General features: G+C 37.1%; 4 protein-coding genes and 1 long non-coding RNA gene across 7 annotated transcripts; 3 read left to right on the top strand and 2 right to left on the bottom strand.

The window, feature by feature from the left end:
• Positions 1-18,690: 18,690 nt before the first annotated feature.
• Positions 18,691-38,594, bottom strand: LOC117327745. Its single transcript, XM_033884874.1, has 9 exons — positions 38,487-38,594; positions 37,613-37,795; positions 36,756-36,892; positions 35,654-35,763; positions 33,731-33,852; positions 29,794-30,095; positions 26,182-26,324; positions 25,795-25,916; positions 18,691-24,247 (listed from the first exon to the last, which is right to left on the bottom strand). The coding sequence occupies exons 2-9, from the start codon at positions 37,743-37,745 to the stop codon at positions 23,736-23,738; spliced, it is 1,581 nt and encodes a 526-aa protein (XP_033740765.1). The 5' UTR covers positions 37,746-37,795; positions 38,487-38,594; the 3' UTR covers positions 18,691-23,735.
• Positions 38,595-39,068: 474 nt separating this feature from the next.
• On the top strand, positions 39,069-48,107 carry LOC117327743 (dual specificity protein phosphatase 14-like). Its single transcript, XM_033884873.1, has 2 exons — positions 39,069-39,127; positions 47,562-48,107. Exons 1-2 carry the CDS (start codon positions 39,125-39,127, stop codon positions 47,991-47,993), a joined length of 435 nt encoding a protein of 144 aa, XP_033740764.1. The 5' UTR covers positions 39,069-39,124; the 3' UTR covers positions 47,994-48,107.
• Positions 48,108-48,169: 62 nt separating this feature from the next.
• On the top strand, positions 48,170-54,691 carry LOC117327744. Its single transcript, XR_004532719.1, has 2 exons — positions 48,170-50,123; positions 50,450-54,691. It is a non-coding gene; the product is annotated as an uncharacterized LOC117327744 (long non-coding RNA).
• Positions 54,692-73,461: 18,770 nt separating this feature from the next.
• Positions 73,462-111,756, top strand: LOC117327742 (dual specificity protein phosphatase 14-like). Of its 3 annotated transcripts, none has more exons than XM_033884872.1 (2): positions 73,462-73,616; positions 109,634-111,756. In XM_033884872.1, exon 2 carries the CDS (start codon positions 109,662-109,664, stop codon positions 110,205-110,207), a length of 546 nt encoding a protein of 181 aa, XP_033740763.1. In that variant the 5' UTR covers positions 73,462-73,616; positions 109,634-109,661; the 3' UTR covers positions 110,208-111,756. The 3 variants fall into 3 exon arrangements, with proteins under 3 accessions (XP_033740763.1, XP_033740761.1, XP_033740760.1); XM_033884870.1 differs by lacking the exon at positions 73,462-73,616 and adding an exon at positions 91,729-91,855; XM_033884869.1 differs by lacking the exon at positions 73,462-73,616 and adding an exon at positions 93,817-94,373.
• A 10,931-nt stretch (positions 111,757-122,687) lies between these two features.
• Positions 122,688-135,152, bottom strand: LOC117327741 (serine protease inhibitor dipetalogastin-like). The gene is made up of 10 exons (XM_033884868.1): positions 135,085-135,152; positions 133,837-133,904; positions 133,446-133,546; positions 132,413-132,521; positions 132,008-132,095; positions 130,515-130,628; positions 129,772-129,900; positions 123,940-124,053; positions 123,114-123,233; positions 122,688-122,913 (listed from the first exon to the last, which is right to left on the bottom strand). Exons 1-10 carry the CDS (start codon positions 135,087-135,089, stop codon positions 122,862-122,864), a joined length of 900 nt encoding a protein of 299 aa, XP_033740759.1. The 5' UTR covers positions 135,090-135,152; the 3' UTR covers positions 122,688-122,861.
• Positions 135,153-135,726: the final 574 nt, after the last annotated feature.

Below are 135,726 nucleotides of genomic sequence, written 5' to 3'. Positions count from 1 at the left end.
ATATATATTAGCAAATTGCCCAATACTAAGTGATTTCGAAAATACATACAACACTATTCAATATTCAGCCTAACATTGTAACAGGCGGTCTCGTTTCTTATTACTTAAGGAAATGAATTTCACCAAATTGGCCATATCTTTTATGTTATCAGTGCACAATAGTTTTATAAATTTATACATGTTTGGTCTAGTAAAATAAAAAAAATTTATGAACTTACTTCTCAACTCTTTAAAGCATTGACATTTGATTATAAAATGAAACTCATCTTCTATATCTCCATTATTACAAACATTACATTTTCTAAGGTTACGTGATATATTATTATAACGTCCAACCTCTACTTTTAACTTGTGATGACATCCTTATTTTAATTATTTCTTTTAAATGTTTTGAATCTATAGGCATTGCTAAATATTTTTGTAAACAAAAATTATCACTCAAATGCATATACAATGCACACTTCGAAGAAGATTCAATCTTTTCTCTGCACTCTTGTTGAAATATATCATGTATCTTAAATTTAACAATATCGACATCTCTATCACTCATACTGTCCTGATACCACATATATCCTAATCCCATTCGGAATAATTCATTTCTGACGTATTCACATAACCCACCCTCATTATATAACGTTTCTTGATAACAGGCTTGTAATATACAATTGTCTGATTTGTTTAATTTAAACCAATATTTGATAATTCTCAACTTGCGAATATTACTAATTGGTATTCTTCCTAATTCATTATATATCATACAATCTGGTGTACACTTCTTGACTCCTAATAATTTTTTACAGAATTTCAAGTGTAATTTTTCTATATCGGGTGCTTTGTGCATTCCCCATACTTCGCAACCATAGTTTAAAATACTGGCAACATATGTATCGAAGACGTGAAGCTGTGTTTCAATATTGAAATAATTTTTTCTACATACATTGGCTACAGCGAAAAGTGCTTTTTTACCTTGTTCGGCTAATTTTTCTTGTGTTTCTCTGAATTTTCCGTTGTAATTTAACAAGATACCCAAGTAATTAAAGTTATCAACGTTATCTAATTCGTGACCATTATAAAACCATTTGTCACTTGACCTTAATTTCCCCCCGTTTCTAAAAACTAACACCTTAGTCTTATCTGTATTCACTGTTAAACCCCATTCATTGGTGTAATTTAGCAATGCATCTAACATTTGTTGCAAGCCCTCGGGTGTTTCAGCTAACAATACCATATCATCAGCATACATTAATAAAAATAGGTTTAATGTTTGTAATTCGATAGAAGGGCATTCATTAGTTAAAAAATTCATTTCACAGTCATTTACATATAAGGAAAACCTAATCGGAGACAAACTTTCCCCTTGGAATAATCCATTTTTACAACTAAAAAATTCTGTCGTGATGTTATCATATTTCACACAACATTTCACATCATTGTACAAAGACCGTATAATATTCAACATTTTCCCAGTCACGCCTTCTTTGATGAGTTTAAACCATAAATTTTGCCTGTTTACAAAATCAAATGCTTTTTTTATAATCTATAAAACAACAATATAATTTCTTTTTGTTTCTAAACGTCTTACTGATTACAGTCTGAAGAGCAAATATAGCATCAACTGTTGACATATTTCTCTTAAAGCCAAACTTAGCGTCACTAATCATCGAATATATCATATCAAAATCTATAAGGCGTTTAATTAAAATTGATGTAAAAAGTTTACCTAAGCAACTAATTAATGTGATGCCTCGATAGTTATTTGTATCATTCCTGTCGCCTTTTTTAAAGACCGGAACTATATTGCCAACAGACCAAGATTTTGGATACTTTCCAGACTTAAAAATATTATTAAATAATTCGACTTACACGGTATAAGTACATCCTTACCTTTAAGGAAATATTCATTAATGAGTAAGTCCCTACCACAAGCTTTGGAACTATGCAGATTATTAATAGAATTTGAAATTTCTCCTTCAGTAAAGTCACAGTCTAATTCTTGATACACAGAACCTGCAATATCACCATCAAAATATGTATCTAAAAAATCAGTTACCATTTTATTATCAGGTAATTCAGTGGAAGATAACTCATGGAAATGCCTGAAGAACGCTTGTTCGTCTAAGTAACAATTGGATTTACATGTTTTTTTCCTTTTCTGGAACGTTTTGTAAAACATTTTAGGATTACTCCTTCTCATGAAGTTCATCATATTGCCCCGCTGAGTTTTGTATTCTCTTTTCAATTTGTATTCTAGTTTTTTATATACTCGTTTTTTACATAAAAGAATGTATCTATTCCCCTCTGATTTGTCCGAATTGAAAATACTCAATGCCAGTTTATATTCATTATATATTTTTTTGCAAACATCATTAAACCATGGTTTATCTTCAGTTTTAACCTTATTTCCTGATCGCGAACGTGATTTATGAGTACACGAATATAAAGGTAACAGCAAATTATTCAAAGTATTAGTAAATTTGTCAACACAATTGTCAATTCCTTTCTGAGTAAACTCACAATTCATACAAACATTTAATAATTCGTCTCTGTTACATTCTAATATATTCAAAAAACTTTCCGTATGCGCTTCATTCCACTTTACACTTGGACAGTTTATGTTATGTTCTAAGTTTTTGTTCTCTGACTCATTGCTGACCTCCTGAGTTCGTAAAGCAATACATACTGGTGAATGATCAGAAAAAAACATTAAAAACTCCACTCTCAAAACAGACAATGCTATCATAGCTATCATCAAACGTCATTACATAGTCAATCAGACTTGATCCTATATGATTATAAAATGTAATACTTCCATTGGGATCGTCTTTATGCCTTCCGTTGACTATTCGTAAGCTAGTCGATTTACATAAAGATAAAAGCTGTCTGCCAAACTGATTAAGTACTTTGTCCGAACTGTTACGTTTGAAATTATTTACATCTGGAGCGTAACACGATATATTTGACATAACATTCACCGAATCATGCCCTATAGTGTCATCTCGGATAAAATCATCCTTACAGGAAGTCCTACTATTAAAATCACCGAAAACAAATATTTTACCAATACCTTTATACAAAGCAACCATTTCTTCCAAAGTCACGAACAGGTCATTATCACATTTTTCATAAAAAGTGCTATTGATTGGAGGGAAATAGCAAGAAAATATATACACATCAGTGTCATCATTAGTTACCGCACGTGCTAGTTTGATTAACACTATATTGTCAAAAATATTATCAACAATACTACAGTTATTGGAAATAGAAGATCTAATAAATATAACAATCCCACCACCTTTACCATGCATACGAGGGAAAGCAAAACAGTCATACCCTTCCAGTTCTATCACCTCATTTTCTTCCACCCAACATTCATATAAACAAATAATATCATGTTTAGTTATAATATTAACAAAGTCTTGCGACTCGAGTTTACAAGCAATACCTCTACAAATGTTCCATGATATTATGGAGATTCCCTCCACACAATCCTAATAGCTGATATCATGTAGTTTCCGCCGGTTATACCCTGGTCTGGTTTCCGAGATTGTCACTATTCCATCATCATCATCACTATCGTCGTGGATTGGACGGGTTCTCTGATTCGCGAAATCGTTCCTACCACACTGTTCTTGTTTTGCATTCGCGAATCGCCTTTCGTAAGTTTCTGAACTATGAACGTCCGCCGTCACCTGGATAACATGTCCATTGCTAACTCCCTTAACATACTTTGGTAGTTGGTTTGGTAGTTAGTTAACAGTTTTGATATCACTACCAACGTTCCGTGGTCCAAGAGTGGCTTCCATAGGCGAGGATGAGATGCGGGCTCGTTTCAATGGATTCCTGCGTGGGGTGTTGTCGGGTACGCAGGGTGGTGCAGTCATCACAGCGTCACTGTAGGACCCACGGGTCCATCTAGGAGCATTTTTCCCTGTCGCCTGTTACTAGTTCCTCCCCTGATCCAGTATATAATTCCCCGTTGATATAGAGTCTATCACGGACTAACTTGGCATTACAATTTTTTGACTTGTAGTGCTTCAAGATGGGGTACAGAAATTTTCGTCGCTCCTCTACAGCAGCAGGAAACTGCTCGCTTATGCCATAACGAGTTCCACGCAGAAGATAACCCCTTTCTTTTACAGCTTGCCTGTCGGCATAGTATATAAACCTTGCCACAATCGGGCGAGTGCGCCATTGTATCCTCTTTTTGAATCGATGAACATTTCCAAACTCTATGTTAGTTTTTAGCTCTAGTTCAGTCGATATGAAGTTTCTCAGCTTCTCCTTAGTATCTTCGTTATATTGCTCTCTAAGCCCGGTAAACACCAAGTTGTTTTTCATTGAGCGACACTGAAGATCTTCTACTTTGCCGAGGAGCTCTTCACAATCTTTCTTTGCCATAATGAAATCACTTGCCAAATCAACATTTTCCATGTGTTGCTTCCTAAGCTCGTGTTGGATTGCCTGAATGGACTTTTCATTACCTTGAGCTTGTTTCCTCGTTTCATTAAGTTGATTTCTCGCTCCATTCCTGTTACTCGGTTAGCTAAAGATGTTATGGAGAATTCTATCTTGTCTATCTTCTTAACATGTGTCTCAATGCCGGATAAACGTAAGTCTATCCCCTTGATCATCGTCACTACATCATCCAGTGTCCAAGCGCCATGGCCGTGCAGGGTCCCATGGGCCTCTTCCAACGCTTTAAGTATAAGTTTAACGTATAAGTATTATCTGACCCACCTTGGGTCTAAGGGGTGGGTCCCATAGGGAAATTAAATAAATGCTTTAAAATTGATCTTATTCTATATGGATGTCAGGATAACGTTCAAATTCGGGAGAACAAGATTTAATTTGGTATTAATAGCGGGACTGATTAATAACATTGGTTTTATCTTATTTTCATTAAGTATATGAATATTATTGGTCTAGTTGTGTTTATAAGGACAAATCACTTACTTTGATATTAATTGCAGCATATATTGAAAAATGATATTACAAAACAGTATTATCATTTCCAACCTAATTTCCTGGTTGTAAAGGGATTAATAAACTGTATAAACACAGATATGTGGTCTTATCTAGTTTCATTTACTTAATTAAAAGTTGTCCGCTAGGGAGCATGCATGCCTGCATACTAAATGTTTGTAATTACAGAAAAAATACATACATACACAACTGTACACCATTCAAACAAACTATAAGTGAAACCACATCATATTGATGTTTTCATACCCCTGCGAAGAATGGGTGTCTTCCAGTCTAGCCAACATTTGAGATTTTAGGTGAGAAATGGGTAGAGGAAAAATGTTGGCCAGAGTGGAATAGGTGTTTTTTTTTATTAAAACAACATAGGTGCTTTTAGGTCATCTCTCTCTCTCTCTCTCTCTCTCTCTCTCTCTTTAAATTAACTGGCATTAACATATTTACTTTTCATTCTGTACCTCATCTCTGTCTTTTCTTACATCATATACAAATTTTATATACTGTATTATATTGTAAATTCATATTATGTACATAATGATTATTGGAAGAAGGCGTTTTAAGTTGCGATAACTTGTGTCCTATTCCTGTTGTTATATTTAACAATAAAACTATGTTTAAATCAAATCAGGTGCTTACTATCAAAGCACCCGGCCGTGTAAAGTATATAACTGATAGAACAGTCCATGAATAGAATGTACCATCTCCGAAAATGATGGAGGATTCACTGATATGCTCTAAATTTGTATCTGTAGCAAAAACAAGTAATCTTTGTCCATTGAACATTACCTGGTCGGTTAGGTTATAAGAAATCCCCCCCCCCCCCCCCCCCCCCCCCCTTCCCCATATGTTTCTTTCCATTCACTCTCGAAGGGCGATTTCCTGTTGCGAAGCTGGTAATTTTGGAATGGACTTTATCCTGTGATTATAAAGACCTGACTTAACATTTTCAAAAACAGGAATTTTCTCAATCAGAGTCTTGACATCCCCGTCAAACTCCCTATTCCTCAACATTCCAAGCTCCTCATCATACAGTGATGGTACTGGTGTAATTTCATCTTAACATCTTTTCTTAAGGTTTATCAAAAAAGCATCAGCAGCAAGGCCAATAGTGTCGTGCTGATGGATATGATTCTGTCCATAATCACAACTGGAATATTACAAACAGTTGTTAATGATGCAGTACAATTAATATCTCTTCTCACACATCTCCAGTACACTCTATTGGTCCTTCTTGTCTTAATAGAATATTTGTAGCCAGCATTTAGGAGATAATGCCCCCCTCTTCCATTCTCCAGAAAATCCACTTGTATCTGTACATTGGCCATAGTAAAGTGTGAAGTGATAGATTTGAAATTTACCAAATACAGGTAAGTGACGACTTTTTACCTGGAACTCACCTGGTGGTCACTCAGGTATGACCAAGCCTGGCAAAGGTGTGAAAATAGAAATGTTGGCCAGAGTGGAATGGTGTTCAATCAGAATGTTGGCTAGACTGGAATGAACCGAAGAATGTAATCAGTCAAAAGTGTCACTGAAGACATTGCCATTCAGCTAGTATTTAAGATTCATTGTATCTAATCCAACAAAGGAAGGATAACGTGGGTCATGTTCATTGTTGAACATTTACATTGGAATATGACGATCAATATCATAGTAACTCTAATGACCGGGTGTAATATCTGATACGTAGAAATGGACCCCATAAAGTGTTGAACTATTTACGTATCAAATATTCAAAATGACACTGGTTTCGTATTCAACGTTCAATGGGGTTCCCGTGTTAATATCACCGAAAAGAAGATATTATCAACCTTTACCAATTACATTAAAATTAACCCGGTTCCATATTCAACGTTGAAGATGGACCCCACAACATACTGACCCATTTCTATATTATATTCAAATGTTACAGTGGATCTCGGTTTATGAATAAATATACGAACGCTTAATAGGACAAATTGTTTATCCATGTCGATCAATATCATATACATGATTATCTTATTATTGTTTGAATTTATACGAAAGGTCATTATATTGGTCAACCAAGGTCAAAGGTCAATATCGATCAATATCATATACATTTTATATGCATATCATATTACAGTTTGAAGATAAACCAAAGGTTATTATAAGGGTTACCCAAGGTCACAGGTCACATCGTCAATCAATGTCGATCAATATCGTGCACATGTTACATATGTACATAACTTAGTCAGTCATAAGTTATACCAAAGGTCATTATATGGGTCACCAAAGGTCAAATTACAATGGTACACTTTGTACGTATATATGTAAAATCTTTATCTATCAACAATATTGAGGAATATCATTATTTAGTAAGCCTACTGTGATAATTATCTTTGAACAGGAGGTAAATTTAAGATTGTATGAATCACATAACCATTCGGAAAATACCAACATGTGAAGGTACACATATGCACAAATAATTTAAAAAATAATGAGGCATCTATATAATATTATACCAGCATATTGTTAATACAGTACATATCACATTTGTAGAAAGCTAAACGTATAGATTTAATAGTTTTATTAATTTATTTAACGTTATTTACGCATTTTAATACTTAATATACATTTTTGTAAACTGTATCGCTTCATAAGATTAAATTGTTAACAAACGTCTGACAAAATATTGGTATAATTTTGGTCGTCCTGTATTACTGATTCATGTAATAATTTGTTTGTAAGCATTATAAATTTCATTTTCATTTATTTTATAAGAACAACGATAAAAGTCATTTCTATCCCAAAGATAAGCTAATCCTCCCTTTTCTTGTGATCCTGATGTTAAATATTCGTTCGTCATTCGATTTAATTCTATAATCCAAACATGCTATAAATACACAATTAGAAGTACACTTCAAATTTAGCCAATATTTTTAATTTTCAATTTTCTGATAAAATGCAGAACCTGTGTTATGCGAAATAAACAAAATCATTCCCTGTAGTTTTCTTATCACGTAGTAACTTTCTACAAAACAAAATGTGTGTAGCTTTTCTACACCTGGATTCTTTATGTTGTCCCCATATCTCACTTGTATAACTTAAAATATTATTGATATATGTATCAAAAACAGAACATTGTGCCTTAACATGAACAGAATAACTTCTTACCATTTATTATCAAAGTAAACGTTCCTACCTTGCTTTGCAAAATGAGTTGAGTTTATCTAAGATAATAGAATTAATTCATCAACTACTTCTACATTGTATATGCATTATTGTAACACCGATTTTCATTGTCACGGTCTTCCTATTTCGAAAGATCATATATTTTTTCAATATTAAGGGTGTCTTTGGGCGACAACAAAAACACGGGAACACCCCTATCATCAAGAACACAGTACAACACATGTTCTAGGGACAAGAATATTACACCAAAGTAAGGACAGGAAGAACAAAGATGGCGGCGCTGTATCAGTGTAAACTGCCAACGTCTGTATTTTAGTCATATTGTATCCAATAATGTTGATTAGAGATAGTACTACACTGGTATCTAAATAAACTAATAAAGTGTAATGGGTGCCCACTGTTTAGCAGACGCCATGTCCGTGTTCCAGTCACGTTCCTGGCGATAGGGCGAACATTTACATGAACATGTTTATACATCTGATAATTGTACTGTATATTGTTCCCTAATCAACACCAACATGTGGCCCAAAGACACCCCTGGACAACTTCAAGTCATTAATATATATAAGCAACGCATCTACATGAAACATGAGAGACTGAGGTGATTTTGAAACAAAAAAAACAATACCATCATGCATGATTACAAACGCTATAATCAAATCAATTTCTTCTGGCGGGCAGTTCTCTTAGACATTTCGCAATATTTCATCTAAGCCTTTAGAGCAAGTTTTTGTATACCATTTATGGTAAAAAAAATCCAGGTTTAAATCCAAACTGAACATCTAATGTTACATTGTTTCATTCCTCCAGCCTCTTATCAAATATGGACTTCAAGGATTTGACCATAACAACGTATAAAGTGTCTGTAATTATTCGGGTATTTCAAATCACCTTTTTATAAAATAGGGGGATATAGACGTTTGACCAGAGCTTTGAATAAAACTGGTAAAATTAATAAAGAGAACAGTAAGTAATGGTTATAGTTTATTCATGAAATCAATGAAAATTTCATTTAAGTCCCTTCAACTTTTGTCTCTTTTTACAGCAATTACTTCGTCCTTAATTCTTCGATAATCGTGTCTCCAGTATGCCAGTACTTGTTGGAATGACTACATCAGCATTTCCGAGCTCGTCAATGTTATCCAGAAACATGTATTTTTTGCACAATTTGCCAAAATTGTCAAACAGTTTAGAAAATAATTGACAGAAGGAAGGTCCGCGATTAGACATTCAGTTTACACAAAGAGATCGGGCACAAGTTTTCCAACTTATATAAGCCCTTCCCCAAAAACAATATAAACACAAATATTTACACAAGATGACATTAGAATTTACATAAAGTGATTTTATTTTTGAAAATGTGAGTTTAAGAAGAGTAGAGATGGGGTGATAATTAGAGGGAAATGGAGGGAGAGAGTGTAGAATCTCCTTCATTTACAATTTATTTTACAATTTTTGAAGAATAATTAGAAATTTTTTGACAAGAAAGTTTTCAAGTATTGATTTTAGACAGTGAGTGATCTTACTCCACTCAGCTGACATTTGTTGACATTACACTATTCCATACTTTCAGCTGTTCAATGTTCATCATATCTCATGCCATGTTTTGCTTTCACCGTTGTCTTTCCTTTCCTTCTGATATATCCGTTTTGCAAATTGTCCTATGCATCGAGAAAGATCAAAGATGTTGTTCTTAGTTATATATACATATTATTGAAGGGACATATTTGATTAAAGGACGAGATTAGACATGAGGCATTCTAAGAATTGATCAAGTTATTTCTGTGAAATTTGACCCGAGTAATAGTTTCTAACCGCGCTTAATTTTAGATTTTGAGATTTGACGTTTGCTATCAATACCGAATTTATATGTTAATACTAGATTGTATTTGATCCTTCACCACTTTCAATGTCACTGATAAATGTTACTACATGACACTTTCATTCATAAAAAAAACGTCACTTCATTTTCAGATTCCATTCAAATTATACAAATCATGTCTATACCATAATAATTTGTTATGGTAACAACTAAACTCATGATCAGGTCAGCCATTTGATGTGTTTCATCAACTATTCTCCGACTATATAGGGCTGCGTACCCAAGGACTGGTCTCCTTTGGTTAGTTTATATCGACGAGGCAGCACTCATGAATCAGACTTTCATCCATTTCCAAAACTGAAAACAGCTATTTCAGACACCCTAACCCTAATCCTAACATCCAGTGGATGACTTTCTGAACATCCAAGAAAATCAGTTCTATAAAAGTGGTATGGAGGCCCATAAATACCGCTGGCAAAAGTGTATAGATACTGAAGGGAATTATATTGAAAAATAATAGATGTCCGGCTAAACTCAAATCCTTCAATATGAGGCTCACCACTTATCAATCAGCCCTCGTATATGTCTCCTAACGAATTACTGGGCTGATATCTGTCACCTGACCAATCACTAGGGTATCTGTCACCTGACCAATCACTAGGCTATCTGTCACCTGACCAATCACTAGGCAGATATATCTGTCACCTGACCAATGACTAGGCTGATATATCTGTCACCTGACCAATCACTGGGCTATCTGTCACCTGACCAATCACTAGGCTGATATCTGTCACCTGATCCCTCACAAGACTGATATCTGTCACCTGACCGATATCTGTCACCTGCCCAATCACTAGGCTGATATATGTCACCTGACCAATCACTAGTCAGGTTACTGTTATGCTGCCATGTTTCCTTTCATCTTGGAACAAAAGAACACAGGTATGCAGGACTATGTAACATTAAACTTTTGATTTATCCTGAATGTGTTGCATACAGATTGAGCTTGAAATTTTGTCATTAGATTTTCCAAGAGGGGATATATGTAGAATGGATATCAAGAAAAGGAATCTTTGACTCAAATGAGGAGACCTTCCTTCAGACAGATTCCATAGTTACTGGTGTAACTTACATGTAGAGAAATCAGCCTGAAATAGTTAGGGTTACAACTCAAATCTTCAACTTCAAACAAGACAAACTACTAACTCAGAATTAAAATTTATTTTCCTTGAGTAAAGTAATGTAATTTTGACAACAAGTTTGAATCAAATGTTATAAGCCTCCGTGAAATTAGGAATTGTTAAGGCACAAAATAATCTAACTACGGAAACAGTATGTAAATAAATGGAAGAAGCATGGATCACAAGAATGTCAAATGAATAAGATTAAGCTTGAATACTGAGACATTGTATTTCTTTGACAGGAGATGAGTTCATCCTTAATAATTAACACCCCTCATGTAAACATGTTCCAACAGAAAGTCAGATCTCTAGATGAAGTCTATATATGCTTCACATTTCCACAATACTTTATTTTACACCTTTACCTGAGGACTTACTCTGTGGATTATCAGTCAGACAATAAGTCACCTGGTCTCATAGATGATACACAAGGGTTTAAAGCTTGGCCTAGTCATGTTAATGTATACCAATTATACCAATAATAAATATGTATCTGTCAATTTTTGGAATAATTAAAAAGAAAAAAATATCAATGACATGTTATTGTTGAAATACGGCCATCTTGGATTTCAGACCAATCTAAAAAATAACAACACTTGGTCGGGATCATCTCAGGAACATTTCAGGTAAGTTTCAGCCCAATAGCACTGGTGGAACTTGAGAAGAAGTTTAAAACGTGTTTTCAAGATGGCGGCTATGGCGGCCATCTTGGATTTCGGACCGACCGGAAAAATAACTACACTTGGTCGGGATCATATCAGGATCATTTCAGGCAAGTTTCAGCTCAATAGCACTGGTGGAACTTGAGAAGAAGTTTAAAATGTGTTTTTCAAGATGGTGGCTATGGCGGCCATCTTGGATTTCAGACCAATCTAAAAAATAACAACACTTGGTCGGGATCATCTCAGGATCATTTCAGGCAAGTTTCAGCTCAATAGCACTGGTGGAACTTGAGAAGAAGTTTAAAATGTGTTTTTCAAGATGGCGGCTATGGCGGCCATCTTGGATTTCGGACTGACCCGAAAAATAACAACACTTGGTCGGGATCATATCAGGATCATTTCAGGGCAAGTTCAGCTCAATAGCACTGGTGAAACTTGAGAAGAAGTTTAAATGTGTTTTCAAGATGGCAGCTATGGCGGCCATCTTGGATTTCGGACCGACCCCGAAAAATAACAACACTTGGTCGGGATGATTTCAGGATCATTTCTGGCAAGTTTCAGCCCAACAGCACTGGTGGAACTTGAGAAGAAGTTTAAAATGTGTTTTCAAAATGGCGGCTTTGCGGCCCATCATTTCTGGCAAGTTTCATCTTAATCCCACTGGTGGACTTGAAGAAGATGAAATGTGAAAAGTTCTATAAAAGTGGTATGGAGACCCATAACTACCGCTGGCAAAAGTGTATAGATACTGAAGGAATTATATTGAAAAATAATAGATGTCCGGCTAAACTCAAATCCTTCAATATGAGGCTCACCACTTATCATCAGCCCTCGTATATGTCTCCTAACGAATTACTGGGCTGATATCTGTCACCTGACCAATCACTAGGGTATCTGTCACCTGACCAATCACTAGGCTATCTGTCACCTGACCAATCACTAGGCAGATATATCTGTCACCTGACCAATCACTAGGCTGATATATCTGTCACCTGACCAATCACTGGGCTATCTGTCACCTGACCAATCACTAGGCTGATATCTGTCACCTGATCCCTCACAAGACTGATATCTGTCACCTGACCGATATCTATCACCTGCCCAATCACTAGGCTGATATATGTCACCTGACCAATCACTAGTCAGGTTACTGTTATGCTGCCATGTTTCCTTTCATCTTTGAACAAAAGAACATAGGTATGCAGGACTATGTAACATTAAACTTTTGATTTATCCTGAATGTGTTGCATACAGATTGAGCTTTAAATTTTGTCATTAGATTTTCCAAGAGGGGATATATGTAGAATGGATATCAAGAAAAGGAATCTTTGACTCAAATGAGGAGACCTTCCTTCAGACAGATTCCATAGTTACTGGTGTAACTTACATGTAGAGAAATCAGCCTGAAATAGTTAGGGTTACAAGTCAAATCTTCAACTTCAAACAAGACAAACTACTAACTCAGAATTAAAATTTATTTTCCTTGAGTAAAGTAATGTAATTTTGACAACAAGTTTGAATCAAATGTTATAAGCCTCCGTGAAATTAGGAATTGTTAAGGCACAAAATAATCTAACTACGGAAACATTATGTAAATAAATGGAAGAAGCATGGATCACAAGAATGTCAAATGAATAAGATTAAGCTGGAATACTGAGACATTGTATTTCTTTGACAGGAGATGAGTTCATCCTTAATAATTAACATCCCTCATGTAAACATGTTCTAACAGAAAGTCAGATCTCTAGATGAAGTCTATATATGCTTCACATTTCCACAATACTTTATTTTACACCTTTACCTGAGGACTTACTCTGTGGCTTATCAGTCAGACAATAAGTCACCTGGTCTCATAGATGATACACAAGGGTTTAAAGCTTGGCCTAGTCATGTTAATGTATACCAATTATACCAATAATAAATATGTATCTGTCAATTTTTGGAATAATTAAAAAGAAAAAAAATATCAATGACATGTTATTGTTGAAATACAAGAGGCCCAGGGGCCTTAACGGTCATCTGACTCTAAATTAAAACCCTTATATTATTGTAGTATGCATTCTCTGTAGCAAGTATATAGTGGCACTGTTGGCCATGGTGGCCATCTTGGAATTCTGACCGACCCAATAAATAACAACACTTGGTCTGGACCATCTAAGGATAATTTCTGGTAAGTTAGAGCTGAATCCCACCGGTGGAATTTGAGAAGAAGTTTGAAATAGGTGTTCAGGAAAACCATGATTGCGCAATCATGTTACAAAATGGCCACCATTGCTGCCATGTCAAAGTTTTAACGAGACCGAAAAAATAACAACACTTTGTTGGTCCTCCTTCCTTAACATCCTCACCAATTTCCAGCTCAATGGCACCAGTGGAACTGGAGAAGAAGTTTAAAATGTGTTTTTCAAGATGGCTGCCATGGCGGCCATCTTGGATTTCAGACCAATCTAAAAAATAACAACACTTGGTCGGGATCATCTCAGGAACATTTCAGGTAAGTTTCAGCCCAATAGCACTGGTGGAACTTGAGAAGAAGTTTAAAACGTGTTTTTCAAGATGGCGGCTATGGCGGCCATCTTGGATTTCGGACCGACCGGAAAAATAACTACACTTGGTCGGGATCATATCAGGATCATTTCAGGCAAGTTTCAGCTCAATAGCACTGGTGGAACTTGAGAAGAAGTTTAAAATGTGTTTTTCAAGATGGTGGCTATGGCGGCCATCTTGGATTTCAGACCAATCTAAAAAATAACAACACTTGGTCGGGATCATCTCAGGATCATTTCAGGCAAGTTTCAGCTCAATAGCACTGGTGGAACTTGAGAAGAAGTTTAAAATGTGTTTTTCAAGATGGCGGCTATGGCGGCCATCTTGGATTTCGGACTGACCCGAAAAATAACAACACTTGGTCGGGATCATATCAGGATCATTTCAGGCAAGTTTCAGCTCAATAGCACTGGTGAAACTTGAGAAGAAGTTTTAAATGTGTTTTTCAAGATGGCAGCTATGGCGGCCATCTTGGATTTCGGACCGACCCGAAAAATAACAACACTTGGTCGGGATGATTTCAGGATCATTTCTGGCAAGTTTCAGCCCAACAGCACTGGTGGAACTTGAGAAGAAGTTTAAAATGTGTTTTCAAAATGGCGGCTTTGGCGGCCATCTTGGATTTCGGACCAACCCGAAAAATAACAACACTTGGTCAGGACCATCTCAGGATCATTTCTGGCAAGTTTCATCTTAATCCCACTGGTGGAACTTGAGAAGAAGATTGAAATGTGAAAAGTTTACGGACGGCGGACGGCGCACGACGCACGGCGGACGGCGGACGACGACGGACGAAGCATGATGGCTATAGGTCATCCTGACCCTTCGGGTCAGATGACCTAATAAAAACTAATGTCAGATAACTACGTATGTTGGTCAAAGCTCTGCTCATCTAGCTGGCTCAGCAAAAATATATATCATTTAGGACAAGATGTAACATGAATCCAGGAGAGGAGATGATTGACAGAGATTAGACTCGCAAAGTATGTGATGATGTTCATTACTAGCTATGATCATCACACCAGTCAAATACAGAGAGATATAAATGTATTCACTTTACTGATATTAAGTAATCAATGGGCAAGCCATATATGTTGTAATTACATATGAAATAATGTACAAGTATCACTGAACCATCCTGTGCTGTTGTGGTTGTGTCCTTGGGCAAAACACTTCTTCATCTGGATAGCATTAGGTGGGCTTTCTGTATGTTGTTCAACGAGGAAGCCACCAGCTACTACACAGAGACTCCACCTCAACATGACCCTTGCTGTTCACAGGAAGATAAACCCAGCAAACAAATTTAATCTGGAGTATCAGTTAATTAGACGTTGCACAATTAAAACATAAATACTGTGTCTAAATCCAGGTGATTGTAGAGTAAATTCTGTACAAACAGAATACAGAATGTAGTGACTATCTTCTTGGAATGTTTTTTTGGAACAAGTTCATTTTGAAATTGTATAGAGAAAAAGCAGATATAATAAGCATGTAAACATAAAGAAATTGTGATATATTTCAGCATGCTATTAAATTAATCATAAAATTATGTAAGTACTATATATATTGTGACACTCGTAAACTACTTAAAACCTTAATATTATCACATGAAGTACAACACAAGTAGGATATTGTACAGATAATGTATATGGACAAATTAAACAATATAAATATTATTATATACATGTATTTATATATTTGCAATTATATATGAACAATGTATACTGTATATTATGTAAGTATATTTCTAGTTATGTAGGTAATAACACAAATGTAACAATAAAAAATCTGTATTAAAGGGATATTAATTTATCAGTACAATCACGGACATCATATGACATACCCACTACGTCATATTGCTTACTTTTATCTGGTTATAATGTTTGCCATCAGTGAATGTTTGACTGAGACTTCCTCATATCCTAACGATGTCCCTTAACTCTCATTAGGTGCTGTGCAATGGTTTTATAATTCCAGGCTTACATATTTTTAAAATTTCAAATATATACCATGCTTACATAATTGTACAGATGTAATACAGGGATGAGATTTAAATAACATCACATTAAGCATCTCCCTGCCCTCCCAATGGCAACAGACATGTAAACCTCATTCTACATTTTGCTCGTCTATAAAGTACCAAATATATGCAAGTGTTCCAAGAGATTTTCTAAATATTTGATTGTTTGAAGTTTAATAACCATTATACTTAACATTTATTGGTCCTAATGACCTCTTCAGTGTTTTGGTCCTAATGACCTCTTCAGTGTTGATGGGCCATTAAGAATGTGTAGTAATATAATAACAAGCATGCTAGGTATTGCTAAAGAAATTCACGTCCCCTACCTGCCACCGCTAAAAATAGTAACAGTGACCTTGACCTTGACCCAAAAACGGTTTAAACCCTGAAACTCCATGTTGATCTGAAGCTACTCATACTGAAGTTACATACCAACTTTAACTAACATACCTTGAGGTATGGCTGAGAAAAGTGAGGAAAACTGAGTGGACAGGCTGACAAAGGGACAAAAAGAGTGACAGACAAAAAGACAAACACAGACACGCAGATAAGTCAGGAACCTAAAGTCCCTCCGGTTTCACTGGTAGGGGACTGCAAGTCTGTGAATTAAAAACAGGTCACGTTGGAAGACAGTTAGATACCAGCCATTGTTATTATACAAACAACCTGTTAAAAGTGTTTGGCATTGGCGTAAATACACCATCGTACTTTTATTGCAAAAAAGTATATTCAGCAGTCAATGGGGTTGAGCATTTAGCCTTGAATTTGAAATCCTTTTTACTTAATCAGTACTGTTATATTATGCATACTAGGATTTTTCTGGTAGGTGTTATATTTTTCACATGTTTTTACATATATACATACAAATGTACATACAATCATACATACAATTATACATAGAATCAAACATGGAAGGATTGAATGCCAATTTTCTGGCCTGGTTTGGTTGATGCAAATAAAAAGAATATTATATAATGATGTAAAATGCATGTGTATATGGGGAGGTTGGTGTCACTTAATGGAATTAAAAACCATTTACAACTCGGTGGAGACAAAATGTCTGAGCATTTGTGACTTGTGGACATTTTCATATTACAAGTAAATTTTCACAATAACACAACACCTTAATGGAAGTAAACAATTGAATTCTAGACAACAAACAAAACATTGTTGTTATCAAATGCTTCCTTATACATAGCAGATATAAGCACACATATACACATGTTTAAGCACCTTTCAGCATTTTAAAATGTACAAATCCAAATTGTTTCACAATCAATTGACAACATCCCTTAAGCCAAGCATGGGAAACTTCATCATATACAGAACTCTCTTCCTCTACAGAACAGTGACGAGATACCAGCCATTGTCAGACATCTAACAATTGTTGTTGTAAACAGTGACGAGATACCAGCGATTGTCAGACATCTAACAATTGATGTTGTAAACAGTGACGAGATACCAGCCATTGTCACACATCTAACAATTGTTGTTGTAAACATTGACGAGATACCAGCCATTGTCAGACATCTAACAATTGATGTTGTAAACATTGACGAGATACCAGCCATTGTCAGACATCTAACAATTGATGTTGTAAACATTGACAAGATACCAGCCATTGTCAGACATCTAACAATTGATGTTGTAAACAGTGACGAGATACCAGCCATTGTCAGACATCTAACAATTGTTGTTGTAAACATTGACGAGATACCAGCCATTGTCAGACATCTAACAATTGTTGTTGTAAACAGTGACGAGATACCAGCCATTGTCAGCCATCTAACAATTGATGTTGTAAACATTGACGAGATACCAGCCATTGTCAGACATCTAACAATTGATGTTGTAAACATTGACGAGATACCAGCCATTGTCAGACATCTAACAATTGATGTTGTAAACAGTGACCAGATACCAGCCATTGTCAGACATCTAACAATTGTTGTTGTAAACATTGACAAGATACCAGCCATTGTCAGACATCTAACAATTGATGTTGTTAACATTGACGAGATACCAACGATTGTCAGACATCTTTCCCTGGGTCAATGAGATGGTAGAAACATATAATAAATCTGGTATCACTAACCTAGAACATTGTATGGTCTGTGGGAATGAATCCGAGTATAAACAATGTGAGCTACACTCATCTTTTTGCTTCATTATCTAGATAAAATTCTATCTACAAATTGATGTGACTCATGTCTGTGACTAACAGTACCTCTACAATTATGGGAATTTATTTTAGTTTTTTAACATTTATTTCATAGTTATCTATTCTAATTAATAGAATAAAAAATCTTCCTTTAACTACTTTTATACAAAAATACATTTATTAACTAATTGAGACTTGTCAAGTGATCATCTACTTCCATCTTATACAAAACATAGTTGATTAATAACATGCCTTTAGCCATTTTGCATCAAGACAATTACTACATACATCATATCAGATTTTCAAATGATCCAGTGAAAATTTGATTGATCAAAATCAAATTCAGAATGTACTTTTAATTTTCGGTCTTTACACTGATAGCCCAATTTCTACAGTAGTCCCATCCTTATATTAAATATCACTGATTGGTGGCATAATCCTTCCACTACACACACTCATATCTCTAAAATTATCATTAATATAATTGTGACATGGCAAACATTTTAGATATAATCAATATAGTTATTGGACAATAAAAAGTCCATTTAAAGAAATGCAAAAATATGCTTTGGCTGCAAATGTCTGGAGAATCAAATCAATGGAATTCCAGAAGAAAAAAAACTGAGCAGAAATTGTAAGTTGTTCAAAAGTTTCACTTGCTAGAAGTTGCTACAGCTTTTTGTGACTCGCAAACATATTATATTTTTATCAAAATATTTATGCAAAAATACATTTAAAAGCTCCAAGAGAAAAATATTTCTTTGATGAATATATCTTCCTGAATGATATATGAACATGCTTCATCACCTTCGTTATGTATCTGAACGTCCCTCACTACCAATTAATGAGTGACCATTCAAACTTGAGGCAGATTAATGATTAGTGATAAGCTTTAGGTTTCAAATCAATCTTAGGTCTAGAAAATCAACTTAAGGCTATATGCTACATTATTATACTGTGATATACATGTCCTTTTTATACTGTGAAACATATACAGAATAACTGCATACCGAATAATATTTTGGTAATTAGGGGAGACAACTATAGCAAAAAATAAATGTCTGACATACATTAATATATTATACTATGATATAAAGTGTACAATATAAACATCCAGGTACAACAATATAATAGAAATGTGTGAGATATTAGGATATATCTTAAAGAGGATCAAGAAACATGACATTATTACAAGTTATAGGTATAATGAGCTCTAATTAAATAGTTGATAAACATCTGATAAAAACAATATGGCATGCATAAGCTCATCTTGGTGGACCAGTTGAGCTAACAAATTAAAAGTCCACATCAATACACAATGTATATACAGCAAATCATAAAACCAAAAGACCTAATTATAAGTCAGTGACAGGTGGTGTTGCCACCGAGCCAATACCTTGGCTGTCTTACACCTATCGGTACTTTTAAACTGTAACAATGACATTTTCACTACAAGTACTCCTACTTCTATAATTAGTTGGTCAGGAATATATATATTACCTGCTTAATGTACAATTGTATCGAGACTTATCACACTTTAATTGAGATATCTGACTAGGTTCACCTCAGTGGTCTAAGGCAGTATATCATACATTCTGCACACAATTATCAACAATAATATTTACACACAGAACACCACCGAGACAAACTAAGCTTCTGTCTCACTGAATGTTTTACTATTGAGCATATCAACATCTTTTTCTGTCGACATTAAAACAAAACCTTTAAAATATATATACATTGTATTCAATATTGGATTATGACAGACACAACAGGAACTCTTATTCAATCATATACAGATATGTGTGTAAATTACACAGGATTTTACTGTACCTTATCCAGTACAAATACTAACATGTGACACATACACCAGTACATACTAGAACCAACCGCCTGTGTCATAACTGTTCAGGCGCGACAGATTTTGTGCATCACATATACATGAAATATATTGATATGTAGCTAAATGTTCAAGCATCTAGATTAAAGCTTTTTGTTATATATCACTTTAAATGTTCAGTGGCAGCATAACAAAAATTGAATGAGAAGCTGTATTCAATCTTAACCACATCCATAAACCAGGAAGGTAAGAATTGAACTCTTATTAGTTTTCATTTAAAGGTGTTGGACTGGAAAAGTCTTGCTAAGGAATTCGCCTTAAATTCAGTAATGATTTCCTGTACAAGTGGAAAAAAATACTTTAAGGAATAATGATGGAGCTTGACAGCACAGTGAGAGGCATAAACAGAGGAAACTAGTAGTCTAAGGGTCAGAGTAAACCAATTTACTGGGGAACTAGTAGTCTAAGGGTCAGAGTAAACCAATTTACTGGGGAACTAGTAGTCTAAGGGTCAGAGTAAACCAATTTACTGGGGAACTAGTAGACTAAGGGTCAGAGTAAACCAATTTACTGGGGAACTAGTAGTCTAAGGGTCAGAGTAAACCAATTTACTGGGGAACTAGTAGACTAAGGGTCAGAGTAAACCAATTTACTGGGGAACTAGTAGTCTAAGGGTCAGAGTAAACCAATTTACTGGGGAACTAGTAGACTAAGGGTCAGAGTAAAACAATTTACTGGGGAACTAGTAGACTAAGGGTCAGAGTAAACCAATTTACTGGGGAACTAGTAGTCTAAGGGTCAGAGTAAAACAATTTACTGGGGAACTAGTAGACTAAGGGTCAGAGTAAACCAATTTACTGGGGAACTAGTAGACTAAGGGTCAGAGTAAACCAATTTACGGGGTAACTAGTAGTCTAAGGGTCAGAGTAAAACAATTTACTGGGGAACTAGTAGTCTAAGGGTCAGAGTAAACCAATTTACTGGGGAACTAGTAGACTAAGGGTCAGAGTAAACCAATTTATTGGTGAACTAGTAGACTAAGGGTCAGAGTAAACCAATATACTGGGGAACTAGTAGACTATAGGGTCAGAGAAAACCAATTTACTGGGGAACTAGTAGACTAAGGGTCAGAGTAAACCAATTTATTGGTGAACTAGTAGACTAAGGGTCAGAGTAAACCAATATACTGGGGAACTAGTAGACTATAGGGTCAGAGAAAACCAATTTACTGGGGAACTAGTAGACTAAGGGTCAGAGTAAAACAATTTACTGGTGAACTAGTAGTCTAAGGGTCAGAGTAAACCAATTTATTGGTGAACTAGTAGACTAAGGGTCAGAGTAAACCAATATACTGGGGAACTAGTAGACTATAGGGTCAGAGAAAACCAATTTACTGGGGAACTAGTAGACTAAGGGTCAGAGTAAAACAATTTACTGGTGAACTAGTAGTCTAAGGGTCAGAGTAAACCAATTTATTGGTGAACTAGTAGTCTAAGGGTCAGAGTAAACCAATTTACTGGGGGACTAGTAGTCTATAGGGTCAGAGTAAATCAATTTACGGGGGAACTAGTCTAAGGGTCAGAGTAAATCAATTTACTGGGGAACTAGTAGACTAAGGGTCAGAGTAAATCAATTTACTGGGGAACTAGTAGACTAAGGGTCAGAGTAAATCAATTTACGGGGGAACTAGTCTAAGGGTCAGAGTAAAACAATTTACTGGGGAACTAGTAGACTTAGGGTCAGAGTAAACCAATTTACTGGGGAACTAGTAGACTAAGGGTCAGAGTAAACCAATTTACGGGGGGAACTAGTAGACTAAGGGTCAGAGTAAACCAATTTACGGGGGGAACTAGTAGACTAAGGGTCAGAGTAAACCAATTTACGGGGGGAACTAGTAGACTAAGGGTCAGAGTAAACCAATTTACGGGGGAACTAGTAGACTAAGGGTCAGAGTAAACCAATTTACTGGGGAACTAGTAGACTAAGGGTCAGAGTAAACCAATTTACTGGGGAACTAGTAGTCTAAGGGTCAGAGTAAACCAATTTACGGGGGAACTAGTAGTCTAAGGGTCAGAGTAAACCAATTTACGGGGGAACTAGTAGTCTAAGGGTCAGAGTAAAACAATTTACTGGGGAACTAGTAGTCTAAGGGTCAGAGTAAACCAATTTACTGGGGAACTAGTAGACTAAGGGTCAGAGTTAACCAATTTACAGAATACATATGTTCAGTATAATGGAAGGACAGCGTTGACATATTTCTCACAATTACAGTACTCCACATTTAATGAGAAAAGCTCTTCAAATCACTGATGTCACAATAAATGTAAATGTGATTCCAGCATAAACAATTTACCAGGTACATCATTATATAAGTATCGCAGCTAACAATTTTCACAACCAATGAATATTTACAATGTAATGTATGCCCCCTTCCTTTGATTGGAGAGTGATATTGAAGTAACAAATAGTAACAGCAGGATCTAGCTGTGAAGTGTAATGATATAGACTTGATATGTATAGCACCCAGCACATAAAAAAAACAAAAACAAACAAAAACAAAAAACAAGATGGCGCATTGCTGATCATTTTATAATGAACAAATTTCACTTTTTACCTCTGGACAAGAATTCCAATAAACTTAATTGTGCATTATCACTAATTGTATAAATTTTACTATTTCACCTATAAAAAAGTCAACAAATATATTTGTGTACTATCAACAACATCTATTGTGACTATCAACGACATTTATTGTGCAAATTGTGTGTCTCATTGGTTGATAAAATATTCACATCTCGTATCTGTGTTAAAAATAGCTACAAAGTATCACTCTTCATGAGAGAAAAAAACATTTAATGCATTGTACTCTAACACAAGAAGATTACAGCTGTATGGATGGAAATTTGTGGCAATGCATCTACTCTGTAACTTACAAGATATCAATATACCAGGAAACTATCAAGGGGTGTACAACTTTTTATTACAGATTACAAATCTGTACAAAGGTTTAGAAATTATTCACTAGCCTAAGCTACATATTTGTAGCACAGAATGAAAATGTTGACTCACTTCGACATTTATGAATTGCAGACATCAGACTAGTGGGATTGTATATCCCTGAAGCAGTGCGGACCAGAGCTATAAGTTGTGTAGAAATAAAAACTTGTATTTTCTACACAGAATTGAGAGACATCTGAAGCAGCTGGTACGTGTATATTCATGGTCTGATTCTGTGATACCTAGCTAGTCTATGATACAACGTAATTAAGCCATACATTTTAAAATCGATTGTCTCTTGATGAGCTGGGGTGATCCCAAAACCAACTTTTAACTTAATAGCATACATAACAGAAATATCCAAGATACAGATCACCAATACTCCAAATCTGAGTCACCTTCGTCCTGGCTCTCTGAATTGCTGTCATTTGAGTTGTCACTGTCATCGCCTCCAAAGATTGTCTCTGGCTGTAAAACCTTGTATGTGGAAAACTTACTTGCCATCCTGTGTAGAAACAGCTCAATTTTAAAGTTCATCTCTGAGTCTTGTGGTAAGTTTAGACGTATAACCAATGCCCGAAGCACAGCCTGATTAAGGCCAAGAGTCACATATTCATCGTAAACATCCGAATGCTTCAGATCTGCATTAGAATATCTGTTCTTTAGAGCCTCTGCCGGCATTAACTTTCCCAGGGATGATGACCCCTCGAGGAAGCAGGTGTGAAATACCTTTCGAGCAGCAAGCTGCTGAAGGGTAGCTGTCGTCCTTCCAAACATCATGTTGACAAGTTTATGACTTAGTGACTTTAGGTCTGAAAACTCCGGGAATTCATGCTCAGTATACACGGTCATTTCCTCCACAATTTCTTTGGTGTTGAAGAATCCTAGCAAGTTAGAAATACATGTTCTATTAAATACCCCCTATGCTCAAATTAGTGCCATAGCATTGTCAACAAAAAAAGTACAATTCTGTGTACTGCAAAAGATCTAAGAGCTTGTATTCTATTTTGAGTACATATTTAGTTCACTTTCAATTTTTTAATAACTTTTCATAAAATATTGTCATTAACAAAAAATATACTAATAATGAAAAGTAAGAAAAACTTGAAAATCAAAGTGCCAAGGTCACTCATAGGTGCTGTGCATTAGGGATAGAAATAAAGCAGAAAAGTAGTATATATAAATATAAACTAGCAGCAAACAAGAAGACATTTTTGTTGTTGTTTTTTTAAAGTGCATTCCTGAATGTTTTACTGATGATTATCCTTTGTCAATGTTAAGGAATTTTATTTACTTTAAAAAGGCTGTGGTTGCATTAAAGTTCTGCATCTGCTGAATAGTGAAGAATTACTTATTTAAACCTCACTGGAAATGGCATACTATGATTTATTATATAAGTTTAATTCTTAGATCTATTCATCCATGAAATCATGTTTCCTGATAAACAACATCATGATTTCCTACGTATAAGATTCATGTGGATTACTCTCACAGTATATTTTGGTTCCTAAGTTTTTAAATTGTTACTGATGAATAGGCCTACCTTATCAGTTCCTGTGACTTGTTGAATCGCACATTCATGTTATAAACTTTGTACAAGCAATTCACTATTAACTGATTCAAACTATGCAATCTCTTTATTGCTATCGGAATCTGTTGCGGAAACATACTAACTTTAGGTTTCACCTCATAATCTCTTCAACCAGTTTGGCCATTTTTGTAGGCCCTATTTATTGGAAATGACGCCAGAACCAATCAAAAGTATTCTACTTTCATTTTAATTATCAAATGTAGAAACAATCGAAGATTTTGAAGACTCAAAACAGTATCCAGCGAGCGACAGCCATTTTTATCAACTCCAGAGCTTGAGGTGTCTTTCCAATGTTGCATCGACAAGATAGTGTACGAGCTACCTCTCCTCACATGAAACAGGCAGCAAGCGTAATAATTTGCACAGCGAATAGTTCGAAATACTCCAGGATAAAGCAGGTCATTGTGTATGATTTCAACTTTTTTCTGCTATTTATTTATTTCAAGCAGATGTCTTCAAACATATAAAAGCATGAATCATATTACTTAATGGAGATGGATTGTCTAGTATGTTGTTAGTTTTTTTGAGGAAGAATAATTTCTGGTCCCAGCCTGAACCCATCAGGATTTAACATAGAAATAAGTGAAATTTTGATCTGAAGTCTGACTCTTTATTACCATCAGTCTGTCCTTAAAATGGGGCAATGTAGTCACAATTTCTTTTAAATAAGTAAGACATTTCAGGGTTGTTTCTTCATTTCGAGGAAATAACATGCTGAAGGCTTCAGAAAGTTTATGGCTGTAAACCAAGAAATTCCAAAAATCATCACTAACATAATATCATCATAATCAGACCTAGGACCAGGTATTATTGTTTAGTCGTTAAGATGTCGAGACTTACCAAGATCTACAAGATGGCCATACTGATGAGGGGCTGTGGCTAGTTTGTGGTGCATGTTCTGCCAGCTCAAAGTCCGCTGTATAGGAATGGACAGGAATGATGCGAATATTGGGGACAGTTTCCTACAGGTAAAAAATATAATTGTTTATTATCTACATTTGAAATAAACCAATCAAAAGTTAACATATTTGAGGAAACTTTAGCAACTATCAGTTAAAACGAAAAATTTGCTTTACTTCTCTTTTTAACATACAAAGTGTATCAGGACAATCATTTAATTCTAGGCTTAATGCTTTAGAATATTCATTTTTTTTACCATAGAAACTTAAAAGTCTAAATAAAGGATGGAGCTCTAAGTAAGCAGTCATCACATGTCACATGTACTACCTTTTCTTTTTGCGCGTTTCCCACACGACACCCCTGATGGACGGACTTGCTCCGGCCTTTAACAGTTTATAACAGGCATCCACATCCCCACGTACCACACAGTGAAACAGTGCTGTCTGGCCACGCCTGTTAGATATGTTGAGCTGGAACAAGTGATATCAACCATACATACATTAGCTTACACATTTTGTATTTGTTTGAATTGAGTTAAAGAATTAGGAGAATGCTTGCCAAATATTCAAAAACACTGATACACACATACAGACATTGAGAGTGGATGATCTAACATACATTTTCTGTCCCTCAAGGAATGTCATATTAACAAAGGTGATATCAACAGGATTGCACTGTTACAATATGAAACCTAAACAATGATGGTCCTAATCACTAGTCTGGTTAGAGGAAGTCTTATAGTGGAAAGAAAGCAGAGTGAAGGTAGAGTGATTCAGGCAGTGTTAAAGTAGAGAAAAGGAAGACATGCTATATCTACTACCTAATCACTCAATCCATATAAAATGGCCCTGATAGCAGAAAACACCTCTAAACACTAATACATATCACATTTCTTTATACAGCTCCCTTGTTACACTACCAAACCATTAACTGATACCAATTTGTTCAAAGCAAAAATCATAATATAGATTGTTATATGACAAAGATTTCTGTGTCTTCCAGATTGGTTGAGGCATCTTTGACAGGCAAAATGCAATGTCAACATGTCAACCAATGAATATCAGTTGATTGATAAGTTGACATCTCCTGTCAAGTTAATCTGGGATAAAAAATTTTAACAGGGAATTTGTCTCCCTTTGTTACTTGGGTAAACCCTGTATCAACCTACAACAAGAGGCCCAGGGGCCTTAACGGTCATCTGACTCTAAATTAAAACCCTTATATTATTGTAGTATGCATTCTCTGTAGCTAGTATATAGTGGCACTGTTGGCCATGGTGGCCATCTTGGATTTCTGACCCACCCAATAAATAATAACACTTGGTCTGGACCATCTAAGGATAATTTCTGGTAAGTAAGAGCTGAATCCCACCGGTGGAATTTGAGAAGAAGTTTGAAATAGGTGTTGTTAATGAAAACCATGATTGCGCAATCATGTTACAAAATGGCCGTCATTGCTGCCATGTCAAAGTTTTTAAGAGGCCGAAAAAAACAACAACACTTTGTTGGCCCTCCTTCCTTAACATCCTCACCAATTTCCAGCTCAATGGCACCAGTGGAACTGGAGAAGAAGTTTAAAATACGTTTTTTAAGATTGCGGATATGGCGGCCATCTTGGATTTCAGACCAATCTAAAAAATAACAACACTTGGTCGGGATCATATCAGGAACATTTCAGGCAAGTTTCAGCCCAACAGCCCTGGTGGAACTTGAGAAGAAGTTTAAAATGTGTTTTGAGAAGACGTTTAAAATGTGTTTTTCAAGATGGCGGCTATGGCGGCCATCTTGGATTTCGGACCGACCCGAAAAATAACAACACTTGGTCGGGATCATATCAGGATCATTTCAGGCAAGTTTCAGCTCAATAGCACTGGTGGAACTTGAGAAGAAGTTTAAAATGTGTTTTTCAAGATGGCGGCCTTAGCGGCCATCTTGGATTACGGACCGACCCGAAATATAACTACACTTGGTTGGGATCATATCAGGATCATTTCAGGCAAGTTTCAGCTCAATAGCACAGGTGGAACTTGAGAAGAAGTTTAAAATGTGTTTTTCAAGATGGCGGCTATGGCGGCCATCTTGGATTTCGGACCGACCCAAAAAATAACAACACTTGGTCGGGATCATATCAGGATCATTTCAGGCAAGTTTCAGCTCAATAGCACTGGTGGAACTTGAGAAGAAGTTTAAAATGTGTTTTTCAAGATGGCCGCTATGTCGGCCATCTTGGATTTCGGACCGACCCGAAAAATAACAACACTTGGTCGGGATAATATCAGGATCATTTCAGGCAAGTTTCAGCTCAATAGCACTGGTGGAACTTGAGAAGAAGTTTAAAATGTGTTTTTCAAGATGGCGGCTATGGCGGCCATCTTGGATTTCGGACCAACCCGAAAAATAACAACACTTGGTCGGGATCATATCAGGATCATTTCAGGCAAGTTTCAGCTCAATAGCACTGGTGAAACTTGAGAAGAAGTTTTAAATGTGTTTTTCAAGATGGCGGCTATGTCGGCCATCTTGGATTTCGGACCGACCCGAAAAATAACAACACTTGATCGGGATCATATCAGGATCATTTCTGGCAAGTTTCAGCCCAACAGCACTGGTGGAACTTGAGAAGAAGTTTAAAATGTGTTTTCAAAATGGCGACTATGGCGGCCATCTTGGATTTCGGACCAACCCGAAAAATAACAACACTTGGTCAGGACCATCTCAGGATCATTTCTGGCAAGTTTCATCTCAATGCCACTGGTGGAAATTGAGAAGAAGATTGAAATGTGAAAAGTTTACGGACGGCGCACGGCGCACGACAACGAACGAAGCACGATGGCTATAGGTCATCCTGACCCTTCGGATCAGATGACCTAAAAAGTCAATAATTGTATAGTAGTATAAAGTTACTTTAAAGTATCCAAAGGAAGATTTAAGTCCAAAGCATTTAGAAAAGTATCTGGACAAACCCTCTATATTCCATCATACACCTGTATCTCTATACTCCATCATACACCTGTACCTCTATACTCCATCATACACCTGTACCTCTATACTACATAATACACCTGTACCTCTATATTCCATCATACACCTGTACCTCTATACTCCACCATACACCTGTACCTCTATACTCCATCATACACCTGTATCTCTATACTCCATCATACACCTGTACTTCTATATTCCATCATACACCTGTACCTCTATACTCCATCATACACCTGTACCTCTATACTCCATCATACACCTGTACCTCTATACTCCACCATACACCTGTACCTCTATACTCCATCATACACCTGTACCTCTATACTCCATCATACACCTGTACTTCTATATTACATCATTCCATCATACACCTGTACTTCTATATTACATCATTCCATCATACACCTGTACTTCTATATTACATCATTCCATCATACACCTCTACCTCTATATTCCATCATCTGTACCTCTATACTCCATCATACACCTGTACCTCTATACTCCATCATACACCTGTACCTCTATACTCCATCATACACCTGTACCTCTATATTACATCATTCCATCATACACCTGTACCTCTATATTCCATCATCTGTACCTCTATACTCCATCATACACCTGTACCTCTATACTCCATCATACACCTGTACTTCTATACTCCATCATACACCTGTATCGCTATATTCCATCATATATTTGTACCTCTATACTCCACCATACACCTGTACCTCTATACTCCATCATACACCTGTACCTCTATATTACATCATTCCATCATACACCTGTACCTCTATATTACATCATTCCATCATACCTCTATACTCCATCATACACCTGTACCTCTATACTCCACCATACACCTGTACCTCTATATTACATCATTCCATCATACACCTGTACCTCTATACTCCATCATACACCTGTATCGCTATATTCCATCATATATCTGTACCTCTATATTTTTCTGCGACAACATGAAGTTGAGGAAATCATGTTTAACACTAAGGTTGGCACTCGTATCCTCCAGTGTGTCGTCGCTGGTGGGCGACAAGTCCTCCAGATAGTCATACATGTCCGACGCGGAGATGTCGCACATCGCCAGGAGAGGAGAACTGCCCTCGGTGTCCTGTGCATTTAGGTTTCCACCATTCTCCACCAGCAGTTTCAGTAGCCGATTGTCATAGCTAAATATTGATGTCTTGTGTAAGGGTGTCAACTTTGAAAGGTCAGCAATGTTTGCATCTCCTCCATGGGCTTTAAGGACAGAAAGATAAACAGAGATGAAGAATTTGTTATATCTAACATGTATACAGTAAGTAAATCTGGTTTCAGAAGACTGAGACTTTACACTTATCTCTGACTTTACACTTATTTCTGACTTTGCACTTATCTCTGACTTTACACTTATCTCTGACTTTACACTTATCTCTGACTTTACATTTATCTCTGACTTTACACTTATCTCTGACTTTACACTTATCTCTGACTTTGCACTTATCTCTGACTTTACACTTATCTCTGACTTTACACTTATCTCTGACTTTACACTTATCTCTGATGTGAATACTTATTCAGCAATCAGGAAATCACTTCAGGAACTTATTCAAAATCCTATTTGCTAAATAATTAACTTTAATAAGAAGTGTTAAAAAACAAGGAAAGGTTTTACTGGGTATTGAAATGTAATGAAATTCCAGTGTAGAGGTTCTAATGTAAGTGTTTATATTTTGGGTCACTCTAATTCATCATCAAATTCTAACAATATAATACAATGATGAATGGCATTCAAACATAATTAAACTGAAAAAGTAGTGACTGTAATTATAGCACAATGTTTCCAACACCAAAATAAAATTACCATTAAAGTATTACACTTCCAGTATGTAGAAGTGGATACTATACCATTAAAGTATTACACTTCCAGTATGTAGAAGTGGATACTATACCATTAAAGTATTACACTTCCAGTATGTAGAAGTGGATACTATACCATTAAAGTATTACACTTCCAGTATGTAGAAGAGGATACTATACCATTAAAGTATGTACACTTCCAGTATGTAGAAGTGGATACTATACCATTAAAGTATTACACTTCCAGTATGTAGAAGTGGATACTATACCATTAAAGTATTACACTTCCAGTATGTAGAAGTGGATAATATACCATTAAAGTATTACACTTCCAGTATGTAGAAGTGAGGATAATATACCATTAAAGTATTACACTTCCAGTATGTAGAAGTAGATACTATACCATTAAAGTATGTACACTTCCAGTATGTAGACGTGGATAATATACCATTAAAGTATGTACACTTCCAGTATGTAGAAGTGGATACTATACCATTAAAGTATGTACACTTCCAGTATGTAGAAGAGGATACTATACCATTAAAGTATTACACTTCCAGTATGTAGAAGTGGATATTATACCATTAAAGTATTACACTTCCAGTATGTAGAAGTAGATACTATACCATTAAAGTATGTACACTTCCAGTATGTAGACGTGGATAATATACCATTAAAGTATGTACACTTCCAGTATGTAGATGAGGATACTATACCATTAAAGTATGTACACTTCCAGTATGTAGACGTGGATAATATACCATTAAAGTATTACACTTCCAGTATGTAGAAGTGGATACTATACCATTAAAGTATTACACTTCCAGTATGTAGAAGTGGATACTATACCATTAAAGTATTACACTTCCAGTATGTAGACGTGGATAATATACCATTAAAGTATGTACACTTCCAGTATGTAGAAGTGGATACTATACCATTAAAGTATTACACTTCCAGTATGTAGACGTGGATAATATACCATTAAAGTATTACACTTCCAGTATGTAGAAGTGGATAATATACCATTAAAGTATTACACTTCCAGTATGTAGATGAGGATAATGTACCATTAAAGTATTACACTTCCAGTATGTAGAAGTGGATAATATACCATTAAAGTATTACACTTCCAGTATGTAGAAGTGGATACTATATAAAGTATTACACTTCCAGTATGTAGAAGAGGATACTATACCATTAAAGTATTACACTTCCAGTATGTAGAAGTAGATACTATACCATTAAAGTATGTACACTTCCAGTATGTAGATGAGGATACTATACCATTAAAGTATTACACTTCCAGTATGTAGAAGTGGATAATATATAAAGTATTACACTTCCAGTATGTAGATGAGGATAATATACCATTAAAGTATTACACTTCCAGTATGTAGATGAGGATAATATACCATTAAAGTATTACACTTCCAGTATGTAGAAGTAGATACTATACCATTAAAGTATGTACACTTCCAGTATGTAGATGAGGATACTATACCATTAAAGTATTACACTTCCAGTATGTAGAAGTGGATACTATACCATTAAAGTATTACACTTCCAGTATGTAGACGTGGATAATATACCATTAAAGTATTACACTTCCAGTATGTAGAAGTGGATAATATACCATTAAAGTATTACACTTCCAGTATGTAGATGAGGATAATATACCATTAAAGTATTACACTTCCAGTATGTAGAAGTGGATAATATACCATTAAAGTATTACACTTCCAGTATGTAGAAGTGGATACTATATAAAGTATTACACTTCCAGTATGTAGATGAGGATACTATACCATTAAAGTATGTACACTTCCAGTATGTAGAAGTGGATACTATACCATTAAAGTATTACACTTCCAGTATGTAGAAGAGGATACTATACCATTAAAGTATTACACTTCCAGTATGTAGAAGTGGATAATATACCATTAAAGTATTACACTTCCAGTATGTAGATGAGGATAATATACCATTAAAGTATTACACTTCCAGTATGTAGAAGTGGATACTATATAAAGTATTACACTTCCAGTATGTAGAAGAGGATACTATACCATTAAAGTATTACACTTCCAGTATGTAGAAGTGGATAATATACCATTAAAGTATTACACTTCCAGTATGTAGATGAGGATAATATACCATTAAAGTATTACACTTCCAGTATGTAGAAGTGGATAATATACCATTAAAGTATTACACTTCCAGTATGTAGAAGTGGATAATATACCATTAAAGTATTACACTTCCAGTATGTAGAAGTGGATACTATACCATTAAAGTATTACACTTCCAGTATGTAGAAGTGGATACTATACCATTAAAGTATGTACACTTCCAGTATGTGGAAGAGGATACTATACCATTAAAGTATTACACTTCCAGTATGTAGAAGAGGATACTATACCATTAAAGTATTACACTTCCAGTATGTAGAAGAGGATACTATACCATTAAAGTATTACACTTCTAGTATGTAGACGTGGATAATATACCATTAAAGTATGTACACTTCCAGTATGTAGAAGTGGATACTATACCATTAAAGTATTACACTTCCAGTATGTAGAAGTGGATACTATACCATTAAAGTATTACACTTCCAGTATGTAGATGAGGATAATATACCATTAAAGTATTACACTTCCAGTATGTAGAAGTGGATACTATACCATTAAAGTATTACACTTCCAGTATGTAGAAGTGGATAATATACCATTAAAGTATTACACTTCCAGTATGTAGAAGAGGATACTATATAAAGTATTACACTTCCAGTATGTAGATGAGGATAATATACCATTAAAGTATTACACTTCCAGTATGTAGATGAGGATAATATACCATTAAAGTATTACACTTCCAGTTTGTAGAAGTGGATACTATACCATTAATGTATGTACACTTCCATTATGTAGATGAGGATAATATACCATAAAAGTATTACACTTCCAGTATGTAGAAGTGGATACTATACCATTAAAGTATTACACTTCCAGTATGTATAAGTGGATACTTACTGAGGATAACAAACATGATGTCCTCGACATGTTCTATGACGTCCTCCAGCGTGATGAGGTACTGTTTGTTAAGGCCCACCACCACATCAATGTGAGGGTCCCAGCCACAGTGGTATGTCGTCCTAAGTAAGAAAGTCAGAAATTAAGAAAGAGAACATGTTGAGGATCTCGGACTTATTTCTCCGTTTGATTCCCTGAATACATTTCAGTATCAATTTTCTAAGTCACACATCCTTCTGATTAACCAACATACATACAACTCGCATTGGCTATCTTTATACTTTATGATCAGAATTTGGTGTATTTGTGAACAACAACTGTTTGAAGACCCCCCCATTGAATGATCTTTATTGGGTTCTATGTCAGACTGATCTTCTCCCTTTTATTCCTCTCACTAATCTGATAACATGAAAAGGTAGAACCTACCTTTGACCTAATAAGGGCGCCCCTACCTTTTTCAAGGATAAAAATCTTTGAGTGTCAAAATGGTGTTCAAAAGTAATAATTCATGTGAAATAATTTGCTACTTTATGTGTTCAATTTTCTTCAGCAAATTAAGTAACTGGAACACAAGTTTTCATCACATTTTGTCTATTCCTACAGATGACATGTCAGTGCAAAGAGCACCCAAAACTAAAACACACATACAAATAATAACTTACCATCTTTATTTGAATATAAAGTAAAAGACTTCATTCTTGTTGATAAATAAGTTTTGTACAAAACAGAAAGCTAGTAAAAGACATTGTAAATCAATTATTAGGTCAAAGAAAAAGATGTCTGATAAGATTTGGGAAATCACCTGTGTCTATAAATAGAACACAAAAGTGTTCCATTTGAACATGCTAAATGGTGGAACACATGTTCTCTGGTCTAAAGATCAGCTGGCATGGTTTACAAGTTTACAGGAATATTCAAGTGATGTTTAAGCTTAAGATATGATAATGAATAGATATCTTTTTTTTATATTTTTATGACTGAATATTTTACCGTTTCCACAGCCTTGGGTATTCTGCTATAACTTATAATAAGGTATACCGTAGTCTGTTTCATAAAACTTCAGAATAACTAATCTTGATAAGGGCACCCCCACTGTCAATTACCCGTGCCCTGCGTCCTTATTAGGTCAAATACAGTATATGTGAAGTCTAACAAACATCCCTCCAGCACTTTTTGAAGAAATAGCAATAACAAATTCCAATTCAAAATCCAAAATGGCCGCCTGTCTGCCATTTTGTTTTTCTGATCAAAAAGGAAATTTGATTGGCACAACAAGGAAACAAGAGGGAACCTACACATGAAGTTTGAGAAATATCCCTCACTTACTTCTCGAGAAATAGTGATAACAAATTTCAATTCTCAAAATCTAAGATGGCCGCCTGTCAGCCATTTTTTTTTCTGATCAAAAAACTAAATTCAGATGGCACAACTTGGGACCAAGGGGAACCTACATATGACGTTTGAGGAATATCTCTCCAGTACTTTTCAAGATATAGCAATAACAATGATTGTTTAAGGACGGACAGTCAAACGACATATGGACGACAGACGGATAAGAGATATAGACAACATGCACAGATAGACGACGGACAACAGACCCAGGGTGATTGGAATAGCCCACCATCTGATGATGGTGGATGAAAAATACCTGGTGCTGTTAAGAAGATTCTAAAAAACTGCTAAAACCAAACTCCATTTTAAGTTACATGTAAATAAATCAACATTGAACTGAATGTTTTTATAGTGTACATTATAGATTAAGCATGAAAAATGTAGTCTCATTCTCAGTGTAAGTGACATGACAGAGACAGCTGGACTTCAGGAAAAACCCTTAAACCTGATTACTAAACACAGAAAACTATATGATTTACAATAAAGAAATGGTACAAGATACATGTACATTATCATCAACTTAAGTCTTACCATGGCTCATTCCCGTAATGATGACGGTGTTTCGTAAGATCGTTGTAGAAATCAGTAAGTAATTCTAATGGACTCAGGCCAGGACTTTCAAATTCAGATCCAAAATAAGTCTGGAAATATAAGAAACAATCTTATAGGTATTGTAGCAGTCCACACAGGTGAGTTCTTAATACAGCTCTAAAGCTTAGTCTTAAATCAAACGAAAATGGGTTTTTTTCTTGTTCCATCAATATAATTATATCAGTACATGAGAAAGAGTTCAAATTTAATAGATCATGGAGGTCTTACTGATTATATCATGCCCTGCAGGTAGGGCATCAGAATTGTACCTGCTGCCCCAATTGCATGATCATAAGAGGCAACTGAATTTGGAATGTTATCTTTTCTCTTTATTCTAGCATGCGCAGCTTTCTTCTTCCTGATGTTTCCTTTGATAATTCCTCACTTTTGCACATTAGTTGAGTGTTCACCTCTGTGAGGAAGGCTTTGGGTTCTGTCCCCTGGCAGCCGGAGGCATACCAAAGTCTATAAAAATGGTGCTTTCTCCTCCTACTTAACATTCAGCATTTTGGGAGTGGGACGACTGGTTCGCCCATTGTCAGTATAATGTGACTGGGTGTCTTCAGCAGTATGCTTTGGTGAAGTAGCACTTTTAAGTCAGTATCAGCTATCACAAACAAGAAAATACTGCAGCCTCCCAAAACATATACACATCCACCACAGACATGTATCTCCCACATAGGGGAGGCTGTCCCTAAATGATCTTACCTGTTGTTAGGACATTACTGAACCTAAACTGGCAACCACTAATAAAACAATGAACCTAAGCTGGCGACCACTAATAAAACAATGGACCTAAACTGGCCGACCACTAATAAAACAATGGACCTAAACTGGCCGACCACTAATAAACAATGGACCTAAACTGGCTGACCACTAATAAACAATGGACCTAAACTGGCCGACCACTAATAAAACAATGGACCTAAACTGGCCGACCATTAATAAAACAATGAACCTAAACTGGCCGACCACTAATAAAACAATGAACCTAAACTGGCCCACCACTAATGAAACAATGATGTAGTCTTGACAAACTCACAGTGGGCACTCTAAAGTTGACATTGGCACCATGTTCTATCATCAGTTTTGCTAAGTATAGGTTTCTAGGGCGCACTCTCTTCTCCTCTTCATCCATTCCACATAGACAAATAAACAAGGGCGTTCTCCGGTAGCAACCTGAAACATATCAGCATTACTCAAGTTATAGTCTACTTTACTCATTACTACAATAAAATGGTATTGTAATTGGTCAGCACAAGTTATAATGATATGCAGACTTAGGATTTTTTGTTTGATATTTGTTCTAAATACTGTCTGTAAACATACCAACTTCAGCTATAATATTATTTTAGGTATTTTTTCTGTTCAAATCATTCCGCTATTTATGATTGCCATAATCATAATTACACTTTCTTTACATTATTTTCTACCACAAGTATTCCTGTTGTGCTAATTTGGTTATGCACTAAAATTTGAATGCAAATTCGAAGAAATAAGTATGTTTACTGTTATGTAAAAACACTTGTGGTCAATATGTAGCACTTGTTAGCCTGAAAATCTCCACAAAGATTGTTTTGTTATGGTATAGAAATCTATTGGATGTAAATAACAGAGTTGTAATGTACTAAGCTATGTTTTGTTTCATGTAATTAGTAATATCAGGATAGTTATACCAAGCATTGAAGTAATCCATTCGAGTATCCATTAATCAATCACATAACAGTGGACCTATATTTCAAAGTGGATCTGGGACCTGAAAATATGGTATAAAAAGTATACATTCCAGTCCATAATATATATTGGGATGCCTTCAACACAAACTCTGTTTCATCATCTAATACAATTAATGTACCTCTTTATAATTAGTACATGTTCAGAACAACAAAAAAACAATACCTTCATCTAAGAAAGACGGGTTATTATTATCTCTGATGAGTTTCTCTGCTGTCACAAAGTTTCCCTGTTCAAGAGCTCTTGTCAAACTTGTCTCATTGATTCCAAATTCCACATGAAAAACTCCTCCCGCCATTGTTGTCACCCTGGGACCCAATCAAGTGTGACTAGACAGGTCTAAGTATTCTGAAAATAAGCAGTGATGAAATTAAAATAAGTTCAAGTCCAAATGATCACGGATTTAACCAAACTTATTGCTGGGAAACATGAGGTAGGATAGTGTTTGATTCCTGTACATTTTACTCTGATGTATCTGGAAGTCTAGATACATATTATTGATTATAGGTGTTTGTTGATTGAAATTACCTGTCCATGCAGTTATTTTTACCTGAAAATTACAACAGCCTGTACCAGTTTAAGGTAGGAAAATATTGAGTACAATTTTCTTAATCATTAGTGATTACCCTGAATCGTTACTCAGCCACAATCACTACATTTAAACTTCATGTAAATTTAAAATGTAACGTGTTGAAACTCCAGACAGTGGTTGAAATATATAGCAGCTGATATAGTCTATATTTGAAATTATATATATTGATTTGCATATGTTTATAGCTGCTGAATATTATGCTTAAGATATTTAACGTTACAGTATAAAAACTCGCACCAGCAGCGCTTTACAAAATCTGAAAAAATCACATCAAACTAGTACCAAGACGATATGTTTATGAAAGCTGTACCTCAGCTGGTTATGTCAGCCTTGCCGCAAAGTCACTGTGACGAAACGCATGAAAATGTAATCATAATGTGATACGAACATTTTCCAATAATATGTAATTATCATATGGACCCAATCTACTTCTTTGCTAAGACGTACCTCTTTGTGTATGTGATAGATCATCAATATTTCACACGCTGCTCCACTGTAACAACATCAACCTATCGTGACACACGGCTCCCTCACCTGTCATAAACAAAGCTTCTGCTCCCACCGACATGCGCAACACACCAAAACAAAAACTCGCATTTCCGCTACTTTCGTTTTGCAAGGTTTGTCTCCCTTAGAGCACTTGTTGAGTTAGCTTAATTTGTTCTTTTGTTTTATTTGTTTGACATTGTCTACATGCCAGGGTATTGTTATAATTTTGTATTTAAGAAAATAAAGCATTTTTCTAAAATGCCAAAGATATTTAGGATTAAGATATTACGTCGATTATTTTCCTTGACAACATGATGACGCCAGAAATGCAATGTGTTTTCTTTTTGTGATGACCCACATCATTATTTTGATAAAAAAATAAAGCCAGTGTATTTATGGTATATTTCATTGAATATGTGAATCAAACTGAACGAAATTTAAATTTAATAATTCGCAGCTGTATAAGTAATATGATTAAATACTGTGTTATCAAAATAAAGTTCGAAGCGTAAAGTGTAATTAAGCTCGAGCTTATCAAAGCAGTAGGCCTTCTGACCAAATCAACAACGATCAGTGAACTAACCGGCAAGATCACGATGGTAAGTGTTCAGTTTTGTTATCCATGTAATCTTTAATTAGCACGTTGTGGATGCATTTTAATAACTGTACGAAAATGTCAGTGGATAAAAATTAAATAGTTGTCAGACATACTGTAGGCCACTCAGTTCGCAACTGCATTGCTGCTATAACGTTAGGCTAATGATAGGTTGATAGATTCTACTGTATTTTAACTGCAATAATTTGACAAAAGTGCTGAATGTCCAAGGCTTTCCCCTGCAGCAGTAACAAGAGGCATTGTCTTTAGCTCCCAACAAGAACAGGAGACAGAATCAGTAGACTGGTGTGAATGTTGCTTTACCTGAATAAATATTACTATTAAAATTAGAACATTATTTCCTGTCATGATTGACAATCAACGAAGCTCAAAACCTTTCAGAACAATCAGCATGTAAGCTTACATGTATATAGTAGTATTCAACAACGATACGAAAGTCGAAACTCCCAGACATCTAGCTTTTTGGTATTGTTCTGTATTGTGAGCATGTTGTATACAATTGTATGACGTTTTGTGCCACCGATTTTAGTGGTTTAAGTACTAAGTTTTCAAATATTTAATAAACCTGATCGCAGCAGCTAAAATAAACAAATATCTACATTGTACATGTACAGGAATGATAGAAGTGTTATCAGACATAATTTCATCTCTATATTTAACCTAAAGTAACTCCTTGACTTACAGAATACATACAGGATTTAAGGAAGTTTCCTTAGCTAAGGATTTTCCGACTTAAATCTAATATTGATTGTAAGTTAAAGAATTCCTTTAGGTTATTAAGTATTGATGAAACTTAGCCACGGCAGACTTAAAAGGCAGTTAGGGTTGGTGGCAAATCTTATCTACCATATTGTTGGGACTCATTCAGGTTAAATATCCACTTCTCTGTTACTGAACAATATCATGGTTGGGCTTATTTTTGCAGGTAACTGATGTTGTATTTTTCTTTGTTGATTTTTTGTGTGTCATCCGTTTGTGAAGCGTTTGAAAGATTAACATTTTCTTGGTATCAACACTCAATTTTTCTGAAATCTTATATTTCCACCATTTTGGATCTTTAAATATGTTGGTACTCAAAGAAAAGCATGTCCAAGCTTTAAGGTTCTTGTGTTTTAGTCCTGAAACTCATTTGGTTGCCAGTCTTTGTCAGGTTTGAATCATAGTCCTATGTTTTTGATAGGTGGAGACACGAGCTTTGGCATTTTAGATAAATCCTCACCAGTGATTTGTGTAAAGTCAGGAACATGATGTAGTCTACAAATGTGAAGGTTTGGAGAACACCACAGCATTAGACACAGATTTGTTGATATGTTGTGTGCGATTCATCCAAATTATTTCTTGTGTGGTACCGTTGCTGAGGTGGAGTTTATCCCCTTGGTGTGAATGTGTAATGGTCTTGGTTTGTGCCTGCCAATTTGTTGTACATGTTTGTATTTCTTGGCATTTAGCTTAGTTCATTAGGTAGACTCAGTATCTACATTCAGTGGGGATTCACATGCTGTGTTAATGGGTTTGTGGATTCTTTTGTTCTCCGGTTCTGTAACCACTGATCTAATACAAGTACCGTAATTATTTATTTACTGTTAATTAAGGTCAAAACATAATAAAAAAAAACATAGCTCAAACTTTTGGAGGGTTGCACAACAGCCTCTCCTAATGTACTACTTTGTGACATTCTGGGAGTTATTTCCCCTCTTACAGGTATGTTAAACCTGACAACATTGTCAAACTATATAGTACCACTGGGTCAAATTTTGTTTACTTGATTGAGCTGTAATTCTGAACTCCAAAACTACACACTGTCCCACACAACTCTCCTCATTTGATCACAGAATTTTCCAGATACATGTTGTGATATATACCTAGCTTTAATTAATTCCTCTGGCTGTTAAAACTATCTATTAGCTTGAAGAAAGCTTTGGCACCAGAAAATGATGTACCCAGGTAATTTTTATGTAAAGTCATGATTGGCCCGTGATTTTCTCAATTAATTTTGTTTTCTATGTATGTTTCTCAGAATATTGTTGCTCCGTCAACTCTCAAAAATAGTGGAATATAAAACACCCTGAAAAGAACAACCTTTATACCGACAGTATAATGGTTGTCATTGTAAAACAGAATTGGACATGGCTGAACACTTAGTGGCCATGTAGTTTAAATGGTCAGTGTCCGTCTGGAGTTCCAAGGTCCAGGTGGCCATGTAGGTTAAATGGTCAGTGTACGTCTGGAGTTCCAAGGTCCAGGTGGCCATGTAGTTTAAATGGTCAGTGTCCGTCTGGAGTTCCAAGGTCCAGGTGGCCATGTAGTTTAAATGGTCAGTGTCCGTCTGGAGTTCTAAGGTCCAGGTGGCCATGTAGTTTAAATGATCAGTGTCCCTCTGGAGTTCCAAGGTCCTTGGTTTATGTCTCAGTCTAGCTGTTCAAATTTGGTGCCTCAACTAAAGTATCAACAAAAGTGGCAAGGGTCTCATGTGTTTGTTTTGGGCCGTAGACTTTGTTAACAAGGGAAGAGGTAGTGAAACTGGACAGACTAAATGTTAGTGGCCAGGTAAATGTAGCTCTAATGGTTAGAGAGACCATCTTGATATCTGTGGTACCAGATCAAGTCTCTGTCTGGTTCTTGCCTTTTTCATCTCCAATTATAATTGATTCATTTTAAAGACTATATATTTTGCCATGCTTCCTTGCCATTTTCTATAATATATATAAAGATAATTACACTAGTGTACATGTGTATATATATATATATATATACATACCCTGATCAAGTTTTTGTACATGTTGTATTAGATTCATCATACTGTAATCTCAATAGTGAGAGGAGTTGTGTGTAATTAATGTCACTATAGACATGAGATGATGAATTTTCAGCATGTTTCAAGTTAAATTCCCCAAATACCTATTAGTACAGTATCATATTAAACATTCCAGCCAATTTGCTTGGAAAAGCTTGTAAATATGTTTCCTGTTGACTACATAATGACCTTGTGATTGAGTCACTAATTAAATTACAGTATTCTGTGTTATAATGACCTTGTGATTGAGTCACTAACTAAATTACAGCATTCTGTGTTATAATGACCTTGTGATTGAGTCGCTAATCAAATTACAGCATTCTGTGTTATAATGACCTGGTGATTGAGTCGCTAATTGAATTACAGGATTCTTTGTTATAATGACCTTGTGATTGAGTCACTAATTGAATTACAGGATTCTTTGTTATAATGACCTTGTGATTGAGTCGCTAATTAGATTACAGGATTCTGTGTTATAATGACCTTGTGATTGAGTCACTAATTAAATTACAGGATCATGTTATAATGACATTGTGATTGAGTCACTAATTAAATTACAGGATTCTTTGTTATAATGACCAACCTTGAGGTTCGCTCACTTGATCATAGAATACTCACAAGGCTTAAACCCAATAAAACAGTGCATTACTGATGATTTCTGTGAAGGATTTAAGATATATGCATGTCTGACACACTGATGATTGGTACCATACCTGAGTATGGATTTATGAAAACAAATGATTTTGATCTAAATTGTATCCATGGAAATTGTCTAGGTATGTAATTGTTTATAAAGGTATGGTCCTAATTGCCTGCATTGTCTCAGCTGTTTACTGCTGAATTCAGAAGTGTTGGGTGTAGGGTAATGTTCTCGGCTTGTGCAGGTACAGTATAATGAGTGAACATTAATGAGTTTGATTGCAGATAAATAATGTCAATAGCTGATTCACTTAATGAAATAATTCAGATAGAACAAGTACAATTTTGATTATTATAAAATGAAATCTATAACAGCAATGGTAATTAAGTAACTATTGGCTAAGATAGTCAGCTGCAATGGTAATTAAGTAACTATTAGTTAAGATGGTCTGTGATATAATGAAGTGCCACAGACATGGAGATATTGTATAATGACATGTATATAGGTTTGATGTTTAATTGAAAATGTGTTCCAGACTGTAGAAGTATGATAGGCTTCCTGGAATTCCAAAAGATTGATTATTCCTTGTCACACCCAAAGTTCTCCACAGAGGGTGATGTACAGTGTTGACTGCCGAGTCAGCAGTTATATTTAGTGCTATCTAAGTTTAATGGTAACTTTTTAAAAATTTGTAGTCTTGTCTTGATTTGAATCATACAGCTAACCTTGATAGCAGACTTTTTCCTGTTGTAGAGGTGTAAAACATTGAAATGCTTTTCTGTTCTGGTATCACAGCAGTTATATTCTGTATATGTTTTAGCCTGGAATGTCCTCCTAAATCCTGATTTGTGGAACATCGTAAAAATTATGCTAATTCTAAGGATTCTTCCTAATTGAAAACCCCGAGAACAATGAAGAATGTCAACTTTTTATAATTTGGTTTGTTTGTTTTTGTTTAACGTCCTATTAACAGCCAGGGTCATTTAAGGACGTGCCAGGTTTTGGAGGTGGAGGAAAGCCGGAGTACCCGGAGAAAAACCACCGGCCTACGGTCAGTACCTGGCAACTGCCACATGTAGGTTTCGAACTCGCAACCCAGAGGTGGAGTGCTAGTGTTAAAGTGTCGGTACACCTTAACCACTCGGCCACCGCGGCCCCTACAACTTTTTATAAAGCTCTCTGGCTATGAAATGTTTGAAATACAGATATTTTTTAATTGGATCATGATAATCAGAGACCAAATTAAAGAGACTTATAGGGGATATAACAGGGACGATGGAGAAGAATTTGATGCAGCAGATACTTATGATAAGGACGATGTGTAAAGAGTGAAAACAGGACAAAAAGTCATTAGTTTTCCTATTGAACAGCGCCATGGACACTCTAAATATTCAATATCCTGGTTCAAACCCATACCTCCTACCAATGTGGTGTCCATATACAGGACCATGGGCATCCTAAACAGTCCATATCCTGGCACAAACCCCATACCTCCTACCAATGTGATGTCCTAAGTCCACATCCTGGTACAGAATACCTACCTCCGACCAATGTGGTGTCTATATGCAGCGCCATGGACGCTCTTAACATTCTATGTCCTGGTACAAAATACCTACATCCTGCCAATGTGAATTTTGTCCATATACAGGACAATGGACATCTCAAATAGTCCATATTGTGGTACACTAAACTTACCTCCTACTAATGTGGTGTCCATATACAGGAGCATGGACACCATAAACAACGGTCCATATCCTGTTAAGGACCCCATACCTGCCACTAATGAGGTAAATTATATAACGAGATAAAAATAGGTCATGCCTATTTCTATCTATTTTGTCATAATAATGAATGCAAAGTTTAGCATATTCTTAAGTAGTTTATGGCTATACATCATTAAATGCCCTGTGAATCCTAGACTTTTTACTCTCTGCTTATACATTTATATCATATACTTGGTATCTGAAGATTTCTATGGATCTGCCAATGTAAGTAAATAAAGTTTGAAACACTTCTTAACATAGCACACTGACTTTCGCTAGAAAGCTTTTAGAACATTTCTGACGTGACATTAGTGATTGTTACATAGAACTCTGCGCTTTGAGAGCTTCATAACTCTCATAATGTGTAGATGTCATTCAATACAAATTATAGAGGGTTTTCTTCTGGAATTTGATGTAAGTAAGTGATCATTACCACTTCACATCCTTCATTTTTCCTCTTTGTTTGGCAGGTTGAAAACAATCCTTAATCTTGTACATTCCTCTTCAAAATAATGTACGATATATATCCATTTTACATGTATAGTTGAGTGCCAGTTATATCCCATGGAAGTGTGGATTTTATTGCTGCCAACATTCTTCACGATAATCTTTCACCTGATATCGCTGTGGTTTAATCTTCATTTTTCCGTGAGTGTTGGCTTTGTATTTAGAATGCTGAAAATGTATCAAACTGTCCACCATATTGAGACAAATGATGGGAGGAGCAGACAAAAGTACACTGTACACTGTTGATTGATAACTCCAATGGCTACAAAATCTGCCTTCAAGATAAATTTGTCCTTTGCTTGCAAAGCTCTCTGCCTGCAAAGTTTTCACATGAGCTGATGATCAGTTTTGAGGTTTTTGAAGTATTTTCTGTGTAACAGTTTTGTTGTTGTTTTGAGGAGTTTTATACTGTGCCTTTGATTACTAATACTGAAGCTGACAGAGGATATAAACGTGTTTATAAGTTTGACCTTTTTAGAAAAATGTTTTAATTATGCTGTGAAGCTGACAATTCAGAATTATCCCTGTCAGCAGACAATTGAGATTAAATAGTGTGATTTTTGTCAGAACTTTTGAAACCTAGCTCTGTTATTCTGTCTCTCTATGGGAGAGATTTTCATCAGGTACCTATTGAAGATTTCATTGTTTTGCAATTACATTGACAGAATCATAATGGAAAGTTTGTGCATATAAATTTTATGAAGTTACAAAGGTACTTTCTAGATGAATACTAAGACAGTCTTTTATACATATAACTCAAGTGCTTTGGTCATATAAGATTTCACCATCCAGGATGGATCTTATTATATCTCTTCCCAAATGGGTCATATCAGATCTCTTCCCAGATGGGTCATATTAGATGTCATCCCTGATGGCTCAGATGAGATCTCTTCCCAGATTGATCATATTAGATCTCTTCCCTGATTGGTCATATTGGGTCTCTTCCCTGATGGGCTATATTAGATCTCTTCCCTGGTTGGTCATATTAGATCTCTTCACTGATTGGTCATATTAGATGTCTTCCCTGATTGGTCATATTAGATCTCTTCACTGCTTGGTCATATTAGATCTCTTTCCTGATTGGTCATATTAGATCTCTTCCCTGATTGGTCATATTAGATCTCTTCCCTGATTGGTCATATTAGATGTCTTCACTGATGGGTCATAATAGATCTCTTCCCTTATGAGTCATAATAGATCTCTTCCCTTATGAGCCATATTAGATCTCTTCCCTGATGGTCATATTAGATGTCTTTTCTGATAGATCATATTAGAATGTCTTAATTCACTAAGGGTAATTTACATGTATACATTTGTATTTACTTTCCACTTCTTAACAGATTGTTTTTTTCTCAATTAATGGTATTGCATCACTCAACAACAATAGCAACAACAATCATCTAATATTCAAATACAGAAAGGGATCTTAATCTATAATTGCACAAGCCCTACTTGATTTATCCTCACCAGGTACCCATAAAGCTGGCAGTGAGCCTAAATGGAATTGCATGATTGGAATAAATGCTGCCGTAGCAAGTTTCTATCTTGTTGTTCATTCCTCAGATGACAGTTATTAATTCCCATGGGCCTCTTGTTTTAATAGAGCATATTGAAATTGTTCCATCTTTAAAACAGTATTGGGAAATCATCAGATTATTTTTAATGTTCCTTTCAAACAAGTTGTTTATGGACATTGTGATAATTTAGCTGGTTTCTTAGCACAGCTAATTTTAATTAAAGAGAACTTAGGTATATGCAGATTTAATAAAATCACCAAGTGTGAGGAAAGCTGAGGAAAGCCCTATTTTCACAAAGAGTCCCAAGAACTGAGATTATCTTTAATTATCCAATTCAAATGTCTGTAAAATATTATAGATTTTTTGTGGACATAGAGTTAAAAAGCATGCACTTGTTAATTGAATTTTGATGTAAATAAGTCAGTATAATGGAAATGAAGCATTCTGTTTGGTGACTGATCACATCATAAGTGTAACTTAATATACATACAGGAAATAGGATTGCTGTCTCTCAATTATTATCTAAGATTTAAAATTTTTATTTCTCATCGTCGGTTTATTATGTAATTCAAATTATTGATGTAATCAGGATTAGAATGCATGTGATGCGATATTGAAGAATTCATGCATACAAGCCCTGATATCATGATCTTTTATTGCATTTGATGAGATATTGAAAAATTCATACAAACGCTGACGTCATGATCTTTTATTTCCTTGTGTGATATGAAGATTGACATCTTCAATGCTTGTTCTTGTGTCAGCAATTTCTTTGTCAGTATCCTGATTTCGAAAATATGGTGATATCAGATCTTCTCTTCAAGTAAAGGAAGACACAGAGTTTGGATTCATCTAATACCATGTTGGTTTTCTCAGGGCCTTAAACTATTACATATTTTGTTTCTATAGCATCCCTGAAGATTCTTAGGTGAAAATGTACAATTAAGTTTAATTCCTTAGATATTTGGTATCTGCTGTATTTATTTTATCATTCATATTTTATAGTGTAATGCACCAGTGTGGCTTTTAAGCAAATGTTTTGGTTAAGCCTTGTTCATAAAACACCAGCCGGCAAGAATAGGTTACCATGGAATCACTATGGTTACCCCTCGGTCTTTCTTCCTGTCATATTGATACACCATCTGTACCATTCAATCCACTGACAATACCTGAAACATCTTTCCTCATCTTTGCAGAAACATGCAGGAGTCCAGATTGCAGAAATTACTGAGCATTTGTTTTTGAGCGGACGTGGTGCTATCACCTCGGAACGTCTGTCAATGTTGGGAATCACACACGTTCTAAATGTAGCCGAGGAAATCCATAACATGACCTACCCTTCCGACTACCCTCTCATCTGTCACTTAATCGCCATGAAGGATAACTCTGATGAAAATATTCTCAGTTCTGTGGATAAGTGTTTCGACTTTATTTGTGATGCTATCAATACAGGTGGGAGAATTTTGGTTCACTGTGTTGCGGGTGTGAGTAGATCCGCCAGTATCTGTATCATGTATCTGATGAAGTACAACAACCTTTCCCTACAGGAGGCTTACAAGCCATGTCCTGAGTTGTCGAGATTGTATCTATCCCAACACTGGCTTCTGGAGGTCAATGATCGAGTTTGAATTTGACCTAAGGGGAGAGAACACAGTAGAGATGCGACCCTATATTTTTGGTTGGCGACCAAGTGTTTTTCCTGCAGATTTACCATTCTTGTTGCGAGGATGGATGGATTACATCATAACCTTCTATACAAGACACATGTTGATTCTCATCTTACAGATAATATGGTTGTGTTTTACATAACATTGTTCTCATGGAAATGTTTCCTGATGCTTATTTCTGTTTATATGTGATACATCCTATTATCCTGAGATATAAAAAGATACAAGTTCTTAGGGGAAGTACATAGATACAAGTTCTTAGGGGAAGCACATACATACACATTCTGTATGAGTAGTACATAGATAGATACAAGTTCTGTATAAGATCTATACACGTTCTGTATGAGAAGTACATAGATACACTTTCTGTATGAGAAGTACATAGATACACTTTCTGTATGAGAAGTACATTGATACAAGTTCTGTATGAGAAGTACATAGATACACATTCTGTATGAGAAGTACATAGATACACTTTCTGTATGAGAAGTACATTGATACAAGCTCTGTATGAGAAGTACATAGATACAATTAAAGTTCTGTATGAGAAGTACATAGATACAAGTTCTGTATTAGAGGTAAATAGATCCAAGTTCTGTATGAGAAGTACATAGATACAAGTTCTGAATGAGAAATACATAGATACACGTTCTGTATGAGAAGTACATTGATACACTTTCTGTATGAGAAATACATTGATACAAGCTCTGTATGAGAAGTACATAGATACACGTTCTGTATGAGATGTACATAGATACACTTTCTGTATGAGAAGTACATTGATACACTTTCTGTATGAGAAATACATTGATACAAGTTCTGTATGAGAAGTACATAGATACAAGTTCTGTATGAGAAGTACATAGATATACGTTCTGTATGAGAAGTACATTGATGCAAGTTCTGTATGAGAAGTACATAGATACAAGTTCTGTATGAGAAGTACATAGATACAAGTTTCATATGAGAAGTACATGGATACACGTTCTGTATGAGAAGTACATAGATACAAGCTCTGTATGAGAGGTACATAGATACACGTTCTGTATGAGAAGTACATAGATACACTTTCTGTATGAGAAGTACATTGATGCAAGTTCTGTATGAGAAGTACATAGATACAAGTTCTGTATGAGAAGTACATAGATACAAGTTTCATATGAGAAGTACATGGATACGCGTTCTGTATGTGAAGTACATCATAGATACAAGTTCTGTATGAGAAGTACATAGATACAAGTTCTGTATGAGAAGTACACCCTGTTAATAAATACAAGTTTTATATAGGAAGTACTAATATTTATAGTTCTGTACATACTAGACATACTGAGCTATATATTATGTAGGAAACAGAGCTCACAAGTAATAGACAAAAGTATGTGTTTGATATACTAAGTAAGAATTTTAGACTCACTATAAAATGTTCTGTAGACTTGTTATAAAATGTTCTGTATCAGTAGGATGTGATGGGAAGACTAAATAATCATGTCTTAAAACAATGAAAAATGTGTTTCCATGAAATGCTGACACAGAACCATATTACAGGAATGATTAAATCTGATACAATTTTCTTCCCATAATTCAGGAACCATGAAAGCCATTCTTTTAATTATTGTCGTTTTCAGTGAGGGAAAACTTGATATCATTTATCGACTCCAGAGGCAATGGAAATGTCTTGTTGCCAGTTAATGTCAAAGATTTGGATACAAAAACAATGAGAGAGGGTGATGGTAGTAATGAGTTACAGACTATACCAATGCTCTTCATCACAAGGATGCTGGTGCTATTTGTTATGAGACAACCAATTTTACTGATGTGTAACCATTTCATGTAATATAAAACGGCAGATTAACTGTGAGAGAAATTTATATTCAATGATTATTGACTGGAGGAAAACACAATGCATTCGAAGGTTCACTGCTTTTTTTTTTAAATCTACAATTTATTTCAACAGATTATTATTATACTGGAGTGAAATTTCTATTTTTCTGTTGACCAAATAATTAAAGGCATATAAAAATGTTTTAAAATTCCAGCTGCAATGTCAAATTGTTTCTTCTTGTGGTTTGGATGTGAGTTTAGATCTGTTAGGTGAAGATTTGTATCCCCACCTTATGGGTTTAGATCTGTGAGGAAGATTTGTATCCCTACTTTATGGGTTTAGATCTGTGAGGAAGATTTGTATCCCTACTTTATGGGTTTAGATCTGTGAGGAAGATTTGTATCCCTACCTTATGGGTTTAGATCTGTGAGGAAGATTTGTGTCCCTACCTTATGGGTTTAGATCTGTCAGGTGAAGATTTGTATCCCCACCTTATAGGTTTAGATCTGTGAGGAAGATTTGTATCTCTACCTTATGGGTTTAGATCTGTCAGGTGAAGATTTGTATCCCTACCTTATGGGTTTAGATCTGGTAGGTGAAGATTTGTATCCCCGCCTTATGGGTTTAGATCTGTGAGGTGAAGATTTGTATCCCTACCTTATGGGTTTAGATCTGTGAGGTGAAGATTTGTATCCCTACCTTATGGGTTTACATCTGTGAGGTGAAGATTTGTATCCCTACCTTATGGGTTTAGATCTGTTAGGTGAAGATTTGTATCCCTACCTTATGGGTTTAGATCTGGTAGGTGAAGATTTGTATCCCTACCTTATGGGTTTAGATCTGGTAGGTGAAGATTTGTATCCCTACCTTATGGGTTTAGATCTGGTAGGTGAAGATTTGTATCCCTACCTTATGGGTTTAGATCTGGTAGGTGAAGATTTGTATCCCTACTTTATGGGTTTAGATCTGGTAGGTGAAGATTTGTATCCCTACTTTATGGGTTTAGATCGGTTAGGTGAAGATTTGTATCCCTACTTTATGGGTTTAGATCTGTGAGGAAGATTTGTATCCCTACTTTATGGGTTTAGATCTGTGAGGAAGATTTGTGTCCCTACCTTATGGGTTTAGATCTGTGAGGAAGATTTGTATCCCTACTTTATGGGTTTAGATCTGTGAGGAAGATTTGTATCCCTACCTTATGGGTTTAGATCTGTGAGGTGAAGATTTGTATCCCTACCTTATGGGTTTAGATCTGTGAGGTGAAGATTTGTATCCCTACCTTATGGGTTTAGATCTGTGAGGTGAAGATTTGTATCCCTACCTTATGGGTTTAGATTAGGTAGGTGAAGATTTGTATCCCTACCTTATGGGTTTAGATCTGGTAGGTGAAGATTTGTATCCCTACTTTATGGGTTTAGATTAGGTAGGTGAAGATTTGTATCCCTACCTTATGGGTTTAGATTAGGTAGGTGAAGATTTGTATCCCCACCTTATGGGTTTAGATCTGTCAGGTGAAGATTTGTATCCCTACCTTATGGGTTTAAATCTGTCAGGTGAAGATTTGTATGCCTACCTTATGGGTTTAGATCTGTCAGGTGAAGATTTGTGTCCCTACCTTATGGGTTTAGATCTGTTAGGTGAAGATTTGTATCCCTACCTTATGGGTTTAGATCTGTTAGGTGAAGATTTGTGTCCCTACCTTATGGGTTTAGATCTGTCAGGTGAAGATTTGAATCCCTACCTTATGGGTTTAGATCTGTTAGGTGAAGATTTGTATCCCCACCTTATGGGTTTAGATCTGTCAGGTGAAGATTTGTATCCCTACCTTATGGGTTTAGATCTGTAAGGTGAAGATTTGTATCCCTACCTTATGGGTTTAGATCTGTTAGGTGAAGATTTGTATCTACCTTATGGGTTTAGATCTGTTAGGTGAAGATTTGTATCCCTACCTTATGGGTTTAGATCTGTTAGGTGAAGATTTGTATCCCTACCTTATGGGTTTAGATCTGTCAGGTGAAGATTTGTATCCCTATTCCTTATGGGTTTAGATCTGTGAGGTGAAGATTTGTATCCCTACCTCATGGGTTTACATCTGTGAGGAAGATTTGTATCCCTACCTTATGGGTTTAGATCTGTCAGGTGAAGATTTGTATCTACCTTATGGGTTTAGATCTGTGAGGTGAAGATTTGTATCCCTACCTTATGGGTTTAGATCTGTGAGGTGAAGATTTGTATCCCTACCTTATGGGTTTAGATCTGTGAGGTGAAGATTTGTATCCCCACCTTATGGGTTTAGATCTGTGAGGTGAAGATTTGTATCCCCACCTTATGGGTTTAGATCTGTGAGGTGAAGATTTGTATCCCTACCTTATGGGTTTAGATCTGTTAGGTGAAGATTTGTATCTCTACCTTATGGGTTTAGATCTGTCAGGTGAAGATTTGTATCCCTACCTTATGGGTTTAGATCTGTCAGGTGAAGATTTGTATCCCTACCTTATGGGTTTAGATCTGTCGGGTGAAGATTTGTATCCCTACCTTATGGGTTTAGATCTGTCAGGTGAAGATTTGTATCCATACCTTATGGGTTTAGATCTGTCAGGTGAAGATTTGTATCCCTACCTTATGGGTTTAGATCTGTTAGGTGAAGATTTGTATCTCTACCTTATGGGTTTAGATCTGTGAGGAAGATTTGTATCCCTACCTTATGGGTTTAGATCTGTTAGGTGAAGATTTGTATCTCTACCTTATGGGTTTAGATCTGTGAGGAAGATTTGTATCCCTACCTTATGGGTTTAGATCTGTAAGGTGAAGATTTGTATCCCTACCTTATGGGTTTAGATCTGTGAGGAAGATTTGTATCCCTACCTTATGGGTTTAGATCTGTAAGGTGAAGATTTGTATCTCTACCTTATGGGTTTAGATCTGTGAGGAAGATTTGTATCCCTACTTTATGGGTTTAGATCTGTCAGGTGAAGATTTGTATCCCTACCTTATGGGTTTAGATCTGTGAGGTGAAGATTTGTATCCCTACCTTATGGGTTTAGATCTGTGAGGTGAAGATTTGTATCCCTACCTTATGGGTTTAGATCTGGTAGGTGAAGATTTGTATCCCCACCTTATGGGTTTAGATCTGTGAGGAAGATTTGTATCCCTACCTTATGGGTTTAGATCTGTCAGGTGAAGATTTGTATCTCTACCTTATGGGTTTAGATCTGTCAGGTGAAGATTTGTATCCCTACCTTATGGGTTTAGATCTGGTAGGTGAAGATTTGTATCCCTACCTTATGGGTTTAGATCTGTCAGGTGAAGATTTGTATCCCTATTCCTTATGGGTTTAGATCTGTCAGGTGAAGATTTGTATCCCTACCTTATGGGTTTAGATCTGTGAGGTGAAGATTTGTATCCCTACCTTATGGGTTTAGATCTGTGAGGTGAAGATTTGTATCCCTACCTTATGGGTTTAGATCTGTGAGGTGAAGATTTGTATCCCTACCTTATGGGTTTACATCTGTGAGGAAGATTTGTATCCCCACCTTATGGGTTTAGATCTGTAAGGTGAAGATTTGTATCCCTACCTTATGGGTTTAGATCTGGTAGGTGAAGATTTGTATCCCCACCTTATGGGTTTAGATCTGTCAGGTGAAGATTTGTATCCCTACCTTATGGGTTTAGATCTGTGAGGTGAAGATTTGTATCCCTACCTTATGGGTTTAGATCTGTGAGGTGAAGATTTGTATCCCTACCTTATGGGTTTAGATCTGTTAGGTGAAGATTTGTATCCCTACCTTATGGGTTTAGATCTGTCAGGTGAAGATTTGTATCCCTACCTTATGGGTTTAGATCTGTGAGGTGAAGATTTGTATCCCTACCTTATGGGTTTAGATCTGTGAGGTGAAGATTTGTATCTCTACCTTATGGGTTTAGATCTGTTAGGTGAAGATTTGTATCCCTACCTTATGGGTTTAGATCTGTAAGGTGAAGATTTGTATCCCTACCTTATGGGTTTACATCTGTGAGGTGAAGATTTGTATCCCTACCTTATGGGTTTAGATCTGGTAGGTGAAGATTTGTATCCCTACCTTATGGGTTTACATCTGTGAGGTGAAGATTTGTATCCCTACCTTATGGGTTTAGATCTGGTAGGTGAAGATTTGTATCCCTACCTTATGGGTTTAGATCTGTGAGGTGAAGATTTGTATCCCTACCTTATGGGTTTAGATCTGTGAGGTGAAGATTTGTATCCCTACCTTATGGGTTTAGATCTGGTAGGTGAAGATTTGTATCCCTACCTTATGGGTTTAGATCTGGTAGGTGAAGATTTGTATCCCCACCTTATGGGTTTAGATCTGTGAGGTGAAGATTTGTATCCCTACCTTAGACTCTCATCCTATATGCCTTTTGTGTCAGTTGTAAACAACCTCGCATCTTCTGAGACATATTCATGTGTTTATTTACTGTGTTAGTGTATTCCAGCAGTTCTGTGATAGTATGTGCAATATTTACAGCCATTTGTTTTTCATGAAGGAAATTGCATGGAGACATACTTTATACAAGATTGTGTTATATAAGTTATCATGTCATTTTTATTAAAATAATGTTTATACCTCTAATTGCCTATTGAATCTATTTTTGAATGATATGTTTTCCAATTTGTCAAGTCAATAGTAAATGTAACATCATCAGCAGTTGATCATTAGTAATTAATATTCATCATATCTTATTACTCTAAAATAATTTGGAAAATCATTTTTCCCAAAGCTTCAAAATTAGAGTTGTAGGCCTAGATAGTAATTCTCTTCGGGATATTTTTCAAAATAAAAAATGTCAAAAGTCAAAATTTACTGTTTGTTCTATTTTTCTTTTATGATAACAATTGGCTAAATATGAGTTAAATTATAAATAAACTGTTTCTACACCTTCATCTTTATAATGACACCTTAAATTATCAGCATTGCAACAAGCCTTTTCTAGTTGATATTCACCTGTTAAAAGACTTTAAATGATCACTTTGAGGGGACTGTACACAAACTACTAGACTGGACAGCCAAACAAACGCTTTGTTGACCATTTTGCATGGTTTGAATGAAGTGAAGATATATCAGAATTTTGTAGTAATGACATTTGTAGAGAAACATCTGAACTTAGTCTTTTTGAAGTCAATTTCTCCAATAAACTTGTCAGTTGAATGTTGTGGTTGAACTGTCGCCATTCTGTGGAGCGGAAACCTGTTGTTTGGCTAGAATCATGAGTATCCGTCCATTAAACTGTTTGTCAGGACACTTACACGTGTAAAGCCTGTTGTCATTCATCCTGGTTGTTATCTGATGTAGCCAGTTACATGAACGTTTGAAGTTCACTGCTAAGTAAATTGCCTACAGTTATTTGTTTATCCCAGACGGCATGCAATCTGTATCAATTTTCTAAGCATACATGGCAAGCCTTGGATAGCTAGTCTGGGCTGGATGTTTCCAAAAACCATAAAGACAACTAACAATTCAGTTTACTTAATAAAATGTTGTTTATCTATTGTTCTATTGAAGAATCTGCATGCTTCTTTAACTTTATAGTGATTTTACCCTTTATGAGATTCTGTTTAAAAGCATCATTAACATGGGAGTGTGATGAATTATTCATAAGGACTTGGTTGTTGTATATTACCGACACTATTAGGACTTGGTTGTTGTAGATAACCAACACTATTAGGACTTGGTTGTTGTAGATAACCGACACTATTAGGACTTGGTTGTTGTAGATAACCAACACTATTAGGACTTGGTTGTTGTAGATAACCAACACTATTAGGACTTGGTTGTTGTAGATAACCAACACTATTAGGACTTGGTTGTTGTAGATAACCAACACCATTAGGACTTGGTTATTGTAGATAACCAACACTATTAGGACTTGGTTGTTGTAGATAACCAACACTATTAGGACTTGGTTGTGTAGATAACCAACACTATTAGGACTTGGTTGTTGTAGATAACCAACACTATTAGGACTTGGTTGTTGTAGATAACCGACACTATTAGGACTTGGTTGTTGTAGATAACCAATCCTATTAGGACTTGGTTGTTGTAGATAACCAACACTATTAGGACTTGGTTGCTGTAGATAACCAACACTATTAGGACTTGGTTGTTGTAGATAACCAACACTATTAGGACTTGGTTGTTGTAGATAACCGACACTATTAGGACTTGGTTGTTGTAGATAACCAACACTATTAGGACTTGGTTGTTGTAGATAACCGACACTATTAGGACTTGGTTGTTGTAGATAACCAATCCTATTAGGACCTGGTTGTTGTAGATAACCAACACTATTAGGACTTGGTTGTTGTAGATAACCAACACTATTAGGACTTGGTTGTTGTAGATAACCAATCCTATTAGGACTTGGTTGTTGTAGATAACCAATCCTATTAGGACTTGGTTGTTGTAGATAACCAACACTATTAGGACTTGGTTGTTGTAGATAACCAACACTATTAGGACTTGGTTGTTGTAGATAACCAACACTATTAGGACTTGGTTGTTGTAGATAACCAACACTATTAGGACTTGGTTGTTGTAGATAACCAATCCTATTAGGACTTGGTTGTGTAGATAACCAATCCTATTAGGACTTGGTTATTGTAGATAACCAACACTATTAGGACTTGGTTGTTGTAGATAACCAATCCTATTAGGACTTGGTTGTTGTAGATAACCAACACTATTAGGACTTGGTTGTTGTAGATAACCAACACTATTAGGACTTGGTTGTTGTAGATAACCAACACTATTAGGACTTGGTTGTTGTAGATAACCAATCCTATTAGGACTTGGTTGTTGTAGATAACCAACACTATTAGGACTTGGTTGTTGTAGATAACCAACACTATTAGGACTTGGTTGTTGTAGATAACCGACACTATTAGGACTTGGTTGTTGTAGATAACCAACACTATTAGGACTTGGTTGTTACAGATAACCAACACTATAAGGACTTGGTTGTTGTAGATAACCAACACTATTAGGACTTGGTTGTTGTAGATAACCAATCCTATTAGGACTTGGTTGTTGTAGATAACCAACACTATTAGGACTTGGTTGTTGTAGATAACCAATCCTATTAGGACTAGGTTGTTGTAGATAACCAACACTATTAGGACTAGGTTGTTGTAGATAACCAACCTTATTAGGACTTGGTTATTGTAGATAACCAACACTATTAGGACTTGGTTGTTGTAGATAACCAATCCTATTAGGACTTGGTTGTTGTAGATAACCAATCCTATTAGGACTTGGTTGTTGTAGATAACCAACACTATTAGGACTTGGTTGTTGTAGATAACCAACACCATTAGGACTTGGTTGTTACAGATAACCAACACTATTAGGACTTGGTTGTTGTAGATAACCAACACTATTAGGACTTGGTTGTTGTAGATAACCAACACTATTAGGACTTGGTTGCTGTAGATAACCAACACTATTAGGACTTGGTTGTTGTAGATAACCAACACTATTAGGACTTGGTTGTTGTAGATAACCAACACTATTAGGGGCTTGGTTGTTATAGATAACCGACACTATTAGGACTTGGTTGTTGTAGATAACCAATCCTATTAGGACTTGGTTGTTGTAGATAACCGACACTATTAGGACTTGGTTGTTGTAGATAACCAACACTATTAGGACTTGGTTGCTGTAGATAACCAACACTATTAGGACTTGGTTGTTGTAGATAACCAACACTATTAGGACTTGGTTGTTGTAGATAACCAACACTATTAGGGCTTGGTTGTTATAGATAACCGACACTATTAGGACTTGGTTGTTGTAGATAACCAATCCTATTAGGACTTGGTTGTTGTAGATAACCGACACTATTAGGACTTGGTTGTTGTAGATAACCAACACTATTAGGACTTTGTTATTGTAGATAACCGACACTATTAGGACTTGGTTGTTGTAGATAACCAGTCCTATTAGGACTTGGTTGCTGTAGATAACCAACACTATTAGGACTTGGTTGTTGTAGATAACCAACACTATTAGGACTTGGTTGTTGTAGATAACCAACACTATTAGGACTTGGTTGTTACAGATAACCAACACTATTAGGACTTGGTTGTTGTAGATAACCAACACTATTAGGACTTGGTTGTTGTAGATAACCAACACTATTAGGACTTGGTTGTTGTAGATAACCAACACTATTAGGACTTGGTTGTTGTAGATAACCAACACTATTAGGACTTGGTTGTTGTAGATAACCGACACTATTAGGACTTGGTTGTTGTAGATAACCGACACTATTAGGACTTGGTTGTTGTAGATAACCGACACTATTAGGACTTGGTTATCGTAGATAACCAACACTATTAGGACTTGGTTATCGTAGATAACCAACACTATTAGGACTTGGTTGTTGTAGATAACCAACACTATTAGGACTTGGTTGTTGTAGATAACCAGTCCTATTAGGACTTGGTTGCTGTAGATAACCAACACTATTAGGACTTGGTTGTTGTAGATAACCAACACTATTAGGACTTGGTTGTTACAGATAACCGACACTATTAGGACTTGGTTGTTGTAGATAACCAATCCTATTAGGACTTGGTTGTTGTAGATAACCGACACTATTAGGACTTGGTTGTTGTAGATAACCAATCCTATTAGGACTTGGTTGTTATAGATAACCAACACTATTAGGACTTGGTTGTTGTAGATAACCAATCCTATTAGGACTTGGTTGTTGTAGATAACCAATCCTATTAGGACTTGGTTGTTGTAGATAACCAACACCATTAGGACTTGGTTGTTGTAGATAACCAACACTATTAGGACTTGGTTGTTATAGATAACCAACACCATTAGGACTTGGTTGTTGTAGATAACCAATCCTATTAGGACTTGGTTGTTATAGATAACCAACACTATTAGGACTTGGTTGCTGTAGATAACCAGTCCTATTAGGACTTGGTTGCTGTAGATAACCAACACTATTAGGACTTGGTTGTTGTAGATAACCAACACTATTAGGACTTGGTTGTTGTAGATAACCAGTCCTATTAGGACTTGGTTGCTGTAGATAACCAACACTATTAGGACTTGGTTGTTGTAGATAACCAATCCTATTAGGACTTGGTTGTTGTAGATAACCAACGGTATTAGGACTTGGTTGTTGTAGATTACCAACACTATTAGGACTTGGTTGTTGTAGATAACCAACACTATTAGGACTTGGTTGTTGTAGATAACCAACACTATTAGGACTTGGTTGTTGTAGATAACCAACACTATTAGGACTTGGTTGTTATAGATAACCAACACTATTAGGACTTGGTTGTTGTAGATAACCAACGGTATTAGGACTTGGTTGTTATAGATAACCAACACTATTAGGACTTGGTTGTTGTAGATAACCAACACTATTAGGACTTGGTTGTTGTAGATAACCAACACTATTAGGACTTGGTTGTTGTAGATAACCAACACTATTAGGACTTGGTTGTTGTAGATAACCAATCCTATTAGGACTTGGTTGTTGTAGATAACCAACACTATTAGGACTTGGTTGTTGTAGATAACCAACACTATTAGGACTTGGTTGTTGTAGATAACCAACACTATTAGGACTTGGTTGTTGTAGATAACCAACACTATTAGGACTTGGTTGTTGTAGATAACCAACACTATTAGGACTTGGTTGTTGTAGATAACCAACACTATTAGGACTTGGTTGTTATAGATAACCAATCCTATTAGGACTTGGTTGTTGTAGATAACCAATCCTATTAGGACTTGGTTGTTGTAGATAACCAATCCTATTAGGACTTGGTTGTTGTAGATAACCAACACTATTAGGACTTGGTTGTTGTAGATAACCAATCCTATTAGGACTTGGTTGTTGTAGATAACCAACACTATTAGGGCTTGGTTGTTGTAGATAACCAACTGTATTAGGACTTGGTTGTTATAGATAACCAATCCTATTAGGACTTGGTTGTTGTAGATAACCAATCATATTAGGACTTGGTTGTTGTAGATAACCAACTGTATTAGGACTTGGTTGTTGTAGATAACCAACACTATTAGGACTTGGTTGTTGTAGATAACCAACCCTATTAGGACTTGGTTGTTGTAGATAACCAACACTATTAGGACTTGGTTCTTGTAGATAACCAATCCTATTAGGACTTGGTTCTTGTAGATAACCAACACTATTAGGACTTGGTTGTTGTAGATAACCAACACTATTAGGACTTGGTTGTTGTAGATAACCAACACTATTAGGACTTGGTTGTTGTAGATAACCAACACTATTAGGACTTGGTTGTTATAGATAACCAATCCTATTAGGACTTGGTTGTTGTAGACAACCAACACTATGTAAGCAATATATCCCCGTAGGTCCATTGTTGACAAACTCTATCCCCATACGTAGGACCATTCTTTGGTAAAGTATGTCCCCGTAGACCATTCATAATAAGCTATATCCTCGTTCGACCAATACTTGGATTGCTACTAGCCTACTACCCCGTACCACCATTGGGTATACATTGGTAAGCTGTATACTACCCCGTACCACCATTGGGTATACATTGGTAAGCTGTATACTACCCCGTACCACCATTGGGTATACATTGGTAAGCTGCATACTACCCCGTACCACCATTGGGTATACATTGGTAAGCTGTATGTTTAGCTATATCCCCGTGCAACCATTCTTTTGTGAGCTACATGTATGATAAGCCATATTTTCTGTACGTCCATTCTATGGTAAGCCATATTTTCTGTACGTCCATTCTATGGTAAGCCATATTTCCCGTACGTCCATTCTATGGTAAGCCATACTTCCCGTACGTCCATTCTATGGTAAGTCATACTTCCCGTACGTCCATTCTATGGTAAGCCATATTTCCCGTACGTCCATTCTATGGTAAGCCATATTTCCCGTACGTCCATTCTATGGTAAGCCATATTTCCCGTACATCCATTCTATGGTAAGCCATATTTCCCGTACGTCCATTCTATGGTAAGCCATACTTCCCCTACGTCCATTCTATGGTAAGCCATACTTCCCGTACGTCCATTCTATGTTAAGTCATACTTCCCGTACGTCCATTCTATGGTAAGCCATACTTCCCGTACGTCCATTCTATGGTAAGCCATACTTCCCGTACGTCCATTCTATGGTAAGCCATACTTCCCGTACGTCCATTCTATGGTAAGTCATACTTGCCGTACGTCCATTCTATGGTAAGCCATACTTCCCGTACGTCCATTTAATGGTAAGCCATACTTCCCGTACGTCCATTCTATGGTAAGCCATATTTCCCGTACGTCCATTCTATAAGCTATATCCCCATATGACCGATCTTCGGTAAGCTATATCCCCTGTTCGACTTGTGTCTACTCTCCAAAAAACCTTGCAATTGGTCACAACCGGTCGCACGGACTTTTGTCGTAGGCGATAGTCGTAGAAGAAATAGAAACAGAAAAGAAACTAGCAGTCAATTCGAACAATGGGAATGAGAACGACGTATGTGTGTCGTGCTAGCTAGAAGAATGACTTAGTGTTGCGCGTGCGACCTAATGTTTGGGTATGCCAAAATCAAATGTACGTGTTTACATGCAAGCAATTTCGTAAGAAGACGGTACGAGGCCCTTGAATTCCTTGGCGCTTTTGCCGTACAGATTTGGAAGTATAACTCAACGATCTGACGAGTCCTTGGTACAAAATGTCGTGTACGAATAATTTCAAATGGAATTAAAATTGATGTAAATTTGCATAAATAATTTAACTTCATGAATTATCCATATTCTATGTGTGAAACTGTAAGTCCCGGACAGTAACTCATGGTTGAAATCATTTTAGGTTAACAAACAAACGGACCAATGTAATTTGTAGATAATGTCACTATGGCCTAGCGGCAAAGTAACACTCGCAGACGACCTTCTGGCTTTGTAACAAAATCTATAATTTTTAAGGTAGAGCCAGAAACATATATAACATAATACATGTTTCTGGTAGAGCATGCCGTAAACAAATTAAATAATGGTTTTTGTTTGACTGTTTTATTCCAAATCACATGTAAATGGGTTTCTGGTTGAATTGGATCTGCCTGTATCCGCTCTAGCTTTCCGTTTTTGTGTCATGAATAATTGAACAAAGAGCTTTCGCCTCGTCATGTGAAGTTATGGCTGATTTGTAGCCTGATACATTTCCTACACTCCCAGGGCGTGTCATAGTATACGTGTGGGGTTTACCATTGTAATGAGCTTTCATTACGGAACTGCCTTTACTACGTCACTTACGTACCTGACGTAACTTAAATAACGAACAAATAATGAATAGTCCACATCCTGCATTCTTTGGAAAGCAGTATAACAATGTATATTGAGATAGAACTTTTAAAATATAGTTTCATCTCAAAAAGAGGTACGCGGTATTTTTCGAATTGTGCAAAAGGTTCAGGAATAGCCCATTATAATATGGATTAAGTAACGGAGAGACCGGGAAAGCCGACTACTGTTTACCTACATACACGTATAGCATAACCTTTATTTTACAAATGTATAAATGCCAACATTTCCCTACAGCGTATGTTACGATCTCTGTCTTCTGCTTTAATGATTTTTGCTTCCACGACGTTATGTAATACTGACATAGTATTACATAATACGACGTTTTAGTGTTTATATAAGAAACAAAAACATGTGTTTCTACGCACTCTCTGTAACAACATGTAACCCCCCACTCACGCGAAATGCTAAGTAGTCGATATCGTTATTTAAAAAAAATAACTGAAAAAGTATGATTTCATCTTTATCTTTGACTGAATTACGAAATTGCCGAGATGTAATGCTGGAAATTCCGTTTGTGTACGATGTACTCTTTACGTAATGAAATGAAAGGAAGTTCAGTATATATGAAGTTAATTCATGAAACGGACACTCAGGTTTGTTTTTCAACCGTTTCAAAGCGATACATTTGCTCGAAATACATGTATGGTAGATCAAAACTCCTGGTCATATATCTTATATCAGAGAGAATATGGTCCAAAGGCGGATGGGTGTATAGTCTAGACTCTGATGGAATAGGAGGTCTAAACCACTGGAACTACGCTTGTAACATTAAGTGTTACTTATTCAAGTTGCTGAAGAGTTTATGCTGTTGGCATTTTGATTGGCGAGTGCGGCAGTTTCTCTCTTCATAAATGTCTTTTACACAAACCAAAAACATGATTTTATTTCATTTCAAACTATGATGCCTCAAGAGTTCTATTCAAATCGATCGGAGATTTGAGAGAAATGTGAATTCAGCTTTGGATTCCAGTGTATAATAGAATCTTAATATCGCTTCAATCGCTGATATTCAAAATGAAACTGCATGCATTAGGCATTGTCAAACATGTCGTCCAGTTGTCTAGTAACAAATCCGGCATTAGATATTTACACAATGATTTTGTCTAAGCGTAGAGCCGCGTATTTGAGTCTAAGCGTAGATCCATGCATTTGAGTCTAAGCGAAGAGCTGCTTAATTTGTCTAAGCGTAGAGCCGTGAATTTATGTCTAAGCGAAGAGCCGCGTAATTGTGTCTAAGCAGAGCCGTGAATTTGTGTCTAAGTGTGGAGCCATGTATTTATGTCTAAGCGTGGAGCCATGTATTTGTGTCTAAGCGTAGAGCCGTGTATTTGTGTCTAAGTGTGGAGCCGCGTAATTGTGTCTAAGCAGAGCCGTGAATTTGTGTCTAAGTGTGGAGCCGTGATTTTGTGTCTAGGCGTGGAGCCATGTATTTGTGTCTAAGCGTAGAGCCGTGCATTTGTGTCGAAGCGTAGAGCCGTGTATTTGTGTCTAAGCGTAGAGCCATGTGTTTATGTCTAAGCGTAGAGCCGTGTATTTGTGACCAAGCGTAGAGCCGTAAATTTGTGTCTAAGCGTAGAGCCATGTATTTGTGTCTAAGCGTGGAGCCATGTATTTGTGTCTAAGTGTAGAGCCGTGTATTTGTGTCTAAGCGTAGAGCCGTGTATTTGTGTCTAAGTGTGGAGCCGCGTAATTGTGTCTAAGCAGAGCCGTGAATTTGTGTCTAAGTGTAAGCCGTGTTTTGTGTCTAGCGTAGAGCCATGTATTTGTGTCTAGCGTGGAGCCATGATTTGTGTCTAAGCAGTGAGCCGTGGCTTTTTTTGTGTCTAAGCTCGGTTATCAGCGTGGAGAGCCGTGTATTTGTGTCTAAGCGTAGAGCCGTGTATTTGTGTCTAAGCGTAGAGCCGTGTATTTGTGTCTAAGCGTAGAGCCGTGTATTTGTGTCTAATCGTAGAGCCATGTATTTATGTCTAAGCGTAGAGCCATGTAATTGTGACCAAGCGTGGAGCCGTGCATTTGTGTCTAAGCGTAGAGCCATGTATTTGTGTCTAAGCGTAGAGCCGTGTATTTGTGTCTAAGCGTAGAGCCGTGATTTTGTGTCTAGGCGTGGAGCCATGTATTTGTATCTAAGTGTGGAGCCGTTTATTTGTGTCTAAGCGTAGAGCTTTGTATTTGTGTCTAAGCGTAGAGCCGTGTATTTGTGTCTAGGCGTAGAGCCGTGTATTTGTGTCTAAGCGTAGAGCCGTGTATTTTTGTCTAGGCGTAGAGCCGTGTATTTGTGTCTAAGCGTGGAGCTGTGAGCTGTGTATTTATGTCTAGGCGTAGAGCCGTGTATTTGTGTCTAGGCGTAGAGCCGTGTATTTGTGTCTAGGCGTAGAGCTGTGTATTTATGTCTAAGCGTGGAGCCGTGTATTTGTGTCTAAGCGTGGAGCCGTGTATTTTGTCTAGGCGTAGAGTCGTATTGGTCTAAGCTGGAGCTGTGAGCTGTTATTTATGTCTAGGCGTAGAGCCGTGTATTTGTGTCTAGGCGTAGAGCCGTGTATTTGTGTCTAGGCGTAGAGCCGTGTATTTATGTCTAAGCGTGGAGTCGTGTATTTGTGTCTAAGCGTGGAGCCGCATATTAGTTAACAGTTTAGTGTCTGTATCTTTCCGAAATTCGAGTAATGAAACGCAGTGTATTGATTTTGAAATTATCTTTTCTTCATGGAATCGTATGCTTCTAGCACAGGCGCTTGACACGTTTCTATGACCCAATATGAAATATTTCACCCCAGGGTCCGACCCCTGTCTCTACGTGATGTATTCCATTATAAGCATTGTTTTTTTCACAACACTTCTGTCTATTCATTTCCTGGAGAGCGTGCAACACCGCCACTAACTACCACTGCTGGTTCCCATTAGTCCGATTGATTTCAATTTGTACCATACAAACAGCAGTTCACGTGTTCACAGTAATAGCAATTTGATTGTCTAATGAAACCTTGATCAAGGCCCAGAGACTGCCTAAGGTACAGCTTCATCAACACACGAACACACCATGCAATCATCATAACGAGAAGTGTGAACGTGCCTCGTGTTGTCGCCGCCTCCACAACAAATAGCAGAGAAACACATGCGAGAAAAACACTAAGTGTTAACTGTGACCCCCAACCCCCTTAAAAACATAATCTTGCCCAATCGATTTCTAATTCTTGCAGTGCTTCATGTGACGTGCTAAAGGATCAGAAGGCGACCGAAATTATATATATAGTTAATGTGATAAAAACCTACAACAGACGAAAGTTTATATAATATTTCGAACTGAGACACGAAGTCTAATAATTTGCTAGGTCATCTTCCGTAGGCCAATAGACCGGTTCTCGCGTAACACATTGAAAAAAGTAGACTTGTAGTCATTTTCCGATGGAAAAATCCAATTGGAAAACCATTGTCCAATTAAAGAAAGGTTAAACGTGAAAAGCCATCACGAATTGGCATTGAAAATTCTCGACATTTGGTGAACAAACCAATGTTTTTTTTCTGTTTATCATCCGGGGATGTAAATCGGCACGCGCAGGGTTTGTTCACGTTCTATTTTTAGATGTTTATTACACACTTTACTTAGAATCGTTGACGTAATCGAGCGTGTTTGACAATTGAATGAAGATGAACCCATAAGGGGATTATGAAGTCTAATTTGGTATCTACAAAAAAAGCATAGAGAGGCTTTAAGAACGCGGACATTTGTATGCTGTGTGTCGACGCAATATAGTAATGTTCGAGTTGCACAGCACTGAGTTTCCTTGTTTGGCGACGTCAACATGTTAACAATTCGGAGATGGGGAGTTAGGGATGTAACTACCAAAAAAGGGAAAGTTTGCGATATGAAAATCTAAATTGTCACTGGTATTAAGACCAACAGTTGCTTAGGAAAAAGAATAAAGATCGACGTACATATGTACATGTAAGCAGTGGATATAGAAAATATCTGGTGTCTTAAGAAGAAATCATTTATACGGTGGAAACGGTCATATGTTTCTCGATATCAAATATAATTAGTCGTGAATCACATATCTGAAGGAAATCAGATTAACTCTAGAAAAAATATTAATTGATTATAATAAAATAGGATACAATTCATTACAATGTATCTGCTGTGAATACATCTATACGGTGTGTAACAGTGTTGTGTGGTGCGTGAGTCTAGTCCCGTGGCATATATAAACTAGTCAACACCTAATGTATAACAAACATTGTCGATATATATATTCATAGTTTTTTATCAATCTTAGGTTAATGAATAGATAGTAATTATTATACATTGTTATGCTGTGTTTTAAGTTTGCGGATCTGTACAGATATAATGTTCTGATCCTGATCAGTACTGTTTGTTACTGATATGGAGGAGTGATCCGTAGTGCTAATTGTAATAACGTCACGTCGTCTTAGTTCTTCGTGAAACGGAAGTAACTACCGGAAGTTAATTGGTGTTGTGACACCTACAGGAGGTATGTGACATTTCAGGCATATATTGACGGACCTTAAGATATTAATACAGGCCTTGAACGTCATTGTCAAAGCTCGTCGGAAAGCATAAAGTCATCATTATTTCATAAACGAACAACTGTACCACGATAGACGAAAACTGGCCGAGTGTCACATACAAGTAGACATAACACTGTATTACTTACGAGATGGCCGCCATGATGGTGACCTCCACACTTACGAGATGGCCGCCATGATGGTGCCAATATTACCCCATCTGATGACGTCCACACTTACAAGATGGCCGCCATGATGGTGCCAATATTACCCCCATCTGATGACGTCCACACTTACGAGATGGCCGCCATGATGGTACCAATATTACCCCATCTGATGACGTTCACACTTACAAGATGGCCGCCATGATGGTACCAATATTACCCCATCTGATGACGTCCACACTTACGAGATGGCCGCCATGATGGTACCAATATTACCCCATCTGATGACGTCCACACTTACGAGATGGTCGCCATGATGGTACCAATATTACCCCATCTGATGACGTCCACACTTACGAGATGGCCGCCATGATGGTACCAATATTACCCCATCTGATGACGTCCACACTTACAAGATGGCCGCCATGATGGTGCCAATATTACCCCATCCGATGACGTCCACACTTACGAGATGGCCGCCATGTTGGTACCAATATTACCCCATCTGATGACGTCCACACTTACGAGATGGCCGCCATGATGGTGACGTCCACACTTACGAGATGGCCGCCATGATGGTTCCAATATTACCCCATCTGATGACGTCCACACTTACGAGATGGCCGCCATGATGGTACCAATATTACCCCATCTGATGACGTCCACACATATAAAGATGGACTATCTACCAATTGCTATCAGAACAAATTAAACCGAACATACATGTAGCCGTAGTCGACAGATTCCCGATAAGGCGCTTCTCAAGCTAATTAAATACATTTTGAAAATTATAGTGATGCTGCTGAAGACAAATTGCAAAGGTAAACAAATAAGTTTGGATGAAGGTTACATGTACATGGATACACAAATATTCCGGAGTTAAGCTGTCGAAGTAGACGAAATGTGTTGCTTCTTATATATATTCAATAATGATTTCTTATCTTCTGTTGGATACGTCTGGTCCTGTATCAGATAGAAACGAATCTCCTCCATGTCAGAATCTCCCGATTCTCTAGATACGTAAAGAGTTATGCATTCACCGTCTGTACAAATTCTTACTTGTAGTTTTTAAGTTATGGACCATTATCATTTATATTCCAAAACACTGAATATCATATCCAATCAAAGACCTCCGATGTATATGGATATGTTCCCGGATTTATGTACATGTGTACTTATCTTAATTGATCGTGGAGAGGGGGAGGGGGTCGGGGTAGCATATATCGCCATATTATCGAGAAGGAAATGGCGACTGACGACGGGAGACTTAGGAAGTTCACGTCTCTACTCCCGGTAATTTGTCGACAAAAGACTGAAATATACAAACTCTGTAAACATAAAAACACGCGCGATCATATCACCGTGCTGGAAATCCCTGCTCATGCGAACATTGATTCGATTTATCGGACCCGGAAGTTGGCGTGCTCCTTATGTACTCGTCTGTAATCCTACCATTGTTGCTACAGACAACCACCGTATATGCTGTACGGCGTGGCGGTAAGGGTACAGAAAACCACCGTATATGCTGTACGGGATGGCGGTAAGGGTACAAAGAAGCACAATGTCACGAACTTCGGTATCCAGATGTAAAATGATCTCGGAACCGAAAGCATTCTGGTGGTGTTTGAATTGGTATAATGGTATTAAATAAAATGATTGTTTCACAAACGAAGTCAATGTATTGAACGGAAGCCAAGACATACATAACGCAGATAGCTTTATAGTAAGTCATTGATCAGATGGGCTTCTATCGAAATGTTTACTCTGCGAGTCTCAAGGATCACTTATGGTAGGCCTACGATTTTTGTTTCGCCTGCGACGAAGTCGCAAAGCGAGACTTTTCCGGTGGCGAAGGCGACGGCGCCCACCTTTCAGTTTAAAGATCACATAGTGGACATCACAACAACTTGATGGAATATCATCCAGAATTTATGGTTCAGTGACCATGGAAATTAAGGATGCTGAGGATCTTTATATTTAGCTCAGTCTCTCAAAAGATGTCAATGTTATTTCAACCAAACCTGGACTACCGTTGCATTGTACGGACATCTCAACAGTCCTACTGATTACATGTAATAGACTTTACTGGCTTATCTATAAAAGCAAAATACAATTGCAAGTTACGGAAAACCACAAAAGTACATGATATTACACTTAATGCATGTTAGCCTTCTCCAGAGTTCTCACAATCAGAAACAGGCCGTAATGGAGTATAAACTCAGTATGGTACAGTGTGAGTTATTTCAGAAACACATTCTTAGAGATTCATCTGCTGTGTCATTTTCTCTCCGTCGAGGATTGCTATACCTGCATGCTACCTTTAATACTGATGGATTCTTCCATTATCGATAAAATTATAGGTTTACTTATCTACTCTCTAAGTACTCTGATACATTTTAACATTTAATTAAGTCGTTTATATATTACTACTAGTATCATTCTAAACATCCATATCGTTTGCACGTATCACCACATCCCAGAAGAACAAAACAGCTTTATGTTTATAAAATTCGGTTCTAAAGGTGATATCTACCTGTGGTGACACTCCCTGTCAGATATAAAGGTGATATCTACCTGTGTGAACACTCCCTGTCAGATATAAAGGTGATATCTACCTGTGTGAACACTCCCTGTCAGATCTAAAGGTGATATCTACCTGTGGTAACACTCCCTGTCAGATCTAAAGGTGATATCTACCTGTGGTAACACTCCCTGTCAGATATAAAGGTGATATCTACCTGTGTGAACACTCCCTGTCAGATCTAAAGGTGATATCTACTTGTGGTAACACTCCCTGTCAGATCTAAAGGTGATATCTACCTGTGGTAACACTCCCTGTCAGATCTAAAGGTGATATCTACCTGTGGTAACACTCCCTGTCAGATATAAAGGTGATATCTACCTGTGGTAACACTCCCTGTCAGATATAAAGGTGATAACTACCTGTGGTAACACTCCCTGTCAGATATAAAGGTGATATCTACCTGTGGTAACACTCCCTGTCAGATATAAAGGTGATATCTACCTGTGGTAACACTCCCTGTCAGATCTAAAGGTGATATCTACCTGTATGAACACTCCCTGTCAGATCTAAAGGTGATATCTACCTGTGGTAACACTCCCTGTCAGATATAAAGGTGATATCTACCTGTGGTAACACTCCCTGTCAGATCTAAAGGTGATATCTACCTGTATGAACACTCCCTGTCCGATATAAATTTGATATCTACCTGTGGTGACACTCCCTGTCAGATATAAAGGTGATATCTACCTGTGGTAACACTCCCTGTCAGATATAAAGGTGATATCTACCTGTGGTAACACTCCCTGTCAGATATAAAGGTGATATCTACCTGTGGTAACACTCCCTGTCAGATCTTAAGGTGATATCTACCTGTGGTAACACTCCCTGTCAGATATAAAGGTGATATCTACCTGTGGTAACACTCCCTGTCAGATATAAAGGTGATATCTACCTGTGGTAACACTCCCTGTCAGATCTAAAGGTGATATCTACCTGTGGTAACACTCCCTGTCAGATATAAAGGTGATATCTACCTGTGGTGACACTCCCTGTCAGATATAAAGGTGATATCTACCTGTGTTAACACTCCCTGTCAGATATAAAGGTGATATCTACCTGTGGTAACACTCCCTGTCAGATATAAAGGTGATATCTACCTTTATGAACACTCCCTGTCAGATCTAAAGGTGATATCTTCCTGTGGTAACACTCCCTGTCAGATCTAAAGGTGATATCTACCTGTGGTAACACTCCCTGTCAGATATAAAGGTGATATCTACCTGTGTGAACACTCCCTGTCAGATCTAAAGGTGATCTCTACCTATGTGAACACTCCCTGTCAGATATAAAGGTGATATCTACCTGTGGTAACACTCCCTGTCAGATATAAAGGTGATATCTACCTGCGTTAACACTCCCTGTCAGATCTAAAGGTGATATCTACCTGTGGTAACACTCCCTGTCAGATATAAAGGTGATATATACCTGTGGTGACACTCCCTGTCAGATATAAAGGTGATATCTACCTGTGGTAACACTCCCTGTCAGATATAAAGGTGATATCTACCTGTGTGAACACTCCCTGTCAGATCTAAAGCTGATATCTACCTTTAAGAACACTCCCTGTCAGATCTAAAGGTGATATCTACCTGTGGTAACACTCCCTGTCAGATCTAAAGGTGATATCTACCTGTGGTAACACTCCCTGTCAGATCTAAAGGTGATATCTACCTTTATGAACACTCCCTGTCAGATCTAAAGGTGATATCTACCTGTATGAACACTCCCTGTCAGATCTAAAGGTGATATCTACCTGTGGTAACACTCCCTGTCAGATATAAAGGTGATATCTACCTGTGGTAACACTCCCTGTCAGATATAAAGGTGATATCTACCTGTGTTAACACTCCCTGTCAGATATTAAGGTGATATCTACCTGTATGAACACTCCCTGTCAGATATCTACCTGTGGTAACACTCCCTGTCAGATATAAAGGTGATATCTACCTGTGGTAACACTCCCCGTCAGATATAAAGGTGATATCTACCTGTGGTAACACTCCCTGTCAGATCTTAAGGTGATATCTACCTGTGGTAACACTCCCTGTCAGATATAAAGGTGATATCTACCTGTGTGAACCCTCCCTGTCAGATATAAAGGTGATTTCTACCTGTGTGAACACTCTGAGTCAGTATTGTTTAAAATACATTTTAGGAAGAATTGTTCTTCATGTAAGAACAATTCAAGAACAATCAATACTAATATACAGAGGCACAAGACGTACTTCACAGACATTTCGTTGATAATTATGTATCGTTTAATATCAGTGTCTGTTGCTGACTAATATAGCTATGTTGTTATCTGACGATATAGACTCGAGTGGTGTCGTCATGTTGTTATCTGACGATATAAACTCGATTGGTGTCGTCAACAGGAGGTCATGCCCGATTTAGAATACGGACGCCGCTATTTTTACAATATTATTACATAGTAAAATAGCATCTCCTCTCAGATGTCTTTGGACAATACCATGACGATTTCGTGTGGTTCTTATTGTTCCAGAAAACAAGAACATACTGATAAAAGCGACGTGTAAACGACGTGTAAACTTATAACTCAAAGTCGATAAATCGAGGATAAAATATAGATTTATACTGACACGATTGAAGGGTTAGCGTCTTAATATATTCATCATGTGAATCTGGTTCTGACTGTGATGTTGTTATATCGATATAAACTAAATGTTCTGTCTGTGATGTTGTTATATCGATATAAACTAAATGTTCTGACTGTGATGTTACCATATCGATATAAACTAAATGTTCTGTCTGTGATGTTGTTATATCGATATAAACTAAATGTTCTGTCTGTGATGTTGTTATATCGATATAAACTAAATGTTCTGTCTGTGATGTTGTTATATCGATATAAACTAAATGTTCTGTCTGTGATGTTGTTATATCGATATAAACTAAATGTTCTGTCTGTGATGTTGTTATATCGATATAAAGTAAATGTTCTGTCTCTGATGTTACCATATCGATATAGACTAAATGTTCTGTCTGTGATATTTCCCTCTGTAAACACTGCATCAAACAAACACATTTACTGGAATCTAAAACTTATAAAAATCCCTCATCTTCATTCCTTCTTGATTTTGGATTCTGATAACCTGTCGTCATCGCCTAACGTTAAGTGGGTTTGAGTTTTCTCGAACAAACTTACCGCTACAAACTGTCTCCTTAACTGATATAAACATATTCATGTTTGACAAGCGTACAAACACGCCGACAATTCACCCTCACTATCGATTTAGTTTCGTAACTCTTGTATTTCCCTACCTACAGGTAACAATACAGGGTGCTCTTAGAGAGCTGGTTCACGTAATTACGACAAGGCCTTGATACAGGCCAGACTTTCATGTTTCATCCACATCCCTACTTGCATTTCTGCACCAGCCTGATCGATCGCTGGCGGTGCCCCTGTCAATGAGAATAGTCTGTAGAATTTTATGTAGTGGTCCCGCGGTAGACGTTAGAATAAGTCACCGGTCACTTTAGGTTTTTTTTTATCTATTATTCACATGTGTATGGCACCGGACATAATATACTTACAATGTTACAATTAACGTAAGTTTAATTGGTCAAACTCTCAAGGTCGATGAAGAACAGCTGACAACACATACGATAGCCAGTACATCGGTGTCTTTTATAAGGGGAACTATGGACCTGGGTTGAGGTCACCTTTGACGATTGCCCAGAGGCTTTGATTTAAGTTGTTCCCTGGTTGGCTGGTTTTGTAATTTATTTTCACATATCTTGTATGTGTTGGTATTCACGCCATCATTACAAAAATATATTCACGGGTTAAACATACACAATGCAAAATGAATAAAGTGCCAAGAGAATGTTTTCAATAGACACCGTCACGTTCAGAATGTAAATAGTTTTGTCTAGCGAGAAATCTAGGCAACAGCAAAACATCATCCAAGCGTCGCTGTGAACTCAAGCGATTCCCCGAGTTTGATCAATACAAAAGATGGCGGCGTAGAGGTATACATATAGTATATTGTTGAGAAATGTCTTATTCATTCCGCGTTCGTGACACACACTGGCTTACTCGGGATTCTACCGTGACACCCTGGCTACGTTCACCCCAGCCACAAGCACCCCGGCATGTGTCCACGAGAGGTAAGCGATTCATTGTTTTGCTGATTCAACAAGTAGTTGCGGCTGCTTGCTCTAGCAGTAGATAGTCGCTCTGAAGCAGCGAGGTTTGGTCCATGTAAAACAAACTAGTAGTCATTGATCTGTTGCTGAATCATTTTAATCTAAACTGAAAATTGTGCCATTTTAAGTTGTTAAGCAATTTTACATATTAATCTTGCTGTGTCGAATTTATTAATGCTTGAAATTTGAAATCTGTGTTCGGCATTTAGAATGTGTAAAAGTAAAATACAGATTTTCGTTAGTTTAACTTTATTTATCATTCTGGTAGAAATTCATGGTGTACAATTCTAGTTATTGAGTCACGTACTTTATGTTTATTATAAAGTACGCTGAAGTAGGAATTCAACGTATGGTTCTGTAAAACACATTTCTTTAGAATCAATTCCTTATTTCTTAGCCATAGAGCTAAATCCCCCATGGGCTGAACTAAGCCGTCAGATGTGTTTTCACTTGTCAGCAACAACAATGTTGTACGAGAATGGAATATTGACTTGAATTTCGTTAACACCTAAACTCACAAATCTAACTTTACACGGGTTTAGTATCATTTGACTTTAAATTCAGTGCTTGAGTATTTGTTTGCGTGGCTGTCAAATCTTATTTGTCAGTATATGCTTGTAATACACATGCTTTAAAGACGGGCACAACAAGATGTTTGTTGAATTTTACATCTGCAATTTAATGGATTTGACGTTTATGGTGTTTAATAGGTTTGATATTGGCTGTATTTGATGTTTGATGGATTCGACATTGGTCTATTTGATGGGTTTGACATTGGTGATGTTTGATGGGTTTGACATTGGTGATGTTTGATAGGTTTGACATTGGTGATGTTTGATGGGTTTGACATCGGTGATGTTTGATGGGTTCAACATTGGTGATGTTTGATGGGTTAGACATCGGTGATGTTTGATGGGTTTGACATTGGTGATGTTTGATAGGTTTGACATTGGTGATGTTTGATAGGTTTGACATTGGTGATGTTTGATAGGTTTGACAGGTTTGACATTGGTGATGTTTGATGTTGGATGGATTTGACATTGGTCATGTTTGATGGGTTTGACATTGATGATGTTTGGTAGGTTTGACATTGATGATGTTTGGTGGGTTTGACATGGTGATGTTTGATAGCTTGGACATTGGTGATGTTGGATGGGTTTGACATTGGTGATGTTTGATGGGTTTGACATTGATGATGTTTGATGGGTTTGACATTGGTCATGTTTGATGGGTTTGACATTGGTCATGTTTGATGGATTTGACATTGGTGATGTTTGTTGGGTTTGACATTGGTGATGTTTGATGGGTTTGACATCGGTGATGTTTGTCATTGTTTGATAGGTTTGACATTGGTCATGTTTAAAGGGTTTGACATTGGTGATGTTTGGTGGGTTTGACATCGGTGATGTTTGATGGTTTTGACATTGGTGATGTTTGACGGATTTGACAATTGGTGATGTTTGTTGGGCTCAACATTGGTGATGTTTGATGGATTTGACATTGGTGATGTTTGATGGTTTCGACATTGGTCTATTTGATGGGTTTGACATTGGTGATGTTTGATAGCTTGGACATTGGTGATGTTGGATGGGTTTGACATTGGTGATGTTTGATGGGTTTGACATTGATGATGTTTGATGGGTTTGACATTGGTCATGTTTGATGGGTTTGACATTGGTCATGTTTGATGGGTTTGACATTGGTCATGTTTGATGGATTTGACATTGGTGATGTTTGTTGGGTTCGACATTGGTCTGTTTGATGGATTTGACATTGGTGATGTTTGATGGGTTTGACATTGGTCATGTTTGATGGGTTTGACATTGGTGATGTTTGATGTTTGATGGGTTTGACATTGGTGATGTTTGGTGGGTTTGACATTGGTGATGTTTGGTGGGTTTGACATCGGTGATGTTTGATGGTTTTGACATTGGTGATGTTTGACGGATTTGACAATTGGTGATGTTTGTTGGGCTCAACATTGGTGATGTTTGATGGATTTGACATTGGTGATGTTTGATGGTTTCGACATTGGTCTATTTGATGGGTTTGACATTGGTGATGTTTGATGGATTTGACATTGGTGATGTTTGATGGGTTTGACATTGGTGATGTTTGATGGGTTTGACGTCGGTGATGTTTGTCATTGTTTGATAGGTATGACATTGATCTTGTTTAAAGGGTTTGACATTGATGATGTTTGGTGGGTTTGACATCGGTGATGTTTGATAGGTTTGACATCGGTGATGTTTGATGGGTTTGACATCGGTGATATTTGATGGATTTGACATTGTTGATGTTTGATGGGTTCGACATTGGTGATGTTTGATGGATTCGACATTGGTCTGTTTGATGGGTTGGACATTGGTCTGTTTGATGGGTTTGACATCGGTGATGTTTGATGGGTTTGACATTGGTCTGTTTGATGGGTTCGACATTGGTCTGTTTGATGGATTCGACATTGGTCTATTTGATGGGTTTGACATTGGTGATGCTTGATGGGTTTGACATTGGTGATGTTTGATTGGTTGGACATCGGTGATGTTTGATAGGTTTGACATTGGTCATGTTTAAAGGGTTTGACATTGATGATGTTTGATAGGTTTTACATTGTTGATGTTTGATGGGTTTGACATTGGTCTATTTGATGGGTTTGACATTGGTGATGTTTGATGTTTGATGGATTTGACATTGGTCATGTTTAAAGGGTTTGACATTGGTGATGTTTGATAGGTTTGACATTGGTCATGTTTGATGGGTTTGACATTGATGATGTTTGGTGGGTTTGACATTGGTGATGTTTGATGGTTTTGACATCGGTAATGTTTGATAGCTTGGACATTGGTCTATTTGATGGGTTTGACATTGGTGATGTTTGATGGGTTTGACATCGGTGATGTTTGTCATTGTTTGATAGGTTTGACATTGGTCATGTTTAAAGGGTTTGACATTGGTGATGTTTGGTGGGTTTGACATTGGTGATGTTTGACCGGTTTGACATCGGTGATGTTTGATAGCTTGGACATTGGTCTATTTGATGGGTTTGACATTGGTGATGTTTGATGGGTTTGACATCGGTGATGTTTGTCATTGTTTGATAGGTTTGACATTGGTCATGTTTAAAGGGTTTGACATTGGTGATGTTTGGTGGGTTTGACATCGGTGATGTTTGATAGGTTTGACATCGGTGATGTTTGATGGGTTTGACATCGGTGATGTTTGATAGGTTTGACATCGGTGATATTTGATTGATTTGACATTGTTGATGTTTGATGGGTTCGACATTGGTGATGTTTGATGGATTCGACATTGGTCTGTTTGATGGGTTGGACATTGGTCTGTTTGATGGGTTTGACATCGGTGATGTTTGATGGGTTTGGCATTGGTCTGTTTGATGGGTTCGACATTGGTCTGTTTGATGGGTTTGACATTGGTGATATGTTTGATGGGTTCGACATTGGTCTATTTGATGGGTTTGATATTGGTGATGCTTGATGGGTTTGACATTGGTGATGTTTGATTGGTTGGACATCGGTGATGTTTGATAGGTTTGACATTGGTCATGTTTAAAGGGTTTGACATTGATGATGTTTGATAGGTTTTACATTGTTGATGTTTGATGGGTTTGACATCGGTGATGTTTGATAGCTTGGACATTGGTCTATTTGATGGGTTTGACATTGGTGATGTTTGATGGGTTTGCCATCGGTGATGTTTGTCATTGTTTGATAGGTTTGACATTGGTCATGTTTAAAGGGTTTGACATTGGTGATGTTTGGTGGGTTTGACATCGGTGATGTTTGATAGGTTTGACATCGGTGATGTTTGATGGGTTTGACATCGGTGATGTTTGATAGGTTTGACATCGGTGATATTTGATTGATTTGACATTGTTGATGTTTGATGGGTTCGACATTGGTGATGTTTGATGGATTCGACATTGGTCTGTTTGATGGGTTGGACATTGGTCTGTTTGATGGGTTTGACATCGGTGATGTTTGATGGGTTTGGCATTGGTCTGTTTGATGGGTTCGACATTGGTCTGTTTGATGGATTCGACATTGGTCTATTTGATGGGTTTGACATTGGTGATATGTTTGATGGGTTCGACATTGGTCTATTTGATGGGTTTGATATTGGTGATGTTTGATGGGTTTGACATTGGTGATGTTTGATTGGTTGGACATCGGTGATGTTTGATAGGTTTGACATTGGTCATGTTTAAAGGGTTTGACATTGATGATGTTTGATAGGTTTTACATTGTTGATGTTTGATGGGTTTGACACCGGTGATGTTTGATGGGTTTGACATTGGTGATGTTTGATGGGTTTGACATTGGCGATGTTTGATAGGTTTGACATTGTTGATGTTTGATGGATTTGACATTGGTGATGTTTGATGGGTTTGACATTGGTGATGTTTGATGGGTTTGACATTGGTCTATTTGATGGGTTCAACATTGGTCTGTTTGATTGGTTCAACATTGGTGAAGTTTGATGGGTTCAACATTGGTGAAGTTTGATGGATTTGACAATTGGTGATGTTTGTTGGGTTAGACATTGTTGATGTTTGTTGGGTTTGACATTGATGATGTTCGGTGGGTTCGACATTGTTCAATGTTGATGTTTGATCGGTTTGACATTGATGATGTTCGGTAGGCTGAACATTTATGATGTTTGATACTTGGGACGGAATTGACATTGGTGACGTTTCAATAGTTTAACATTGGGACTTTCTTGGTTTGACAGTTGTTGTGTACATATCCTAGCTGTGATATTTATAGAAAGTCTACGGATTGTTGTTTTCATTGCACCATGTAATGTTCCTTGAATGTTTCCCACTGCCGGTACGGTTCGTACTGATTACCTGTCATGTACCTGTTGATTACATGTAAAATACGTTTTAAAAACGCAGCCTACTAAGTCTTAATCAATTCTTGGTTCCGACCGGCATTGATGAGGCAATTTATTGGTGTGTTGGACTACGTCTAGGCAATCCACCACTTGTGTGCGGATTATAATCTATTATAATGGATTTGTACCTGGAAACGCAATCTCAGGTAGAAAATGAAATATTTACGACTAGCTTCTCAGTTGATAAGTTATCAAATTTCTCCTGAATTAGCGATCGTCCTACCGACTTGGTAGTTACCACAGTAACCGCTGGTGGGTTGAATGTTTAGTGGCTGATTCTGTCTAGATTGAAATTCGGAGAAATACTGACATTTATCATTTATTCGATATCGGTAACTGTTTGATGATGATGATGATGATGATGATGACGACGACGACGACGACGACGGCGGCGGTGGTGGTGGTGGTGGTGGTGGTGGTGGTGGTGACGACACATTGACTTTGCGTGCGGGTGACATAGGAGATGTCAGTTCGTCTAAGGAGCCTAAGATAATTCTTTAGGATTTAGGTCTGGTCACGCCAGCAATCCTGTAATCTCCTTAGCTTGGTGGAACGGACAACACGACAAGATGTATCCGACACCTTTTATACAACTTAATTATAATAAAAAATAGATTCAGTAAACGCATTTAATATCATTGAAAGAACTCCTAGACACACAGCAGTTTATGTAACGTAGAAACCAGTTTATGGAATTACGATACGTCATTCTGCAGTGGTACTAGAACGTAATGATATATATATCATCGATAAAAACACATACATCAACGTTCGTCGAAACGATTGACCAACTTGCGTGGTGCGTGAATTAATGCGAATGTAATTCAGATCGATAAAGACAGGTAAACATTCTTTTGTGGGGACAGGTAAATAGGACAGGTAAATAGTCTGTTGTGGGGACAGGTAAATATTCTGTTGTGGGGACAGGTAAATATTCTGTTGTGGAGACAGGTAAATATTCTGTTGTGGGGACAGGTAAATATTCTGTGCAATCTGTTGTGTGGACGGGTAAAAAACAGGTAAAACAATGTGTTGTGTTACAGGTAAAACATTCTGTTGTTGGACAGGTAAAAACGATACGAATTCATGGCAAACCATGCTTCAAAGACATCGTGTATCAGCCCATGAAAAGCGGTGTTTTGTTACAGGAAGTGTCATTAACGATCATGCGCTTTTCCTCCGTAACAACTTATGACTTGAAATTGCTACTATAGCGATGGTAATAACGGCTGATATGATTACGATGACATCTACTGCTAACAATGGTTATAGCTGCTAATGCTAGAAAACAAGCTAGTGTATATACATGGGCTATTAGTAGGGCAATTGCTAAAACAAAAACTACTGGCAAGTGTAAGTACTGATATGGTAAGGAAACTAGCGATGAAGATACTATTGAATATTAGGTGGACTATGATCAACTGACTACCGTAAACAACTTGAAGAGATGTAATCTATAGAATTGGAGGGTTCGTTATCCTATATCTGTCTTTGGGAAATGTCTCCACCAATCTGACGACTTTGTATGGGGTTTGTGAAGGATGATACGATGTGATGACTGTAAAATAGTTAACATGGCTCGCTTTGATACGATGTAGCTTCTTCAGACAAGTGAACTATCTTTGGGGCTAATAAAATGGCTGACAATTAACCCTCAGTTTTGTCATTACATATCTCATATATGGAGGTAAGAAGCCCTGTTAAAGACCACCCGTTGTGCGTCCCTATGTACCACTGATATACATGTATATGAACTTCTATATAAAGGCCACATTTCTCTGCTTCCCTGGATGGCCGTTATAGACGGGGTTGACTATATAACTGAACTTGTGTCTCAGTTCCATACATAGCGATGTAGATCTCGTGTGTCCCATGATTCAACTGGGTTATGTTGTTTTGATTTCTTGTATGTCGTGGACATTAAATTTGGTACCGGACTTCCTCGGCTAGCTCAGCAGCATCTGACCGTCTGCTACAACTGGAGACGAAGCAAGAAGCTAAAGTTGAATTTGTAAAAAAAACAACAACAAAAAACATAATGTAATATATTGATTTTGCGTAAAGGCACGTAAGTCCATCTTTGTCTACGGAGGAGGTAATGGTGCATTCATACCAAAAACAATTATAACCTATGTATGTCTGAGAGAAAATGAATAATAGACTGTCCGGTTCCATTATCAACATGCCTTTGTTATTGGAATGATATACCGAATAGGTCAACTGATGCAAGTCTTTTATATAGAATAGCACGGGTTTAATGGAGAACACTCTCCGCTGATTGGGGTTTTATTCTCCCGTTAAACGGTTGTCGATTATTGCGTGCATGTTCGGTAACGATCGGTAGGTAAGTAATGACCGATATCTGCTATGAAGTGGTTGTGGCTAGCAGAACTATTCTATTGTGTTGTCGTATCCTGAAGTCATTTCCTTATAAGTCAGTCTACGTTAAAGTTCAATGAGACCGTAAAAAAATATTAAATGTTTTTAAGTCTATCCTTGTCATAAAAAAAATTGACAGTAAATGAGTAACGTGGCGTGATGATACTGTAAATGAGTAACATGGAGTGATATTACTGTTAATGAGTAACATGGAGTGATGTTACTGTAAATGAGTAACATGGAGTGATGATACTGTAAATGAGTAACATGGAGTGATGTTACTGTAAATGAGTAACATGGAGTGATGATACTGTAAATGAGTAACATGGAATAATGATACTGTAAATGAGTAACATGGAGCGATGTTACTGTAAATGAGTAACATGGAGTGATGATACTGTAAATGAGTAACATGGAATGATGTTACTGTAAATGAGTAACATGGAGTGATGATAAAGTAAATGAGTAACATGGAGCGATGATACTGTAAATTAGTAACATGGAGTGATTATACTGTAAATAAGTAACATGGAGTGATGTTACTGTAAATGAGTAACATGGAGTGATGATACTGTAGAGTAACATGGAGTGATGTTACTGTAAATGAGTAACATGGAGTGATGATACTGTAAATGAGTAACATGGAGTGATGTTACTGTAAATGAGTAACATGGAGTGATGTTACTGTAAATGAGTAAAATGGAGTGATGATACTGTAAATGAGTAACATGGAGTGATGTTACTGTAAAGTGATTTGTCTTTGCTTTACAAATCGCCAAAAAGATTTTTTCTAAACAATCCGAACGACTTAACTCCAATGGTCAATAGCCTATGATAGAAATCCATAGCCGCATACCTTTTTCATTACAAGATGTATGGGACGTTTCAAGTCTCAATCTGCCCTGCCAGTTTTCAGCTATATAATCTTAAACCCCATAGGAAAAGTATTTCTTCATCAAGTATGCTGACTTCCAATGTTAATCAAGGACTGCGTCTGTTCTTTATATCAACTTGATTGAATTCCTGGGGAATGTGCAATCAAGCTAGTCTGAAATCTTCTGGTCGGTAACTGTTACCAATGAAGCATTCTATTCCCTGATAGTTATATTAGTTAGCTATATGGTTAGGTGTGATACATTACATGAAACATGTTGTGATCAACAATTGTTTTCCTGACGTCACATCCAGTTACATGTTAGTATGCAAGTACATGTATAGTTGGTTGCAAAACATCTTGAAGCATTAATATCTCTCAAACCCCACCACATGATGTGAAGGCCAACGCGTCATTTATTTGGCCCAAACATGGGGTTTTCTCATTGCAGTAATGGCTTTGACAACCTGTATAATACAGTTATAGATACATCACCGATGTATATCTCTGTGGAATTTATGTCGCGATATAGTGATGTTATACATGTATAATTACAATACGTTATAGATACGTCACAAATGTATAGCTACTTAACTGATATTCATGTATGCATAAACCGATATTCATGTATGCATAAACCGATATTCATGTATGCATAAACCTTCGGTTCACTGCAAATGAAAACTCTATAAACCGAAGATTGAACTATCCGGATTTATGTAAGGATCGCTGTATACTTTCGTTGTAGATTTATCCATACATCTCGTTGTTCTCTTTTGTAGATAGTCAAATCTCAGTAACCACAACCCGATAGTTCCTTCCTTCTGTCTGTAGCTACAGCTGTCATTAAACCTTAAACAGAAGAATAACACGCATTCAAACGAGAACTGCGGCCATGTTGTTCTAAATACTTAAACAAGGAGAGATCGTGGTTTCTATTGAGTAAACACCGTTTTGTGTTTTGGTTATTTTTTAAGTTGTCGTTTTGTTGAAATATCTAGCTATATAAAAGAAAAATGTTTGTCTGGGCTCTTATCTCCGAAACTAATTGTCACTGGCATTTCATACTTATAGGTTTACCTTATTTATTACGAATTGGTCATCTGTGGCCGTGCATTCTTAGCATATAATGTCACTTCCGGTTGTGGACTGTAATTCGCCGAATTGTCTTGTTCAGAACAAATTTGTCCCTATCAACATACCATTGCGAGGGACTCGCTAGAAACTTGCGACATTGTATTACTAACAATTCAAAATAAACTTCAGTTGGTTATAAATTCAACCAAACCAAACCTGAATCATTAATTAGATCGCGGGGGGGGGGGGGGGGGGGGGGGGGGGGGGACTAAAGTACATAGAGCAATCCCCAGATTGTCTGGTAAATGTCTGTGCATGTTTTATTATAGATATCATTTCCTTGTGTGGTCATCAGTGTAAACCGGTTATAAATGGTATGGTACATATAGCCGCGTGTTATAGCGTGTCCAGGAAATTGAATTTCAAAGCGTTCTCTGAGGCGAAAGATAGTCACTCCATGCCGTCTTTGTGCTCTTTCACACTTTTATCACATCTTGTATTTTCGCTTGAGAAATATGTTGGTTTTTTTTTCAATATGATGATAGGAAGGGTACGTGATATTGAACACACACCTATTCAAATCTTGTTATAATACAAGGGACCGACAGGTATTGCTCCATATGTAGATTAGTTTATACATTTCTATATAATACGCGTGTACAATAAATTGTCTGAATTTCTTATATCAAGGTAACAAACATCCTCCATACCTGTAATTAAAATCCCAAAGCTATCTCAGTTCCGAATGGCTATAGAACTCCATAACAATCAATAGATGTATAAGTAATGCACGATGATACACCACAGTATTTCATTTTTAATTCCAGTATTTGGATCGTTACCGATATTGAGTGGGGTCGTTTGAGTACAAAGTTCCTGTCACGGATATTATATTTCCATGCTTGATAATCTAGATCAATAGCAGACATTTCTTTAGATGTAACATGATCTGTTTCAAATGTTTTAATAATTACAAATTGATTTTTACAATACGAAACTGGTTACGTCAGAATGACGTTTGTTAGAACGACAACCAAGTGTTATATGACTGAAACAAATGACGCCTCGGTCCATGTTCCACATACATCCGTTAATCTGTCAGCCTGTCATGGCGTCGCTATGGATCTGACAGTACGCCCGGAGACCAGATATCTTTTTAATGGTTTAGATCTGATAATGATGGTTTATATGGATGGTGATGTTCCTCTCCTGTACTTATGGTGTTGTCGGCATGGACATGTTTCTGTGCAAATCAGGAAATAGTCACGTGATCATGACCGACTTATTTCAATGTACATAAAACCATTATAATACATTTCCATTTGATTGGATATTACATATATACCATACAAATATTTTCTATGAACGAAATCAGACATTGGAAGAGGAATCCTTCTCTGAATTTCCTCACCAATTCACAACACACGGAAACAAGCGTCAGCTGGACCTGACACTGGAATATAACCCGGGGACACATATTGTTGTCCTTGACGACGTTATACAAACAGTCATTCATTCTCCATGACAACACATGATAAACACATTTGAAGAAATAATGATAATGAATCGGTTTGGTGCCTTATTAGTTATTCAGTCAATTGTAGCGTTCACTATCGCGGAATTCGCTAGTGGGTGTGTACATATAGAGGCAGTTATAGATACATTCGACATGGAACGTCATATTTGTTTATTTTATCACGATCTGAATACTTTTGAATTATTTGTAAATTATTTAGTCAAAAACAAATTACTTGTACATTGAAAACTTAAGTGAAAAGGTTTCGTCTTTTACACTGTACATTGGACAGGTTTTTTTTTTTTGCTCCGGTGGTATTTTTCAGCTACATTGGTGTTCAAATATAAAAGTAAATTAACCCAAATCCACACTAAAGGCGTAGGTGTGTTAGGGATGTAATAGAGATGTAGCATTGCCTTAAAGCATTAAACAGCAGTGGTGCAAAAGATATTAGTACCTTTATAACAGAGTCTGATACGGAAGAACTAAAGTGACCATACAGCTGGTAGGGGGCGACCAAAAACAGGACTGGCAATATATCAAAATAAATGCCAAACGGAGATGCAAAAGACCTATAAATATAATCTTTACCATTGTCAATAATTTCATAGTTTTCAATATTGCATTTCAAATGAACATCATTACGCGTGTATATTCTGATCCGTGTCACTATTTCAGATTGAATTAAAAAGTTACAAGGAAAGGGAGTTCTTAATGGAACATTTCGTGTCCGAAACCCTGCAGGGAACGGAATGATCCAAGCTCCTTTCCTTATAGACTAGGAGAATCTGAGTATTTGTATACAGTCTGCTGTTTGTTGTACATTTTCTATGAGTAAAGATATTAACTTCGCCGTGTGACATATCGGAGGTGATTTTATTATAATCAATGACACATTGACCAGGAATTTAATAGACTCGACATAGATAATAATATCATGTATTTAATAAGCGATCATCAGAAAGCATTCCGGGGATATGCTGACAAGACACAATAACACCTTGTACACAAATAACCACTGACGTAAGTGCCTGGTAACTTACTTAGACAGGAACCACACACACGTGTTTCTCATCTCGACTGGGATGTAGCCTGGGTTCCTGTATAACATTCCTGGTTGGCATACATTTAGTCCAGTCGTACCGCACCAACTAAAATATAGAAGGTGTTTGTAGGCTGTGTGATTGTTAAGAACATAGCACCATTCTCCTGGTGAGATGGATCGCCTGATCGTAGTAATGGTAAGCGTGCCACGTGCATTGTTTCCCTTGCTACACCTTGTGGTGTCCCAGTATAATCACCCGATGACTTCCTTCTACCGAGCTCTGTCGCCTCCGTGTAAGTGGATACACATGGTATCACAGTACCAACAGACTGATACTATTTATCACACCAACCAGCAACCATCTTTTTTACTTTGTACGCAAAACATTTTTTAGCAGAAAATTTGGAAGTTATTTTTGACTTTGGGAACATGGTATACATGTATACGTATTTGTGATAGATCAGTCCGTTCTAAACGATTCAAAGAACTGCATCATTTTGTTTTTCTTTTGTCTCGTTTAACCATTTGTAAGAAGCAAACATTTGCATGACGTTGGGCGAGTCCAGGAACAAAGTTGTCACAGATGATGCAGAAGCTTTTCCAACCCATATAGGTTATTCTTATGTAACAATTACCAATAACTTTATATTCAAAATGTAAAGATATATGTATATATGACATATAGTAACACAAATGACGAAAGAAGACGAGTTTATGACTCGTGCCAGGAGAGGGCCTCGAACTCACGATCTACGGCACCCAATCGCCTAGCCAGAAATACCCACAGGTTATACCGCTGCGCCATGTCGACTTTCTTAGTAAGAACGTTTCAATGGCGCAGTGATAGTCGGCCCGATATCCTGACATGATCATTATGGAAGTCGTCTATTAGATGATATGAAAACCTGGATCGCAATGTATTTACATACAAGGATGCGAATTGTACACATGTTATAAATATTCATCACAGTACAACTACTACAGGAAATTTAAATCTTTTCCTTCGGATCACCAACACATAGTGTATATGATACATTGTATATATAAATATTGTTTTTTAACCCCATACCTACAAAGAATGACTATCAAGACATTACACCGATACTAAATATGACACCCGGATACAATGTAATGTTGGATGTATGTGTTTCTCAGTTGATTGACAGTCGACATAGAGACGTGTATTGTAGGATGTACATTTACAACTCTTTGAATAGGAATCCTATTGTAGTGAGTAACGTAGATAATAAGACGTGGATTCTCTGATGTAGCAGGTGGTAGGTCACATTAGGAAAGGGACAATGACGCTGATACATATTGACGTCACACGGGTACTTAATGGCACGTGCAGCTTTCGGTACACACAAACGTGTGTTCTGTGATGTACCACTATCGTTTACTGAAGAGTATTGTGAAAGCAATGCCAAAATAGCTTATCACAGGTCTTCAAACAAAACATTGGAGTAAATGTTATTTTTTGCCGTTGCTAAATAGCCATCAGCAATTAGTGTAGTAATTGAGATACTGTGGTGTTTCCTACTAATATGTTTATTTGGGTTGATAGTACGACAGTGAAGCCTCAACCTAAAATTGCCTGTTCAGCTGTGTGCGCTTATATTCTTGTTTAGACATATTTGACCAGACGCTCGCGTCTGGGCATTTCTGACCGCTGATTACCTCCAATAAACATTGTTTTCTGAATAAATAAGTTAATTTACATTTGTTGTTATCCAGTGTAGGAATGTGACGCCAATATGTGAGTAAGTCATTTATCATTCACATTGATTGTCTGGAGCACAAGTCTCTTGTCTGTCAGAGGGGTCACACACCGCAGAAAGTGTCTTGGGGCTTTATCAGAAGGCATTGACCAATGGTCAGTGGGTCAGTGCTACGTCTGCCAAAAAAACCCTTACGAATCCATGATGGTATCCGTATGAATTGCATCACTCAATTATGATTGGGGTGGTCAGATGTTACCATCCGTCATGGCGATAAAACAGTCTCCGATTTGTTACAAATGATTGGGGATGAATGTAAAATATTTGTGATTTAACTCCTTAATGTGAACTGACTTCTGCAGTTTAAAGATAAGAAAAAATAAGCTAAAATAAATCGGCGATATTGGTATTATTATGCTTTCGAGACAAAAGTATCCGTCAAAACCTCTCAATGTAATTGTAGAAGACATAATTTATTTAGTAGGCAAACTGATTTCCATTGAGTAATATGTCTTTATTACATTTTTATCACAGAGATATGAGAAATCAGCCTGGTAAAAACATTGCATCACTGTGATGATATAACTTCGTTAATCAGAACGGCGCTTTTCATTCACCGCATTGAAAACCGCCGATTTTTCGGATCAGATCAAAGATGAAGCGAAGGTAGAATAAGTGGATATTTTGCTGCATTTTTGCGATATACATTCCAGTTTTGGATGAAATCCTCATTTGACTATAGTTATGCGTGCAAAACTTACCAAGAGCAGCAGAAGTTTGAACTGCGTAGACTAGCCTATTCAAAATGGCGTCTTTCTCCCGCGTAACGTCATATGGACCGATTCTTCTGCTGTTTTCGACGCAAAGATTTTTTCACTTTCATTTGTTTTCCTCTTTAAAAATGAAATAAAAAGAAAATTGAATGGTGTCCCCTTGCATATGACATGTATTTCACAAGTATAACATAATATCGATATATTCTGTCATATTCGTGAAACACACATGTTGTATTCAATTAACGAGAAACCATTCGGTTTGTATATACAGTATACGTTAAACAGTATAGAATTGTTCTATGCCTTGACTATTGACCTAATCAAAGGCATGGGACAACTGTTTTATCATCACAAGATTCAGTTTTCTAGGTTATTTGCAATGTGCCCTGAGCTCCACAGAAAAAATCTAATTCTACAATGTAGACTATTTTATTCCGGCTTTGGTTCATTTTTGGCCTCGCAGCCCGCTGTAGGAATTCTTACAGACCGTTTGATAGCATTATTTGTGTGAGCCAAATCCTTGTTTTCAATTAAATCAAACTAACCCGCTCGAAGATTTCTTCTGTCTTCGAATTAAGACATACAAATTTTCGCCTGTCAACAGTCAAAAACGTTGGCCGGGCATTTTTTTAGCATTGACAGGTTTGTAACTATGATTTAGCAATTTTGCTGGGAAACAGTCGAAAATACTTTATTCACGTTTACACAAAGAGTCGGGTAACAACATATTGCAAGAACCCCAATAATTAATAAATAAGGTTTTCCAAGTTTCGATATTTAAGGACTTTGTAGACACTGTGTTCGGCTTGTATTACGCTGTTCATACTTAAACTGTACGCAAATAATGTGCGCAATCATCAGGAAAGTACATGCTTCCGGTATCCAGGAGTTGGAGTCACTATCCGCCAGAGGCAATATTCATTTCCCCGAAGCTACTCTGTGTTAACAAAGTGAAACTGACGGCATCCATGAATAGAAAATCCCCAGACACTTTAGCATATTTACTGGTCAATACAATCAACTTAGACTGCTTGCTAATTGTCAGTGTATGGCGAGACGTAACACTGTTAAAAAGTAGCGGAAGTAAGGGCAAGAAACTCTCTAACAGGTTAGCTCGGATGTTGCCTTCAGACAGTTCTTTTTTTTCAAATGTTGCCCTTTGACAGCTCTGTCGTCTTCTGAATGTTTCTTCAATTGTCGCCCTCCGACGGCTCTATCGCCTTCCGAATGTTTGTTCGTGTGACCTAGAACACCCTGGTCGTGGACTAAAAAACTGTATCATGGCCGGAAATTACTGCCTTGAAATTGTAGCTGAAATAACGCACGTCGATGTAGCAATCTTACATCACTGATATGAGTCGCTGATATGTTTCATATTAGTTTTACTACAAATCGGTTTGAAGTATTGCCATATATTTCAGCTCAGTGTCTCATTAAAGAAGACGAACTGACTACTTCCGATCATTATCCCTACGTGATTAATATGGACGTATTTCCATATCTTAATGACTGGAGAGGAACGTCTTTGTCACTTCAGCTGGTTATTGACGCTCTGCTCCGTCCTTAGATATTCATTTTAAAACTTTAAAAATCAAGAAATTCATTCGCTAGGAACATTGTGGAGCTTAGAATATTCTGTCTAAACACTAACCGTGACTCTAGATGTAAACATCAAATTATGTCTGCCACGATTAGCCTGTGGAATTCAGGTCACCCCAGTGTCACACTGTACCCCTCATTGTTTGGCCTCTAATGTCACGTCATATTGCATTGGTGTGTTTGTTTCTGTAGTTCACTGCTTATTCGCCTCTTAACTTAAATATTATCATCTGACATTTCTATTTACAGCGAACGCATATATGAAGTGTAAGAAACTTTACTTAAGGCAATCTAATAATGCTTTTCTATTGAAAAAAAAACACCGTTAGCACTTCTGAATTCGGGACTTAATACCACTAGAAATAGTATCCTCGCTCAAAATCATGTGTTTCTCATCATGTTCGTACGTTTGTGAATTAGTTTGGAATATAGGTGTGCAACTCCATGAAATGATTACACATTATGAGATAGTCCTTTCCGATAGTGTTAGTATAACTTAGAATTAACTTAATACAGTCTTTGGTTCAAGTCGGTACTTCTAAGGTTTATATTATCTTCATTATTGAAAATAGAATCGTCGAAATATTTGTTTAGATCATCTCGGCTTTATGCAATGCTGTAAACAACCACACCGAGCCTTACACAATACCATTACCATCTATTGGCGGCTATTTTTAGACTGTTTTACACGTCGGTATCTGGATTTGTGTAATGGTGTCAGCATTTTCCGGGGACGATCCGTCAGGTTCATTAAAAACATCATAACATGCGGTTTTCTGTCTTTAGTAAAAGATATTTAATTCCATACCAAACAATTTGTTTAATGGGAATTTACAAAATGTCTATTTGATCGTTGGTGACGGTGAAAAGTATTCCCGAAAGGGGTTCATATATCTGGACTTCATCTAATACCGAGAAATATAGGGCAAAATAAATACATAATGTACTCTAAATTGTAGGCCGTAAGATCACCCCGGAATCGTTATACCTCTAATGTGATGCGTCTCGTAACAGGTTTCTAATGACAAAAATGTTGATTGTTTCTATTAACGTAATCATTATACAAACAGTCCAATGCTATGTGGATAGTATTGTATATCACGTATCAGCGGTTTCGATATTCGCTTAGAGACCACCAGAGTTCCTATACGGAAAGCGTTAATGTATACTGTAGATTTCCTTTCATATTAAAAAAAAACTGCCAGTTTGTTAAATGTCCCTTATAATATATTAAGCGAAAAATGATGAAAAATGCAAAACACGTACGTTTTAAACATGGCACACTGTGAAGATTTCACAATCACAATGCTCTATTGACCGATAAATACCTCTTCATGCATTCTGCGTATCCAGGTGGATGCGTACATGATGTCTGAATCCTACCTCGACTCTTTGTATTCTTTGTTGACGTCCTCCAAAGTGACGATTTTCTGTAATCATTGCCCCATTTGGGCGAAGTTGTGTTTTGAATTTGTGGTGTCCATCTGCCCTTACTTCCTTGTCTACTACTGATGACACCGTTATTTCCTTTAATCACTGTCCTTAATACATTAGAAATCTTTAATCCAGTCGTGGCTGGTATTTTATCCCCCTGAGTTACGTCCCAGTATCTAGGTCTGGATTTATTAGTGAGCTAATGTGCCTTCTTCTACTTCTTTCATCATTCGCCTCCAACCCCACTTCCGGCCTTTGTATTGAGACCTATCAATTCCTATCCGTTACATCTTCCAGTTATGCCTTATAACCACTTGCTCTCTTACCGTGTCTTTATTAAAAGCCTGACATTGCAATTCCTGTGCTTTCAAAAATGGAATGAGGTTTGAGCATATAATGTGATACCATTTAAACTGGTATATGCCTTGAGTTTAAGTCATAAAGGATGTAGACGAGTTCGATTGTACGCGGGTGGAGGGTTTTGCATTGTTTTATGTTGCACTCAGCAGACACATGGCTGAACAACAAACAATTTGTCTTATAACATATTACAATACGTCTTTGCAGCAGACGACATCACCGTGTACAAGCATGCATGTTAACGACGAAATTTATCAATCTACGCCCTCGCTCTAGCTTGATAAACGAGTTTGTTAATTTCAAACCACACTTTGGCACGCTACACTCTGAACTACTTAGCTTTGGAGATTAAGATTGACCTTGATCTCCTGGGGAGCTCAGTGAAAAACGTCGTGGTCCTACGGGTCAGTATGACGACTGAGTGACAGTGAGCACAGTTCTAATGATTGAGCTTTAACAATGGGTGTCTCCTGTACCAAGGCTATGTCCAGTTTGTTAGGCCAGCAAGGTAAGAGGTACAGGTTATTTTCGTAAAACATGTTTAGTCTTTAGTTTCCTCGATCGATTAAGGCCAGATTAAATACAGACAAATCCGACATTTACTATGGCCGGGTGACCGTTTTCCTACATAGAAAACAAACGCCCAACTGTTGCATTGTTTTATTATAAATGTCTGTATTCGCTATTCACACATGACCTTGGTCTCGTGTGTTTATTATCTTGTACCAGTAATTAGAAAATATAATCGTTTTTGGTTTAACGTTTGGTTGGTAAGTGATTATTTTGACAACAGCTGTTACTTTTCGTGTTACCGTAATCATATAGATATAGGCAAGGCATGTTTTGGTTTCACCTGGTCACGTGTGACGCCATCAGATCTGTATGATACCGTCACGCCGCACATCCCTAGTCCATGTTCCCACTGCTGATTCAGGGACCAACCAGCCCTACAGTACAGTTGGCCTCGATATCACGTGGTGTATATCTAATCACAGTAAATGTCGCACGTGATAACACATGCACGAGATAAACAGGAATGTCGTGGATGTATGAACATAGATAATATGGCGCTGGTCCTGATCCTTTTTCATACTCAAACCGCCCGGATGTCGTGGGTTCGATCTCTCCCGCTCAGTACCGATTCATTAACCCATTCTGTATTGTGTGTTGATAATGTTTATTACCAGTGAAATATAGAGAAATATTAATCAGTTCAAATATTGTTTTTTACTTTCATCCAAACACCAGTGAATATGCAGAATAGGAACAAATGTATACAATAGACCAATTAGAAAGCTGGCATTCATGTACGTTCGTATCGGAATGTGCATGGATATCAGTTATCTTATTCTCCCAAAAGTGTACAAATATCTTTTGAGGAATTAATAAAAGTCAAATATGCAGAAAATGATTAATATTGCCTTCAGTAAATAACAGTTTCAGTATCTGTCATCCGTGCTGCACAGTCATAAGTCCTAAATTAGCCTCATTTTTTAAATATATTTGTAATAACATAGGCCACTTTCAATTATTTTCTGTGTCCTAAGTATCATTTCCTAAGTATCATGTCCCATGTCTCGGGTATCGTGGTCCTTCCTCCCAGGTATCAGGTGTTCCTGTATAGGAAGGTGATCTGGTATAGCGTGGAGCACGCCATCTCAAATGGTCATTTATATGATATACAAATGTACGTTTGATATGTCTACGAGCATCTCTCGGTTTGAACCTTAAACCCTTGATAATGTTTATATGTATTTATATATGTAAATATATCTTGAAACAAAATACACAGACCAGACAGGGGAGATGCATATTTTAATTATGATGCACCTGCAGGTGTCACTACTTAGTAATGTACATATCATAGAATTTAATAACAGTTACAAATACAACAATTTATTAAGATAGCACGTCTCATGTATGTTTGTTATATGTTTACCTAAACTGGATAACTCAGAACACATGTTGTATTCATGTAAAGAGCTTTCTATAAAAGCGTTTGGTCAAATTAAAATACCAGATCGTTATAAAATAAATCTACCAAAATAATATGGAACTTATCTCAAGTCTCTCAAATCAGATAGGTTACAAATCCTGTTTCTACATACATCAACATGATGTTTTCCATCTGGTTATGTAGTTTACTAGATGGTATGCGAGTGAAAAAAATAGTTTCAACTGATTTGCGCAAATAAAATTGAACGCTATATAGATAACGTAGATATATAAACGCCTGTAATGAAGTGAACAAGGTGAATTTAGCTGTGGCTGAGGGTGTTGCAACCTAGGGCATAATTCGGTAAGGTCATCAATTTATCTTTACAATCCTTGCCCGCACTCATGTGAAGCGTTTGTCAGGGTCGTTCTGCTTGGGTCGTCCAGTTTAAAAGCTTCCTTTCTTATGTACTAGCAGTCTCCAGCTCTTTCAGTGATGACATGGTGTGAATAATTTGTGGACGGTAGTTTCAAGGGTCACCTGTAATTTTTCATCATGCTAGTGTGGGCTTTGAAAACTATCATCAAAACCTCCGGCAATGAAAGTTTAAGGCTGTCTAGGAATGCCGCTCATTCACTGTTTCTGGACCTAAGTCCTCTCCGAATACACGTGTGTGGAAGAAGCTTCTAAATTTAGTAACTCTCCAATCTGAGTGGGCTGTGTAGCATTCTGACTTTTGCTCTTCCGTCTGTTTAGTGTGTGTTGAAAAGAGGACGATCAGAAAATCTATAGACTGCACTCTAAAGACTGGACCGAGTCGGTGGATATTCTCAGTGCTGGGTACCCGCCGTATAAGTACACACATACCCATGTGGTTCCATAAACTGTATACCTAGCTGACTGGCTAGCTAACCTTCGAGTTACTTACGTATGTTTATAAACACAATTTAAATTGTGGAGTTGTACTTTGGAAACATTTTACACATTACGTAATCTCACCTATGACCATGCTTACGGAATAATATAATATTGTGTAGTGCTTCATAAGTGGGTCTCGGACGTTTCTCCTAATCGTATTGTTTTTCACAAGGTAAGTATTTAATGTCAAAGTTATATGTGTTATTTAGAGTGACGGGTTACATATAAACTACTTTGACCTTTGTAGTTGTTGGATGTATAGAGTTTATTGTTTCCATATCAACATTTGTATTGTTTTCAGTATACCGATACATTGTTCCTATACCTAACATCATAACAATGGAGAAATGAACTATACCTACAATAAAGGTGCTATTCAGTTGGTGCGTTGTCCGTATTTATATACGTACTATATACTTATATACGTTACCGTATGCATATCGACAATTGATAATAGCAATATAGGGCAGTCGGCCAAACTTAAAACCAATGCTGGTTAAACATGTTAACTTTTAACCTCGGGTTACAAAGTATTGTTTACTTGACGTAAAACACTAGATCCTCTGTTTATATATTCTGTTCGTGTATATAGACATGTATATCTCTCAATAGGTACTAAATATAGACAATAGCTAATCACTTTACAGGTAAGCCGTCATATCGCATGTCGGGGATATCGTTGAAATTTAATGTTTAAAAAATATCAAGTTTGCATATCTTTCGGAGACGGTAGTGGTGTATTTAAAATTAATTGAGCAGACCTTTATGTGGTTATTTCTGTTATCGCTAGTCTTGTGTTGATGCCCTGTTAAATCCTGGTAATCACTATATCTATCTATCAGTAGGAGTGTTAACCATGTCGGATAATACATTACCTCTCTGATGTTGTGCCAGCAGTGCTACGTCATACAGTTTATGTTTGTCTAATTCAGTATGTGTATTCCGGCTCTGATTTCCCTGTCAGGGAAAGGTATTTCTGTTTACATAGTTGTTTACGTTTAACGCGTGCTAGGTCATATATCAGGTAGGTTATAGTTAGTGATTCTCGGTGTTCGATTAGATGGTTTCTTTTTTATATAAATCCGGAATATGATGTTAAAATGAAGACAGTGGTACCGAACACGAATTAAAATAAGATATTGGTCTCGGATGTAGGGAAGGACCTTGTTCTGACAGGGAAGTTGTAGACATTCAAAATCTACATTAATACATAAATAAAAAAGAATATAAGGAAAATAGTTTGATATGAATCATTCACATTTTTTGTATCACACGTCGTGTCTCCATTATTGTGTAAAGAAATTATTTAAAAATTACATAAAACTAATGCATTATGGTAAAATATTACTATACAAAACGCATAGCTTGTAAAGGGTGAACAAGTATCGCCAGAATAATACCTATACCATGTCTAGCCAGCCAGATATGTTTCAAGGCTGTCTAAGCGCATCGGCATTACACCCAAGACATTTCATCCAAAAACTTTTTTTTCGGTTTTCGACAACAGTGAGAGTAATTGTATTGTCTTAGTAATTTGATTGCAAACCCCACGTACCACATATCTGTAAGTACAAGAGTTGATGCATTGTGACATCACTTATGTAGGGCACGCCTTAGAAGTTGTCCTTTTTAGCCTGGAGGTTGATAACCTTTGTACTGTGTTTATTCTGTATCTACAAACAAGATAAACGGACGAGACTAAACAAACACCATGCACGTGTATTACATGTGCCGGTGTGACAGGAAGACATGGCGTTTTCCTATTCCGGGAGATGGTTGTGTACCATGTTTTGGGAGGAACGTCTCTCCGACATGATTGGTATGACATTCATTATTATTATTCGTTATTTCGTTTGCAAGAATTATATATCTTAAGGTTATTCACACAAATTACAAGTATCCGTAATTAGGACAACGTAATTAGGTTGTCGGTATTAGCAAAGAGTACTAAAAATTAGTTTCACGGCCATATCCGATGTAAAAATCGATTACATGGCTTTTAATGGAAAATATGATTACATTCTTCATCGAACACCTGTCACACAATGAAATTTATTATTTGCGTTTGCTAGTTGACCGGAAGTGACCGAGGTAATCGGAAATTGGATTTATATCTTGATTGGTATATCAATTTGATAAGATCAGATTCGTAATGGAAGCACGATACCCGTCCAGAAATAGAAACTTCAATGCTGTATTAGCAAACATAGGGATCCAGGTTTAACGCTATACACAAGCTCGGAAAGAAAAGATTCTAGATTAAATCAGAATACAGTTCTGAAATTTTCCCTATTGACCTCAATAAATCCAGCTTCCGAAACTCCTAACACTGATTCGATGGAAATCCCTGGTAACTCCGTCTGTAACTGTGTATAGTACCCCGCTATTGTCTCTATTCGACATTCTACTTGGAACACCTCACGTGGGATATAAACAAATATAATTGGAATTTCTTTAATTTGAAAACGGTTTTCTCTACTGCGTTTAATTTTGTGTTCCTCGGATACCGTGTTTTAATGTCACAAATAAAATCGGATTTGAGATGTTATGTGAGGCTATGAATAATTCAGCGGATGTGGGCTGGCCAATCTTGGACCCATCGTTAGGAACCATTGTCTTCCCGATAAAACAATGGGTTTATCGATTTCTCCTACAATTACAACAATCAGCAGCATCAATTAATATAAATAAATAACGAGAATGTAAAGTTTATGTGTGTTTAGAATTACAGATAAAGATTGGCTCCCATACGATCGATAACCATTAAGATAACTGTCTTCACAATTTAAAGGAACGACACAGAAATGCTTTATAATACGCTGTCTACTTATATTAAATAGATATCTAATAGATGGGAAAAGTTTTGGAAAAAAATATTTCAAATAATTGTGCGTTCCTGGAACTGTAATATTACCTGCTAATATTTAACATGGTTACTTTTAAAGTGTCAGTTTGCGTCTGTATAACGTCGATAATTTGGGAGATACAAAACTTTTTGTTAAATGGCGATGCTACTTGAATATGGTATATTCTTTGTGATTGTAATCATTGTCGAATAGTTCGTACTGCTTCTACAAAAGTATCAAAACTTTCTGTCCGCAAAATCGGTTAATATTTTTTTCTGTTTTAATGGCCAGTATTGTTTCTGATCATTGTTTAAACACTGAACTATTTATTTCTGTTGTAATTGTCGACAATACAACTTCGTTGTAGATTTGCCATTCCATGTCCTTCGTCGTCCTCGGAACATTTCGTCTTTTTGTACATTGTTTGCTTTTTTGACATTCTAGTTCTCATTGACATATTGCTCTAAACATTTCCATTTTCTGAACCTTTCGTCTATCTATATATCATTATGCAGTGATAAACGCAAACATCCTTTAAATGCCAAATAAACGGTCTGTTAAATAAACGGTCTGGTAACTGACCTGTAACTGAAAACACCATGATGGTAAACACATAATGTATTGACTTGTATCCGGAGCCGTCCCTGTCTTCAGACAGATAATGCTGTTTATAGAGATTTCTGGACTGTATAATTCCATTGTTACTGAAAAGATATCCTACGTATTATTAAAAAGTCATCAATGAACATTCAGGAAGGATTGTATAGACATTTCACAAGTAAACAACACATTAAATGTGTATTTAGTATTGATAAACATCTAAATAATGAATGTAACGATAATATTTCCACTATAGTGTTAAATACCACAAATTATTGATTTTGATTGACCAATCATAACAAAATTTTACCATTACTGCAGTCGCACGTTTTGTTTCCCGTTTCCGGTAATACGACAGTAGAATAAGAAATGTGATACATTTACTTTGCTACGAAACCGATAGTAGCGTTAATGGGAACAGTATTGGGTTTAATACTAGCATGCCTCATGCAGAGTTGTTAAAGAGTGACATCATTCAAATGATTCAATGATCAGATTGATAATCTTCTCACTTTTAAGCTGTAGAAAGAAACATTTGTGACTTTTTGCTTTAAATGTAATAGATATAACATTTAACGGTATAGACTTATATATTTGTCATTTGATCTCACTTGTAATATCTTCTGGTGGTATGGAGTGTGAACTACTCAAGGTGTCTGAGAAGTCTGTGTGATGAATTGATCAACTTGACTGTTGTCTGTTTCGTACCTTTAAGTCAACTTCGTGAGGGAATATTTTCGTGTCTGGCTGAAAACCAATGAACTGTATATATATATATTAGAAATAAGATGCTACTGGAATTCATATGGACTGTGGATGATTAGCCAAAACATTACCGACAGGAATATGTAGACTGGTATCAGATTTGACACCCATCATGTGTTTACGTAAAGTGGACATATCATTACTTGTCTAGACAATTAATTTTATACAATACACCTTAGTGCATATGTAGTTAGCCGTCATGTCCACCTATCCTATCTATAGCGGAGTCATCGCGCCCTCCTGAGAATATGTAACCGTAGATAGTATATCAAAACATACCGCATGGTATCTTTTGTTTAAATACACGGCGTATATCGATATGATTGAGTCAGGAGAGACACGGGACAGATAAAGGGATATCGTGATCTATCATATCCAGATCTCAAATTACCAACTTTAACCAACAGATGTTTAAAATATCAAGCTATGTAAACTGAACCACAGAATGTATTGCAAGAAAAGATTAATCTCCAAATAGAGAATTAGAGGACTTTTGATGAGAGTATTTCCACAACATTCAAGGCTAGATACTCGAATTTCAAAAAATCTGGAATTAGAACCGAATTAAAACACTTTTACAGTTGACTGGATAAGCATTGAGAGAACCAGGAACTCCCTGATAATTATAGATCCGAGATCAGGTAATGACCCAAGTAACATCACTTTCATATACTTTGTACTATTAAACAATTCATTATTAGGTTTTTAGACCGGTGAGGATCTTCATAGATCCTGTATCGGTAAATAATATTAATGGAGAAAATACTTTGTGGACAATAATTTGTGAATGAATACTATACCGTGAAGGAGAGTGAGAGATGGGCAAACGCTAAGAAGAACGAGAGAAATGTTCCCTTGACACCACTCACGAGTCCTAGGCGGACGAAGCTATCGTATAGCACAGTTTTATTCATTTGGCTCTACTGTATCTTACTCCATTTGTATTAAAAGTGCTAATAACGTGTGTCTCTTGTACAATCCTTTAGAGTAAGACTGCTAGTATGTAACAATACATGGTCAAATTCTCCCGGGGCTAAAATTAAGGCAATTATGGAAAGCGTTCCTGAATGCATTTAGAATTCGTATTTTGGGAAGAAAATGTCAAGTCATCAATTTCTAAAGTTTTTTTCCCATCCTGTCGCAGTGAATGTCGCTTTTGTAGTACATATTAATTTTATTAAAATCAATCAAAATCGTACCGGCTATTATCACCAACTCATCTGAGCTGGCTTCGTCCTTATCAAAGTTGTTGTTGTAAGTGCATCACATTAAAAAGTCATGTCGATCACCACCTTCCAAACCTCCCAGCACAGAGCAGAGTTGGCCACGAGCCCGAGCAAGTCGTCCATTGTTGGATCAGAATTTTGATTAAGCTATCTAGGTTGCAGAATCAGCATTTCGTTGTATATATAACTAGATAAAATTGGTAAGATAGTGATCATCTCCACCATAAAACACGTATCGAGGTTAAATAATGGATGACATACTTGGATCACACCTATTGTTCACGGAACACAAGGCGAGTAGACGTGATCGCCTGCCAACATTGTCACAAATGAGCAGTATTTTCCAGCAGCGATATTTTAGGAAGAATAGTCAACATACAGCTAACGATATACATCATAGGTAAAATAGATATAAAACTTAAGATTTAAAACAACAGAAAAGACAACTTATACTTAGAGATAGATAGATACGTATGTTGGCTGTCACTAGGGGCAACCATGAACAATTTAGAAATATTTAAAACATCATCTGTATTGAGATATACGTATAATCAACGGAAGACTATGCTACTGTGTTATCCTAACTGTTCTCATCAATAAACAAAGTGAAAGTGATATATTTGAAAAGTTATTAGATCAACAATGGTTGACTGAGTGGTGACGTCAAGTGACCGTGATAAAAATCCGACAGGTGTTGTATACATAGGTAAATTAGATTTAGTTTGGTCAATGCATACATCACCATTCATCGGCATAATGACTCGTCTCATACCCGAACTTATTAACGGGTAATATAACGACTTTTATTGTAAATATACCTCAATGGTTATTATAATAAAATAGATTAAATAGTCAGTTTTGGTAACATATACTTCTGAATTGTATATACTTATAAACATAAATTTGTAGTACAGTTGTAAATATGTATATATTGTTTCGAAGAGGTAAGTTTATGACAGAAACATCGTGTATTTTGTGTAACTAAGCAACCTTTGTTACATACAAAAACAACAGCAAATACCGCAATTAACGAAATAGTAATTCAAAATCGATGAAATGGCACCAAAATCCTTACAAAATGTAAATTTACCCTTGAAAAGGTACAAGAAGAATAAGAGCCGAAAATATAAGCGTCTTCTACTTCGCCGACGACACCCGCATGTAATTCTAGGTCAAAGTTTCCAAATAGCAGATTTGCTTATATAGATAGTACATAATTGAAAACAATTACTTATATTTCGATCCTGTGGAATTTAGATATGAAATACAAACATGGGAAATAGATTTCATGATTTAGGAATGTTCTCCTTATACAATGCACTGCTGTTAAAGCATTCTCATCATTGTTTTAATGTACGTATCAATACTTATATAGGTTAGATCATGGTATTTTATCATCATTGTTTTAATGTACGTATCAATACTTATATAGGTTAGATCATGGTATTTTAGGCATTATCTTTTGTTATCTTTTTGTAACTTTTGTGCTACGTCCGTCCCTGTGGTTGAGTTGGGATTTTTGCATGTATACTCGAAATACCCATCCGAAAATGATCGAAGTTAGTACAGATGTCTGAGTAAATGACGAATACTTCAGGAACGTCAGTTCCCTGATGGAATTGCTTATTAAGGTGAGGCCATGGTAATGGGTCGGGGACTCGATGTTATCAAATATACAGCACGCTAGGCACCTTTTCTGTCCCCAGAGTGATTCTATGTGGAGGGCAGACTTTTTCTTGATTAACATTGTCCACTTTGTTTGCAATTCGTGATAAATAAGCAGTCATACCGTGACAGTTTTTGAACATTGAACATATGGTATGTCCACATTTACACTTGTATCCAGACGTAGATATCAGCTTTTGTTGCTCCATAATGTCTTTCCTGTTGTTTGTTATTTCCTTATCACCCTTTTTTGTGTCTAGGTCCATTTCTATTTTTCTATCTGGCATTCAAACAGCTGTATGATGTGTGTAACATCATTGCGAGTCATAGAAGGACCAAACATATGTATGATGTGTGTAACATCATTGCGAGTCATAGAAGGACCAAACATATGTATGATGTGTGTAACATCATTGCGAGTCATAGAAGGACCAAACATATACATGATGTCTGTAACATCACTGCAAAATCATAGAAGGACCAAACAGCTGTATGATATATGTAACATCACTGCAAAATCATAGGACCAAACAGCTGTATGATGTGTGTAACATCATTGCGAGTCATAGAAGGACCAAACAGCTGTATGATGTGTGTAACATCATTGCGAGTCATAGAAGGACCAAACATATGTATGATGTCTGTAACATCACTGGCGAGTCATAGAAGGACCAAACATATGTATGATGTCTAACATCAATGGCGAGTCATAGAAGGACCAAACATATGTATGATGTCTAACATCAATGGCGAGTCATAGAAGGACCAAACATATGTATGATGTCTAACATCACTGGCGAGTCATAGAAGGACCAAACATATGTATGATGTCTGTAGCATCAATGGCGAGTCATAGAAGGACCAATCATATGTATGATGTCTGTAGCATCAATGGCGAGTATAGAAGGACCAAACAACTATGATTCAGTTTTATCTTGTTCGGTACTTACTGTGTATTACATATCAACACTAAATGATGATATTCACCTCTACGTCTTGTATACAATCCAGTGTCGGTACAAATGTACCATCTCATGGTCGGGTGTATTTTCTCATCAACTGAGCTGCTTTTGTCCTTATGTTAACGATGAGATCTTTTCATGACTTTATTAACATCGTCTGAAGTTCTGTAAAGTGGTGATTCTGTTTAGGTGTTGCTAATCCGTTCGGCCTGATTGAGGGTAACAGTATATCGTACGCATATTTCTCTCGAATATCTGGGAGTTGTATTTCAAAACTAAATTCTGGGCATGCCTTCTACGTTCATAATGTAACACGTTACAAACATTACTAGTACATTTTGTACGCCTTTATTTCGATTTGATGGTTTCCCCATACACACGAGAATGATGTCATAGAGCGCAAGAGATACCTAACATGTGTGGTATTGGCTGGTAGACCGTTCAGGTGTACGTACAACTGGTGGTGCTTATTCAATTAAACATTCCATATTCCCTATGAATATGGATCGATTTGTGGAATCGTTGATCATATATTTCCCTTATCAAATATGCTGTAATAAAATTTACACTCTAACGTAAGTGATACGGTATTGGTGATATAGTCCTCTCCTCCGAGTTCCCTACATTGATTTTGGACGGGGTGTCTTGGAATATGGCCATGGTTTTAGCTCTATACAAACTAGAACCCACTCTTCTAGAATCAAGACAAGCTCATCAAAACAAAGCTTCCCTACTCTAGATGGAAACAATTCTGCATCTACATAATTGTATGATATTTAGCGGTAAAATAGCTACCAAGGCCACAGACACATAACGCGAAACAAACTTACTATGCTTCCGTCATTGTTTCATAATTTTATTCCTTGTGATTGTATTCATTTCTATTGACGCTGTTGGTTTCATTTGCCAATCACGACTTCTAGTTTAGTGGCTTTACCGGTATCGGACGTAAGCCAGATATCCACTAGATGTTGTTTTATTGACAGATTCCACTACACAATGAATGTAGGATCACACGGCCCAGACTTGGTGAAATATTCCTTGCTTCTGACAGTATTACAAGATTTACAACAAAAAATGTTCTTTGAACCTAAAACATTCTCCGCAGAGTCGAATTAATTAAAGGCGAATAGGAAAAGAATTGCCTGATGATTTATCATCCAGACGTAATACTATCACGATATGCCCTTATTTGGCAATGGTTTCCAACACGGGTTTAAAATCCATTCGAAATTGTTTCTTCTCTTAGAAGGCGCTTGTTACATGGTGAATGATTGATCAGTATAGAGGTTGTATAGATCAGTCCTTTGAGATTTCCCGTGGAGGTAGCCTTCTCAGGAACGAGGCTATATGGGTAATCAGACAGGGTAGACGGGGAATCCCTGACAAGTTAAGGCAGACAGACTTACTTAGTGACCTTACATAATATCATATTCATCAAGTGAGTGCAGCTGACTATAATAATGTTAACTTCATGTCCAAACATACAATGTGCAATTTTTAACTTATCTTGTTTCTTTTGATAAAGATAGGTATATGTTAAAAGTTGAAGGTTAATATCAATTTGCCCACGTGGTCCACACGGCCCCAACACTACCATTCTAATATGGTCATAGCTGTTGATAGATAGGACGTTTAAAGATGACGATATTCAAAATAAAATATATGCAGATCATGTGTTTGCCGTTTATGACATTTTGTCCTGATTCTCTCTGGCTTCTTATTTTGACTTTGATGTTGATAGCTAAGACAAATTGTAGGTTGTATATAGTAAGTCCCCTGTCAAGTGTCTTCCGGGTTTGTTGATCAATTCTATCACTAAGAGACAGATCGATATATCAACAAAAGAGACGGTAGAGAAATGGAGACAAATACACTCTATTTTAATGGAGGGGATCTATTTCACGACCGGAAGCGACAACCAATTCCAGTCATGAGCATGGTCAGTTGACATCGGAAGTGGTTATATGATAGTTTGATAGTACTGGCTTTACTTTACTCTGTTGTTTTAATATACAAGTACTATGAACAGTTTTTATTGATACACATACGTAATATGTTGTTTGACAAAGGTACGTGCTCTTTTTTTCGAAAAGTTTTACAAAGCTTAAAAACTAACACTTACATCAAGCTGGTCATGTTATGTATAAACTTTACTAACAAGAGAAAATCCGAAGCATATACAATCAATAGTTCTCGATGCATTTGTAGTGATGGTATTCACGAGGAAATCTTCACAGTAGAAAACGGTCAACGAATGCTAAGTGGATTTTAGTAATTTAGGCTGAGCAAGCACAGACACTGATAAACAGTTTTGAGAAAACCTCATTCGGTATATTGTGTTAATGTAAAATGCTCTGGTCATGCCTATTATACAAGGCTTATTGGCGTTTGTTTGGACCCAAGCTCTGTGGTTAGCTGGAGAGACTCTCACACACGAAGACACACACCTTTTACTGTAAAACTAGTGTGATTTTAGGTGTCTGGCTGGAAAAGGAATTCTTCAATCCATGAAGGGTAGGTCCGATTTAATACGATCGATTAACATCCCCGAGAATACGTCGCTGGAATATGTTTCTGTTCGTTCGGGTTGATATTTGGAGCCATTTAATAATACTTCTGCGATAAGGATGAAGAGAAATATGTGTGATGTCATCGAGTTAGTAGTTAGATTTGCAGCCCGTATTGTGGTTGTATTAATATAATCTTATGGTCAGTTTCGGTCAAAGTGATTAAATGTGGTGGTCCCTGACAGTTTATATATATAGAATATAGTCAGTATTGAATATTGACCATTACCTTGCTCATTACGTAGTATTGTTGGTCGGAAAAATCTAGGTTAATTAGTATACATGTATTTCATCCACAGCAGAATAGCACGGCTGGTGGATGTCACCACCAGATCTAGACGTACTCATGTGACCAATACTGACCTCAATAGGCCGTCATTGGAAGGGAATCATTAGTACTAAAGAAGGCTTCTACCGAGAGAATCATTAGTACTTCAGAAGGCGTTTTCTCGAGGAAATAATTTGTACTAAATAAGGCGTTTTACCGCGGAATCATTAGTACTACAGAAGGCGTCTTACCGAGGGAATCATTAGTACTACAGAAGGCGTTTTACCGAGGGAATCATTAGTACTACAGAAGGCGTCTTACCGAGGGAATCATTAGTACTTCAGAATGCGTTTTACCAAGAGAATCACCTACAGAAGGCGTCTTACCGAGGGAATCATTAGTACTACAGGAGGCGTCTTACCGAGGGAATCATTAGTACTACAGAAGGCGTTTTACCAAGAGAATCATTAGTACTACAGGAGGCGTCTTACCGAGGGAATCATTAGTACTACAGAAAGCGTCTTACCGAGGGAATCATTAGTACTACAGAAGGCGTCTTACCGAGGGAAACATTAGTACTTCAGAAGGCGTTTTACCGAGAGAAATCGGTAATGCCACAGAACGCTGTCAACAGACACTGGAGTGTAAAGCCCCGGTTTACTTCAGGGCCTAGCTTATATAGTTCTTATTATACGGTTTTCACTTATTAGTTTGCATGGCTAAAGTTTCGATGGGAAGAGTAGGGTTATAATGTTACGTGAAGGCCAATTAACGCGCCTATTTGGATGCCTGGTAATGCCATTCCGTTTACAGCTTCCCTGTGGCATACTAAAACCATAACCACCTATCGACAGATCAACTTAAATCGAACAGTTTGTAAATATCAAAAAAGTTCGATAACATATATTACCAAACATCAGTTGTTTAAAAGACACACATAAAACTGGGTTGTTTTGCTATTAATTCTGCTTTCCTAACAGCAGTGCCACGTAATGTTTATGTACGTCGCACGGCTGACTAGTGATGGCCGACGGTTGTATTGGTTGGTGTGATAGGTGACATTTATTGGGGAGGATGACCGATGCTTGTTTCCTTATTAGGTTGAATACATAGCGATAACAAATGCCGCGTCACATTGGTCAATACTGTGTTTATCGTCACACCAACACAGACTGTATGGAATTAGCGGGTCGTTAGTGTCTGGCTGTAGCGTTTTATTAATATCATTTTTCACTGTATCTGGTTCTCGTTAAGAAAAAAACCTCACGAGTTCCGTACATTGTAAACTTTATACTCGTTCAAGATAATGATAAGTATCGCAGCGCTTGCTTGAAATAGTCATCAGTACTGATGATGTCAGTTGATAAATGCAAGTATTGCGAGATGTTTTAGTATTAATATCATTTCTCTCGATATAATAATATAATTATAGGTATAAATTAAACATATTTAATACCATATATCGGCATCAGTTTAAAAGGCCAATTCATTGTTTATTCCACTCAGAAGAACATTTCAGTTTAAAGCATTAAGTCATCTTTTCCTCTTTGAAAGCCTTATAAGATCGTGACTGGACTATGTCAGCCCTATATGGGCTCCATATCTACGTATGAATATGGTATTAAAGGGGAGTCCAACGGAGAGCGACCAAATGCCTTCCAGAAATGAAGAATTTAACTTGCAATCAGAGATTGGAGGAGTTGAAAATACCAACGCGTATAGAAGAACAAGGGGCAATATGCTTGATATATACAAGATACTTAGCTATAGAAAGTAAATGGTATATATGACAAGGACTGGTGCAGTGTAGTCACATTATGGAGAAATTCCTCCGATAGACACAGCTTCATGGGACGTTATTAAAAACATACCCATGAACTTGATAAGAAGGAACTTTTGTCAATCAGATGTGTATCTACTAGTATATGGAATAACTTATTTAAAAGTGAACTAAACAAACACTGGCGCAACCAAGAGCTATTATTTAGTTACAAAGCTAGTATAAACCCTGAACTACTGTATACCGGAAGTTAATGTAGCATATCATAAATATTGTATAATATCGAGTCTGTTAAAGAGGATTGTTGTTTACAGTCCTGAACAAGAATAACTTCGGCCCCTGGCCTCATCACTCTCCCTTGTATCGTCAGTTTGGGGACATTTTATTGTGTGCTGATCGAGATACCTTAAACGTTAAGGAGCACTCTACGTCAGAACAGGACCAGATTTCTGTTTGGAAGCCTCGTCTGTCCCTCCGCTGTAACAGTATTATTGTACGCGGTATAGATCGATGTGGTACTGGCTTACAACCACAGGTTGTCCCTACGAGGGGCGGAGTTGTGGGGATACAGTCAAACGATACCACCTTTATCGCATACAATGGGTGTCTGGGTCTATTGACTAAGTGTCACAACAAATCGGATGTAGATAGGTACATATTTAGGTAAGAATATGGCACTCCAATGACTTCCCGCCGCGACAAATGTTTCTATCTTTATTCATTAAAACTACATTTCCAAATCTTCTTGTAGACAGAGTAGATGTTCTTTTGTTAGGAATCTGTCGACAGATAGAGAACAATGGCTGGTCAAGAACGTTTATTTAAAGAACCATCCAGCAGCTCTCCTGATGGGAAAGAGAGGTTATGAAATGGGCAACTAAGAACAAAAGAACAAGTTTCTGCTAAATGGCTTCGGGTTAAGAAATATATCCTACGGCTAAGATTTGTCCGCCTCGCCTCCGATCGTCAAGACTCTCGGCGTCTGTGTGGCAATTGGTTTATCGCTACGTCACGCGTAATATGTGCCCCTGTGTAATCAAACCATTTGGATTCCGAATCCTAGAAAAAAATACCTGCATCTTAGTTTTCATCAAGAACTGTTTTCTGTAAGATGTAAACAGATATCACTTCATACAATTAGATTCATTTTTATAAGACATTCATTTGCGACATTCTGTTTAGTCAATGACCCGAAACACTCGTACGTCACTCATCTGATACGGGCCAAGGTATTTCGTTATATCGGATTCAAAATCACAATATGGTCTGCGTGCGATTATCTTTCAAGGTAATTTGATAAATCACATCTACGGCCTATGTAAATGTGGAATTGTCAGACAGATCCTGGTCCGAAGGTTACTTGTATTATACATTATTTATATATTTTTAATATAACATTTTATATGATTAAGACGGAGAGAACAACCATTGTCTGACCGCTTCAGTTATTGTTATTGACGTTCCTCGTTGCAGTTGCTTTGATTAAGATCCTTAAATCATATTCCATTTTTTCTAATACCGGCGATATTACTTGCCATTACACATGCTATCGCTATCTAGCCGTTAACTATTTGTTGGAATAAGACTGGAGACAGAGAAAGCCAGCTCCAAATAGTATACCACCACACGTGTTAAAGGGGTCTGGCAATACTTATATGGTTTAGGACATTGTGATGAAATGTATTTAAACGCCTTCCCTACATGTCAGTGATTAAGACAAAATAGAATGTTTTTTTTACGTTAGTACGGATTATATAAATGAATTAAAGACTGAGGGTTTTTATCAGTCAGTGTGCGCTGTGAGCAGGACATACCATGCTGTAGATCAGTATCTTCATACATGTATTAGCTGTGATTACTTTGATCAGAATTAAGTAGAGAATTTAATTGATCAATTCCATCGACCTACATGAAAAGATCTACCAAAATGTATTGCAGGTTAATATGTTAGATTGACGGTTGGATTGGCCATGCTTAAAATCTATAGCAGTATTGCCCGACAATATGGCCGTACAGTCAGTACGTGCCATGGCTACCATCAGGAAATGCAAATCATATATGTTCATTTACACTGCAGCCCCACTATATAACTTTACCAAGCTCACTTGGAAGTTACAAGTCCATAACTTCCAAGTCTTTATTATGAAGTCATTATTATAGTGACGTCATAATTGTCACGTCGGCGATAACGAAAGATGGCTGTTGAAAAGGCTGTTCCGTCTTTGACGATAATATTTGTTCATTCATTATCAGAGTAAAATTCCTTGATATAGTCTTTCAAATTCCCTGTCAAATGTAAATATAAGCATTGAACTAATTGAACAAGAAGCGCTAGCGCGCTTCATTAAATTTGCCTTTGTCCAGTTGGCATTCATCAGTCCATAACTTCCAAATGAAAGCAGTTCACTGCTTAACTCACATCGTGTACATGGAAACATGAAAGTGACAAAACAAATCCTTATCTACTGCATACATTATAATATTTGGAATTTGTTGTCTAGCTCTTCGCTACATATGTAGCTATTTTACCTTGCTCATTCCTTACCGCACTTTAATATTGAGCAAACTCACAATTTGAGTGGTATGGCCACTAACCGTGATAAACCATCGTTTAAATAAAAGGTTCTTGATACTTTGAGATTAACGGTTAGCTTTAAATAGTTTGAGTAAGGACTGGTTAGACTGTCGTCAGAATGGTGTGACCAGTGGTCATGTTATCACTAACTTATACATTACTTTGTATCTTTCAGATCTGCCTTCCAGTATAACCGTGTCACCATGAATCTAGAGATGTTCAATCAAATCGCCTCAATTACCGACCACCTGTACTTAAGCAGTGCAGCGGCGGTCAAACCGGACAGGATCCGAGCAGTGGGAATCACTCACATCATCAACTGTACGTTAGATATCCCTAACCTCCACCTGCCTACTATAGAATGCATCCAGATACACGTGGAGGACGCGGCGCACGCGCGCCTCTCTATCTATTTCGATAGGTGTGCGGACAAAATTCACCAAGTCCATAATCGTGGCGGAAGGACATTAGTGCATTGTGTAGCAGGCGTGAGTCGGTCGGCTAGTCTATGCATTGCATACCTCATGAAATATCATAGGTTAAAGTTGGTGGATGCATATAATCACGTGAAGGCTCGGCGTCCAGTGATTCGTCCAAATGCAGGATTCTGGACTCAGTTGATTGACTTTGAACATAGGCTGTTCGGAAGAAACTCTGTAAGAATGATACAGACTAGCTTCGGGTGGATTCCTGACGTGTACAAAGAGGAGACCAAGCATATGGTTAGATTTCCATCCCGTCGTTACTAAGCTCGTCGCCCTGGTTATATTCATTGACCAAATGAACTATTTTAGTTTTTGTTTTATTTTGTTGTGTTATATTAAGTTATAGGTTTATGTAGTCGGTTGAAATGAAAACCTTCTGAGGACGAGTGAAATATTTATAGTACATTCTGGTTTATAAGGAAGACAATATAAAGCAATCCTTGAATCTTCGTTTTATTATCACATGATTTACAATAATGAGGCATGCACGTTGTACAAAACCACTGATATGTCTAGAATTTCCTTTTCAAATTCATCATTAATTACCAAAATGATGTGGAAACTTATTTTTCTTATTCATATCTTTCCTTAAACAAAATTTCCGAAGTTAAACATAAATGTTATAGATATTTGTTTCCTTAATTAATTAAGAAAAAGCGATGTCTTACATTAAATTGGTAAAAAATGTTATGTTAAAATAAGAAAGGAAATTGTTTTAATTGACCATGTAAACCGGCTTATCGTGATGTTTTTTATAATAAAGTGAAGATTATATTTTAACAAGATAATACTTTTGATACTAAAATATCTATTTTGTTACACATTGGTTTTGTCCTGATATAGTTCCATCACAAGTCTTTTTTATTACAATGATCTTATACTTGTATATATACATCGTATTTTCCAATTCAGTAGACGACTTGTAGGGACAATTGGTCCTTTTGTTGCTTACCTGACGGGTATCCTATTGTTAATTTGACGATATGAAGGATAGAACATCAGGCTAAATAAGATTATCTTTCTCTAATATACAGGACGCGGCACGCTATGTTTTATCGTCGTTTCCTTTTAGTTCAAAGGTCAAGTTCGAATACAAAATCATCGCGGACAATAAATGTTGCTATGGCGATGCCAACTAAATTTTATTTTCTTTGAAATTATTTCGTTTTCTATACTTGTGATGTGAACGTAGAATGCATTCGTGGGCCCTTTACAGATGTGAAAATTAGTAAACATTTTTTAAGGATAAGCTTTTTGTATATGGAGGTAGGTTTCTTAATAAGCCTATGTCACACTATCATATCATATACCCTTAAAGCTAAACATCCCATTACTAGTATACCTCAGTGTTTTGGTTGCTCATTAATTTGACTGCAAATATATCAATTGTACTTTCGACATTTTAACATAAATTATCGGCATATATTTTATTTCATTATTGAAGTGAGCTGATTCCAGTATTCCGGTATTGATGAAGAAAACAGTTTTAAACAGTCATTGTTGTAATTGTTGTGCATGCTCCTTCTTAATGAAATCTTGCTTTTCCTCTTCTTTTTTATGCTAAATAAGAGCTGTATTCTAACATAAATAAGTGCTGTATTCTAACATAAAAAAAGTGCTGTATTCTAACATAAATAAATGCTGTATTCTAACATAAATAAGAGCTGTATTCTAACATAAAAAAGTGCTGTATTCTAACATAAATAAATGCTGTATTCTAACATAAATAAGTGCTGTATTCTAACATAAATAAGAGCTGTATTCTAACATAAATAAGAGCTGTATTCTAACATAAATAAGTGCTGTATTCGAATTAAATAAGAACTGTATTCTAACATTAATAAGAGCTGTATTCTAACATAAATAAGAGCTGTATTCTAACATAAATAAGTGCTGTATTCTAATTAAATAAGAACCGTATTCTAACATTAATAAGAGCTGTATTCTAACATAAATAAGAGCTGTATTCTAACATAAATAAGAGCTGTATTCTAACATAAATAAGTGCTGTATTCTAACATAAATAAGTGCTGTATTCTAACATAAATAAGTGCTGTATTCTAACATAAATAAGAGCTGTATTCTAACATAAATAAGAGCTGTATTCTAACATAAATAAGAGCTTATTCTAACATAAATAAGAGCTGTATTCTAACATAAATAAGAGCTGTATTCTAACATAAATAAGAGCTGTACTCTAACATAAATAAGAGCTGTATTCTAACATAAATAAGTGCTGTATTCTAACATAAATAAGTGCTGTATTCTAACATAAATAAGTGCTGTATTCTAACATAAATAAGAGCTTATTCTAACATAAATAAGTGCTGTATTCTAACATAAATAAGTGCTGTATTCTGACATAAATAAGAGCTGTATTCTAACATATATGTTATCATATATGTATAGTCTGTGGCTGTAAAACAAGTAATGTACAAATCTATATAAATACGTATACCAATATCCTTTGTTGATTTTAATCGAGCTTATTTTACTATCTAAATTCAATATTATGAGAACTACTGCATAAACGTACTCTCAATGTTCCCCAGAGAAAACCACGATTTAGATTTTATTTACAGTTCGTTTTCGTGTTTAACCATAACAGGTTATTAAAGAACCTTGTTGATATAGTGGAAGTAGGGGCTTCTATGTTTTTCTATAAATACTAACTAGAAGCAGACGCGTGTGATTCAAGGTATCGCTTTTCTTTCTATTCTAAGGAGAATGTGTTTGTGCAGTTAGATTGTCTTGATTGTCGTCAACAATGATCCAGTGTTTGTAATTTCAGGAACCCCCAAAGAAGGAACCGTCTATAAAGAAACAAATACCATTAACAAAAAAGGGGAAGCGCAAGTAGTACGTAGATATTTATCCATTCTTATACACTATCTTACAGAATTTAGCTCCGAAACAGTGGCGAAAAATAAACACCTCAATTTATACGAAACGGTGCAATTACATCACCTGATAACGTGGCAGGCTAGGTACAAGGTTTGTCATTTTTTCATCCACATTTGTATTCGAAAATGTTAAGATTTTTTTTTATTATATAATAAATATAGGTGAAAAGATATCCGTAGATGAAAATGTTTAATTAAACCTCCAGTCGACATTCGCCACTGTACGGAGTATGGTATTTGCCTTTGCTTATGCAGTCTCTGTTGCCCTTGATCAGCAATAACAATGTGTATGAATTCAGATTTACCAGTGTGGTCGCTGTTTTCTCACAGACCTGTTGACACCTCGTTCCAGACTTTGGTAGCAATACTGTCCAAAACTAGTCACGCGACATCGCGTGTGTTAACAATGTACTGTACTATATTTTTGATAATCGTTCAATCAAGAGTCTGGAAAATCGTGTCATCGGTTTGACAGCTTTGTGCTCCATGTTGTGATCGTAAAGCTTACAATAAAGTATGGTTACACCTCTCTACTGCTAACCTTAAAAACGTCGGCGGTGATTGTATGATACCCAGCATGACAGATCCCGTCCTTCCTGTTTCCACGTGACCTGTTCCATGCTTGAATTTTACTTTGCTGACCTTTGTTGTTGACAAGAAGAGCGCCAGCCAATCACCATCTTTGTTTCTTTATACAGCCATAAAACACAAATTACAGTAAATGGTTGAAAATTGAAATTAAACATTTTACTTTTGAGAAAACTTCCGAACGTCCTTGGTTAATTTATGTCTCACAATGAATCATAGTAAAATAGACCGCTGTAGAACTGCTTTAGCTTTGTTATGTAAAGTTTCAAATTTGCCTGTCGCTTACATGTTGTGGTAAGATACCCCTGTATTGGACCATAGTTATCTAATGTTGATTCTCATCCCAAAGGTGTCGTCATGTAGCGGCATCTAGCGGCAAAAATAATAATCAACAAGATAGATAACTCTAGTCATGGAACTCTGAATTGATGCCAGTCAGTATTTTAGACACAGTGTTTACTTTGCACGATAAAAATATTACGGCATTCTATATAATACCACATTAGCATTGTTATGTTGTGTTTTAGTTCCATATTTTATAGAAACTTTTTGAACAAAATAAAATATGTTTCAAGAGTTTCCCTTTAGTTTCTCGTTGTTCCTTGTTCCTTTTTTCTCTGACCTCCTTGTGCACTAGTTTAAGTTTTCTACCGTCGACTATCGGTTTATCTTTCCGTCGATAACGCTACATCGTGTTGTTATCTGTAAACGTCTTGGTGATTTTGTGTATACATCTTTGCACAATTTCTTTAGGCCACTTAGAAAGAACCTCTATACATGCATGTATCTCAACTTCCGGTCAAATTCCATTCCCTTAACATTCACTCGATCTAACGGACAAATAATGTTCCTTTAAAAAACGGAATTATGTTCACAAACTGATGGCGCTAGACATAATGTGACAAAAGATGATAAAAAATCTTCTCTTTTTTATGGTTTACCAAATGACCATGCTTGGCTTCATTTCTTGGCCGTAACATTTGAAAGACTGGAGGTATTTTAACGAGACTTTGTTTCGACGTCAATGTATATGGTAATGTGACGTAGTATATACGTCTGTCTGATGGTTACACTCGTGTACTCGACACTAATACTAGCCCTCCACCTCTGGTTGCAAGTTTTTCTCCAGGTACTCCAGCTTTCCTCCACCTCCAAACCTGGCACGTCCTTAAATGACCATGGCTGTTAATAGGACGTTAAACAAAACAAACAAACAAAACTACTGTACTCGCTAAAGTCGAAAATACGTTAGCAGTGGACTCGAACTTGGACCTTACTTTCTTAAGGATGTATAACAACTAGTTGCTTTTATTCACGGGGGATTTAATTTCGCTATATTCGCGGTCAAGGTAATGTCCGCGAAATTAAATACCCGTGAATATTTTTCACCGTGTGATGAGTGACCACTATGACAATGAATAATAAACAATCTTTATTTAAAGCATATTGTTAAGCAGAACATGTACATCGTAAGTACACATGTAGTTTCTACTGTTTCACGATCTCATATTAGAGTCACATAAAATGTGTACATCGTAAGTATAATTTCTACTATTTCCCTATATAATTCATTTTTGTAAGAAATTGAAAATGCGCGAAATTTTCTCCCCGCGAAATAGTCCTGAACAGAAAAACGCGAAATTTTCACCCCGCGAAATTAAACAACTATACAGTATTATTCACTGGATTAACGGGTTCAATTTTGAGCACCTTGACCAGTTGATCAGTAATTTATCTATGCCATTTTTACGTTTCCTAACTTTTGAATGAGTCGAGCGGAGTTTACCAACACCAAGCAGGACAGAATTGGGTGTTAAAAGGACGATTTCGAACATTCGAAAGTAGCCTCAGTTACAGGAATGGATTACTGCTATGATATATATGATGTTGAATGCGATAGTGATATTGGCTCTGCCTATTAGACATCGCGATATTGAACCCACTTCACAAACTCAAAAACAAGCATAATCGCGGCCTGATCATCTAATATAGATTAACTGATGATAGTTTATAGATGATACCGAGATATTCTATCACAGTCGCGTATTATGTTTAAAGGCAAATCTTACTGAGTTCGGGTTCATGGTGATGACAACGTTGATGGAATACATGACGATGTTTTACAATTTCATCTCGCTCTCCTTCGTCCGTGGTCCTTCCTAAACAGTTCTAACTATCCAATTTAATTTCAGAAATGTGCCTACTGCATGAATCGTTCTCAAATTCGGTGTGCAGGCTGCCATTATTTCCCTAGCTGTGCAAAAACAAAATGGCCGACAGGTAGCCATCTTGAAGTTTGACAAAGATTGTTATGACGATTTCTCTAGAAGTACTGGGTAGATTTGTGTCAATTGCTATATGTATAATTTTGGTCTTAAGTTGTACATGTTAATTTTTGAGACTGGTTGACAGAACACCGACAAACACTTTAAACGTTGACAGTAAAGAGTATTGTTGTAATTCCGTACACCGTGACGACGGGATCTTTCCAAAAGGAGAGTTATCGGTAGAAAAAAGAACGCAGCTGTCATAGATTTCACGGACAATATTTCAATTTCTGCAATTGCAATATCTTAACACATACATGTACTTACATATGTTCTGTAAACTGTTCGAAGACCGCCTATCTGCACATATGGAACTCGTTATTGCTATCTTATCTAATGTATTGTATGTGGTTTTGTTGTGATTTTTTTCTCGTGTTTCAGATGAAGGGCTCCCTTCGTCCGTTTTTTTACATATCTAATTTCCAGACTGATCGAAAGAACAAAATGACTGTCACCCAATTATGAGACTTATCGAAGTAACAGGATACAACCTGACAGTTCATATCTTAGTAAATAAAGATTTTACTATGTAATCACATTGGTCATTTACTATGGATATGAATGCCAATACAACAAAAAATGTAGGGACATCAACTCTGCTTAAAACTTATTAAGATTTATTTTGATGCCGACAATACTTTGAAAAGCCATTTTGAAACTTTTAGAGTCAGGAATTTCCTTTTCAGAGTTAAGGAAGAAAATGTATCAATATTTATCAAGACTTATTTGGATGCTGACAATACTTTGAAAATCCTTTTAAGTGTTAAGAAAAAAAAACTAAACTGAAGACCATAAGATTTCAGCGCCAAGATTCCCCAGAGATCTTTTGTTGGGTAGGTCTAGATAAGGCTGTAGATATCGAACGTGATCTATTTTATTACACTTTACCTAATGAAAACTTCCTGTGTTATTTATCTTATGCAGATTGACGTAAAATGTTCATTATTCTTCTAAAATACATTGTATGTGTGTATCCTGTCAAGTCAGATTTTACTTTACATCTGTATATTGTAAAATATTTTCAGGCTTATATTTGTTTTTCACTCTGGCGGTAATGTATCTGAGTTACCTCCCTTTACATACAGACTACCATGTCGGAGAATGAGAATCTTCGTGTGTCACGAGTCGAAATCGGCTGGGCATATTTTATAAACTCGCTGTTTATGATATGTTTTGAATGATGCGTGACCCTGTTATAATATAATGATTTATTGATTAGTATTTTGATTTTGTATTCCAGATCGAAGAAAGTTCCACCTTGTCAGATTTCACATATTGCGTGAATAACGTCACACGAACCTATTCTCATTCACGCTCACGCTTGTGGAGTTGACACTGCTGTTTATGGAGTTGGCCCAGAAGTGACGTCCCATGTGAGATCCAACGAAAATGTCTCACAAATTTACACCCAACTTGCTCAGTAATTTAGGATTTTTACACCATTTCAACCAAAGAAGGTTCTGTGATAGTCTTCAGTGGATAGGTTTGTCAGCCCCCTTCTAGTATAAAACACTTCATCGTGTATGTCTGCAAAATCAGCAGCGTGACATTCATAACTCTGTCGAGTTAAGTTTGTCTGTTGAGTGACTCACAATTTTGCCAAGTGTTCACTTGTATGCAGTGGTGCAAAAGTACTTTGTCGTGTGTATGTTTGTATGCCGTGTAACACAGTTCTCGGTCGTGTGTATGTTTGTATGTCGTGTAACACAGTTCTCGGTCGTGTGTATGTTTGTATGTCGTGTAACACAGTTCTCGGTCGTGTGTATGTTTGTATGTCGTGTAACACAGTTCTCGGTCGTGTGTATGTTTGTATGCCGTGTAACACAGTTCTCGGTCGTGTGTATGTTTGTATGTCGTGTAACACAGTTCTCGGTCGTGTGTATGTTTGTATGTCGTGTAACACAGTTCTCGGTCGTGTGTATGTTTGTATGTCGTGTAACACAGTTCTCGGTCGTGTGTATGTTTGTATGTCGTGTAACACAGTTCTCGGTCGTGTGTATGTTTGTATGCCCGTATGTCGTGTAACACAGTTTCTCGGTCGTGTGTATGTTTGTATGTCGTGTAACACCTAGTTCTCGGTCGTGTGTATGTTTGTATGTTCGTGTAACACAGTTCTCGGTCGTGTGTATGTTTGTATGTCGTGTAACCAGTTCTCGGTCGTGTGTATGTTTGTATGCCGTGTAACACAGTTCTCGGTCGTGTGTATGTTTGTATGTCGTGTAACACAGTTCTCGGTCGTGTGTATGTTTGTATGTCGTGTAACACAGTTCTCGGTCGTGTGTATGTTTGTATGTCGTGTAACACAGTTCTCGGTCGTGTGTATGTTTGTATGTCGTGTAACACAGTTCTCGGTCGTGTGTATGTTTGTATGTCGTGTAACACAGTTCTCGGTCGTGTGTATGCCGTGTAACAAAGTAATTTGTCGTGTGTAAGAAACCTTGTCAGCTTCATACTGATGTTGTTTTTTCTGTGAATCATTACCAATACACCGACAACTTAGAAACTAACTTCGAGAACTCCATATCGCTCGGTCACCACGAGAATGTGTCGTTCAAGACGGAAACAAATTGCTGCCAGGTTAACACACAAGACACACAATCACTCAGGGGTTTATCTGACTACAAATCATTGGAATGACAGGAATATGTATAATTGGTAAGTAAGTTATGGATAAAAGATCTTGGCTCAGTTTTGCATTACATTTTATTCGGATGTTATTGTTTTATCTAATCTAAAAATTCTCCATACGGATATTTCTGAAATACCTTAGGTTCCAATGTATTGATTGTTTTCTATACACAGAAAATGAAACTGATAGTCGCATAAAATCAAAATGGTTTTGTCAATAAAACCTACAGACATTGTGTTCTACTGTTGACAAAGTGGCCTTGGTAGATATTTCGACGTTGTTTACATCATTGTGTTGTGTTGGATATGTATATTATGACAATATACAATATCCCCATATAGAGTAAGGTTGTTGTAATTCGTCTTCACAAATACAACTAGATTATTTGAATATTTCATAAAAGTATGGTGTATTTTAAGTTAAATGATATATTTTAAGTTTAGCTGTTGTTCATTTTTGATACATTATGACTATATTCCAAGTTTAAGTGTACATGTGCATTTAAGGTTTTAAAGTAAAATTCAAGATTAATGCAAATACCGGATGATAGAATGGGAAAGTACGTGTCATGAGGCTCTATTGATATCATTGTTCCGTTGTTTATTTGTTATTTATTTGTTATTTATTTGTTGTTTATCTGTTGTTTATCTGTTGTTTACCTGTTGTTTTACTAAGACTACCACACTTAACACTAGATACATTTATAACTCGTTCCAATGTTATGTTGGAGTAACGAAGTGTGTCACGTTTTTAGTACATGATTGTTAATTCTATGTTTTTTTAATTTCAATGGAACATTTTGAATTTAACCCTTTATCTATTCATACGTATATTTCAAGTTAAATAATATAAGATAAAACAATGTTATTTTTATGGTTCATGCTTCAAATTGAATGGTACAATGTACTTCCTTTAAAAATAAATGTACATTTTATTTTAACGGCACTTTTTAATGATAATGGTAGGTTTGGTTTTAATTGTGCATGCTGAAAGTTTAATGGGGCATTAGTTTAACTAGTTTGTTTTCAGGAACATCACGTATAGCGATATGCATGGTTTAAATTATATTTTGAACGATGTATCAAACACTTTACTATACTATATATGACCTGCTTTATGTATATGAGTGACTTGTGTGTTCATAATTACAAGTGATCCCTACTTAGTAAAACAAAAGGAAACTGGAGTGATGTGCACGTGAGGGTGAGTGAGTGAGTGAGTGACTGTCAGACTGGGTGGGGCTGCGTGCGTTCACAGGTTATGGAAATAATTGTCCGTTTATTGAGCAATATTTGTTTTTATTTTTTAAAGATGTACGTTTATGAAGAATGCCTTCTTGCCAAATCGTAGATAGCTTTTACAAACGTTCTTAATGGGACGAAGAGTCCTGAAGGAAGGAAAGAATAAGAATTACAATACCTTTATACGTTTTTTCTTCAGGACAATTTGCCCAGGAACATTAAATTACAAACCTTTTAATCCAGACACTTTATATTAAAGCCAAACCTTGTTTAACCTGAAACTTTACTTTTCACTATTACCTTGTTAGTCCGGACACGTATGTTGAATTTAGGGATCTTATACTCTAGACAGTTTGGTTTTAATATCTTTATATTCACAATAAAACGGATACAGTTCCGTATTGTCTCAGGCTGTATGGATTGGTGCGGAATAGAGAGGTTCTTTATATTTATTCGAATTAGACGGGTTTATATACTAGTCCGGATTAAAGAGGCTATATGAACCTTGTCGGATTAGCGAGACTTTATGTACTAGTCCGGACTAGAGACCGAGTCTGTATATACTGGTCCGGACAAGAGAGGCTCTATGTATTAGTCCGGATTAGAGGGGCTCTATGCACTTGTCCGGATTAGAGAGGTTATGCGTACTTGTCCGGATTAGAGAGGTTATACGTACTTGTCAGGATTAGAGAGGTTATGCGTACTTGTCCGGATTAGAGAGGTTATACGGTTTTGTCCGGATTAGAGAGGTTATATGTTATTGTCCGGATTAGAGAGGTTATACGGTTTTGTCCGGATTAGAGAGGTTATATGTTATTGTCCGGATTAGAGAGGTTATTCGTACTTGTCCGGATTAGAGAGGTAATACGTACTTGTCTGGATTAGAGAGGTTATACGTACTTGTCCGGATTAGAGAGGCTATATATACTGGTTCAAGTTAGTGTTATCCCATTGTACTGGTCCAGATTATAGAGTGTACTAGCCCGAATAGCTTGCTATAATTTAATTAACCAAATTTAACTGTATTTACACAACAACATATTGCCATGTATTTCCCGTTCTATCGGGTCGGTGTACCTGGACTATTCGTCAGTAAGTTTAGTTTACACGTTCAACGTACGCATCGGTAAATTAGAAAACAAAATAAAAAACAAACAAAAAACAACCAATATCAACACTCTACAAAACAGACCGTCCATAACAATAATCATTTGATCACATGAACAGTCTGTTAGATATTATACAATGACCATTTTAATGGAGCAATAATCTGACATGTTTGATGATTTGGGTATATGATTTTACTGATTACTATGAGATAAGCTCCAGTTGGGGCTTTATCAGTACTGTTTGTTATGGTGATTTATTTGGCTATCGAATAGCAACGAATGGTTTGTTGTTGTTTATTATGGAATATGCGAATAAACGAATATGACAAATAGATACTTTGTTTATTGTTGATGAAAATGATAGATCGTAGGTATTGGACCACAGATCTTTAGATGATTGTTAAACTGTTGTGGATGGTCAGATAGCTGTAATACACCACAGTGTATCAAATACAAGTAAAGACAAACACATATAGGAGGAATACCTTGTCAACAGGGACATTGTCCCTATCTAGTGCCAGCTTTATCATTTCACCCCAACGCTAAACATCTCCAAGTAAAACAAGTACAACCAATGACTGTGAAATATAAGGATTTGGAAGAATTTGAAAGCTTTAAAGAGAGATTTTATGCAAACAAAAAATGTTAAGCCTTAAACATTGTACATTTGAGAAAAAAATATTTCCACAATATTTGCAGTAACGCCTAGACCTCTAATGAATGTATACCTCAATAATGTCATTTGGTAGGGTGAGGGGTGTATACATATAGTATTAGAAGTCTTCCATATACACCCCCAAATACTTCAAAAAGTGATTTTTTTAATAAGTTCAAACATTTGAAAAACTTTGAAAGAAAAAAAAAACATACAAAATATCTCCATAATATTTTGCTGTACCATCACTCTAAGCCCTCTAATGTATACACACTTTATATACCCAATTGGAAGGTTGGGGTGTAAATGCTTCAGGATTTAAAAGCTGTTCAAAACGTATCCGGTGAGCTAAAAACGCTCCTTCCGTAAAAAATTACAACAAGAGGCCCATGGGCCTTAACGGTCACCTGAAGTTTGAAATATTTCAGTTAACTTAATTGACCCTTTTTGGTCCCACCCATCAGCCCATTGGAGTCAGTCAGGGCCAACGTATGCATACCTTCAAAAAGTTATCCCATGCTGATAATATTAACCAAGTTAGAATGAATTCCAATACAAATCCAACAAATAATAGTCAATTGTGATTTCCCTATATAAACTATAGTAAAGTTTATCCCGTCCCCAGAGGCAAACGTGAGACCCACAGTCATGTAATCCACAATTTTGGTAAAGCACCTTAGACCCTTCAACATCTGAAGAGTGTTTGATTTTTGGTTGATTTTCAGCCATAGAAGCTTCCTGCCAAATTTCATTAAATTTGGTTCAGAGGTTTTGGAGAAGAAGTCGAAAATGTAAATTGTTTACGGACGCACGACGACGGACAAAAGGCAATTAGATATAGGTCACTTGAGACTTCGTCTCAGGTGACCTTATTAAAACTTACATCAACATAATTATGAGTGGATTTTGGATGTGTAATGTTTTAGATACCAAAATTTGAATTTTTGTCCTATACTTCATTCACCTACTCATCTCCGTTTGGCCTTGTTTTACAGGAAACCTTGTATCCCTTCATAGAACCATCAGCACAAAGTATCACAGATTAACATATGTATTTTACATTTCCAATAATTTCAAAGCAGAAAAACACCACGTGTTAAATAAAGATACAAAGCGCACAGATTAGTGCGATTGACCAACATATTGATAATGTGTTGATACAAAGCGCACAGATTAGTGCGATTGACCAACATATTGATAATGTGTTGATTTGGATTTCCAAATAGCGATAATTTCCTTAAGTTAATTCTAGAATTTTAACAGATAATTGGAAACTATAAGCAAAACCAATATTCACCGTTTACATTTTGTTTAATAGCTCATTTTTCTCTAAATTGTATATGGTATCAAGGCTAAGTGAAATAAGTTTATTATAAGTTTGTCGGATGGCTAGTAGTTCTTAAGGCGACATACATTCTAGTTGTCTCCCCTTGTCCAGGATGTTTCCTTTACATTATAATAGTCGGTCACTTACGGCGATTCAATGGACAGGCCATGTTGGATAACAGCCCTACCCCTCTGCAAATAGAAAACGAAAGAACAAGCATTACAAAGAAATAAATAGTATTCAAAATATTGATATCCTATTCCTTTCTGAGGACAAATATATCAGCAATTTGAATTTTTTCTTCAATTTATAAATTTTAAATCCACTATTTTCGACAACTACATTCTGGAGTAATTATTTTGAATAAGGGAAGTAACTCTACATTACTTACGAGCATTGTCTAAAGCAGTCGTTGACGTACGTTTGTCCGTCCGCTCCACACACGGGAATGTACAGCGGATTACACTTACTCAAACATTCACAGGAACCAGACGCGCCTTTAGGGACACCGCTATATGGGGATGAGCAGAACAAATACAAAATGTATAGCTATAAGCACGTGTATAGCCAAGAATATCACAATTCTATATAAACTAATCAGTAAACAGTAGCCCCCTCCCCCCTCGAGTATAAGCCGAATATATACACGGAACCCCGCATTACTAAGTAATTAAGGAATAATTTGCAAGATGTTTGATATCTTACTTTATACATTATGTTTACTCATTTTGCAATAATTTACATGTTCCGTGTACAAATATTGAGGAATAAATATCACGAAATAACCCCCTACAATAAACCCTCTCCTTTATCACATATAACATATCAAACATAACATATATCAAATACAGAAGAAACCTCATTATCTCGAAGTCAGGAGGTCATGAAAAATTATTTACTTCGAGTAAAGTATGGTCTTCGAGTTAAGTAATGTCTTCGCGCTATCGTGATATGAGTTACGCATAATATATGACATATAAAATGACAAACATGATACATGTATATGACATATATGATATAGGACAAACAATATATGACAAACAATATATGACAAACAATATATGACAAACATGATATGTCATACATAATGTAGGACGAACACAATATATGGCAAGTATATATGACATACATAATATATGATATACATTAATATTTTAATTGTAATCTATACCAAAGTAATATTTAACGAACTACAAACAGTATTCTGTCAGACTTACTAACACTCCCTGAAGCAGTCGTTGTCGTAGGTGACGTTGTTTGTACCACAGACTGGGGAATACGTTTCAGGGCAGTTACAGCGACAGAACCCCTCCGATATCTTAAACACTCCTCTACAAAAACAAATCTCTCGTTAGACCCATATCTACAAATATCCGCAGTGGCTACAACTGTGCCATGTACATTGCAGTAATTCAGGCTATTTATTATCATTTTGCCAAAAGACATATCGGATCATCGCGAGACACATCCTCTAATACTAAGGGTTCAAACGTATCTATACGTATGCAATACGTGAAGACAGCCGAATGTTCGGGGTTTACTATTTAGCAGACAAGAGATAGTCAGGGCTAAGTTAGGCTTATGATATATATCATCCGCTAGATGCCACGTGCACTGTCTTATATGTTACCACGGAATATCCTAATGTTTTACATAAGACAGGTACGTTGAGAGTGGTATTCCAATGTTTTAAAGAAGACAGTTGTAGACAAGACATGAATACTACGAGCAGAACCCTTGTATTTTGAAGATGCACCAGACCTGACCACATTCGCTCTAAAATTGGCATTTTAACCTCAATAAGTATGACCTCAATGCACCGATGCGCTAAAAGATTCACAGGTGTTGTTTTATGTATGACAAAAAAAAATAATTTATCTTTCAAGATGGTTATTCTAAAAATGCATATATCAAATCGTTATATAACACTTCAAGGAAAGGATATACATGGACAAATAACCCAAGTCAACTGAAGCAGTTTTGTTTTACTTAAAAAGGCATCAATATAATATATAGAGATATAGATATAACTGAAAAGCGTTTTTATCATTTCACAAACACACAGATTTGTTGTTTTTCTTTTCATTTTTGTGTCAAACCCTTAACTAACATGTCCTGCCTTCCATGAGATTTTCGTCAAATTACCTTGACTTGAACGCAGGTATTGTCGTGTACTCAACGCCAAGAAACTAACCAACAGCATTCATCTTTACGAGCTGCAAATCCTTGGCAACGAAGCCATCACTGTTGAGAGCTTCGAGTCAAACCATCGACTAGCAAGCCATCATTGTTGAGAGCTTCAAGCCAAACTATCGACTAGCAAGCCATCATTGTTGAGAGCTTCGAGTCAAACCATCGACTAGCAAGCCATCATTGTTGAGAGCTTCGAGTCAAACCATCGACTAGCAAGCCATCATTGTTGAGAGCTTCAAGCCAAACCATCGACTAGCAAGCCATCATTGTTGAGAGCTTCGAGTCAAACCATCGACTAGCAAGCCATCATTGTTGAGAGCTTCAAGCCAAACCATCGACTAGCAAGCCATCATTGTTGAGAGCTTCGAGTCAAACCATCGACTAGCAAGCCATCATTGTTGAGAGCTTCGAGTCAAACCATCGACTAGCAAGCCATCATTGTTGAGAGCTTCGAGTCAAACCATCGACTAGCAAGCCATCATTGTTGAGAGCTTCAAGTCAAACCATTTGCCAGCAAATCCTCGATATTGTAAACTTAGTGACAACACTTTGACAACACGCCCTAATTCCCGCGAACTTTATCTCAAATATCTGACCATCAAACCTTTTGGCAAGCACGCGTTCATAATTTCATCTAAGGCTTAACCAGCATGCCATCGGTATTGTACTGAAGACTAACGCATTCCATATCATTAAATGTTTCCAAAAGTCCAAACTGAGAACAATGAACACGCATTAACATTCAAAAGAATACATCATTAAAACAATAGGTACAGTCTTCTAACTTGCTGTTTTTAGTCGGACACTACAATACACGGGTAAACCTTTCACATGTTAATCGATAACTTACAAATGATGATTAATAATGGTAAATTAATTATAACCGGTACTTAATTAGTTAGCGTGTTAAACTAATATCATAATGGCCTTGGCCAGTATGTCATTATAAATCATTGCTGAGATAAAAAAAAAAAAAATCCGCTAGGATTTCAACAAAATGGTCCCTCCCACCGGACCGTGACCAACACCTCCTCCCTGTCACGGAATTGACCCGGTCAGTACACCCACACGTGCACGGAATTAAGTAAATTTCTACCTTGACCACCGCATAAACATTTCTAAAATATTAAAGTACCGATTACAGGTAAATTCCTACACTTCCTCACAGATGTGGGAGATTGATACACCCACACTAGTGTACTTTTACAGGTAGCTCAATGCTCCCCGAGTCCCGGGGGATTTATGATAGTACAACAATCGCCAACTGTAAGAGACCCTCCCGCTGGGACCAAAGTCTATAACTATGGACCACTGTACAATATCAACACAATATTATAGACTCTAAATTATTGAAATATATCACGTCGTCGTATTTCTGAAAACTCGTCGAAACCATTTAGACACATTAGAAACGTGACGTGATTTCCGTAAGTAAATGTCAAAGAGCAACCGGGCACTCCAAACGGCGCAGAAGCAATTAGATCTCAATATAATTAAAGTCACTGACTTGTAATTCCTCTATGGCATTCTCCGATTCCAATACATCTAGCTCCAATACGAGTATATGGAGTGCAAGGAAAAGGTATCGTAGTAACGTAGATATAAATCTATTTTATTACATTGCTGAAATTTAAATTCTGCTATATCACAGACCTTTATAGCCATTATCAGTGACAAAAATGACCCCTCCCACACAGATACTACCGTGGTATTAGGAAGGTTGACCCCACCCTCACAGACACTACCGTGGTATAAGGTGGGTTGACCCCTCCCCCACAGACACTACCGTGGTATAAGGTAGGTTGACCCCTCCCTCACAGACGCTACCGTGGTATTAGGTAGGTTGACCCCTCCCCCACAGACACTACCGTGGTATTAGGTGGGTTGACCCCTCCCTCACAGACACTACCGTGGTATTAGGTGGGTAGACCCCTCCCTCACAGACACTACCGTGGTATAAGGTAGGTTGACCCCTCCCTCACAGTCACTACCGTGGTATTTGGTGGGTTGACCCCTCCCTCACAGACACTACCGTGGTATTTGGTGGGTTGACCCCTCCCCACCGACACTACCGTGGTATAAGGTGGGTTGACCCCCTCCCTAACAGACACTACCGTGGTATAAGGTGGGTTGACCCCTCCCTCACAGACACTATCGTGGTATAAGGTGGGTTGACCCCTCCCTCACAGACACTACCGTGGTACTAGGTAGGTTGACCCCTCCCTCATAGGCACTACCGTGGTATTAGGTAGGTTGACCCCTCCCCCACAGACACTACCGTGGTATAAGGTAGGTTGACCCCTCCCCCACAGACACTACCGTGGTATTAGGTAGGTTGACCCCTCCCTCACAGACACTACCGTGGTATTAGGTAGGTTGACCCCTCCCTCACAGACACTACCGTGGTATAAGGTGGGTTGACCTCTCCCTCATAGGCACTACCATGGTATAAGGTAGATTGACCCCTCCCTCATAGGCACTACCGTGGTATTAGGTAGGTTGACCCCTCCCTCACAGACACTACCGTGGTATAAGGTGGGTTGACCTCTCCCTCACAGACACTACCGTGGTATAAGGTGGGTTGACCCCTCCCTCACAGACACTACCGTGGTATAAGGTGGGTTGACCCCTCCCTCACAGACACTACCGTGGTATAAGGTAGGTTGACCCCTCCCTCACAGACACTACCGTGGTATTAGGTAGGTTGACCCCTCCCTCACAGACACTACCGTGGTATAAGGTAGGTTGACCCCTCCCTCATAGGCACTACCGTGGTATAAGGTGGGTTGACCCCTCCCTCACAGTCACTACCGTGGTATTTGGTGGGTTGACCCCTCCCCCACAGACACTACCGTGGTATTAGGTGGGTTGACCCCTCCCCCACAGACACTACCGTGGTATTAGGTTGGTTGACCCCTCCCCCACAGACACTACCGTGGTATAAGGTAGGTTGACCCCTCCCTCGCAGACACTATCGTGGTATAAGGTGGGTTGACCTCTCCCTCACTGACACTACTGTGGTATAAGGTGGGTTGACCCCTCCCTCACAGTCACTACCGTGGTATTTGGTGGGTTGACCCCTCCCTCACAGTCACTACCGTGGTATCAGGTGGGTTGACCCCTCCCCCACAGACACTACCGTGGTATTAGGTTGGTTGACCCCTCCCTCACAGACACTACCGTGGTATTAGGTGGGTTGACCCCTCCCTCACAGACACTACCGTGGTATAAGGTAGGTTGACCTCTCCCTCACAGACACTATCGTGGTATAAGGTGGGTTGACCCCTCCCTCACAGACACTACAGTGGTATTAGGTAGGTTGACCCCTCCCTCACAGACACTACCGTGGTACTAGGTAGGTTGACCCCTCCCTCACAGACACTACCGTGGTACTAGGTAGGTTGACCCCTCCCTCACAGACACTACCGTGGTATTAGGTGGGTTGACCCCTCCCTCACAGACACTACCGTGGTATAAGGTGGGTTGACCCCTCCCTCACAGACACTACCGTGGTATTAGGTAGGTTGACCCCTCCCTCACAGACACTACCGTGGTACTAGGTAGGTTGACCCCTCCCTCACAGACACTACCGTGGTACTAGGTAGGTTGACCCCTCCCTCACAGACACTACAGTGGTATTAGGTGGGTTGACCCCTCCCTCACAGACACTACCGTGGTATAAGGTGGGTTGACCCCTCCCTCACAGACACTACCGTGGTATTAGGTGGGTTGACCCCTCCCTCACAGACACTACCGTGGTATTAGGTGGGTTGACCCCTCCCTCACAGACACTACCGTGGTATTTGGGAGTTTGACCCCTCCCTCACAGACACTACCGTGGTATAAGGTAGGTTGACCCCTCCCTCACAGACACTACCGTGGTATTAGGTGGGTTGACCCCTCCCTCACAGACACTAGCGTGGTATAAGGTGGGTTGACCCCTCCCTACTGACACTACCGTGGTATAAGGTAGGTTGACCCCTCCCTCACAGACACTACCGTGGTATTAGGTGGGTTGACCCCTCCCTCACAGACACTACCGTGGTAGTAGTTGGGTTGACCCCTCCCTCACAGACACTACCGTGGTATTTCGGAGTTTGACCACTCCCCCAGAAGACACTATGGTGGTATTTGGTAGGTTGACCAGCATGTTAAAACAGCATGTTAACATGTCAAAAACATCAAATTAGCATGCTAAAACAGCATGTTAGCAGGTTAAAATAGCATGTGAGCATGCTAAAACACCAAATCAGCATGTTAAATTAGCACCTCCCCACAGCTGTACCGAAATGGTTTGCTTCAGACGCATGCTGAGACGAAATGGTTTGATTCGACGACATCGTCAAATTGGCATTTCGCCCAGAAAGTGAAATACACACATCTCAAAGGTCGCCCCGCCGTGACCCCTTAAGGGATGTTGTTAGATGTTCATGTAACGTAGTGAGAATGACCATCTAGATTTTAATAACATTGCCCTACAGTCACTACCGTGTATAGTATGGTCTTCGAGTTATCAGGATTCGTGGTAACTAAGTTTGACTATATTTGATGTTTTAAAATATACTTGCAAAATTGAACATGACGTTATTTTAGTTTAAAGTAAAGTGTATTGGAGATCAAATATTGTTTAAAGGAATAATGTATGACATACATAGTATATGTCTTACATAATATATGTCATACATAATATGTACATGACATACATAATACATGACATATATAATATATGACATACATAATATATGTTATACATAAAGGTTTTAATTATAATCTAAAAATAATCTTCTACTTTTTACTTATTTTCGTATTCCAGTACTGTTTAATGGTATGTTTTTAAATTTACTAAATAAACATACGCGCATGTCCGGACACAGTCATTGAGATAGGTCCTTCCGTCTTCTCCACATACGGGCTTCTCGGTCTCAGGACATGCGCACTCACATACTCCGTCGTGCTGCTTCTGAATCCGTTGGTCGTACATCGACCTGTGGATAGTAATATATACTGGTGTCAACCAGGGATATGTGACAAGAGTACTGTCCAAACCTTTATAGCCGTGACACTGACAGATAAAATGAATCAATATTGACTAATGTAGATGTTTTTCTTATTTTCTTATTACATCGAAATGGAAATCGTGTTTAGACAATCGTGGTCAGAAATCATTTTTAGCTCTAACAAGAAATATCTTTAAAAAAGATAAACGGCATAGTTTTAGTGCTGGTGGTTATAATGTAAAACTGCTGGTGAAATAAATTAACGAACTTATTAATAAATGCGTTTCAGCACGGATAACAAAATTATATAAGTTTGAATCATTTTTGGTGATAATAAGACTGCATTTGAATCATGCAGGAATATTATTTTATTGATGTGTCATTTTAATAGATACATCCACTTATTCAGCTTGCATTCAATCTTAATTTTGTTTCGTCTTTAACTGCATATCTGCATTTTGCATTTACCGCTTCATTGACCAATCACACACTTCATCTTGACCAGTAACGCCACCTTTCGCGTCATATCCGGGGCCAAAAGAAAATTATACGGCTATGCCGAAAAAGATGAAATACCACAAACAGTATTCTGTCAGACTTACTCGCAATCCCTGAAGCAGTCGTTCTCGTAGGTGACGTTGTTTGTACCACAGACTGGGGTGTACATATGAGGGCAGTTACAGCGACAGAACCCGTCGGAGACCTTCAACATCCCTCTACAAAAACAAATCTCTCATTAGACCAATATCTACAAATATCCGCAGTGGCTACCACTGTGTCATGTACATCGCAGTAATTCAGGACATTTATTATCATTTAGCCAAAAGACACATCAGATCATCCTCAGATTTTACCAGCAGGTCGCGAGACGCATCCTCTAATACTAAGGGTTCAAACGTATCTATACATATGCAATACGTCAAGACACTCGAATGTATTTAGCAGCTTCCAGACAAGAGATAGTCAGAGCTAAGTTAGACTTATGGTTACAGATACGCGGTACCCGAATCCAGGTCGGTCAAGTTTACCATTTTTGCAGATCTATGCGCATTTTCTTTCTTTCCTTTACCAGAGTGATCCTAGCCATGCATGATTCCGCAGGAGCTATCGGTTCTACTAAACCCCTATAATCCGCTAGATGTCACGTGCACTGTCTTATATGTTACCACGGCATATCCTAATGTTGTAAAGAGAAGGCAGGTACATTGAGAGCGGTATTCCAATGTTGTAGAGAAAACAGGTACGTTGAGAGTGGTATTCCAATGTTATAGATAAGACAGGTACGTTGAGAGCGGTATTCCAATGTTATAGATAAGACAGGTACGTTGAGAGTGGTATTCCAATGTTATAGATAAGACAGGTACGTTGAGAGCGGTATTCCAATGTTGTAGAGAAGACAGGTACATTGAGAGCGGTATTCCAATGTTGTAGAGAAAACAGGTACGTTGAGAGCGGTATTCCAATGTTGTAGAGAAGACAGGTACGTTGAGAGCGGTATTCCAATGTTGTAGAGAAGATATGTACACTAAGAGAAGAACCCTTGTATTTTGAAGATGCACCAGACCTGACCACATCCGCTCTAAAATCGGCATTTTAACCTCAACAAGTATGACCTCAATGCACTGATGCGCTAAAAGATTCACATGTGTTGTTTATATATGACAAAAAAATAAATTTATCTTTCAGGATGGTAATTTAAAAATGCATATATCAAATTGTTATATAACATAAGGGGACGTTATCGTGGCGTTAAGTGGTGGGTCAACCCCTCCCCAAGTGGACGTTATCGTGGCGTTAAGTGGTTGGTTTACCCTCCCCAAGTGGACGTAATCTTGGCGTTAAGTGGTGGGTTGACCCTTCCCCACGGGGAAGTTATCGTGGCGTTAAGTGGTGGGTTGACCCCTCCCCAAGGGGACGTTATCGTGGCGTTAAGTGGTGGGTTGACCCTTCCCCACGGGGGTTATCCTGGCGTTAAGTGGTGGGTTGACCCCTCCCCAAGGGGACGTTATCGTGGCGTTAAGTGGTGGGTTGGCTCCTCCATAGGGGGACATTACTAGTATCGTGGTGCTGAGTTTATTAGATGGTCTATACTTACGAACAAAGCATAATACAGGTGTTCGGGTAGTTGAGACCATCTACTCCACACACAGGTGAGAACTCCTCACGACATCCGCACGGCTGTTCTGTGAACAATGTAATATAGTGGTTGTGCACGTAGGTAAACTTGGAATTCGAAATTCAGCTCCTTCACCAAAGAAAGCTTCACTCTTAACTTGGTCAAAATTCATCAAGGCGTTTCGGCCACGTAGCGTCTGGAATCTCGGATTGGGCTAAAATCGATGACTATGTTTGCCAAAAAGTTAAATGCATAACAATTTCATATCAAACACCACTAGAACATTGATAAGACTAACACCACTGGCGAACAGGTGGAGAGGAGGACAAAAATGTACAGCCTCGTTGTCAGTTTTTGACATGGTTACCCTCATATCATGCTTACCTCCGTAGGAGGAGTCGGCCATACATGTCGCTGCCTTGGGACACTGTAGGCCGCTGGGACAAGATGACTGGACAGCCTCACAACGGAAGCCAGGGGGGCATACTGTGAACTGGAAATAAATATAGATAGATGTGTGATAACCATTATTATCATCAATATACTACAATATACCAGCCTACTGAATAAATGAGAAATAAATTATTTCCTCTGATAAAAATGAGAGCAACTTGAGAACGACTTGAGAAAAAACATGACAAGAACTTAAGAAAAAAACTTCTGGTGGGAAACTGCACGTGCTGTGACGTTTCTGACAAAGAAAAGACGAATTCGTGTGAATGACAGTTACAGACATTGACTAGATTAGAGTTTGAGAAAATCTACTGACGTATAGATATATAAAATTGCACCGCGAATATATCATTTCTTTTTGTTGACTATCAGCGGATCTATCTTATCAGATGTGAGCCGTAAAACACACACAGAGTTGTACTACTCCGCCACAAAATAGTCCGTTCAGATTTCTTTAATTTCTTATATAAAAGCGCTTGATTTGGAAACAAAAATATGATTTTAATCATAAATATGCATATTTAGAGTAAATTGACATTATGCATATGTATTATGTTTTATCAAATGCATTGAACGCTTAATATTACTCCACCGACATACAATGAAAAGACGATAGACACATCGACATGTGCTTCGTTACTGTTGAAACTTTACAATTTTAAAAATGACTTTAGTTAAAAAAAAATGATGAGTAGTATATAGATGATTAAAACACAATCACACCATTTTTCAGTGGTTGTCGTGAGAACAGTTTTCTCATCGCTCGCTCGTGGATGAGATCTCGTGGCCACCTCACGACAACCACTGAAAAAAAACCATTGTGATAAACTATAATTATGTTAAGTGGGGCCGATGTGATGTAATTCATGTGTTTGTCCAAGAATGACTCGATTTACTCAAATACTTATCACGATAGACAACTATCCATTTCTAAATCTTGCGAATTTCAAATAGTTTACTCTACCGAACAAGGGTCTGGGGCACATTGGCAACGAGGACATCCGAACGGCAGGTATCCGAAAGTGCAGTTCTTCTCAAGGCATGTAAACAAACAGGGGTCGGCATCTGAAACACGATATGTCCACATGTACAAATAATTCCAATGTCTATTCTAGTGGAAATATTTCAGGTGTTGATTTAAAAAGACGACTTCGAAATGTGATTTAATCATTTGGAAGCAAACAGTATTCAACACAGAAATACAATGTGATTGCTGCATAGATTATAAGTTTCCTTGAAACATCACGTGGGTTCTGTGTGACGCAGGTAAAGCAACAGGTACATGCACGTGCGGGCATGATATCAGATCTGTTCCGTGACATGCATATCGAATGTTTTGTAAGACATAAACTTACTTGTTTCCATTACCATACATGACGTCATCACAAAGAAAATGGCCACCGGAAGTAGTCCATATTTAACACTGAAACAAAAAATAGGGAAATAATACGGACATCACGTCAGAATGATTTCATGTTCAGTGCTTAAACCGTCGGTAAACGATTCCAGTGGAGATGTCAACAACTAACATGGACGGTCACGTGTGCGTTACAGTGTTAACAGGACAAAAAAAGGATATCGCATATAGATACTGATATAATCCACCAACACTATATAACATCTGTGGCTGTCAGTGTCTGGAGGATTTCCTGGTTTGGTTGTTATCGAGAAATACTTCAGTATTGTCTGCTGGTTTTGTTTTGATTTGTTTAAATAATATTTTATCATGCAACATTTAATTATTAGTTTTGTTAAAAGGATCACCGAAATTGTGAACTAGAAAATAGTCGAAACCTGCTTTGTATTTTATCAATTAAATTCTTATGGCTTAAAGTGCCTAGGTTATATTTGAAATTAAAATGTTCGTCTCCACATAATCTTAAAAATTAAAACTATTAACGCATGTTAAATTCGGTCGATCTATGGTTTGATCACCCAAGATCGCTGACCTGGGATTGGTGAAACCATACATCGATCTCATCAATATGCGATATTTGTGTATATCGCAAGGCATTATCACATAATAATTGAATCGGTGATCTGTCTCTGTGTGAAATAGGAATGAAATAGTGATTCGTCTCTGTGTGAAATAGGAATGAAATAGTGAACTCTCTCTGTGTGAAATAGGAATGAAATAGTGAACTCTCTCTGTGTGAAATAGGAATGAAATAGTGAACTCTCTCTGTGTGAAATAGGAATGAAATAGTGAACTGTTTCTGTTTGTAACAGAAATTAAGTAGTGAACTGTCTCTGTTTCTGATAGAAATTAAGCAGCGAACTTTCTATGCTTCTATTAGAAATTAAGTAGTGGACATTCTATGTTTGGAACAGAAATTATGTAATGAACTTTCTCTGTTTGGAATAGAAATTAAGTAGTGAACTTTCTATGTTTGGAATAGAAATTAAGTAGTGAACTTTCTATGCTTCTATTAGAAGTTAAGCAGTAGACTGTTTTTGTTTGGAATAGAAATTAAGTAGTGTATTTTCTCTGTTTGGAAAAGAATTTAAGTAAAGAACTGTCTCTGTTCGGAATACAAATTCAAAAAAAAGTAGTGAACTGTTTTTGTTTGGAATATATATTAAGTAAAATAATCTTGACTTACCTCATGCTGATTTCACTCAGGGTTTTAGCGAACAGACGATAGGTGACCAATAGATGACCATATCGTTTATTACACTAGTTTATATACCGAAAAAATTATCAACATCTGTCGTGGCCGGAGGCCGATTGTTCTCGCGATGAAATATTAATTTACAGATAACATTTCGGTAAGTAGTGTTTGATGAAAGGTCAAACGGACCACCGACAATAACACACTGATAGGAAACAATCAAAATCTGCCCTGATTAAAGTGGACAGTATGGATGTATCTATTCTGTAATCGGTAACGTCACCGGGGGGGGGGGGGGGGGGGGGGGGGGGCAGAGAGATGTGATATATATCGATGTTGTTTTAGTGTTAGAAATGGGAGAAGATATCTCATTTTGAGGTGTTTGGCAGTGATAGCTCGAGGAATATCAATCGGGTTCTTATTGTCCTCGGTAATGCTGAGGACTGCAGTGAGGTCATTGCGCTGTTACCTAATGTGTTTTAATGGTAGCGATAGTCGTTTGTCGACAAACTTCAGTAGGGATGTGTTACCTAATGTGTATTAAATGGTATCAATAGTCGTTTGTCGACAAACTTAAGTAAGGGTGTTACACTATGTGTATTTAATGGTATCAATAGTCGTTTGTCGACAAAC

This window comes from Pecten maximus, chromosome 5, assembly GCF_902652985.1.
Source record: "Pecten maximus chromosome 5, xPecMax1.1, whole genome shotgun sequence".
NCBI classification, from domain to species: Eukaryota; Metazoa; Mollusca; class Bivalvia; order Pectinida; family Pectinidae; genus Pecten; species Pecten maximus.
The sequence above is the reverse complement of the archived record's forward strand: the minus strand, read 5'-3'. Positions and strand labels throughout refer to the sequence as shown.

Coding starts and splice junctions, on each gene's coding strand:
- LOC117327742 (XM_033884872.1), top strand. CDS start 109,662: ATGAATCTAGAGATGTTCAATCAAATCGCCTCAATTACCGACCACCTG.
- LOC117327741 (XM_033884868.1), bottom strand. Junction 133,547..133,836: donor ATGTATGGTAATGGAAACAA/GTAAGTTTATGT, acceptor ATCGTGTTTCAG/ATGCCGACCCCTGTTTGTTT. Junction 124,054..129,771: donor GACTGTGTCCGGACATGCGC/GTATGTTTATTT, acceptor TTGTTTTTGTAG/AGGAGTGTTTAAGATATCGG.
- LOC117327745 (XM_033884874.1), bottom strand. CDS start 37,745: ATGGCGGGAGGAGTTTTTCATGTGGAATTTGGAATCAATGAGACAAGT. Junction 26,325..29,793: donor TGTCGCAGAAAAATATAGAG/GTACAGATATAT, acceptor CACTTGTTCCAG/CTCAACATATCTAACAGGCG. Junction 25,917..26,181: donor GAAACGCGCAAAAAGAAAAG/GTAGTACATGTG, acceptor TTTTACCTGTAG/GAAACTGTCCCCAATATTCG.